Source organism: Erinaceus europaeus, chromosome 10, assembly GCF_950295315.1.
Source record: "Erinaceus europaeus chromosome 10, mEriEur2.1, whole genome shotgun sequence".
Classification (NCBI taxonomy): Eukaryota; Metazoa; Chordata; class Mammalia; order Eulipotyphla; family Erinaceidae; genus Erinaceus; species Erinaceus europaeus.
This window is the reverse complement of record NC_080171.1, coordinates 64,944,658-65,088,836: the sequence shown is the minus strand read 5'-3', so window position 1 is coordinate 65,088,836 and position 144,179 is coordinate 64,944,658.

Here is a 144,179-nt window from a genome sequence, read left to right as displayed (position 1 = left end):
CCTTTCAAAAGCCTTTAACTAGGTGAGCAACAAAGCTCTTATTGACCAGAGGGGCCTCTGGCATGCACTCAACAGTCTTCTGGCTCTTTTTTTCCCCCCTTAGACTAAGTTAAGGTGCCAAACCTAAAACAATTATCCTGTGTAAGATTTAGCATGGAAGGAATTATTGAAGCCACAGGGTGGAAATTAATGATTAGCTTGAGATGCTATTAGCATACCAGCAGGAGAAAAGACTAAATGAGCTATGATCTGAAGTAAAATATGTCATCCTGGAAATCGCAAGTGATATGATGGAGAAACAATGCTGGGTAATAGGGGAGGAGAAAGAATGAGCTATTAGTCTGAGAGGCAAGGAGACAAGCATTTAAATTAAGAGGACAGGACAATGAGACAGCATGAGTTAATGTGCAAGAACCCAGACTGAAAGACACTGTGGTTAGTGATTGCAGACAGGAAACCATCCATCACCTGGGGTAGAAGGCAGCTCTAGGGGACTAGGCACAGACAGGATACAAAATAATTTTTCTACTTGGATAAAGCAAACACACAAAATTCACCCCAAGCACTTCCTCCCATAGTTGGTACTGATAAGAGCATTTATGATCAAAGACTAAGTAATCAAAAAAAAATACTGGGGGTAAGGGGAAAGGAGATATTTAAAAGAACATATATTTGTGAGAATTAAAAGAAAGTAACTCTTTAAGCTAAGGTGGTTATCAACTTACAATAATTATATATAGGGAGAACCAGAGATATAGGTCACTTGGTAGAGCTCTCTCTGTCTGTGCCATGCACGCAACCCAAATTTAAGCTCCCACACCATTCTGAAGTGCCACAACAGTGGGCTAAGTCTGATTCTGTGTCCTCTCTCTCTCTCTCTCTCTCTCTCATTCTATGTCTCTGTGTCATCCTAAATGAAGAAGTAGTTAGTTCAGGGGTGGTGAAGTTGGCCATACCTGAGACCCTGGTTCTACAAAATAAATAAATAAATAAATATTAAAAATAATAAATGAGAGAGAAAGTGAAAGTGTAAGAACCAGCAATATTATTTTATTTTATTTTCCTTTTCTTGCCTTTGTTATTTATCATCGTTGTTATTGTTGTTGTTATTGCTATTGTTGTTGTTGGATAGGACAGAGAAAAATCAAGAGAGGAGGGGAAGATAGAGAGTGCGGGAAGAAAGACAGACACCTGCAGATGTGCTTCACAGCCTGTGAAGCAAACCCCCTGCGGGGGGGGAGCCAGGAGATCAATCCAGGATCCTGATGTGGGTCAGTGCGTTTTCTGCCATGTGCGCTTAACCCGCTGCGCCACCTCCCGGCTCCCAAGAACCAGCAATATTACATCTGTGTTGTACTAAATAGTCTTTGTAAATCTAGCCAGATTTGTATGATTAGACAGATTATCAAAAATGGGTTTCTCTGTTTTTCTTTGGAAAAAAGATTTATGAGTGTTTCTATCTGTATAGCTTTGTTACCTTCATGGTGATGTGCAAGTTTTTCTTGTACCCTATTACTGCTCCTTCTGTGTCTAGCTCCAGGAAAATTGAGCAAGGCAGAGTGGGAAACAATATTAGCCTATAGCTGCACTGCAGAGATTTTGAGGGAAATAAATCTTAGGTGTTTCCATTTTATTTGGTTGGCAGTAGTTAATGAAACTAGCTATGAAATTAGATCAGGGCCTTTGATATCCAAGAAGTGTTTTTTTTTTTTTTTTCCTCTACCAATAGACACAAAGCTTTGGCGATGGGTAAGTGAACCAACATTTCTGAATCCCTTAAGTGTCTCATTCAAAATTGTATTGCAGATTTAAGCAAAGACTATTTAATAAACTAATCCTAAATCTAAGGGATCAGACTGCAGCTTCAGGATCTCTGTATCTAGACAATGAATTTTTAAAATTGAAAGTAATTGTTACTATGTGCTTGGAAATGAGAATAATTAATACTATCATAATGTTTATTGCAATATAAATGAAATTCAAATGTAAGAAAATAACCAATGATAAAAATTATTTACTCTTATTGAAGTATCACTGATTTATAACATTATATAGCTTTCAGGTGTATAGTGATGTAGTATTTTTAAAACTATCTCATATTTTCAGTAGTATTCCCAATATGTTCATTTATCAAACATTTTTTTGATGTTTATATTTCCAAAAGGTAGGGTTACGAAAGTGTGCAGGATACAGTATGTTTCCTTCTGTAATGACCCAATAGTAAATAGTATGTACGTCAACATTTTACAGTAAGTTACAGCCAACAAAATGCTACACTGATAATGCATATTAGAGAGCAAGAAAGAGGCAATACTAGATTTCTTGGGTGACCAAATCAGTATTTATAGAGAATAAGATAAGAATAACACCAGCATCTACATGCACTCCTATCTTGGTGGCAGTGTTGCTGAGTGACTGCAGAAGGAGTAATGGAAGAGTGAGGTGTAGGTAGAGTGAGGTGTAGATAGCGATGCACTTAACAGTAGAAAAGTTAAGGGACAGAAGAATAGCTCACTTGAACCATAGACTGTTTTGCTATGCACACAAACTCAGATTTGAGCTGGCTCCCATCACACTGAAAGAAGCTTCAGCACTGTGATGTCTTTCAGTTTTCACTCTTTCACTCTGTCTGCCACTCCATGTTCTAGAAAGAAAAAAGAATGCAGAATCTCTGCAGCTACAAGTTTACCAGTTTTTTTTTTCCATCTGAAAAATTTGACCCAGAGCATGAATACATAACAAAACAAAAAAAATTTAAAAAATGAAGTTAAACAAGACGGATACAATTACGCGTCTTCCTGAATTTATCCCTAATTTAACATCAGGAGTTGGAGTTTTCTGGGGTTTTGTTTGTTTTTAATCATAAAACCATGAAATTTGTGATTTCAGGAAGTGGTAAAGAAAATAAAGCTTTGGTGGTCTGGGAGGTGGCACAGTGATAAAGCATTGAACTCTCAAGCATGAGGTCCTGAGTTTGATCCCCAGCAGCACATGTGCCAGAGTGATGTCTCGTTCTTTCTCTTATCTTTCTCATTAGTAAATAAATAAAATCTTTAAAAAAGATAAGAGAAAGTAAAGAAAGCTTTGGACTTTAGACCAAGAAGTCCGAAGTTCTATCTCTAGCATCACAAGTACCAGACTCATGTTCTGGTTCTCTCAGTGTCTGTCTCTGTGTGTGTGTGTGTGTGTCTCTCTCTCATTAAGTAAATATTTTAAAAAATTAAATTTTAAAAGCCCCCTATTTTTTTTCTTTTAAAGAATTGCTTATTCATTAACAAAAGAAAATAAAACCTAAAGTATCATTCTGACACATGTGATGCTGGAGATCAAATTATGAGCCTCATGCTTGAGGGTTCACCACTTCATCCATAGTGCCATCCTCCACATCACAAAAAATAAATAAATAAATAAATTCTTAAAAGAAAAGAATGTAAAAAAAAAAAAGAAAAGAATTTGATTTTCCTGTTCTGCTTTATTTTATCTTGGTGACCAATAAAGATATGTATTGTTGACACGCAAGTCAAATTTATCATTAAAAATTAGTTTAATCTGTTGATCTGCATCAGCTAGCTCCACAGAACATTTTGAAAAGGGGAATGACAATAGATCCTATTTCATATTCCATACATATCTTTAATGGTATGATTTTATAATTGGGCAAAACATAGTTCTTTTCACTTTCTTGATTTAGAGTTAACAAATTCCACAGCCCTACGATGACTTCTTTATTAATTGGTTGAAATGCTTATTCAAACAGATGACTTATTTAAGGGAAGTAGTTGCATTTATATCCCTGGGGAAGAGCCATCTGCTCTGACTGGGGTTGGGGGGCTTCCATATGTTGTTACTTTCTCATAACCTGTGGAGTTTTTGTAACCCATTATTTCAACTGTGATATCGTTCTCCCTATGGAATAACAGCTTGTTACATTATCTTCTCTAACAACACATGAATAACCAAACACAGTGTACTGTATCTAATTGAGACCAAAGTCATTCACGCTTCTCTTCTGTCCCTTTCACATCTTTTTTTTTTAATTGTTTCAAGTTTAAATTTTTCTTATTCAAGCTAGAGTAGACAAGAAAAAAATGGGTAACAGACTTAAGCAACCACACAAAAAGATGATAATTTTCAAATGCCATAGGAAAATATGCCACTAGTGATCACGGAAATGCAAATCAAAACCACAGTGAAATACCATCTAGCATCCATTAAGAAGACTAGTGCTGGGTGTTGGGCAGTAGTGCAGTGGGTTAAGTGCATTTGACCTGTGGCGCAAAGCTCAAGGACCTGTGTAAGGATCCTGGTTTGAGGACCCCGGCTTCAGGGGAGTCATTTCACAAGCGATGAAGCAGGTCTGCAGGTGTCTATCTTTCTCTCCCCCTCTCTGTCTTCCCCTCCTCTTTCCATTTCTCTCTGTCCTATCCAACAATGAACGACATCAACAACAACAATAACCACAACAAGGCTACAACAACAAGGGCAACAAAAGGGTGGGGGGGATGGCCTCCAGGAGCAGTGGATTCATGGTGCAGGCACTTCTTCTTGGCACTGAGCCCCAGCAATAACCCTGGAGGCAAAAAAAGACTGGTACTGGCTAACCAACCAACCAACAAAAAACACAGGCACTCATGCTTTGAATATTGGCAAGAGTATAGATCATTTGGAACCCCTATCATAGAACAACAGAATTGTGTAATCACTACAGAGCATAATATTGAGGTCCCTCAAGAAATTAAAAATTGAATTACCATATGATTTAGAAATTTCTTTTCTGGGTACATATTCAAAATATTTGAGAGCAGGGAATTCAGATATTTATACATACTTGTTCATTACAACATTAACCATGGTAGCTAAAAGGTAAAAATAATTGAAGTGTTCACATACAGACAGGTATATACATAGAAATGTGATCTATGTATACAACGGGATATTATTTAGCCTTTAAATGGGAGGAAATTCTGAGATACTTGAACATGGATTAATCTTGAAGACATTATGCTATAACTCACACAAAGGGCAAATACTGTACTATTCTAGGTATCAAGAATAAATTTGTAGATAAAAATTAAAATGGTAGTTCCAAGGGTGTGGTACAATGGTAATTAAGAATTATTTTTAATGGGTATGGAATTCCAATTTAAGAAAGTGAACAGTCATAGAGATAGGTGATAATAGTTTCAATAAATTGTATGTGTTCATGTAATTGCACTTTTGCTGTTAAGTATTTTAAATGACAAACTTAATATTGTGCATATTTAAACAAAGTCATTAAAACATAGAGAAATCTGGTTATTTTTAAGATTGTCCAAACTGAGTACATGCTCTAACTTTGAAAGTTCAGAGTATGCTGTGAGATCTGTAAATTATCACAAATTACAAATTTGCATGGCAGTCAAAGCACTTACTGCTCAAACTTTAAAGAATGAATAGAAAAATTACATTGCAGTAACACTAGGAAATGAGACATGCTGTAGTGAACTTCCCAAAAGAATTTTATAAACTTTGTCTACTGTGTATTCCTATCTGTTTCTCATCAGTGGCAACTTGCGCTAAAGAGAGATACTAGGATGATGGAAAATTTACTAAAAACATTTTTTCCCCTATAGCGCATGACTGTACTAAAAAAAAAAAAATAGCATTTGCATGAATCTTTGATTTCTTATCTTTAAACAGTAATGATAATACTTTTGTCTGAACTAGTGTGTTGTTCTATATTAGAAACAAAGAGCATGCCAATTCATTTGCTGTTTCTAGCTGTAGTGGGCAAGTACTTTCTATAGTGCTATTAAGAAATGTCAGTGATTTAAGATTCATGAATTTAAATATTGATCAAGTTGGATGTACAAATAATAATTAATGAAATGTCAATATTGAAATAATACATTTTCAAAAGATTATAGATGACAACACATAACCACCTATAAAATGAATAATACAAATAAAAGAACAATGTTAATTTAACTTAAAAGAGTTTAAAAGCAACTCAAATGCTCAGTAGCAGCAAAAAAAAAAAAAGACCAGTTAAGATATATGATAGTAACATGATAGAATTTATATACAGTAAAATAAGATAAATATCAGATAAAAATGATACACTAAAACCATTGCTATGTTAAAACATATAACCATTAAACACAGATGGTGTTTAATGACTAGCTCAAGGATCCCGATTTGAGCCCCAGCTCGCCACCTGCAGGGAGGTTGCTTCACAGGCAGTGAAGCAGGTCTGCAGGTGCCTATCATTCTCTCCCCTCTGTCTTCTCCTCCTCTCTCGATTTCACTTTGTCCTATCCAACAACAACAGCAATGGCAACAATAACAATAACAACAACAAGGGCAACAAAATGGAAAAATGGCCTCCATGAGCAGTGGATTTATAGTGCAGGTACCAAGCCCCAGGGAAGACCTTGGAGGCAAAACTATAAAGAAAATAATAAATAAATAAATAAAATATAACCAGAAGACCCAAGAGAAATTACACATACCTATTGGTAAATGAAAATTCATGATTTTTTTTAACCACTTATTGTTATTGCTGAGACTTCACTGCTCTGGACCAACTTTTCCAGAAATAGAGACACAGAGGCAGCATTACAGTGGGAGAGAGGGAAAGGCACTACAACACTAAAGCTAACCCCAATGCAGAAGGGGGTTGAATTTGAACCTGGTTTGTGCATAACACAAGCAGGTACTTTCCCATGTGACCTATCTCACAAGACCTACTATCTCTCCCTTTGAATTTCATGTAATGATGATATTCTAGCTTAATAAGAAAAATATTGCCTTAAATACATGAAACTAATTTATCTCTTGAACATATTGTGCTGCATTATTTCAAATAATGAGAAACATGTAAGATTTGTTAGCACACCACCGAAAAGGGGAATGAGAAACAGAGCCGAGCCAGAAGTAATAACAGTACTAGTACTTAGTGGTGGTCACTCTAATCACATAGATATTGAGGTTCCAAAGTAATTATTCTGCACTGGTAGCACAGCTGGCCTGGGAAGGTGCCTCCTTCCCATGCATATAAACCAAGGTTAAACCTGGCCCCCACTACACTGGAGGATGCTTCAGCACTCTGGCAACTTTCCTTTTAATCCTCTGTTTCTCAATTTCTATCTGAAAAATTTGGGTATAGCAATGGCATCCCAGTAATGAAAATTTTTTTTTTCTATCTCTGAAACTTACCAATGTATATTTTTCTCTCTCCATGTTGCCACTATAACTTGGAATTTCATATTGTCTCAAAGCACTCCCTTTTGTTTTTGGTGAATAATGACACATTGACACACCCCCTGGATGCACAGAAACTTCAAATCTCCCCAGGTTTTCCTATCCCAGGCCCCAGGTAACTCTCATCTTCTCTTTTCTTCCTCACATAAGCAACCCCTCCCACAAACCTATCCTTTGCTAATGAAATTTTAAGTTACAAAAGTGGGTTCTCTCATAATCTGGATTCTTGTGTTAAATTAGTTTTTTCCACATTTGATTCCTACTCTTCTGTCCACTCCACCTCATCACTGCTAAGCTCTAACTTAAGGTGCTACAGAAGATGGAACCTGAGAGTTCCGACTCTCACGAATCAAAGTCTTTTGAACAATCTCCATGCTATCTCCCCAGTTTAGCTTTTGATTTTCAAGTAATTTAAGACAGACAAGTCGTAAGAGGTAGTAAAGTGTCCTCATATCTTTTATCGACTTCTTCTAAGTTTAACAGCTCACATTCCATAAACAATTTATCAATGCCAGAAAATTAACCTTGATAGAATACCACCTCAAGTACAGATTTCATCTTGATTCCCTCCTTTTTGTTGTTGCTGTTTGCTTGTCTGTTTAGTTTTAGTTTTGTTTTTTTATATTTATTTATTTATTCCCTTTTGTTGCCCTTGTTTTATTGTAGTTATTACTGTTTTCGTCATTGTTGGATAGGACAGCGAGAAATGGAGAGAGAAGGGGAAAACAGAGAGGGGGAGAGAAAGACACTTGCAGACCTGCTTCATCGCTTGTGAAGCAAAGCCTCTGTAGGTAGGGAGCCTGGGGTTCCAACCTAGATCCTTACTCAGGTCCTTGCACTTTGCGCCACCTGCGCTTAATCTGCTGCATTTACTGTCCGACTCCCTTGGTTTTTGTTTTTCCACTGATATTCTCAGTCCCTCATATCTCATTTGGTTGTTATAGTTATTTCTCCTTGGTCTATTCCAACTTGCTGTTCCAATTTGTTCCTAAATATTTAGTTTTTGTGACCTCTTATTGTGAATTATTTTATAGAAGGTCCTTCAGTTTGAATCTGCCTGCCTTTTTCTCACTAGTGGGCCAAGGTTTTGATATGTGATGTAACATGCCCTCAATACTTTATAACCAATGTTATGGTTTTTTTACTGGTGATGATAATTTTGATCACTTATTTAAAATAATGACTGCCAGGCTTTTTTTTTTTTGTCTCCAGGGTTATTGCTGAGGCTCAGTGCCTGCACTTGAATCCACTGCTCCTGGAGGCCATTTTTTCCTTTTGTCGCTCTTATTGTTTATCATTGTTATTATTGTTGTTGTTGCTATTATCATCGTTGTTGTTGGATAGAACAGAGAGAAATAGATAGAAGAGGGGAGGGGGGAGAGAAAGATAGACACCTACAGACCTGCTTCACGGCCTGTGAAGCGACCCCTCTGCAGGGGCTCAAACCGCGATCCTTGTGCAGGTCCTTGTGGGTTGCTACGCCATGTGCACTGAATCTGCTGCTCTAAGGCCTAACCCCATTACTATCTTTTAACTTGTAGACAATAAATATCTTGGAGAAGGGGCTTTAACACTAGGACAACGTTCTGTCTCCTCTCAATTTCAAATCTCTTTTTTTAAATTTTTATTTATTTATTTGATAGGACAAAGATAAATTTAGAAGGGAGGAGGATAGAGAAGAATACAGAAAGATACTTATGGCACTGCTTCACCACTCTTGAAGCTTTCCCCCTGTAGTTGGGGACTAGGGATTTGAACCCAGATCCTTGTGCATTATAATGTGTGTGTTTAACCCGGTGCTCCACAATGCAGCACAGCCTTTTCTCCTTTCATTTTTTTCCCTACTACTATTAAATCTGTAGATTGGTTCTTCTTCCCTTCCTCCCTCCCTTACTTTCTTTATTGGGTAGAGAGCCAGAAATTAAGGGGAAAGGGAGATAGTGATGGAGAAAAAAAGACACCTGCAGCACTGCACTACCAGTTGTGAAGCATCTTCCCCCCTGCAGGTGGGGATCAGAGGCTTGAACCCAGGTCTTGAGCATTGTAATGTGTGTGCTCATTTAAATGCTCCATTGCCTGGCCCTCCTGTAAGTAGGTTCTGTCTGCCAGGCGTAGTGTTTATGGAATCTACTTCATGTTATTTTTCTATTAGGATGTTATTTATAGTGAACTGAGTATCTCTTGCAGAAGATAAGTTTTCCTCTTAAAATCCCTGTAGCCATAGAGAATGTAAGTATATATCTTAATTTTATTCATATTTCTTAATCAGCTTTGAATTGTCTGGAAAAAATGTTACTTAATTTCAGTCAACAATGGTTCCTCACTTTTCACAACCACCTAATTTACTCCTGGAATTAAAGTGGAGTAAGTTAAAAATTAGAATATACCATACACACAGTATATGTATTCCCTGCATAAAGTCCAATAGAAACAGCAGTATTTCTTTTGATATGATAGATTACAGAAATAAACAAAAAAGTCAATGACTCTTCAAACTTTTCACATTTGGGCTTTTAGTGTAACAAATTCCATTACATATAAGAAAAAATGTTCATATTGTTTTTACTTTGTTATGGCTAGTCCTTCTTGTTCTAACTTGTTTTTCAAAAGAATCATAATGGACTGAGATAATGTATTCCCATATCACCAAAGTAAAGGTTTCCATCAAGTAAAATATAGGAAAGTGTAACTAAAAGACATCCCATTCCTACTATCTATTTAGATAAAGATTAAGAGAAACAAATTGTGACATGCTCTTGGCGATAGCTCTATATTTATGTGTATCATGAGACAAGTCTCCCTTCAATTTTAGTTGCTCTAGAACTGAAAGGATACAGAAAAATGCTAAGAACTCACATTTTGTGCATCTTTGAAAATACTGTTTACTCTGATACAGTCAAGGTGTAAATTATACAATTAAACAACATTATTGACTTTCCTAAATATATTTTAATACATTTTTTGAACAGCGCTTCTCACTTCGTGTTATTCTACTTCCCACCTTATTGCAAATTAACTCTGACAAGTTTGAAATAGGTTTAAAATTAATCGTAGCAACGTGTTTATGAGGAGGCTGATTTCTATCATTTGCATATTATTTCAGATATTTAATATTTAATGAATCATATCAATATTCATGTTGCTGTTGAGGTTGATATTATTATCTTCCCTCACATATATAGAATATTCATAGAGAATGATTCTTCCATTTACCTTGCTTCTATCAGAACAATCTTGGGAAAATTGTACAGTAATTAAATTTAGTCTAGGCTTTTCTTATTTCCCTTATATACTAAATTCCAAATATCAAAAAAAAAAAAATCAATTGGAGCTGAGTTGGTAGCTCAGTTGTAAAGCACAGGATACGCATACCTGAGGTTCCAACCCAATCCTTAGCACTGCAATTGCCCAAGCTGAGTGATACTTAATTCTCTTTTGTGAAATAAAGCAATATAATTGTAGTCCTAGCAGTTAAGATATAACATATTTAGAAATTCATAGTGACCATGCAGTGGAGCACCTGATAGAATATACATGTTATCATACATAAGGACCAGGATTCAAGTCCCCACTTCCTACCTGCAGGGGAAGAGCAATGAAGCAGTGTTGCAAGTGTCTCTCTTACTCTTTCACTCTGTTATCTCCCTCCCCTTGCTTTGCCTCTTAATTTCTTTCTGTCCTAACAAATAAAAGAAGAAAGAGAGAAAGAAAGAAAAATAGAAGGAGAAAGATGAAGAGAAAAGAGAAAGGAAGAGAAGGAAGGGAGGGAGGAAGGCCAGCCACCAGGAGTGGTGCATTTGTCATGCATTCACTGAGCCTCAGCAAAAATCCTGGTGACAATAAAAAAGAAATTATTTTTACTTATCCTGGTTCACCTTCTATTCCCCAAGATTTATATTCTTCCTACATACAAAATACATCCATCCCATCCCAGCATTCTGCAAAGTCTAAGATGTATCACACAAGAATTTAAAAATCTCACCATTTATATAATTTTAATATGTGAAATTATGACAATTATTCAACCTAAGATATCCTCTACATGCATCCACTTATAGAAATAAATAAGCAAGTTTACTTCCCTAAGCTGGAACATACACAGAACTGCTACAGAAATTCAGCCTCAAAATTAAAAATGAAAGGAAAAGGTTTCTTTGATCCCAAGCACTTTTAAAATTAAATCAGGATTTGGTGTATTGCACCAAAGTAAAGGACTCTGGGCTAGGGGGAAGTGTTCAGGTCCTGGAACATGATGGAGGAGGACTTTGATGGGGGTGGGGGTGGTTAGAGTATTTTGTGGAAAACTGAGAAAGGTTACACATGTACCAACTATTATATTTTACTGTTGACTGTAAACCATTAATCTCCCCAATAAAGGGGGAGGGAAAGTAACAGCCATTTCCTGACTTAAAATCCAAATAACTACAAGAAAACTAAATTGCCTCATGGGTTAGGGAGTATATATCATAAATAAAAGGCCCCTCTTTAGGAGAAAAAATTTGAACCAAGAAAACTTCACTAGGCTTTATATTCTGTAATTGATTTATGGCTTCTCAGTCTGCTCTTCACTTCTTTTTGTGTTTGTATCTACATTTCTAGTGTTTTTTTCCCAAAGAAATCTAGCCTTTCTCTATTATTAGTCTTAAAATTCTTCTAGCCTTTTCTGATTGTCCACTCTGAAAGCCATATTCATTACAATAGCATGTTGGCTTGGTATTAAAATATATTGAGCCTGATAACTACCATGCGAATGGACTAAAAATATTGTCTGGGAAGATTTTGTCAGAGTTGAGAATAGGGCTAGAATGCTGGATTAAGGCAGAGAGTAGCTCCTAAACATGAAGACAGTATATACCATACTTTCAAAATATATATATGTATGTGTGTGTGTGTGTGTGTGTGTATAAATGCCATTATCTGTTTACCCTAGGACCCATATATATTCATATTTATCACAATATGATAACCTCTTGAGTACCTGTCAGTCTGATCTTTCAGTTCATGCTCATAGGAACATTCTAGGCTGCACTAGTGTTGAATCAGACTGTTCTAAAATTCAAACCCTGGCCCACTTAGATAACTTACAGAATAGGGAGCCCAGGTATAAGGCATGGGTTCTAGACCTGCTACCACATGGGAAGTGCTATGGCAGTGAAAGAATGCTGGTACTGTGTAATCTCTCACTTTCCCTCTATCTGAATGCTAAGTGGCTGTGTAACAGTGAAATTGTGCATGTGTGAGGTCCTGGCTCTGCAATAATAAAAGTAATTCAAGACGCACCATATTCTGGATTTTTTACCCCTGACTAAAAAATAAACCATAACTATGATGAACCCTGGTTTCTATTACACACTTCACAAAGTTGACCATATGCAAATAAATATATATGTGTGTTTGTGTGTGTACATATACACTGATATATGATTTCTAGAACAAAATTTTGGTGTCTTAAGATTTTTGAGAATGCATTATTTTACTTCTACTAGATCATTACTTGATCTTTATAGTTTGTCATTTTTCATCCCTCTATATTCATCCCTCCATAAACCTCTAATTTCATTATGCAGTTTGTAGATAATATATCATTAACCTATCTGTAAATATACTTATTATTTAATAAAATTAAGAATTACTTAATAACATATACTTATGCAAGCTAAATTAAAACTCAATAGAAATAATTTTTATTTTGAGTAAAATGTTATTTTATAAGAACAAGTATTTCACGTCTAAAATGTCAAGTTGGCTCTTGCTGAGATAAACATATACAGAATTGGTACAGATCTACAAAAGGAGCAAAATAACCCAATAAAAAGTGGGCCAGCAAAGGATTAAATGGAAGAAGGAGGCTCTCTTCAATAAATGGTGCTGAGAAAACTGGTTGTAACATGCAAAAGAATGAAATTGAACCACTTTATCTCACCATAAACAAAAATCAACTCCAAATGGATCAAAGACCTAGATGTCAGACCAGAAACAATCAAATACTTAGAGGAAAACATTGGTAAAATAGTTTTCCACCTACACCTCAAGGACATCTTTGATGATTCAAACCCAATTGCAAAGAAGACTAAAGCAGAAACAAACCAATGGGACTACATCAAATTGAAAAGCTTCTGCACATCCAAAGAACTATTAAACAAACAAAGAGACCCCTCACAGAATGGGAGAAGATCTTCACATGCCATACATCAGACAAGAAACTAATCACCAAAATATATAAAGAGCTCAGCAAACTTAGCAACAAAAAAGCAAATGACCCCATCCAAAAGTGGGCAGATGATATAAACAAAACATTCACCTCAGAGGAGATCCAAAAGGTTAACAAACATGAAAAACTGCCCTAGGTCACTCATTGTCAGACAAATGCAAATTAAGACAACACTAAGATACCACCTCACTCCTGTAAGAATGGCATACATCAAAAAAGACAGCAGCAACAAATGCTGGAGAGGTTGTGAGGACAGAGGAACCCTTTTGCATTGCTGGTGGGAATGTAAATTGGTCCAGCCTCTGTGGAAAGCAGTCTGGAAAACTCTCACAAGGCTAGACATGGACCTTCTCTATGATCCAGTAATTTCTCTCCTGGGGTTATACCCCAAGGACTCCATAACACCCAACCAAAAAGAAGTGTGTACTCCTATGTTCATAGCAGCACAATTCATAATAGCTAAAACCTGGAAGCAACCCAGGTGCCCAACAACAGATGAGTGGCTGAGAAAGCTGTGTTATATATACACAATGGAATACTATGCAGCTATCAAGAACAATGAACTCACCTTCTCTGACCCATCTTGGACAGAGCTAGAAGGAATTATGTTAAGTGAACTAAGTCAGAAAGATAAAGATGAGTATGGGATGATCCCACTCATCAACAGAAGTTGAGCAAGAAGATCTGAAAGGGAAACTAAAAGCAGGACCCGATCAAATTGTAAGTAGGGCATCAAAGTAAAAACCCAGTGGTGAGGGGTAGACATGCAGCTTCCTGGGCCAGTGGTGGGTGGGAATGGGTGGGAAGGATGGGTCACAGTCTTTTGGTCGTGGAAATGGTGTTTATGCACACTCCTAGTAAAATGTAGTCATATAAATCACTAGTTAATTAATAGGAGAGGGGGAAAATTAATTGTATGTTTCGAAGTTTTTTAAAACACAGACTGAATCTTTTTAATATAGGCTGTGTATTTGATAGGCGGACTCTCTCAAAAGCCTAGACCAAGTAGATCAGAAGCAACCAATAGCACAGCTATATACAAGATACTGGGTATTGTACAGCAAACCCTAACAAAAGGACTTTTCAAAGTTAACCCAATTACCAAATAATGTGATGATAACATTAACTATCGATTGTCTTTTTGAACCCTAAGACAGCAGGAACCTCACATCTCCACTACAGAGCCTCTACTTCCCCAGTCCTGGAACCCTTGGATAGGGCCCACTTTCCCGTATGCCTCTCCCAATCCATATCTAATATTATTGCATCTGCCAATCACAACCTAATCAACACAATGATGGCCACCTCAACATGCTTCACTTCAGACTGTGTCCAGAGACTTCACATGTGGAATGACAACCCTTCAGCTTCATTACTCGGGTGAGACCTTTCCTTTCACAGTATACTCTAATTCCATCTCAGGTGGTTCACTTTCTAACAAAGTCCCAAAACCTGGATATACACCAATTTCTGTGAGAGAGAGCATATGTTCACACGTATCCATAAACTACTGCAAAATATATTGAAAGCAGAAGTACAGTAGAGTTTGCAGTGAGTACCTCCCTAACACTTCCTCTCCACTATTCCAACCTTTGGGTCCATGATTGCTCAACAATTTGTTTGGCTTTGTATGTTAACTCTCTTTTCAGTCACCAGGTTCCAGATGTCATCAGGATGCCGGCCAGGCTTCCCTGGACTGAAGACCCCACCAATATGTCCTGGAGCTCCGCTTCCCCAGAGACCCACCCTACTAGGGAAAGAGAGAGGCAGACTGGGAGCATGGACTGACCAGTCAATGCCCATGTTCAGCGGGGAAGCAATTACAGAAGCCAGACCTTCCACCTTCTATAACCCTCAACGACCCTGGGTCCATGCTCCCAGAGGGCTAGAGAATGGGAAAGCTATCAGAGGATTGGGTGGGATATGGAGATTGGGTGGTGGGAATTGTGTGGAGTTGTACTCCTCCTACCCTATGGTTTTGTTAATTTATCCTTTCTTTAATTAAAAAAAAAAAAACGTGAGCCAGGGCTGGACTGATGGAACACCTGGTTAAGTGTACGTTTTATAATGCACAAGGACCTGGGTTCCAGCCTTGAGTCCTCACCTGCAGGTGATGAATAGGGCTCACTGATAAGTAGGGCTGCCGGTATCTCTCTGTCTCTCTATCTTCCATTTCTTTCTCTCTGGCTGTCACTATCCAATAAATAAATAAAGATGATAAAAATTTAAAAGTGGGCCAAATAGATAAACAGACAGTTATCTAAAGAAGAGATACATATGACCCACAGACCCAGGAAGAAATGCTCCATTTCATTTATCGTTAGAGAAATGCAAATTGAAACTACCCTGAGATACCATCTCACACCTGAGAACATGGCTTACATTAACAAGCCAGGAAATGACAAGGGTTGTAGAGGTCTTAGAGGAAATCTGGGACCGAGTGGTGGTGCCCCTTTGTGAGTGCACATATTACAATGTGCAAAGACCCAGGTTCAAGCTCCACTCGCAGGAGGGAAGCGTCATGAATTTACCATTTTCTCTCTCCTCTATAATTGCCCTTTTCTCTCAATTTCTGGCTGTTTCTAAACATTCAATAAAATAATAAAAAATTTTAAAAAGAGAGCATAGGGAAATTTGGTACAATGCTGGTGGGAATGCAAATTGGTACAGTCCCTTAGGAAGACTATGGAAAATCCTAAAACAAATAAAAATCGAAGTACTTTATGCCACTCTTAGACATTTATCCAGTGGATATTCAAACACTAATTGGAAGGGACATATGCAACCCTGTGTTCATAGCTGCACTATTCACAATAGCCAAAGAATGGAAACAGCCTAAATGCTTACCAACAGATGACTGTTTAAATAAGTTATGGGATATATAGTCCATGAAATGTTACTCGAATCAAAAAAATGATATTGTGTCCTTTGGGAACTTTGGAACTGGAGATTATTATGCTCTGCAAAATAAGTAAAGATACTAAAGACAACTATCAGGTGGTTTGACTCATATGTGGAATCTAGACATCTGATTTACACGAACCTGCCAAAAACAAAAAATCTGAACAAAACAGAGGCAAGCAAACTGTAATACTTGTAAGAACTATGGTGGTTATCTTTGGGAGGTTGGAAGGTGGGGATGGGGAATATTGGTGGTGGGTGTGGTGTGGAATTATACATTGTAATCTTATAATCTTGATATAAACTATTAATAGCAAATAAAATTACTTAAAATATTTTTTCCTCTTATTTCTCTTCTGATCTTATATTTTTTGTCTTTAAAATCATTTTATTTAGGGATTAATGGTTTATATCAGTCATTGACACATGTGTATAATTTCTCATCTCCTTATAACAAATGCACAATTTTAAATAAAAATAGAAACATAAACTTTTCAGACATTTACCACTCTAAATATATTTTCCATTTTAGGAATATAAATTTTATATGTAACCTGATTAGAAAATAAATTTAAATAGTTAATTATAAAAAGTACTTATGCCAATTCTATACATGCATTCTATAAAGTAATATCTATAAATCATTATTTTCACATTGACTTTCCCTAAAAAAACTGCAAATATAGTAATTAAATTTCTTTAGGCAAAGGATTTCTTTTGAACTTTAATTTTTTATAACAGAATTTTTATATAAGTTTCAGGGGAAGGAAAGCAATGACATTTTTCCTCAAATATACATGCAAAAATAAAATGTGCATGCAGAGAATTTTGAAGACCACTTTTAGGACACATGAAACCTGTAAATTTACAAACCCAGAGTTGCAATCAATATTTTAAATGACTATGCTTAGTTTAAATGTGTTTTACAACTCTGAGCAGTCATAGATCTACACAGAGAAAGGAAGCAAGTTGGATTAGATAATATTTATACTCAGTGTGTTGTGTAAATATTGCTGTTTTGCTTTGTCTTATAAAAACTTGTTGCCTAGCTCTGTAACTTGATCTTATGACCTACTACTTTATCATAACCTATGAGTCAATTCACAGTTTGAAGTATACTGTAAGGCTCCTATGACTGCAGAGTAACAAGTAATAATTGGTGGTTTATATGAAAATATAACTAAAAGTTGTGTGCTATAAGAAATTAAGTACATCTTATGTTGTGTATTTTTAACTCTTAAAAAAAAGGAAAGCCATTGCAACTAAACTAAAATCAGTCATTTATCTATTTATCTATCTTTTACTCTATATATCTGGAGATAGTTATATTAATCAAGTTTGGGAAATGAAATACTTTAGTGGTATTACTATTTTCAAATAGAATTCCAATTTCAACTAGAAAGCTATCTTTTGTAGTCATATGTTAACTCTGATGTCTTTAATGATTTTCTTAGCCTTAAAGAAAAACAGACATGGATACAGACTAATTTGTTATAATTGTAATTTACGTATTAATTTACTATTTCAAGCACAGCAATTCTGTTCCCTTGTTTCAAAATATAAAAAAGCAAATACGTATAAGAAACAATACTCATGTATTCATCTTTCTCTCGGTTCTCAGGGTAGTGCATATGACAGAACTGCTGAATGCATTTCTAACACATTTAAAAGGAGCTCCAGATGATGCATCATTTGAAAGTTCCTTCATATAATTCAGTACTAGTTTCATAATCAAATCATAGCTGTAAGATTCAAAATTACACTAATAGCACTCATTTTTCACATTCTCCTTTTATGTCTGACTCAAGATTCAAGGAGCACATTATCTAACAAGCAGTTTCATCATTTCCATATCGTAATAATTCTTCCCATTGTTTATGCAGAAATGTACAATGTATATTATAAATTGTTACACATATTTAGTAAGGGTTATTTGAGAACAGTTATTTTAAAATTTCATCAATTAATATCTGTAATTACGGGTAACTCCCCAGCAAAACTATTTTCCAATTATCTGTATCTCTCACATGTATTTTGGTCTCAATATACTGTTAGAAATTTTATCAAATTATGGGGGTCATAGGATGGTTCACCTGGTTAAGCAAAAACATTGTACTATGCTTAAGGATCCGTGCAAGGATCATGTTCAAGTCCCAGCTCCCCATCTGTAGCTGGAATGTTTCACTAGTAGTGAAGCAGGTCTGCAGTTGTCTATCTTATCTCTCCTTCTCTATCGCCTCTCCCCTCTCAATTTCTCTCTGTCTTGTCAGATAAAATAGACAAAAATCAAGAAAAAAAATGAGAAGGAGAAAAAGGAGAAGAAAAAGATAAAGAAAAAAATGGCTAATTGTTCATTGTTCTTGATAGCTGCATAGTATTCCATTGTGTATACACACCACAGCTTTCTCAGCCACTCATCTGTTGTTGGGCACCTGGGTTGCTTCCAGGTTTTATCTATTATGAATTGTGCTGCTATGAACATAGGAGTACACACCTCTTTTTGGCTGGGTGTTATGGAGTCCTTGGGGTATAACCCCAGGAGAGGAATTACTGGATCATATGGAAGGTCCATGTCTAGCCTTGTGAGAGTTTTCCAGACTGCTCTCCACAGAGGCTGTACCCATCTTGGACAGAGCTAGAAAGAATTATGTTAAGTGAGCTAAGTCAGAAAGATAAAGATGAGTATGGGATGATCCCACTCATCAACAGAAGTTGAGTAAGAAGATCTGAATGGGAAACTCAAAGCAGGACCTGACCAAATTGTAAGTAGGGTACCAAAGTAAAAACCCTGTGGTGAGGGGTAGACATGCAGCTTCCTGGGCCAGTAGGGGGTGGGAGTGGGTGAGAGGGACGGGTCACAGACTTTTGGTGGTAGGAATGGTGTTTATGTACACTCCTAGCAAAATGTAGACATATAAATCACTAGTTAATTAATTTGAGAGGGGGAAAATCAATTGTATGTCTCAAAGTTTTTCAAATCACAAACTGAATCTTTTTAATATATAGGCTGTGTATTTGATATGCGGACTCTCCCAAAAGCCTAGACCAAATAGATCAGAAGCAACCAATAGCACAGCTATATACAAGATACTGGGTACTGTACAGCAAACCATAACAAAAGGACTTTTCAAAGTTAACCCAATTAACAAATAATGTGATGATAACATTAACTACCGATTGTCTTTTTGAACCCTGAGACAGCAGGAACCTCACATCTCCACTATAGAGCCTCTACTTCCCCAGTCCTGGAACCCTTGGATAGGGCCCACTTTCCCGTATGCCATATCAAGTAATATTGCATCTGCCTATCACAACCTAACCAAGGCAACAATTGCCACCTCAACATGCTTCACTTCAGACTGTGTCCAGAGACTTCACGTGTGGAATGACAACCCTTCAGCTTCATTACTCGGGTGAGACATTTCCTTTCATAGTATACTCTAATTTCATCTCAGGTGGTTCACTTTCTAACAAAGTCTCAAAACCTAGATATACACCAGTTTCTGTGTGAGAGAGAGAGAGAGCATATCTTCACATGTATCTATAAACTACTACAAAATATATACCTGAAAGCAGAAGTATACTAGAGTTTGCAGTGAGTACCTCCCTAACACTTCCTCTTCACTATTCCAAGCTTTGGGTCCATGATTGCTCAACAATTTGTTTGGCTTTGTATGTTAACTCTCTTTTCAGTCACCAGGTTCCAGATTCCATCAGGATGTTGGCCAGGCTTCCCTGTACTGAAGACCCCACCAATGTGTCCTGGAGCTCAGCTTCCCCAGAGACACACCCTACTAGGGAAAGAGAGAGGCAGACTGGGAGTATGGACTGACCAGTCAATGCCCATGTTCAGTGGGGAAGCAATTACAGAAGCCAGACCTTCTACCTTCTGCAACCCACAATGACCCTGGGTCCATGCTCCCAGAGGGATGGAGAATGGGAAAGCTATCAGGGGATTGGGTGGGATATGGAGATTGGGTGGTGGGAATTGTGTGGAGTTGTACTCCTCCTACTCTATGGTTTTTTTAATTAATCGTTTCTTAAATAAAAAAAAAAAATGGCTAACGGGAGTGGGAATAGTGGATTCACTGTGCAGGCAATGAGGCCCAGAGATAATCCTGGAAGAAGAAATATGAGAGAGAAAGAATGACAGAAAGAAAGAAAGAGAACATTTATCAAATTGTATCTTCCTAGTTATAAGTGATTGATAATGCATCAATGTTTACTTTTTAGAGGGCTATATATTTAAGAAACTTTATCAGGACAACAACTTTAAATATCTATACTTAGTATACTATTTCTCATATTAATTGATTTTGATATTTTAAATTTAATTAGGTATTAGACCACTTATAATTTGTCAGGTTATTTTCTTATTTATATTTTTTCTTTATCTGCCTAATTTTATATGGTAAGCATTAGGAAAACATATTTTGTGGCAGTAACCATTATCAGTTCATCTTTGCCTTTGTAGCTCTCAAAGTGATACACATAAAATTCCATTTAATTTTTCTTTCTTAAAAATTATTTATGAGAGAGAAAAGCAGAACATTACTCTAGCATATACAGTATCAGGGATCAAATGCAGGCCTTTTGTTTCAAGAGTCCAATGCTTTATTCACTATACCATCACCCAAACCACTGTATTATGTTGTTAAAATTCGGAGGCTCTAGCTGGCTGGTTTAGCTTCACGGGCGGGTAACAGAGATGCGGAGACAACGGCTGGGCAGGGAAGCTGTATTTCTTTATTCAGGAACAATGATTCATAAACTAAGACAAACTAATCACCAAACAGAACTCTGCTGTCTCTTTGCGGCGGCACAAGCACTCTCTTACTCTTGAACTCAGGAACTCTCCAACTCTGGAACTCTGGAACTCTCGTACTGGGGAACCCTCTGAAACTCTTCTACTGTGGAACTCTCTCTTACTCTGTAACCCTGAAACTCTCTGACTCAGGAACCCTCTGGCCTTCTCTCTCTTCCTCTCGAACTCAGGAACTCAGGAACTCTCGGACTCAGGAACCCTCTCTCTGGGTTCCTTGGGGCGGGGCCAAGCAGGCCCGTGAAATTAACAGGACTGATGCAATTCTCTTGGCGGGGAAGAACTACCCAATGTAAAGCATAACTCTCCACTACCTTCTTTATTAGAAATAGTAGATCGCACAATGGCTATGCTAATTATTCTCATGCCTGAGGTTTCCTCTCCGGCCCACACCTAGGGTGTGTCTCCATCTTGAATGGGTGTAACAAAAGGTTAAAAGACGTTGTTGATATGTAAAAGTCTCAAATTCCTTCTCTATTAGAAACGTTGGATCGTGCAGTAGATATGCTAATAACAAGTTTTGTTTCATAGTAAGCAAGTTACAGCCAGCTGCCTGTGGGACTCTAGGCCGTTCCCCGCCCCCATGCAAATGCCCGTCGAAGAAAGTACGCCCCCCCAGAGACAAGAAATGTTTTTTTGAAGCTGATAAAGTTTAGTTTGTGCCAGTTTCTTTTTTAAAAAATGCCTGTACGATATAAGTTTCTGTTCACCCCACACCCTTGATACTGTAGCCATTTAGTTAAAAGAAAAGGGGGAATTGTCGTATGCTTTATATTGGTTTGTTCTAGCCCTCCCCCACCAAGAGAATTGGGTCAGTCCTGTTAATTTCACGGGCCTGCTTGGCCCCGCCCCAAGGAACCCCGAGAGAGGGTTCCTGAGTCTGAGAGTTCCTGAGTTCCTGAGTTCAAGAGTTTCAGGGTTACAGAGTAAGAGAGAGTTCCACAGTGGAAGAGTTTCAGAGAGTTCTAGAGTACGAGAGTTCCAGAGTTCCAGAGTTGGAGGGTTCCTGAGTTCGAGAGTAAAAGAAAGAGTGCTTGCGCCGCCGCAAAGAGACAGCAGAGTTCTGTTTGGTGATTAGTTTGTCTTAGTTTATGAATCGTTGTTCCTGAATAAAGAAATACAGCTTCCCTGCCCAGCCATTGTCTCCGCGTCTCTGTTACCCGCCCATGAAGCTAGCCCGGCCAGCAAGAGCCTCCAAAATTTTAACAACAGTATTGTTTATATAAATATTCTTCATTTACAGAGCTGATCTTTCTAACTATAGTTTACCTGGAAACAAACCATGACAGAGTTATTTTCATATAAAGGGCAGAAGATTGACCCAGTGACTTAGCATTCTAGATCCATAGTTCACCTAACATCTGGGAGTTTTTACTCTTCATGTTTTTAATCAGATAATGTGTTGAACAGTTGGATTTTCTAGAGACTATTATAGATCAAGGATTGACATTTGCTGGTACAGGTCACTCAGCTAAGAAGAACTGATAACAAATAGTAACATGAACTAAATGCTATCAAAGAGGTAAACATGAGATGCCATATTTAACAAAACACACTCCAGGAAGACCACTCACCTGGGAAAGTATTTGCATCTGGGAGAGTATTTGCATGTGCTTGCATAATACATGGGTTCAAGCCTAGTCCCCGCTGCATGGGAAAAGGTTGTTGTATTGTGGTGTATTGCTCTCTCTATTTCTGTAGTTTCTCTATCTATGACTGTAAGACTTATTTTCATAATAGTTAATATTTACTCTGAGTACTGATATATAGTATTTAAACAATCATAAAGGACTCAAGGGTAGAAAAGCACCTAAAATTCAAATAGAATATTCTAGGTAGGGAAGTATAATATACAGGACAACATAAGGTAACATAGTATAAACATAACCCCCAAAAGCTTTTAATGTAGCATATTTAGTCACCATAACTAGAAGGTGATACTACTGGCATAAACAAATAGAGATTTACAAATTAGATCTTGGTCATTATTATTATTATTTTCTTTTTTATTGCCATCATAATTATCTTTGGGGCTTGATCCCTACTGGACAAATCCACTGCTTTTGTTAGACTTTTTCATTTTTTTCTAGGAAAGAGAAATTGAGTGAGAAGTGGGAGGTAGGGAGAAAGAGAAACATCTGAGGTGCTACATTGCTATTAGTGAAGCTTCCCCCATGTAGGTGGAGACCAGGGATTTGAACCAGAGTCCTTGCATAGGATAATATGTGTGTTCAGCTAGATACACCACTATCAAGCCCCCTCTTAGCCATTCTTAAGTTCTCTCCCTCTCCCTCATTATTTTCAATAAGGCAAACTATTAGTGCCAGAGTGATGATGTAGTATACCCAAAGCATTTTAATCAGAGGTGTCCAAGTAAACACAGATACTCTGCTCTTTTGAAGGTCCTTCAGCCTTATGATAATGAAAAATGGCAGCTGATTAATTTTTTGTATTTATGCAGTTATCTCATTTTATGACACCCCAGATGTTTCCCCCCCTCCATTTAAATACTACACACACTGCAAAGCACAAATACATTTGTTTTTCAATGTGCAATTAAAACTGTCTGAACTCTAGAGACCATAAACAATATTATTTGACCTTGTGTGGGCTATAGTTGCTATACTCACTCACCAACCAAACTATAGTAAGATAAATAAGAGGTTAATGCAATTGCTTTGTCTCCTTTAAATTCACAACAAAGTATACTGTTAATCTAATATGTTCACTTCTACGTCTATCTTCCTCCCCAATTATGTCTCCATTTTACCTTAAACTTATCCTTTAAAATTTGATCTAATATTTTCAATCACTTTGCATTTAAAAAAACTTTATCAGAGGGTTTTTATACACAATACCATTGTTGACACATGGCTACAATTTTTCATTTCCCTATGAAAAGTATCTGAAAAACACCCACCTCAAAGTTGAGCTCTTTTCCACCATCATTCACCAAGGGTTCCAAAGCCCCCCTTTTCCTTTCTCTTCCCAGAGGCCTTTGCTTTGGTGCAATACACCACATCCAGTCTAAGTTTTACTTTGTGTTTTCCCTGTCTGTCCTTGTATTTTAAATTTCAACAGTGAATACTAGCATTCCTAAATATGTATGCTGTATATTCTCCTATTAGTTGTTTTTATAACCACTGATAACCAATATTATGTGGATCTTGCATGTGTAGATTATATCAGAAGAATAATCACATAATTAAAACATATAATTGTGTAGGTGTTAATATATTACATAGCCAAAAATCATTGCTACAATCATGATAACTTACATATCATTCTCAGAAGTGTTCATATATTCTTTTGTAATTCTTCTCTATCCTTTCTATGACCAACTTCCTTCACCTACCTGAGAACCCACCCATCAATTTTCTAAAAAAATTCTACAAGTTAATTTGTATTTTCTTTCTTTTAAAATATATTCCAATAGTTTATTTTTTTGGATAGGGAAATTAAGAAGGAAGAGGGATATAGAGAGATAGAGAAAGACCTGTGGCACGGCTTTACCACTTGTGAAGCTTCACTACTGTAGGCTGAGACCATGGACTTGAACCCAGGTCCTTACACATGCTAATATATGCACTCAGTCAGATGTGCTATCAACTGACCACATAATTTGTTTTCTTCATATATATTATTGGATAGAAACAGACAGAACCTGAGAGGGGAGGGGGAGACAGAGATGGAGAGAGACAGAGGGACACCCACAGCCCTGCTTCACCACTTGTGAAGCTTTCCCTCTGCAGGTAGGGACCAGCTAAAACCTGGGTCCCTGTGCACTGTAATATGTGTGCTCAACCAGGTGCGCCACTATCTGGCCCCTAATTTGTATTTTCTTTTCTTTGTATTTTATATAAGTAGAATTTCACTATGCATTTTTTACTTGATTTACTTAGCAAGTTTTAAAATTAATCTGTTATGATATTTGCCAATTGTTCCTTTATTTTACTAGTGAGTAGTATTAAAATTCGTACCTATATACAGCTTATATGTTAATTCCTTGATTAATATTTGAAGTTTTAAATTTTAGTAAAGTCCAATTTCTCAATTTGTACTTCTATGGCCCTTGATTTTGTTATCATATCATTAAAAATATAAGTTCATGAAGTTCTATACATAAAACTGTGACATATAAATTTATAACTATGAAATTCTGGAATAAATGAATTGATAATACTACAATTTTTTAATTTGTTAAGTTGTCTTTTTTTCTCTTTTGTTTCTATTTTATTTGAGATTGTAGAGAGGGAGAGAGATACCTGCAGACCTGCTTCACTACTCACGAAGCATCTCTTCTGCAGATGGGGAGCTGGGACTTGAACCTGGTTCCTTGTACATGGTAGTATATGTGCTCAACTGGGTGTGCCGTTGCCTGGCACACCATTAATATGTCTTTATATTACTGAATCTTTATCACTAATATCATGAAACGTTTAAAAGAAATCTATAAGCAACTATAAAGTATACATCAGCCTAAAGATCTCAGAATCATGATTTAGGAGGTAAACAAGTTAATACCAATGTATGTTTAAATGATTTAAAGTTGTCCAAATTATCTGTAATTTTTTTTTTTTTTTGCTAGTACTTTGTCCTGCATATGCTTCCTTGGAAGAAAATTAAGTTAAAAGTGTGGTTTTATCCTTATTATTATTTTTTTTACCAATACTGTATCATAAAATTACTGCTCAAATTTAAAATTCCCATTTCTACTTTATATTACTGAAATATGTTTATTTCTGTGATTTTTTAGATATTTATTTATTCCCTTTTGTTGCCCTTGTATTATTGTTGTAGTTATTATTATTGTTGTTGTTATTGATGTTGTTGTTGGATAGGACAGAGAGAAATAGAGGAAGGGAAGACAGATAGGGGAGAGAAAGATAGACACCAACAGACCTGCTTCACCACTTGTGAAGCAACTCCCCTGCAGGTGGGGAGCCGAGGGCTCAAACCGGGATCCTTATGCTACTTCTGTGTTTATATAAAGATTTCTTTAAATCACACAACTAATTATATTGATAAGAAAATGTATAGAACTCTATAAATACCAGTTCAATTCTTATAATTTTGCTTTAAATGAGCATGGCCTTATTAGCTTCTTTGTTTCCTTTTCAGGAAAGGCAAAGAAGATAATTTTACTGAAACTTCACTAGAGTATGTAGGCAGAAGTAATTACAGAACTGGAACATCTCCAGCACACTGGGGCTAACATCCTGATTATTAGAGCATTATCCCTCACAGCCACAAGTGATTTCAGAGGAGCATTATCCATCACTTCCTACTTCCCAAAAGGCCTTTTCTAATTCCTGCTGGAGCAATAGTAATAAATTTCTTTTCAGCACACTTTAATTTCCAATACCTTTATCTTTTAACCCTTGCCTCTTCCAACCAGAAATCTGGTCTTTTTCTGTGAGTTTGGTTTTATCATTATTATTGTCGTTTTAAGATTCTACATTTAAGCAAGATCGTGCAGTGCTTATATTCCTCTTCTTGACTTTATTTACTATACTGTGCCCAACATACATTCAAATTGTTAATGCAAAATGCAGGATTACCTTATTTTATGGCTGATTTGTATTATGTTGCATAGGTGTGTGTGTGTGTGTGTGTGTGTGTGTGTGTGTAAGACTTAATTCACCCACTGGTCCATTGGGTTTTTGCTCTGCTTTGACTACTGTAAATAATGCTGCAATGAAAATAAACATGCAGCTCTTGCCAGCGCTTCATTCTGGTGTTCAGACACAGGAAAGGTTACTGTATGAGGCGGCCATTTTTGCTACCTCCATGTGGCCCAACCTGCTTCTCTAGCACCCAACTCTGAGGTGCCAGTGCAAATAAAGATTTGTGTTTCATCTTTGCTTCGGACCCCTCCTCTCTCTCTTCTCTGAGGCCCACGCACAACATCTGGCGCCCAACATGTTCCGCACCCACGCCCCGCTGGGTGGGAAAGCCGCCCAGACACAGGAATACCAAAGGAGACCACCCGGACCGAAACAAGACAGGATTAGAATGACCACAGGAACCCAGTAAATCACCCGTGAGTACAAACACGCGTGGCTGGTGACAGAGAGGAGAGAGGGGCATGAGCAGAGATTAAGTGACTGCTAACAGTTCAACAGTTTATTAGTGGAGACATCACCTCCAGTCTGCTCCACCAACAAGAGGACAGCTGAAGGGAGGAAAGGACTCCCCAGAGACTCACCAAGTGCAACTCTTAGTCTCCATTGCTACTACCCTCAGAATCTGGAGCAGCAACAGGGAGGGACACCAGGGGACAGAGATCTAACCGGGAAACTCAGGAGAAGACCTATACCTCGGTGGCATAGCTGAGGGGCTGTGAAAGTCTCTTTGCATAACCACTGGATTATCTCTGCCACACCCTGCTTTATCTCTTGGTCAGGAGTCAGTGATTAAGCTAAGAAGCCTATTGATAGTTTAAAAGCCCTCAGGCTCCCATAGCCTACAGGGAAAAAAAAAAAGGAGGCTTTTACACCACTGAGCTCCAACTCAGGGATTGAAAAAACTGTTAACTGTTAACTGTAAACCCTTTAATTAAATTACATAGACACAAGTCAATCCAGGCAATAATGATGAATAATTTGAAAAGTACTGATAAAGGGAACTCATAACATAATATATAAAATGGTTAAAACAACAAGAAAAAATATTGGAGACTCAAACCAGGACAAGAGTCCAGCTAAAAGTCCTCCAGAGAGTGAAGCACAGAACAATGAGTTCAACATCCAAACATTAGCTAAGGAAATAATAACAGGAGTGAGTAAAGAATTTGAAAAAATTGTAATCAGAAATGCAGGAATAACAAATGAGAATATAGAAGAAAATTCTAATTATCTCATGATTATTAGAGAGCTGAAAGCTGAAATTGCTGAGCTAAGAAGGCAGCTAGCTGAACAAGCTAAAACAGTATCAGAGCAGGGCAACAAAATAGATGAACTCCAGAAAGCAGTAGAGGACAGAGAGAATAGAATCTATGAGGCTGAAGACAGAATTAGCAAGATTGAGGATGAATTAGAGACAACTAAAAAAGAAGTAAGAGATCTCAGAAAGAGATTAAGAGATGCTGAAAACAACAACAGAGTCCTATGGGATGACTTCAAAAGAAACAATATACGCATTATTGGCTTACCAGAGGAAGAAAGAGAAGGAGAGGAAGAAAGCATTCTCCAGGCCATAATAGCTGAATATTTCTCTAGTCTAGACAACAACAAAGACATAAAGATTCAAGAAGCCCAGAGGGTCCCAAACAGAATTAACCCAGACCTAAAGACACCAAGACATGTCATACTTAGAATGGAAAGGAATAAGGATAAAGAAAGGATCCTCAAGGCTGCAAGAGAAAAACAAAGAGTCACCTACAAAGGAAAACCCATATTATTAGCAGCAGACTTCTCCATACAAACACTACAGGCCAGAAGAGAATGGCAAGATATCTGTCGAGTGCTCAATGAGAAAGGCTTTCAGCCAAGAATACTATATCCTGCTAGACTGACATTCAGACTAGATGGAAGCATCAAAACCTTGTCAGACAAGCAACAGTTGAAGGAAGCAACCATCACCAAGCCTGCCCTGAAAGAAGTTCTGAAAGGTCTCCTATAAACAACCAGACCACCACAAATAGGACATATATCAAAACACTCTAAAACTCTACAAGAATGGCGTTAAAATATCTTCAATCTTTGATATCAATAAATGTCAATGGCCTGAATTCACCTATTAAAAGACACAGAGTAGGAAGATGGATCAGAAAACACAACCCAACAATATGTTGTCTACAGGAAACTCACCTAACTCAACAAGACAAACACAGACTTAAAGTGAAAGGATGGAAAACTATCATACAAGCCAATGGCCCACAAAAAAGGGCAGGAACAGCTATTCTCATATCTGACATGATAGGCTTTAAAATAGATAAGATTAAAAAAGATAGGAATGGACACTACTTAATGCTCAGAGGATCAGTCAATCAAGAGGACTTAACAATTATTAATATCTATGCACCCAATGAGAAGCCATCTAAATACATCAAACTTCTACTGAAAGAGCTACAGCAATATATTAACAGTAATACAATCATAGTAGGGGACTTCAACACCCCACTATCTCAACTTGACAGATCATCCAGGAAGAAAATCAATAAAGACATAAGGGAGCTAAATGAAGAGATAGATAAACTAGAACTATTGGACATTTTCAGAGTCATTCATCCCAAGAAACTGGAATACACATTTTACTTAAATCCACATGGATCATTCTCAAGGATAGAGCATATGTTAGGCCACAAAGACAGCATCAGCCAATTCAAGAGCACTGAAATCATCCCAAGCATCTTCTCAGACCACAGTGGAATTAAACTAACACTTAACAATCAACAAAAGATTAGTAACAGTCCCAAAATGTGGAAGCTCAACAGTACACTTCTTAACAACTTCTGGGTCAAAGAGGAAATCAAGGAAGAAATCAAAATGTTTCGAGACTTCAATGAAAATGAAGACACAAGCTATCAAAATATTTGGGACACAGCTAAAGCAGTCCTAAGAGGGAAGTTCATAGCTATACAAGCACACATTAGGAAACAAGAAAAGGCACAAATAAACAGCCTGATTGCACATCTTAAAGACCTAGAAGAAGAACAACAAAGGAATCCTAAAGCAACCAGAAGGACAGAAATCACTAAAGTTAGGGCAGAAATAAATAACATTGAGAATAGGAAAACCATACAAAAGATCAATGAAAGTAAATGTTGGTTCTTCGAAAGAGTAAACAAAATCAACAAGCCTTTAGCCAGACTCACATAACAAAAAAGGGAGAAGACCCAAATAAATCGGATAGTAAATGAAAGAGGAGAAATCACAACAGACACTGCAGAAATTCAACATATCATGCGAGGCTTCTATGAACAACTATATGCCACCAAGCTAGAGAACCTGGAAGAAATGAATGATTTCCTAGATACCTACCAACTTCCAAAACTAAGTAAAGAGGAAGTGGATAATATGAACAGGCCCATCACAGCTAATGAAATTGAATCAGTTATCAAAAATCTTCCCAAAAATAAAAGTCCTGGACCAGATGGTTTTACATATGAATGCTACAAAACTTTCAAAGAAGAACTAATACCTCTACTCTTAAAAGTCTTCCAGAAGATTGAAGACACTGGAATACTCCCTGCCAGCTTCCATGAAGCCAACATCACCCTGATACCAAAAGCAGACAGGGACACAACCAAAAAAGAAAACTACAGACCAATATCTCTGATGAACATAGATGTGAAAATATTGAACAAAATTCTAGCCAACCGGATACAGCAGTATATCAAAAAGATTGTTCATCATGACCAAGTGGGGTTTATCCCAGGCATGCAAGGTTGGTTTAATATATGCAAATCAATCAATGTGATCCACCACATCAACAAAAGCAAAGCCAAAAACCACATGGTCATATCAATAGATGCAGAGAAAGCCTTTGACAAAATACAACATCCCTTTATGATCAAAACACTACAAAAAATGGGAATAGATGGAAAATTCCTGAAGATAGTGGAGTCTATATATAGCAAACCTACAGCCAACATCATACTCAATGGTGAAAAACTGGAAGCATTTCCACTCAGATCAGGTACTAGACAGGGCGGCCCACTATCACCATTACTATTCAACATAGTGTTGGAAGTTCTTGCCATAGCAATCAGGCAGGAGCAAGGAATTAAAGGCATACAGATTGGAAGAGAAGAAGTCAAACTCTCCTTATTTGCAGATGACATGATAGTATACATGGAAAAACCTAAGGAATCCAGCAAGAAGCTTTTGGAAATCATAAGGCAATACAGTAAGGTGTCAGGCTATAAAATTAACATTCAAAAGTCAGTGGCATTCCCCTATGCAAACACTAAGTCAGAAGAAACTGAAATCCAGAAATCAGTTCCTTTTTCTATAGCAACAAAAACAATAAAATATCTAGGAGTAAACCTAACCAAAGAAGTGAAAGACTTGTATACTGAAAATTATGAGTCACTACTCAAAGAAATTGAAAAAGACACAAAGAAGTGGAAAGATATTCCATGTTCATGGGTTGGAAGAATTAACATCATCAAAATGAATATATTACCCAGAGCCATCTACAAATTTAATGCTATCCCCATCAAGATCCCAAGCACATTTTTTAGGAGAGTAGAAAAAATGCTACAAATGTTTATCTTGAACCAGAAAAGACCTAGAATTGCCAAAACAATCTTGAGAAAAAAGAACAGAACCAGAGGCATCACACTCCCAGATCTCAAACTGTATTATAGGGCCATTGTCATCAAAACTGCTTGGTACTGGAACATGAACAGACACACTGACCAGTGGAATAGAATTGAGAGCCCAGAAATGAGGCCCCACACGTATGGACATCTAATCTTAGACAAAGGGGCCCAGACTATTACATGGGGAAAGTAGAGTCTCTTCAACAAATGGTGTTGGAAACAATGGGTTGAAACATGCAGAAGAATGAAACTGAATCACTGTATTTCACCAAATACAAAAGTAAATTCCAAATGGATCAAGGATTTGGATGTTAGATCAGAAACTATCAGATACTTAGAGGAAAATATTGGCAGAACTTTTTTCCACATAAATTTTAAAGACATTTTCAATGAAACGAATCCAATTACAAGGAAGACTAAGGAAAGTATAAACCTATGGGACTACATCAAGTTAAAAAGCTTCTTCACAGCAAAAGAAACCACTACCCAAACCAAGAGACCCCTCACAGAATGGGAGAAGATCTTTACATGCCATACATCAGATAAGAGTTTAATAACCAACATATATAAAGAGCTTGCCAGACTCAACAAAAAGACAACAAATAACCCCATCCAAAAATGGGGGGAGGACTTGGACAGAATATTCACCACAGAAGATATCCAAAAGGCTGAGAAACACATGAAAAAATGCTCCAAGTCTCTGATTGTCAGAGAAATGCAAATCAAGACAACAATGAGATATCACTTCACTCCTATGAGAATGTCATACATCAGAAAAAGTAACAGCAGCCAATGCTGGAGAGGGTGTGGGGTCAAGGGAACTGCTGGTGGGAATGTCAATTGGTCCAACCTCTGTGGAGAACAGTCTGGAGAACTCTCAGAAGGCTAGAAATGGACCTACCCTATGACCCTGCAATTCCCCTCCTGGGGATATATCCTAAGGAACCCAACACATCCATCCAAAAAGATCTGTGTACACAAATGTTCTTGGCAGCACAATTTGTAATAGCCAAAACATGGAAGCAACCCAGGTGTCCAACAACAGATGAGTGGCTGAGCAAGTTGTGGTATATATACACAATGGAATACTACTCAGCTGTAAAAAATGGTGACTTCACCATTTTCAGCCAATCTTGGATGGACCTTGAAAAAATCATGTTGAGTGAAATAAGTCAGAAACAGAAGGATGAATATGGGAGGATCTCACTCTCAAGGCGAAGTTGAAAAACAAGATTAGAAAAGAAAACACAAGTCAAACCTGAAATGGAATTGGGGTATTACACCAAAGTAAAAGACTCTGGGGTGGGTGGATGGGTGGGGAGAATACAGGTCCATGAAAGATGATGAATGACATAGTGGGGGTTGTATTGTTAAATGGGAATCTGGGTAATGTTAAGCATGTACAAACTATTGTATTTACTGTTGAATGTAAAACATTAATTCCCCAATAAAGAAATAAAAAAAGAAAATAAAAAAAGAAGATAAACATGCAAATATCTTATAGTGTTTTTATTGCCTGTTATTTCATTATAGCTAGAAGTGAAATGACTGTATTATATGCTAATATTGTATCTAATTTCTTTGAATCTGGACACTTTTCCATAATAGCCACACTTATTTACATTTTTTTAGTTTTTATCATTCTCTTTTTTTTTTATTTTTAAAAAGGAAACACTGACAAAACCATAGGATAAGAGGGGTACAACACACAATTCCCACCACCAGAACTCCATACCCCATCCCCTCCCTTGATAGCTTTCCTATTCTTTAACCCTCTTGGAGTATGGACACAAGGTCATTGTAGGATGCAGAAGGTGGAAAGTCTGGTTTCTGTAATTGCTTCCCCGCTGAACATGGGCATTGACAGGTAGATCCATACTCCCAGCCTGCCTCTCTCCTTCCCTAGTGGGGCGAGATTCTGGGGAATTGGAGCTCCAGGACACATTGGTGGGGTTGTCTGTCCAGAGAATTCTGGTTGGCATCATGCTAGCATCTGTAGCCTGCTAGTTGAAAAAAGATTTAATATATAAAGCCAAACAAGTTGTTGGCTAATCATGAACCTAAAGGCTGGAATAGTGCAGATGAAGAGTTGAGAGGTCTCCATTTTGTATATAGCTAGTAGGCATATTTTAGTTATATAGGTTCCAAAACACCTGTGTCTATACTAGTTTTTTTTTTTTTTCCCTGAGCCTGAAATCTGATATGCAGGTGGATTCACATTATTGTCTGGGGAGATGATATCATGGCTGGAAAAAGGACCAGAAAGCTGGATCATGGAAGAAAATAGCTCCTAAATATGGGAAAGGTGTCATTTATTTACATTTTTTCTGAGTGCACAAGTGGTCTCCTTTTCACCAGTTTTTATCTCAGCATAGCTTTCACTGTAGTTTTAGTCTGCATAACCAAAAAAAATAGTCAGTGTCAATATCACAGGGCTTACCAGCTATGTTTTCTTCTAGGAGTTTTATGCTTCATGTTTTCACATCATTTTAATGAAGTCTCTATTCTCTTTCAAGGCTGGTAATTTAAGGATATGGTTTCATTCTTTTACTTACCTAGATTGACAGATCCACTTATGAAGACAATAATTAGATCTAAGCATTCTATTTTGTATAAATATGATTATATTTATTTGATATGGACAAAATAGGAAATGGAAGGAAAGGGGGAAATAGAGAGGGAATGATAGAGGCACCAGCAGCAATGCTTGTGAAGCTTCCCAACTTCAGGTAGGGATTGGGAGGCTTGAACCTGGGTTCTTGTACATGTGTACTCAATCAGGTATGCCACCACTTGGCCCCTACTCTGAATATTACTCACTCCTTTGTCAAATATTAGTTGATTGTGTATGTATAGGTTTACTCATTGTCTTTGTTCTGTTCCATTGATCTTTGTGTCTGTAACCTATTATCATAGTTTTTTTTTTTTTTTCCTGTGACTTTAAAAGCAGGAAAGGTAACTTTACAATCTCATGAAGCATTATTAATTTCAAATTTAAAAAATGACTAAATAGTTACTGAAAATGTTTTAAAATCTTTGTTTATTGGGGGATCAATGGTTTATAGTCCACAGTGAAATATAATAGTTGGTACGTGTATAATATTTCTGTTTTCCACATTTCCATTCAGCTCCCACTAGGTCCTCCTCTGCCATCATGTCCCAGGACCTAAACCTCCCCCTGACCATGAAAACTTTTTTTAAATGTGTTATGAAAAGTAAAAAAGAAAGAAAGAAAGAAAGAAAGAGAGACAGAAAGAAAGAAAGATGAACTGTCAAAAAGTGATAATATTAAATGTTAGTAAAATCAAATATTTTTCTCCATATTTTACCTAAATCTTTGTTCTACAACCTACTAAAGTATGAGACACACTTTATACAAAATTATGAAGTTTAGATACAGATTCATTTGAATAAAACAGATAATACAGACAAAAAGATCAATGGGATAGTCTAGAGACTCCAGAAATGAGCTTTATTGATGAAAAGGTAAGTCTTCCTTTACTGAATTGCCTTTTCACCCTTATAGAAATCAGTTGTATATATGAAGCTAGTTAGTTTTGGGATTTTCTCTTTTATTCCTTTTGTTACTATGCAATATTTCTTTAATGATGTTTGGTTGAGAAATTTCTTAAGTATACTTTTTAAATTTTATTTTTTACAATTCTAGGGCTGGTACCTCCCACACAAGTATTATATTTTTTCTTTTAAAAAAATTATTTATAAAATAAAAAATATCGACAAGACCACAGGATAAGAGGGGTACAATTCCATATAATTCCCAACACCAGAGTTCAGTATCTTATGGAACTCCCTTGAAAGCGTTAATATTCTTTATCCTTCTGGGAGCATGGATCCAGGATAACTATGGGGTGCAGAAGGCAGAAGGTCTGGCTTCTGTAATCGCTTTTCTGCTGAACATGGGCATTGGCAGGTTGGTCCATATTCCCAGCCTGTTTCTATGTTTCCCTAGTGGGACAGGGCCATGAATAATTTTTTTTATTTTACTTATTTATTTCCCCTTTTGTTTCCCTTGTTGTTTTTATTGTTGTTGTAGTTATTATTGTTGTTGCTGTTGATGTCATTGAGAAAATGGAGAGAGGAGGGGAAGACAGGAGAAGAGAAAGACACCTGCAGACCTGCTTCACCTCCTGTGAAGCGACTCCCTTGCAGGTGGGGAGCCAGGGGCTCAAACCAAGATTCTTGAGCTTTGTGCCACATGAGCTTAACCTGCTGCCGCCTGACTCCCCTTTTTTTTTTTTTTTTTTTTTTTAACAGAGCACTGATCAGCTCTGGTTTATGGTGGTGCGGGGGTTTGAACCTGGGACTTTAGAGCCTCAGGCATGAGAGTCTCTTTACATAACCATTATGCTATCTACCCCTGACATGAGTAAAATTTCCTTTTTTAATTGGGTTTGATTTTTTTATTATTTAATAGTGATCCACAAGAACATAGAATAAGAGGGGTGCAATTCCACACAATTTCCATGAGAAGAATTCCATATCCCATCCGTTTCTTGTAAGCTTTCCTGTTCTTTATCCCTTTGGAAGCATGGACCCAGTATCATTTTGGGGTTCAGAAGGTGGAAAATCTGGCTTCTTTAATTGCTTCTCCACTGGACCTGGGTGTTAGCAGGTTGATCCATACTCCAGCTTGTTTCTGTCTTTCCCTAGTGGGTCAGATCTCTGAAGAGATGGGTTTCCAGGGTACACTGGTGAGGTCATCTGTCCAGTGAAGTCAAGTTGGCATCATGGTAGCATCTGCAACTTGGTGACTGAAAAGGCATTAAGATATAAAGCAGAACAATTTGTTTAATAATCAGGAATTAAAGGTAAGACTAAAGCATATGAGATATAGGGTCTCCATTTTCGAAAAGGCTAATAGCTCTATTTTATTACAATGACCTCATGACTTTATTAATTTTGAGTCCAACAGCTAACATGCAGATGGGCTAAAGGTATTGTCTGGGGAGACGGTATCAGAGTTGTAAACAGAACTGGAAATCTGTATTAGGGTAGAGAGTAGCTCCCAAATGTGGAAAAAGTATATAAATACTGTTAACTGTAAACTCATCAATTTGATCTGTGGTCCATATTCAGCACAGAAGCCAGTGTAACCTCTGCATCTCTGCAGGTCTGGGCTCTCATTCTATATTCATAGCTATGAACCTTCTAGGCTGCACTCATTGCAAGGGCCCATCTTCCTGCAGAGTATGTTGACTCAGTCTCCCTTCAGAGAATGGGACAGTCCCTACCAGTGTTGACCTACATTGAGGGCAGGGTCCTGTAGAGGCCCACAAAAGGGTCCACTATGTTGTTCCTGATGGAGATGACCTATGACAGTGGAGAGAAGCATCTGTTAGAGGTCTACCCCCATCATGTCTATGTGGGAATTCCAGGATTCCTTGACTAGGGCTCTGGATGAGGGGGTGGCCTGGTAGTGGCCAAAAGAGCCATAATTAATGTATGCTGGTCTCTTGCCTTTATCCAGCTTTTGTAGTCCTTACCTTGCCTAATAAGTTTAGCCTTGGAGTGATTGAAGGAAGTGAAATAGGAAGTAGGTGAAGAGGGTATCTAGGTCTAAGTAGAATCTATTTGATTAAGTAATTTAAAAAATGTCTTTTTTAGGTCTTTCTACTTGATTGCTGCAGTTATTAAGTCACTACAAACTATTGTACACTTTTTCATTAAGGTGTATATTTTCCCTTAACTTATGGATACATGTGTACATGTGTTCTGTCTCATGGACCCGGGTCTATATTTCAGTTCTGTGGCTTTGTTAGGAAGTGCACCTCCAGATATGGAATTGAGGTATTCTGTGAACTGGGAATGGTCTCATTAGAGTACTGGAGCTGAATGGTTGACATTCTACAACTGGTGTCTCTGGACACAATCTGAAGTGAAAGGTGTCGAAGTGCTAATAGTTACATTAATTTGTTTGAGCTCAGCAGTTGCAGTATTGAACAGTATAGATTGAGAGAAGCTTACAGGAAAATGATCCAAGGCCTAGAGGTTCCAGGACTGGGAGAAATATGGCTTTTTACAGAGAATGGGGCTTTGGACAGCAATAGAGAATTATTACTGTAACCAAGTTATTTGGAAACTTGGTTTACTTTAAAACCCCCCATGGTTAGGATTTGCTGTTTCTTACAGGACCTTACCATGATTTATGTGATTTAAAGCTATTTACACATAACTGTATCTTATTTAGTGACACAAGCAGTTGCTTCTGGTCTCCCTGGTCTAAGACTATAGGTGATTTAATATTTCAAATAATTAGTCATTTTTAGAAATATATAAATAATTTAAACCCACTGTTAAATTTCAATCAGGTTACCAATTTTAAGTGCTTACATTAAAGGATTGTATACTCAGAGCTGCAGCCTATGCATCAAAACGTTTGAAACTTTGTCTATTTTTCCCCTCTCATACTGATTAAATAGTGATTTGTAAGACTATAATTTAAAGGAGTGTATATTAATACATTCCCACCACCAGAGGTCTGTGTCGCTACCCCCTATTCCCTATAATGAAACTGAAAATCTACCCTCACCCACCACCTAGAGATTTTTATTTTGGTGAAATATTCCAAACTCAGTCAAATTCTACTTTGCTTTTCCTCTGTCTGTTCTTTCTCAGATTCTGTTTATAGTGGAAACATCCCATACTCTTCTTTCTCTTTCTGACTTACCTCACTTAACATAATTGCTTTTCGATCCATCCAAGATGAGTCAGAGAAGGTGGGTTCATTATTCTTAATAGTTGAGTGATATTCCATTGAGTCTATATACCACCACTTTCTCAGCCATTCATCTGTTGTTGGACACCTGGTTTGCTTACAGATTTTGGCTATTATGAATTGTGCTGCTATAAACATCAGTGTACATATATCTTTTTGGATGAGTGTGATTGTTTCCTTAGAATATATCCCTAGGAGAGGAATTACTGGGTCATGTGGGAGGTTTGTTTCTAGCCTCTTAAAGGTTCTCCAGACTGATTGGTCTCCTCAGGGGTTTCACCAGTTTACATTCCCACCAGCAGTGCAGGAGGGTTCCTTTGTTCCCACAACCTCTCCAGCATTTGTTGCTGCTGTTATTTTTGATGTATGACATTTTCATAGGGGTGAGGTGGGATTTCATTGGTGGCTTTATTTGCATTTCTCTGACAATCAGTGACCTGGAGCAATTTTTCATTTGCCTTCTGCATCTCTTTTATAGTGAATATGCTGTTCTTACTCTTGCTTCATTTTTGGGTTGGATCATTTGCTTATTTTGAGGCTGAGTGAGGTGAGCTCTTTATATATTTTTGGCTATTCACCTCTTGTCTGATGTATGTATGGCATGTAAATACCTCCCATTCTGTGAGGAATCTCCTTGCTTGGGTGATGTTTTCTTTTGCTGTACAGAAGCTTTTCAATTTGATGTAGTCCCATTGATTTGTTTTTTATTTTGTCTTTCTTGAAATTGGGTTTGTGTCATCAAAAGTGTCCTTGAAGTTTAGATGGGTTAGTGTTCTGGCAATATTTTCCTCTAAGTATTTGATAGTTTCTGGTCTAACATCCAGGTCCTTCAACCATTGGAACTTGACTTTTTTTCTGGTGAGATAGTTGTTCAGTTTCATTTTTCTGCATGTTTCAACCCAGTTTTCTAAGCAGCATTTATTGAAGAAACCGACTTTTCTCCATTTAATAGTTTGGGCCCCCTTATCAAAAAGTAGTTGTCCATAGGTGTGAGGGTTTCAAAACTCTCAGAGAGACAGTTTGACTACTTCTGTTTTTTTTTTTTGAGGGGCGGGGAGGGGGGGGGGGGAGTTGCCTCCAGGGTTATTGCCAGGGCTCAGTGCCTGTTCCAGGAATCCACTGCTACTGGAGACCAATTTTTCCCCTTTTGTTGCCCTTGTTTATTTTTGTTGTTGTTGTTTGTTTGATCATTATTGTGGTTATTATTATTGTTGTTGTTGCTGCTGTCGTTGGCTAGGACAGAGAAAAATCAAGAGAGGAGGGTAGATAGAGAGGGTGAGAAAAAGATAGACACCTGCAGACCTGCTTCACCTCCTATGAAGCGACTCCCCTGCAGGTGGGGAGCCAGGGATTACTTCTGGTTTATACAAGTTCATACATTTTATATTGCACATATGAATGAAATAACCCAGTGGTTGTCTTTCAGGAAAAATGCAGTCATTTGGTAAAAGAAATAAACAACAACCCTTGAACACAAAAAAAAGCTGAAGAATTAAACTCTTTAACTTCTCCCCACCTCCTCCTCCTCTCTTTCTTTTTTAAATGCAGAGCCTGAGGGTAGGAGGTAGCACAATTATTATGCAAAAGACTTACATGCCTAAGGCTCCTGGATCTCATGTTTAAACTGTAACACCATTTTAAACATTAGTTAAAAAAAAAATAAGTCCTCTGGTGAAAAAGGAAAAATAAGGAAAGAAAAGCAGGATTGTATACAGGACAGTAAAGACACCACAGCAAAATCAGAGTCCATGGAACCCCCCTGTTTCATTCCATGCTGTTTCCTTGTCAAACAGGGTTCAAACTCAGGACTTGACACAGTAAAGCAAATGCTAACTAGATAACTGCTCAGGTCTTCCCCCTCAGGTCATGGCTAGTTTGTCCTAGAAAAACCATCTCATTCAAATGTACATATATAATACTCAGGCAAAACTCTATGCATTATAAAAAAAATAGCAACAATCTCCAGTGTGTGAAAAATGTAAAGTAGGAAAAAGTTGTTGCAAAGTAGATGAATTATACACAGCATTGCAAAATGAGTTTTAACTCATGTGAGAAGTATGCCCATATAAAAATGTAAATATTAACGGGAGAGATAGGCAAATATCTGAAGGTGTTTGTTAGAACACTACCTTTTTAAAAAAATGACTCTTGGATGTATTTATATAAAACTGTGCTTATATATAATGCATTTACATGCATACATAGCCTGTTCTGTTTTATTTTGTTTTGTTTTTACTACCACATTTATCACTGTAGTTCAGTGCCTAAATGATGGATTCACTAGGGAGCTATGGAAATTATTTTTTTCCTTTATATTTGATATGACTGAGAGAAATTGAGAGGCGAGGGGAAACAGAGAGGAAGAAAGAAAGATACGTGCAACTCTGTTTCACAGATTGTGAAGTTTCCTCCTTTCAGGTGAGGACCAAGAGCTTGAACCCCAGTTTTTGCATAAGGTACTGTGCTAACTCAATCTGGCTAAGCCACCACAGGCACACCCTCTATAACTTACTAAATAACACCATTTTCTATCTGGTACTGCATATCTTTTCTTTGTTTCTTTCTCATCCTTATCAGATACACTTTTGCATTTATTTGATTTGCTAGCTTGTTTTCTTGAACACTTTTACATCTAAATTCCTAGGAGTATTATATTATAGTTTTATTTTTTTCCTCTACTTTTACCTGTTTATAGCAGGTTGGGGAAATTATTTTCTGACAAGGACCATTTGGCTATTTATAATATTCACAGGTCATACAAAAGGATCAACTTGAGGCCAGGTGGTGGCACACCTGGTTAAGTGCACAGGGACCTAGGTTCAAGCTCCTGGTCCCCACCTGCAGGGGGAATACTTAACCAGTGGTAAAGCAGTATTCCAGGTGCCTCTGTCTTTCTCTGCCTCTCTATAACCCTTCCCATTCAATTTCTCTCTGTTCTATCTGGTAAAATAAGTAAATAGTTTTAAAAAAATTGGATTGGGGCCAGGTAGTGCCAACACCAAGCACCAACAACTGGAGGCAATAAATAAATAAATTAAATAACCCAATGGTTATGCAAGTAGACTTTAAAATTTTGGGATTAAAAAAATGATCAGCTTAAAAACTAGCACTTAAGCAATTATAGAAGCCAGACATTCCAACTTTTGCACTCCATAATGACCCTGGGTCCATACTCCCAGAGTGATAAAGAATAGGAAAGCTGGGGCTGGGTGGTGGCGCACCTGGTTGAGTGCACACATTACAATGCACAAAGACCCACGTTCGAGTCCAGGTCCCCACCTACACGGGGAAAGCTTTGCAAGTGTTGAAGCAGTGCTGTATGTGTCTCTCTGTCTCTCTTCCTCTTGATCTTCCCCTCCCCTCTCAATTTCTGGCCATCTCTATCAAGTAAATACAGATTTTACAAAAAAAAAAAAAAAAAAAAAAGAGAATAGGAAAGCTATCAGGGGACGGGATGGGATATGGAGTTCTGGTGGTGGGAATTGTGTGGAGTTGTATCCCTCTTATCCTATGGTCTTGTCAGTGTTTCCTTTTTTTTTTTTTAAGATTTTTTTACATATATTTATTTATTTTCCCTTTTGTTGCCCTTGTATTATTTTTGTAGTTATTATTGTTGTTATTGATGTCTTTGTTATTTGAAAGGATAGAGAGAAATGGAGAGAGGAGGGGAAGACAGAAGAGGAGAGAAAGATAGGCACCTGCAGACCTGCTTCACCGCCTGTGAAATGACTCATCTGCAGGTGGGGAGCCGGGGGCTCAAACCGGAATCCTCAGGCTGTCCTTGCACTTTGCGCGCGCTTAACTCGCTGCACTACTATCCCAGTGTTTCCTTTGTATAAATAAATTTTTTTAAAAAAATAGCACTTATTGGCCAAGACATATTTTGGCCAAATATGTATGGAAACTTATTGTCCCTATGAAAAACTTTGTTAGAATCATAAAACAAGTAAAAAAAATGCAGTAAAACTTAAGGTTAACTTAGACCCCATTAAAATCCGTAGTGTATTTCCTCCATAACTTGAGGCCAGACTCAATAAACCTAATACTGGTTTAGATGCAAAAAGTGACACTCAATGCTTTAACAACTGGATAAAGTCTAAACTAGTCAGATAAAGAACTACAAAAGCTGGATAGAGGCAAAAGACTGGCTCACTTAATGATGGTCAATACCAGGCCACCCCATCATTTGGGGCCCTAGTGAGGGTATCCCTTAGATTCTCATATAGATGGACATAGACCTCTAATTGATATTTTTCTCTTCCATCATTGGTTACTTCCATCTGGAACATTATCATAAGCCCTCTTCTGGGCCTCCCCAGGATCCTGCCCTCACTATAAAGTAGCAGTGGTAGTGACTGCCCCACTCTCTGAAGGGAGGCTGGGCCATCCTACCCTATCACTCAAGGAAGACTGATCCTGAAATGAGTGTAGCCTAGAATGTTCTGATCTGTGACCATGAACTTTGAGTTCAGACTGACAGGGATGCAGGAGTTACATAGGCTCCTGTGCTAAATATGAATATATATGGGCTCTGGATCAGATCAATGGAGTAAATAATTACAATTACAGTTACAATTACAATTAGTTTGGGAGTTTCTCTGGATTCCAGAATTCTAGCCTATTCTCAGCTTACACCATCTTTCCGGACAATATATTTAATTCACATGGATATTAGCTATCGAGCTCAAGCAAAAGTTATTAAAATCATGGGCCCCTAGGTACATACCTAAAAAAACTTCTTAGATTATCTCCAACCTAAAATCTTTATTCTCATCTTCTCTATTCCTACTTTTTGGTTCATGTTTGTTAAACACTTTGTTCTGCTTTATGTATTATTGCCTTACAACTACCACGTTGCTGATGTTACTCTTATTTTATCCTAACCTCCCTGGGCAGATGACCTTACCAATGTGCCTTGGGACCTCACCTCCCCAGAGCCCTACCCCACTAGGGAAAAAAAAAAAAAAGGCTTTGAGTATGGATCAAACTGCTAGTTTCCATCTCCAGAGGAGAAGCAATTACAAAAGCCAGAAATATTGTCCTCTGCACCCCATATATAATTTTGGTCCATACTCCCAGAGTGGGAGAAATGTTATGAGAATTTTGTCAGTTTCCTTTTTATAAATGCAAATTTTTTTTTTAAAGTTGGAGAAGAAGACCAGTGCACTCTGAACTCCTATGCAATCAGGACCCAGAGAGAGAAGAGGAAAAAAGGAAGGATATTTGGAAATATTAACAGATATAGGTATGACTTAGAAAAGACAGAAGGATGAGTGGTTGAGCAAGTTGTGGTATATATACACAATGGAATACTACTCGGCTGTAAAAAATGGTGACTTCACTGTTTTCAACTGATCTTGGATGGACCTTGAAAAATTCATGTTAAGTGAAATAAGTCAGAAACAGAAGGATGAGTATGGGATGATCTCACTCTCAGGCAGAAGTTGAAAAACAAGATCAGAAAAAAAAAAAAAAAAACACAAGTAGAACCTGAAATGGAATTGACATATCGCACCAAAGTCAAAGTAAAAGACTCTAGGGTGGGTGGGTGGGGAGAATACAGATCCAAGAAGGATGACAGAGGACCTAGTGGGGGTTGTATTGTTATATGGGAAACTTGGGAATGTTATGCATGTACAACCTATTGTATTTACTGTTGAATGTAAAACATTAATTCCCCAATAAAGAAATTAAAACAAGAAAAATTAAAAAAAAGAAAAGACAGAAAGCAGGACCATAGAAAATATGGGCAAATATATAAAAATATAAATAGCTATAGAAATAATAGTCAACCCATATCTTCAACGTTGGGAAAACTATGGCAGTTTCTAGTTGTGTGAGTGGGGACACAGAACTCTGGTGATGGGAACCAGTGTGGAATTATACCCCTCTTATCTAATGATTTTGCAAATCTATATTAAATCACTAATAAAAAAAAAACTAAAGAGAAAAATAGTGCTTCTGTTGCTATGAAATAAAAACCCCTAGATTTATTCAATTTCAATTATTGTATGTGGTTGCCTTGGCAGAGCCAGACTAAATGATTTTGGGGCCTTATTAAGACTCCAGGCCAATTGTTTCACATATCTTATTTATGGAATCAAATTAAGTAGAAAGAATTTTCTTGTATTCTATTTTCTAGAAATGATTTTGTAAAATTCATATATAGCTTCACATTCTCCAGTGATATATCTCCCGTATATGTAGAAGCCTTTTATGTGTATATTACTTTTCTTTAATAATAATAGGACTATTCCACTTTTATTAATATGGGGAATTCGTGATTATTAAAGAATTGAAGGAGGTTGGGAGGTGCTACCTCTAGTAGGAACACACATGTTCACACAAGGATTCAGGTTCAAACCCCAGGTCCCCATCTGCAGGGGGGAAGCTTCATGAGTGGCACAGCATTATTGTAGGTATTTCTCTTTCTTTCACTCTTCTCTCTCACTTTTTGTCTCTATCCAATGTAAATAAATATTTTTTTAAAAAAAGAAAATTTTATTTAAAAAAAAGAAATTGAGGGAGTCGGATGGTAGCACAGGGGGTTAAGCACATGTGGGGCAAAGCACAAGGATCTGGGTAAGGATCCTGGTTCAAGCACCTGGCTCCTCACCTGCAGAGGACTCATTTCACAAGCAGTGAAGCAGGAAGCAGGTCTACAGGGTGTCTATCTTTCTCTCCTCCACTTTGTCTTCCCCTCCTCTCTCCATTTCTCTCTGTCCTATCCAATAACAACGGCATCAATAATAGCTACAACAATAAAACAAGAGCAACAAAAGGAAATAAATAAGTCTTTTTTAAAAAAAGCAATTGAAAAGGGTATAATATCTGTAAGAGAAACCTTGTTTTCTTTCTACCTTTAGGATATATCCTTCTTTAGAACTCCAATTTTATACCTCTCCTTCATATTGTAGTATACTTCTTACATAGTTTTTTAGTGCTTGCTAAACTTTTTAGTTCTTAGACCATATCATAAGAAATCATAAAAGAACATTTTCCAAAACTGATTAAAGTGTAGAAAATTGTCTCCTTAAATATTATTTTGTTCTCTCTGATTTATCATAAAAATGACTTAAATACTTTTCATATGTTGACAATCATATTAGACAGTATTGTAATTTTATTTGTAGTACAATTTAGAGATGATAAAGGGGACATATTATTTTTCATATTTATATATTATTTTTATATTTCTTTCTGATGTTACAACATTTCTTCTTTTACTTTGGGTAGGCCTGTTCATCTAGTATTTTGTTTTTCTTCATGCAAGGTTGTTTTATTACTTATTCCTGAAAGCTATTTTTGTTAAGTATAGCTTCCAGAACTAATAATTCTTTTATTTCAACCCTTATAAAATCCTATTAATTTTTTGAGTTTCTGAAAATTCTGATGAGTAATTGTGCTGTATATGAATTATTTTATGTCATTATAGAGGTTTTGTTTCTGACAGATTTCAAAGGAATTTCTTTCTGATTTTTTTAGAATGGAGTATAAAGTGTATAGAAGTTAATTTCTTGGAGATTTACTAATAAGGATTTCCTTGTTTTTTTTACATGTTAATATTAGTTTTATTTTTTATTTTAGTATTTTAAAATTTTAATATTTTTTCTTGTTTTTGTACACTTATCTTTTACTGAGTTAGAAGAAATAAGTAGATGTTTCTTTAAATTTTATTCAGCCTAGTCTAGGAATCAGAAGATATGATATATATTTAAATAGCCCCCAAGTTGCTAAAGTTCGATTCATCTAACACACACACACAAACCTTTTTTTTTTTAAATTTTTTATTTAAGAAAGGATTAATGAACAAAAGCATAAGGTAGGAGGGGTACAACTCTACACAATTCCCACCACCCAATCCCAAAAACCCACCCTCTCCCATGATAGCTTTCCCATTCTCTAGCCCTCTGGGAGCATGGACCCAGGGTCATTGAGGGTTGCAGAAGGTAGAAGGTCTGGCTTCTGTAATTGCTTCCCCGCTGAACATGGGCGTTGACTGGTCGGTCCATACTCCCAGTCTGCCTCTCTCTTTCCCTAGTAAGGTGTGTCTCTGGGGAAGCTGAGCTCCAGGACATATTGGTGGGGTCTTCAATCCAGGGAAGCCTGGCCAGCATCCTGGTGGCATCTGGAACCTGGTGATTGAAAAGAGAGTTAACATATGAAGCCAAACAATTTGTTGAGCAATCATGGACCCAAAGCTTGGAATAGTGGAGAGGAAGTGTTAGGGAGGTACTCACTGCAAACTCTAGTGTACTTCTGCTTTCAGGTATATATTTTGCAGTATTTTATGGATACGTGTGCACATAAGCTCTCTCTCACAGAAACTGGTGTATATCTAGGTTATGGGACTTTGTTAGAAAGTGACCTACCTGAGATGAAATTAGAGTGTACTATAAAAGGAAAGGTCTCACCCGAGTAATGAAGCTGAAGGGTTGTCATTCCACACGTGAAGTCTCTGGATACAGTCTGAGGTGAAGCATGATGAGGTGGCAATCGTTGCGTTGGTTAGGTTGTGATCGGCGGATGCAATATTATTTGGTTTGGATTGGGAGATGCAAACGGGAAAGTGGGCCCTATCCAAGGGTTCCAGGACTGAGGGAAGTAGGGGCTCTATAGTGAAGATGTGAGGTTCCTGCTGTCTTAGGGTTCAAAAAGACAATCGATAGTTAATATTATCATCACATTATTTGTTAATTGTGTTAACTTTGAAAAGTCCCTTTGTTATGGTTTGCTGTACAGTACCCAGTATCTTGTATATAGCTGTGCTATTGGATGCTTCTAATCTACTTGGTCTGGGCTTTTGAGAGAGTCTGCATATCAAATACATAGCCTATATATGAAAAAGATTCAGTTTGTCTTTTGAGAAACTTTGAGACATACAATTGATTTCCCCCTTCTCATATTAATTAACTACTGATTTATATGTCTACATTTTGCTAGGAGTGTACATAAACACCATTCCCACCACCAAAGGACTGTGACCCATCCCTCCCGCCCACTCCCACCCCCCACTGGCCCAGGAAGCTGCATGTCTACCCCTCACCACTGGGTTTTTACTTTGGTGCCCTACTTACAATTTGATCAGGTCCTGCTTTTAGTTTCCCTTTCAGATCTTCTTAGTCAGCTTCTGTTGATGAGTGGGATCATCAACTCATCTTTATCTTTCTGACTTAGTTCACTTAACATAATTCCTTCTAGCTCTGTCCAAGATGTGTCAGAGAAGGTGGGTTCATTGTTTTTGATAGCTGCATAGTATTCCATTGTGTATATATAACACAGCTTTCTCAGCCACTCATCTGTTGTTGGGCACCTGGGTTGCTTCTAGGTTTTAGCTATTATGAATTGTGCTGCTATGAACATAGGAGTACACACTTCTTTTTGGTTGGGTGTTATGGAGTCCTTGGGGTATAACCCCAGGAGAGGAATTACTGGATCATATGGAAGGTCCATGTCTAGCCTTGTGAGATTTTTCCAGACTGCTTTCCACAGAGGCTGTACCAATTTACATTCCCACCAGCAATGTAAAAGGGTTCCTCTGTCCCCACATCCTCTCCAGCATTTGTTGCTGCTGTCCTTTTTGATGTATGCCATTCTTACAGGAGTGAGGTGGTATCTTAGTGTTGTCTTAATTTGCATTTCTCTGACAATCAGTGACCTAGAGCAGTTTTTCATATGTTTGTTAGCCTTTTGGATCTCCTCTGTGGTGAATGTTTTGTTCATTTCCTCTGCCCATTTTTGGATGGGGTCATTTGCTTTTTTGGTGCTAAGTTTGCTGAACTCTTTATATATTTTGGTGATTAGTTTCTTGTCTGATGTCTGGCATGTGAAGATCTTCTCCATTCTGTGAGGGGTCTCTCTGTTTGTTTAATAGATGTGCAGAAGCTTTTCAATTTGATGTAGTCCCATTGGTTTGTTTCTGCTTTAGTCTTCCTTGCAATTGGGTTTTCATCATCAAAGATGTCCTTGAGGTGTATGTGGGAAAGTGTTTTACCAATGTTTTCCTCTAAGTATTTGATTGTTTCTGGTCTGACATCTAGGTCTTTGATCCATTTGGAGTTGATTTTGTTTCTGGTGAGATAAAGTGGTTCAATTTCATTCTTCTGCATGTTTCAACCCAGTTTTCCCCGCACCATTTATTGAAGAGAGCCTCCTTTTTCCATTTAATCCTTTGGGCCCCCTCTTCAAAGATTAGATGCCCATAGGTGTTGGGATTTACTTCTGGGCTTTCAATTCTGTTCCACTGGTCTGTGTGCTTATTTTTGTTCCAGTACCATGCTGTTTTGATGATGATGGCTTTATAATATAGTTTAAGGTCTGGGAGTGTGATGCCTCCATTTCTTTTCTTTTCCTTAAGATGGTTTTGGCAATTCTAGGTGTTTTCAGGTTCCAGATAAATGATTGTTCCAGATAAATGATTTTTTTTCTCTTGCCTCCAGAGTTATCACTGGGCTTTGGTGCAGGCACTAAGAATCCACTGCTATTGGTGGCCATTATTATTATTATTTTTTTCCTATTTGACTGGATATGACAGAGAGAAATTGAGAGAGGAGGGGAAGACAGAGAGGGAGAGAAATAGACATCTGCTGACTTACTTCATCGTTTGCGAAGCAACCTTTGAGCAGGTGGGGAGCCCGAGTCTAGAACCTGGGTCCTAACCTGTGTGTCCTTGTGCTTGGTTTGTACTACGTGTATTCAACCGGTATGCCACCACCTAAACCTCATTCCCTATTTTAATTATCATTTTATCGTTATATTTTCAGATTGTATAATCCTATTTTTATTGACCTTTTTTGCTCTGCTTTTGAGCTTGTCCGTTAAGTTCCTGCTGTGTTTTCTATTGAGATCTACTTGATCCTTTTTAAAGCAGTAGTTAATTTCATATAACAAAAAAGTAATTTTACTCATGTTGCATAATTCAGTGGTTTTAGTATGTCTACAATGTGGTAAGATCACCACCACTATCCATTGACCTGAACTGTTGTATCCCCCTGATAAAATCACTCATTTAACCTGAACAACAAATAATCCATTTTCTTCTTTAAGTTGCATTTCAATGACTGAGAGCCAAACAAGATAGGTTGCTTAACTTAAGTGATATTCCTCTAGTTATATTTCAAATTAATCTATATACTCAAGCAATTTTTTTGAAAACTTTAAGAAAATATGTGAAAGATGATTGTAGCTGAAATGTACCATTGACATAATTTAATCAATAGTGCGTATAATTCATTGAAAACAGACTTAGAACGAAGTAAAAACGGTTTTGTCTGAAACTGCAAATTTTAACAAGACAAATGCTTTCAGAAACATTCTATGTGATCTAATTGTATTGTTTGCACCCATGAAAAAACATTATGTTGCAATGTTATACGTAGCAATTTAATAGTCTAAAATTTAGTATTAGAGTCACTTATAACAATAAAAAATATTATACAGAATAAAAATTCTCAGTGAAGTGAAAGTATACAATAAAATTATTCAAACATGCAATTGAGTAGTTCTCACTAGGAAAATACCTAGTTGAAAAAATACATGTTTCTGTCAATGGAATGTTATTATTTTTCTGAAGTGACAATACTAAAGATATCTAAGATCCATCTTCTAATACAAATGTTATCAATGTCATGTTGGATAATTATATATACATATATATATATAGAGAGAGCATAATATATATTATATATTTATTCCTCTTTCTCATTAAATGAATAATTTTTATCAAATATTATTTGACAATATTGATTTATTTCTGGGCTCTTGGCTTGGTTCCAGTAATTTATGGGTCTTTTCATATGTCAATATCATACTGTTTTGATTATTGTATTTTGAATTCAGAAAATGAGATGCTTCTATCTTTCTCGATAATTCTCAGTAATTCACAGTACTTTGTGGTTCCATAAATTTTTTTAAATGATTATAATTTTTATACATGCTAAAAAGTTTCTCAACATAGGGAACTGAATATACTCAGTTCTGGTCATCAGAATGACAAAAGAACATAGTTAATTTGATTTTGTACTGCTGACCTCATACAACTGCAATTTTTCATCTTAGTGTAACCTGTATCTTTTCTTTTTTTGTTGGGGGGACTAATGGTTTACAGTAAATTCTGTTGTTGATTAATCTGTAAAACTTCTCAATTTTATGCAAAACACTTGGTAAATAAGAAGAAATCCAGAAATCAGGTCCCTTTACTATAGCAGCAAGACAATAAAATATATAGGAATAAACCTAAAAAGATTTGTATACTGAAAATTATGTCACTATTCAAAAAAAAAAGTATATACATATGTAGAAAATACAGCCCATGGATTGGAAGAAGTAACACCATAAAAATGAATATTCTACCCAGAGTCATATGCATATTTAATGCAATCCCCATAAAGGTCCCACCATTTTTTTTTAAAGAGAAAAGAACAAAAGTTTATCTGGAACCAGAAAATACCTAGAATCACCAAAACAATCTTAGAAAAAGAGAACATAACTGGAGGTATCACGCTTCCAGATCTCAAACTATATTATGGGCCCGTTGTAATCAAAACTGTCTAATAGTAGAACAAAAATAGACACACTGACCAATAGAATAGAACTGAGAGCTCAGAAATAAGTCCCCACCACAACAGACATCTAATTTTTAATAATGGGTGTCTGTTTTTCTGTTTATGAAATGTTTCACTTTTAAAAATTGAGGAAATATTGATTTGCATTGTTTGGTACAGTTCTAATCTCACATCCCCAAGATGAATGTCACCATACCACAGGGCACTGGATCCCTTCTACAAGACCCCATATTGCTGCCAAAGACTACAGTTCATTAATATTTCATTATTTTAGAAATTTCATCTTGTATGCTATCTCTGGCTTTTTTTAGGTTCAATTTATGAGAGGGGATATCTGGTATTCAAACTCCTTCTGGTTCATTTTGTTTATTGTATTTCTCTTTAGTTCCATTCTAATGTGGCTAGTATGTTAACATTAATTCTTAATCATGAGAAAATATATATTTTCATTTATTGCTGTGTTTATTTTATCATAAACCAGTTTATTTTACCATAACTATATAGTTTCCATTATAGAGGTCATCTGCTTTTTTGCTTAAATTTATTACTAAATTTTTATGCTTTATTATTACTGTTAGTGGGACCTTTATTCTTCTTTAGCTAAGTGTTACACTATAAAAAGTCATGATTTTTATGTTGACTTTGAATTTGTCAATTTAAGTTTAGCATTTTTTTGTCAATTTTTTGATAGATATATAAAAGATATTATCATGTTATATATACACAGGAACTTCCACAACTTTCTAATTTTAATTTTTAATATTTTTTCTTTCTTTCTCTTTTTACTGAATTGAATAGGAATGGAGAGAGTGTATATTTTCTTTTGATCCTGATATAAATTTTATACTCTTTAAGCACATTGTATAGGTTTGATTCTTATGCCTGTTTGCCAGGCTAGTGTGAGGGTGTTTCTTCCTGGGCATGTGCTCTCTGGGTTGGAGAGAATTCAACCAGAGCCAACCTGGGCTGCTGATTACTCAGGGATGTGATGCGGGAGAGAGACCAGGAACTTGTGGTTGAGCAGGAACACAATGCATCTTTATTCATCAGAGACCACGCTTTTATATATTTTGAACCAGAAGTGGCAAGTTGGAAAAGGAAATGGCTAGGAAAGGAGGTGGAGAAAAGGAAAGAGCAGCAAAGTAGAAAGCTTCCATAGCAACTGTTGTGAAGGTTTTAACTGGTGGGATTAATTATACCCTGCAGGCAGGGTAGGTCTCAGGCAAAACAATGATTATGTAAACAGACCATAGTATCAGCAATGGAGGATGGAGCAGAGCACGGAGGGGAGCTGGCTTAAGGCCTGACACCTGTTATAGTGGGGAGATATTTTTTTTTTCTATACATAATTTGTTCATAGTGTTTACCCAGAATGGAATTTTGTCAAATACTTTTTCTGTACCTGCTTGCAATTTGCATCTGTTGATACATTTTTGCATGCCCTAGAGAAATTCCAGTTAATCAGGATGTAATTTGCTGTGGAATTCAGTTTTCTAGTATTTTACTGAATTGATGATCACTAGTTAATTAGAGATATTGGCCAGAAGTCCCCACCCTAACCCCAGTTCTAGTTTAATAGTAGTACTAGCTTTATAAGATTAGAAATAGTACCTTTTTATTTCTGGAAATGTTAGAGAAATATAGGTGTTAATGCTTTGAAAATGTCTGGAAGAATTTGGCATTGAGACCATCTGATCCTGGGTTGTCTGTGGAGGAAGTTTAAGTACAGTTAGTGTCCTTACTCATTCAAGTTCTTTCAGAATTTCTGTTCCTTCCTGAATCAGTTGTTAATTTTAATTTACAGCTTATATTTTATGCAGTTTCACACACTGCAGTTATATCATTAGTGAAACTCAAAAAGTTCCATTCAGGACAGTAGTAGTCTTCTCAAATTACCGCCAGTGGCCTTTGGACATGACTTTGATTTTTTGACCTTACTGTCTGATATAAGTTGGTCTTGACTTATTTAATATTGAGAAACTTCTAGTTATACATCATTTCTGAATTTTTCTTCTGTTTTTTTTTCCCCTGGGTTTATTGCTGGGGCTCAGTGCCTACACTATAAATCCACTGCTCCTGGAGACTATTTTTTCCCTTTTTGTTGCCCTCGTTTTTATTGTTGTTGTTATTGCTGTCATTGTTATTGGATAGGGCAGAGAGAAATGGAGAGAGGAGGGGAAGACAGAGAGGGGGAGAGAAAGATAGACACCTACAGACCTACTTCACTGCTTGTGAAGCGACCCCCTTGCAGGTGAGAAGCCAAGGGCTCCAACGGGAACCCTTTCTCCAGTTATGTGCTTTGTACCAGTTTAAATTGGTTTAACATAACCCAACTGTGCTACTGCCTGACCCCTTCTGGATTTTTCTAAAGGGAAGTGGCAGTTAAGTAAACAGCCTGTATTCTCACTGCTATTAAGTTTATAAGTAACTTATACCAATCACCTTGTGTATTTGTGAAATAAATCTTCATAACTTGATCAGATGAGATCAGAGGTGCCCAGGGTGATATGGCTGTAGGCTTTTTGTGATATTCACTCTAATATTCCCAATTCTAGCACATAACAGGATTTTCACTTACTCCTCATTACTGTTCAGTCCATTTAATATTTGATTACATCTTTTAGTACAGTAAGAAAAAAATACATTTATATATTTATATATATATATTTCTTTTCTTCCACACGTATTTTATCTTATAGCATACTATTAGTGAACATGTTACAGAAAACAATTTGAAACATTTCAGGCATAAAGTTTCTCTACATATTATCTCTGTTTTACATTTGTATTTTGTTTGCATTAGATTATCTAGCTATTTCATGCCATAAATTCTGCCTTTAAATATTCATTGTAAGTATCAGTCAATGTATATAATCCACACCAGTGTCTTGTCAGTGTATTCCTAGTTTTTTTTTTGTTTGTTTGTTTTTTTGTCTCCAGGGTTATCACTGGGCTGTGGACCTGCGGCATTGCTTCTAGCAGCCATTTTCCCCCCTTTTTTGATTCACTAGGACAGAGAGAAATTGAGGGTGGGGATAGAGAAGGAGAAAGACACCTGCAGACATGCTTCCTCACTTATGAACCTCTCACACCCACAGGTGGGTAGCAGGGCCTCAAATCCAACCTCAGTACTATGTATAATTAAATAGGTCCAATCCATATCCCTTTGACTTGGAAATAACTTAGTAAGCTCTCATGGGAACATCATCATAATTGTAGCTTATAGCCTTTATAAATGAAGATCCAGCTTATTTAAGTAGCAAATTCTTAGCTTACATTTTCTTTGAGTACCTTAAATATATTGTTCTATCATAATCAAGTATAGGTAAGAGGTAGTTGTCCTTTCTACCTCATGATAATCCTATTTAGTTTTCCATGTAAATCTTGTGCTTTCCTTTTCTGTGTATGATAAATATCTTTTTCTTTTTTCTATAAAGTTCAATAATTTTATGAAAAATATTGTTGTGGGGCAGAGGCAAGGAAGACTACTCTAGACCAAAGTCTAAATTAGAGTGTCTTTATCCAGCCGGGGACTGTCTCCCAGTAAGGTGCTATTCAGAGAGCAGTGTCAACCTTGAGCATACAGCTGAATTTAAAGACAAAAACCACTGCTTATTTTCATTAGCAGTTGAGCAAGCAGACTTTAATAATCACAAACCATTTGGTGGAATGATAGAAACTTTTGTGATTCTGTTTCTAGGACAGGGTGATTCTGTCCTTAGGTGGGGGTTTCTGAGACATTAGGAAGTTTCTTTTTAGGACCACACCCTGTCACAATATCAATCTTAGATAACAGTTTCAGATATTTGTTTTCTCTTTTGACAAAGACATCTGAAATATTTTATTTCAATAGTTTTAATCTTTGTATTCTTTCCCCCGGTTAGATGTTAATCTTCTGATAGTACTATTAGTCTTCTATTGAATTTTCTTTTTTTAATTTTTATTTCTTATTGGATAGAGACAGAGAGAAATTGAAATGATGGGGGAGATAGAAAGAGACAAAAATTCACCTGTAGACCTTCTTCACCGCTTGGAAAGTTTACCCCCTTGCAAGTGGGATGGAATGTGGGCCCTTACACCCTGTGATGTGTGCGCTTAACCAGGTGCATCACTGCCTGGCCCCTTCTATTGAATTTTATTTGTTTGGCTTCAAGAAAAAACTATTTACTATCAAATTCTTACTTTTGAGTCTATGATATTCTCTTCTTTCTGCTAAGTGCTACAAAGTCATTATGATTATATATATATATATCCATGTTCCTACAATATTCGTAATTTTACTATATATCCATGCTCCTACAATATTCATAATTTTACTAAATACTAATTTATGTATTTATGATAACAGAGGGAGAGAGAGAACCAGAGCATTGCTGTCATGTGTGATGCCTGGGACTACACTCAGGACCTCATATTTGTATATACATTGCTTTAGTGACAGTGTAACATCCCAGGATGCTTAATGAATTTTTAAATTCCTTAAGTTCTGTCATCTCACTTTTGAATATTTATGTTTTTCCTATGACTTACATATTTATCTTGACAAATACTTCAGATTTTTGATATTTTGTATGTATACTTTCTGGAAATAAACATTTCCAGAAAGTATACTCTCTACTCCAGTGTACAATTTTTTAAACAGTAATCATGTATGCTGTTTATATTTTTGTGCTTTGTTAAAAAATAATTGTTGACATGTCATATGAGATTTTCTGGCTATGCTTCTGTACTATTAAATAGATTGTCTTTTCTTATCTTTGTGCTACACTGAGAATTTTTACAGCATTCCCAGGAGTTTCTTGTCAGTGTGTAGGTTTTCCTGGAGACAAGACCTCTTGGGTAAGCTCTGAGGTTTCACAGGAACATACCTTTGATAATCCTGTGAAAATTTACATGGGTGGAGGGGAGCCTGTGTCCAAGGAAGTGGCACACCCAGTTAAGTACACATAGTACCAAGCTCTAGGACCCGCACAAAGATCCAGATTGGAGCCCCCATGTCCAACCTGCAGGAGGGGCACTTCAGAAGTGGTGAAGCAGGTCTTCAGGTGTCTGTCTCTCCCTCCTTTCTCAATCTCTCTCTGTTCTTCCCAATAAAATGGAAAAAATGGATTCCAGGAACGATGGATTTGCAGTGCCAGCACGGAGCCCCAGCAATTATCCTGGAGGTGGGGGGAGAAAAAAAGGTGTACATAGGCATCTGGTATGTACTATAAAATTCAATACATAGGAATAAGAAGGATATTAGCTTGTCAATTTTGAGTAGAAAATGCTTGGCATGGCTCACATTTCCTTTTCCTCAATATCTGAAATAATGTTATCTACTGTATAGTTGTGTTAAATATATCATGAGGTTCTAATTTAGTTCATGGCATTTCTTTCTTTTGCTGTCGTGCTTTTTCAATGAGTAACTGCTGGATTTACAAACAAATATTTTGTCAGGCTTTTCAAGTGTCCTATTATTCCACTCTGATGTTTTACACATCATCACAGTTAAAACAAATGAAAAAAAAAATTCTTATCCCATTTATTAATCTTTATTTATCTGATAGAGACAGCCAGAAAATGAGAGGAAAGGGAGAGAGAGAGGAGAAAGACAGAGATGCCTATAGCACTGCTTTATCACTCAGGAAGCTTTTTCTATGTAGATGGTGACTGGGGGCTCGAATTTGGGTCCTTGTGCATTGTAACATGTGTGCTCAACTAGGTGCATCACCACCAGGACCATTAAGACAAAATTCTTTCCTAAAATATTTATTTATTTATTCCCTTTTGTTGCCCTTGTTGTTTTATTGTTCTAGTTATTACTGTTGTTGTTATTGATGTCGTCGTTGGATAGGACAGAGAGAAATGGAGAGAGGAAGGGAAGACAGAGAGGAGAGAAAGACACTTGCAGACCTGCTTCACTGCTTGTGAAGCGACTCCCCTGCAGGTCAGGAACCCGGTGCTCCAACCTGGGTCCTTACGCAGGTCCTTGCGCTTTGCACCACATGCACTTAACGCTGCGCTACTGCCAGACTCCTGACAAAATTCTTAATGACTAATCTCAATCTGTATTTTGGTGCTTGTGTGGACAGTCTTCTATTTTTGGTTGTAAATACTGTCACAGATTTTTGCTATATAATTGTTCTGTTTTTTTTATGTAATGATTTTAAAAATCTAAACACGATGCTTTCATATCATTATTGTCATGTTTTATTTTGTTATTGTTGTTTGTTCAAGCTGTAGCAATAGTACAATCACTCAGTTTCTTTATTGAAGGTTGACCACAAATGAAAGTTTGGTTTAGGAAAATGTGTATTGTGGCCCTTATACTAAACAAACATTTCACAACTTACCATTTTCTTGGTTATTAATTTTAGAGCTTGGTGCTTTGTGCCTGGGTCTTTAGAGGTATGACTGTAGGCATTGTGTAATTTCCTCTTTTTGGAAAAACAGATTCAAAAATTCATGAGATGATTGATACCACTGGCTCCGTGATAATGGAATACAATTTCTTCTACATATTTGATAAGACTATTATTTAAAAATTTTATTTATAAAATGTAAATATTTACAAGACTATAGGAGTAGAGGGGTACAATTCCCAATGCCAGAGTTCCATATCCCATAACCTCCCTTGAAAGCTTTCCTATTCTTTATTCCTCTGGGAGCAAGGGACCAGGGTCTTTATGGGGTGCAGAAAGTGAAAGGTCTGGCTTCTGTAATTACTTCTCCTCTGAACATGGGCTTTGGCAGCTTGTCCCATACTCCCAGCCTGTCTCTCTCCTCTAGTGGGGGAGGTGTCTGGGAGGTGGGGCTCCAGGACACACTGGTAAGGTTGTATAAGACTATTCTTACAACAGCATGAAAAGATTCAATTGAATGTTCAATATAACAGACTGAGTAATGTACTTAAATGCCAACTGTAGTTATGAATAAGTTTAGAAAAAATATTAACCAGCAAAGCCTTGAGAACTTAAGTTCCCGTACTAAATACTGAAGTAGCTTGTGATTATTAATATTTGAACACCTATAAATACGCAAATCAGTTCATCTTCTCTGATGTAGATACATATGAAGAGGGTGCACAACAGCAGCTCCGCAGCAAATAAGTGAAAATGAAATTGTCATGTTTAATCACTTTCCTTCCTGAGAAGAAAAACTTAAGCATATGAAAATGGAATCACTCAAGTCAGAATTAGGCCAACTGCTGTGATTAATATCTCCATGATGAAATAGACTTGTTCATTTCGTATTTCAAGCAGATAGAAAAAATGAAGTACAATGCATAAAATATAATAGGACCCTAAAAGTTATTTCATAAAAGCATGGATGAATCAGTGACTGTAAATAAAATACATTTTTATTTTAAACAATTGTACAGACTGTTGTGAATCTCCACTATGAGGTAGAGCAGAAGGCTGGGAAGTATACATAAGTATACATTTCTCCCTTTTTGTTCTCCCCAGGGTTATCGCTTGGGCTTGTTGGTGGCACTGCTCTTGGTGACCATGTTTCCTTTATTTTTTATTTACATTTTTATTTTATAGGATAGAAAGAAATTCAGAGGGGAGGGGGAGATAGAGAGGTAGAATGAATGACAGACACCTGTAGACCTGCTTCACCAATTGTGAAGTGACCTCCCTGCAGGTGGGGAGCAGGGGATCAAGCTAGGGTCCTTGTGCGCATCTTTGCGCTTCATACTGTGTGCACCTAACCTGGTGTGCTACTGCCCGGGTCCTGAAATTATGTTTCTTTTTTTAAATTTATTTATTTATTTAAAAAGGGAGACATTAACAAAGCTGTAGGGTAGGAGGGGTACAACTCCACACAATAACCCACCATCAGATCTCCACAGACCATCAACTCCCCTGATAGCCTTCCCATTCTTTATCCCTCTGGGAGTATGGTCATTGTGGGTAGCAGAAGGTGGAAGGTATGGCTTCTGTAGTTGCTTCCCACCTGAACTTGGGCGTTGAATGGTCGATCTATACTCCCACCCTGCCTCTCTCTTTCCCTAATGGGGTGGGTCTCTGAGGAATTGGAGCTCCAGGACACATTGGTAGGGTCGTCTGTCAAGGAAAATCTGGTCGGCATCATGCTGGCATCTGGAACCTGGTGGCTGAAAAGAGAGTTAGCATACAAAACCAAACAAACTGTTAAACAATCATGGACCTAAAGGCTGGAATACTGCAGATGAAATGTTGGGGGGTACTCACTGCAGACTATCATGTACTTTTGGTTTCAGGTATATATTTTGCCCTAGGTTATGGATGCATGTGTTCACACATATGCTCTATCTTATGGGACCTGGTCTATATCTAGGTTTTGGGACTTTGTTAGGAAGTGAACTGCCTGGAATGGAATTAGAGAATATTATGAAAGGAAAGGTCTCACCCGAATGATGAAACTGAAGGGTTGTCATTCCACACCTGAAGTCTCTGGACACAGTCTGAAGTGAAGCATGCTGGGGTGGAACTCGTTGCGTTGATAAGGTTGTGATCGGGGGATGCAATATTATTTGATATGAATTGAGAGAAACATGCAGGAAAGTGCACCCCACCAAGTTTCCATGACTGGGAGAAATACAGGCTTTATAGTGGAAATGTGAGGTTCCTGCTGTCTTAGGGTTCAAGAAGACAATAGATAGTTATTGTTATCATCACATTATTTGGTAATTGGGTTAACTTTGAAAAGTCCCTTTGTTAGGATTTGCTGTATAATACCCAACATCTTGTATATAGCTGTACAAGATGGTTGCTTTTGTTCTCCCTGGTCTAGGCTTTTGAGAGAGTCAACATATCAAAGACTCAGCCTATGCATTAAAAAGACTCAGTCTGTGCTTTAAAATGTTTGAGACATACAATCAAATTTTCCCCTCTAATATTAATTAAATAGTGATTTATATGGCTACAATTTAATAGGAGTGTACATAAACACCATTCCCATCACTAAAAGACTGTGTCCCATCCCACACCCCCCACCCCCACCTCCATGCTGCCCTGGGAAGCCGAATATCCATGCTCACCCTCACCACAGGGTTTTTACTTTGGTGCCCTAGAAATTATATGCTTCTTATCAACTGGATCTGTGTTTGAATCTTGTCTATAATTTAAATTTTTAATAAATATATACACATTATCAAGATAACATTTCATGTAACAAAAATTTCAACTAATTTTTAGTGTGTGTGTGTTTGCCTCCAGGGTTATTGCTGATGCTCTGTGCAGGCATTAACAGTCTACTGCTGCCGGGGGAGGGGGAGATAGAGAGGGAGATAGAGAGGGAGAGGGGAAGATAGACAGCTGCAGACCTGCTTCACTGCTCCTGAAGTGGAACCCCTGCAGGTGGGAGCTTGTGTTTGAACCAGAAACGGATTTTTGGGTGGGTCCTTTCGCTTGGTACTATATGCGCTTAATCGGGTGCATCACAGCTCAGACCCCTCAACTGTAATTTTTATAAATAAACATATATGCAGACTAAATACTAACTTTTACCATACAGTTACTACTTTAATCCCATCCACTCATTCCATTTTCCCTTCATTATGGTGACCACTATTTTGGTCCTGTAATCTCAGAGTTTGATTTTGGTTCGCTGTAAACTACTTTGAGTTGAGTCATGTAGTTTTTATTTATTATATCATTTTCACTGGAAAGTGACTAGGTTACAGTGCAGTTGTTGACAGGGGTACAATCTCTCATCTCCCTGTGAAAGTGCTCTGCAGAACACTTATTCACAATTTAGGTCCTTTTCTATCATTAAAGTGTTTATTTTGTCTGACTTATTTCACTGGATATACTCATGTTGCTGGATATGGCAGGGTTTAATTTTTAATACATGACTAGTATCCCATTATATATTTATACCACATTTGTCTATTGGCATTTAGGCCATCTCCAACTCTTGACTATTAATAGAATAATGCTTCAATAAACATGAGCATGAGGGGAGTATACATCGCTTTGAATTTATTGGTTTTGTTTTTTGTTTAGGTAAGTATGCAGAAGGGGAGGATAACTGGATCACATGAAAAACTTTTTTTTTTATTTTTGCCTTCAGGGTTATCACTGGGGTTCAGTGCCAGCACTACAAATTCACTGCTCCTGGTGGCAACCTGTTTAACATCATTGTTGTTGTTGCTGCTGCTGTTGTTGGATAGGACAGAGAGAAATTGAAAGGGGAAGGGGAGATAGGGAGAGAGGAAGATAAATAACTGATGACCTGATTGGCCACTTTTTGAAAAAATATTTATTTATTATTTATTCCCTTTTGTTGTTCTTATTGTTTTATTGTTGTTTTTATGATTGGTGTCATTGTTGTTGGGTAGGACAGAGAGAAATGGAGAGAGGAGGGGAAGACAGGGAAGGGGAGAGAAAGAGAAACACCTGCAGACCTGCTTCACCGCCTGTGAAGTGACTCCCCTACAGGTGGGGAGCCGGGGGCTCGAACCGGGATCCTTATGCCCCTCCTTGTGCTTTGCGCCATGTGCATTTAACCCGCTTCGCTACCGCCCAACTCCAAGATTGACCACTTTTGAAGCATCCCCCTTGCAGGTGGGGAGCCAGGGGCTCCATCTTGGATCCTTGTGTAGTACTTTGTGCAAGCTTAACCTAGTGCACCACTACCCGGCCCCCTGAAACTTATTTTTAATTTTATGTTGCTTTCTGAATGGCTGCACCAATTTATATCCTCACCAGCAATCATTTGCTTACATTTTTGTTAATATCAATTTCACAGTTGTAAGATATTATCTAATTATAGTGTTGATTACTAGCAGGAAATAAGTTTTTTTTTTTAGAAAATAAGTTTTGTTGTTTCTGTTGAACATCTGTCGTTTTGGGATAAGTAAATTCAATTTACTATGGTAATATATATTATTAGATATTTTTTCTGCCTACAGGGTTATCTCTGGGGCTTCATGCCAGCACTATGAATCCAAGGCTTATAGCGGGCATTGGATAGGACAGAGAGAAATTGAGAGAGGAGGGAAAGATAGGGAGAGAGAAAGACACCTGCAGACCTGCTACACTGCTTGCAAAGCAACCCCTCTGCACGTGGGGAGCCAGGGAGGGACTCAAGCCAGGATCCTTGAGCTGGTCCTTAAGCTTCATACTTCCTACTATGCACACTTAACCTGGTGTGCCACCACCTGACCCTTGATTTTTTTTTCCTTTTGAGTTAACTGTCTGACCATGTACTAATATTTTAAATATACACGGTACAAATATCTCACCTCACAAATATCTCACTCATTTATCTTTGGCATGTGAGATATTCATGTTTTTTATAGTACTTTAATATATTGTACCATTCTCCTGGCTTGTAAGGTATCTATTGAAATTGTAGCTAGGAGCCTTCCCTTGAATTAAAGAGTCATTTTTTTTTCCTCTTGCTGTCTTGGAGAAGAATTTTATTTTTTTATTGAGGGGGTTAATGCTTTGAAGTACAGCCATTGTCAGAGGAGTATAGTCTCTCTCTCTCTCTCCTCCAGGATTATACCTGGGACTCAGTGCAGGCACTAGGAAACCACCACTCCCGGTGGCCATATTTTTAAAACCCCATTTTATTCAATAGGGAGAGGGAAGGATGGAGGTAGGAGGTAGAGGAGGATAAACACCTGCACACCTGCTTTGCCACTTGTGTAAGTGTCCCCACTGCAGGTGGAGTGTGGGGCTCAAACCAAGTTCCGTCTATCCTTGCTTAGTACTATGTGCACTTAACCAGGTACACCACTGCTGGGCCCTGCACATCTCTTTAGAGTAGTATCTTAATATTCTTTGTGTAGGTACCCAGAACTGAGATAACTGAATCATATGGAATTTGGTTTTAATATTTTCAAGATATCCATATTGTTTTCTGTACTAACTACAATAACCTTTCTCACAGTTACGAGGTTTTTTCATTGTAGTTTTGATGTTTTCTTTTGAAAAGTGTCAATTTAGGTCCTTTGCCCATTTTTTAATTTAGTAAACTCTTTGTTGAATTTTAAGTACTTTATGCATTTTGGAAATTAACCCCTGTCAGGTATGTGATATGCAGATACCTTTACCCACTCGGTAGGATGTCTTTTTGTATTTTATGACAGTTCCTTTTGTTGTGTAGAAGGTTTTTAGTCTGATATAGTCCCATATTTAAAAAAAACTTTATTGATTAGATATATATGTATAGAGAGAAATTGACAGGTTGGGGGAGATAAAGAGGGCGAGAGACAGTGAGACACCTGCAGCACTGCTTCACCATTCGTGAAGCTTTCCCCCTGCAGGTGGGGACCAGGGGCTTGAACCTGGGTTTTTGCTCACTGTAATATGTGCCCTTAACCAGGTGCACCACCAACTGGCCTGCAGATTTTCTCTTTTATTACTTGCTGTTGGAGTCAAATTCCCAATGACCTATCTAAAACCGATGTCAAGGACCATACTATCTATGTTTACTTTTGTGTATTCTGTAGATTCATGTCTTACATTGAATTATTCACTATACTTTATATGTGATATAAGATAGTGGTCTGGCTTCACATTTTTGCATATGGCTGTTGAGATTTAATGCACCATTTATTAAAGAAACTTTCCTTGTTCCCTTCTATGTCGCATATAGGAACACCCTAAGTATTAGTAGATGACTCAACTGATAAAAATTATATTATGTATATGCATGAATATGTATGCATAAGCCATATACCCAAAGGAATAATGTCTGTGTGAGATAAGTTAGAGAGAAAAATACAAACATTATGACAAACTAGTTGAGACGAAGTTCAAACTTTTGGTTACCTGAGGTAGGTTGCTGATGGTGAGAGTACTGGGTAATCAGAGTTCTAAAGTTACAGACATTCAGTTACATAAGATGATTGGCTTCTAGGGGCATAATGCACAGCAGGGTAGTAATTCTGCATTACATATTTGAAATTTCTAATTTCAAAGAAGAAAAAATAAAACTGTGTGAAGAAACTAGAAAAAGAGAGATAAACTTGGGGGAAAAAGGAGTTGTGGTTGTCAGTGGTTGATGTATATGAATATTTAGTGAAGGGGGTGGGGCACTGCTCAAAGTATAACAACTTCCATTATTAAAATTAGTTTTTTAAAATTTATTTAAGAAAGGATAAATTAACAAAACCATAGGGTAGGAGGGGTACAACTCCACACAATTCCCACCACCCAATCTCCATATCCCACCCCCTCCCCTGATAGCTTCCCCACTCTCTATCCCTCTGGGAGCATGGACCCAGGGTCAATGTGGGTTGTAGAAGGTGGAAGGTCTGGCTTCTGTAATTGCTTCCCCACTGAACATGGGCATTGACTGGTCGGGCCATACTCCCAATCTGCCTCTCTCTTTCCCTAGTAGGGTGTGTCTCTGGGGAAGCTGAGCTCCAGGATACATTGATGGGGTCTTCAGTTCAGGGAAGCCTGGCCAGCATCCTGATGATATCTGGAACCTGGTGACTGAAAAGAGAGTTAACATACAAAGCCAAACAAATTGTTGAGCAATCATGGACCCAAAGGTTGGAATAGTGGAGAGGAAGTGTTAGGGGGATACTCACTGCAAACTCTAGTATACTTCTGCTTTCAGGTATATATTTTGCAGTAGTTTACGGATAGATGTGAACATATGCTCTCTCTCACAGAAACTGGTGTATATCTAGGTTTTGGGACTTTGTTAGAAAGTGAACCACCTGGGATGGAATTAGAGTATACTATGAAAGGAAAGGTCTCACCTGAGTAATGAAGCTGAAGGGTTGTCGTTCGACACGTGAAGTCTCTGGAAACAGTCTGAAGTGAAGCACGCTGAGGTGGCAATCCTTGTGTTGGTTAGGTTGTGATTGGCAGATGCAATATTATTTGTTATGGATTGGGAGAGGCATACTGGAAAGTGGGCCCTATCCAAGGCTTCCAGGACTGGGGGAAGTAGGGGCTCTATAGTGGAGATGTGAGGTTCCTGCTGTCTTAGGGTTCAAAAAGACAATCGATAGTTAATGTTATCATCACATTATTTGTTAATTGGGTTAACTTTGAAAAGTCCTTTTGTTAGGGTTTGCTGTACAGTACTCAGTATCTTGTATATAGCTGTGCTATTGGTTGCTTCTGATCTACTTGGTCTAGGCTTTTGAGAGAGTCCGCATATCAAATACACAGCCTATATATTAAAAAGACTCAGTCTGTGCTTTAAAAAACTTTGAGACATACAATTAATTTTCCCCCTCTCATATTAATTAACTAGTGATTTATATGACTACATTTTACTAGGAGTGTACATAAACACCATTTCCACCACCAAAAGACTGTGACCCATCCCTCCCACCCACTCCCACCAACCACTGGCTCAGGAAGCTGCATGTCTGCCCCTCACCACAGGGCTTTTACTTTGGTGCCCTACTTACAGTTTGGTCAGGTCCTGCTTTTAGTTTCCCTTTCAGAACTTCTTACTCAACTTCTGTTGATGAGTGGGATCATCCCATACTCATCTTTATCTTTCTGACTTAGCTCACTTAACATCATTCCTTCTAGCTCTGTCCAAGATGGGTCAGAGAAGGTGGGTTCATTGTTCTTGATAGCTGCATAGTATTCCATTGTGTAAATATACCACAACTTTCTCAGCCACTCATCTGTTGTTGGGCACCTGGGTTGCTTGCAGGTTTTAGCTATTATGAATTGTGCTACTATGATCATAGGAGTACACACCTCTTTTTGGTTGGGTGTTATGGAGTCCTTGGGGTATAACCCCAGGAGAGGAATTACTGGATCATATGGAAGGTCCACGTCTAGCCTTCTGAGAGTTTTCCAGACTGCTCTCCACAGAGGCTGTACCAATCTACATTCCCACCAGCAATGCAAAAGGGTTCCTCTGTCCCCACAACCTCTCCAACATTTGTTGCTGCTGTCCTTTTTGATGTATGCCATTCTTACAGGAGTGAGGTGGTATCTTAGTGTTGTCTTAATTTGCATTTCTCTGACAATCAGTGACTTAGAGCAGTTTTTCATATGTTTGTTAGCCTTTTGGATCTCCTCTGAGGTGAATGTTTTGTTCATATCCTCTGCCCATTTTTGGATGGGGTCATTTGCTTTTTTGCGGCTAAGTTTGCTGAGGGCACATGCTACAGAAAGAAATGGCAAAACTTTGTTGCTAGAGTATAAAAACTCTAAATCACTTCAGGTGTCTGTGATAAGGAGACTCTAATCAGTAACTATCTGGTACTGCTCCTAATCCAGAGATAATTTACTATTTTCATATCAATCGAATAATGGAATCTTCAACAGTCATTCTCCTATATGTTCAATTTTATGTAATAATCCAAGTTGATATTTTAACATTACATGTATGGTAGATCAATAAATTAAAGTAATTTCTATTCAGAGGAACAATACACTAGAAAATAACATTTTCAAAATAAATTTGGAGAAATGAAAGTTAGAAACAAGTTTTTGGGAAAGAAGTTTTGGAATTCCAAAGGGACAGCAAATAGTCTTTTTCATTATAAGAAAACTTTGAAGTAACATGCTTATTGGTTTGCTTCATATGTTCCCCATAATCCTAGCATCATCAGATATTTAGCTAGTTTAAGTTAATATTACATTTAGATGAAAACAATTCATAATTTGGAAAAGCAAAGATTTTTATAACACCTATTTTTAAAATATATTTATTTATTTATTTAGGGAGAGACACACAGAAATTGAGGAGGGAGGGGGTAATAGAGGGAAAGAGACAGACACACACAACACTGTTTAACAACTCATGAAACTTTCCCCCTGCAGGTGGGGACCAGGGGCTTGCACCCAGGTCCTTTCAAATTGTAATATGTGCATTCAACCAAGTGTGCCATCACTTGGATCCATAGCACCTGTTTTGAAAACAATTTTACTTTGTGCTTTATCTCATAATGGAAAAATAAGGAATGTAAACTAGTTTCTGAACAACATTCTCCAACTAATACAACTATGGGTTTTGCAGGGCTGTTTCAGGACTCTTAGATGAATACTATGTTTTCACTTTCTTTTTAAAAAAATTTTTTTATTTTATCTTAATGATATTTATAGAGAGAGCTAGATCTGAGTACTGCTCAGTTATGGTTATGGTAGTGCTGGAGATCGAACCTGGGACTTTGGAACCTCCAGCACAATGGTGTCTTTGCATAACCATTCTGCTTTTTCTTCAATAATATTTCCATCTTCATTTTATTTTAGTAATTTAATAGTGATCAAGGGGGCAGGGTTCTGGCATACCATGTTAAGCGCACATAGTATAAGAGCTCACGCAAGGATACCGGTTTGAGCCCCTGGCTCCCAATCTGCAGGGGGGTCGCTTCACAAGCAGTGAAGCAAGTCTGCAGGTGTCTTTCTCACTCCCTCTCTGTTTTCTCTCTGTCAATTTCTCCCTTTCAACTTCTCTCTGTCCTATCCAAAAAACAAAACAAAACAAAAAAAAGTGAAAAATGGCCACAGGAGCAGTGAATGTATAGTGCAGGCACTTCTTCTTCTAGCGTTTGCCCTTCTTCCGTAGCCAGTCAATAGCATCAGGTTGAGCCTGATGTAAAGTTTCGAGACCTCCTTTGAATCTGGAGAGGTGGCAGTTGTTGACTATGTGGGTCATAGTCTGTCTGTAGCTGTAGGGGCAGTTCGGGTCGTCTCTGGAACCAGCAACAACCCTAGAGGCAAAAAAAAAAAATGATTGACAAGATTGTGGACTAACAGGGGTACAATTCCACACAATTCCCATCACCAGAGTTTCATATCCCATCTGCTCCACTGAAAGGTTTCCTATTCTTTTTTTTTTCTGGGAGTATGTGTCAAAGATCTCTTCGGGGTGCAAAAGGTGGAAGGTCTGGCTTCTGTTATTGCTTCTCCACTGGACATGAGCATTGAGAGGTTGATCCATACCCCCAGCCTGTCTCTAACTTTCCTTAGTCGGGCAGGGCTCTGGATAGGCGGGGTTCTAGGACACACTGGGGAAGTCGTCTGCCCAGTGACATCAGGTTGGTAGACCTTGTGGCACAAGGCTGGCTCTTTTGACTTCAGGGAAGTCAAGTTGGTATCATGGAAGCATCTGCAACTTGGTGGCTGAAAAACATTAAGATATAAAGCAAACAATTTGTTTAATAACAAGGAACCTAAAGATAAGCATATAGTGTTGGTCATTATGCCAGGTCCCCTGCATTGCTTGATGCTGTGGTCTATTTACATAATCAATGTTTTGCCTGATACCTGCCCTGCCTGCAGGGTAATGATTTAATCCCCACTGGATAGATGGAAGCTTGCTACCTTTGTGCTCTTTTTCTCTCCACCCCCTCTCCTAGTCATTTCCTTTTCCGACCTGGCATTTCCATTTCAAAAGATATAAATGTGTTTTCTCTGATCAATAAATGGAATTGCATTGCATTCCACTCAGCCATCCAGTTCCTGGTTCCTCTCCTGCGTCACTGAGTAAGCAGCAGCCCAGGTTTGCTCCGGTCAAGTTCTCTCCCCCGCAATGCAACCCAACAATATAGCAGATGAGATTTGGGGTCTTCATATTGGAAGAAGGTAGAAAGTCTATTTTAGGTATATTCCAAGGGACCCATGCCTACTATTTTTTTGCCTGAGCCCAATAGATAACATGCAGGTGGGCTAAAAGTATTGTCTGGGAAGTTGATGTCAGAGTTGGGATTAGGACTAGAAAACTGGATCAGGGCAAAGAGTAGTTCCCAAATATGGGAAAAGTATATAAATACTGTTAACTGTAAACCCATCGATATAACCTAGGGCCCATATCTATTTATGTTAATCACAGGAGTCTGTGTAACCTCTGACTTCCTGTAGGTCTGAGTTCACAGTCCACAGTCATAGCTAGGAACATTCTAGGCTGCACTCATTTCCAGACCACAGTGGCAGAGTATGCTCCCTCTAGAGTAGTAGTAGTGCAGCAAGTTAAATGCACATGGCACAAAGCCAAAGACCTTCATAAGGATCACGGTTTGAGCCCAGGACTCCCCCTCTGCAGGGGATTCGCTTCACAAGCAGTGAAGCAGGTCTGCAGGTGTTTGTCTCTCTCTTTCTCCCCCTCTCTGTCTTCCCCTCCTCTCTCGATTTTTCTCTGTTCTATCCAACAAAAATGACAGCAATAACAACAACAATAATAATAACAACAACAATAAACAACAAGGACAACAAAAGGGAAAAAATAGCCTCCAGGATCAGTGGATTCATAGTGCTGGCACTGAGCCTGAGCCACAGCAATAGCCTCAGAGACAAAAAAAAAAAAAAAAAAAAAAAAAGTACTGGCTGTCGAGCAGTGGGTTAAGTGCACATGGCAAGAAACCCAAAGAGCAAGGACCAATTTAAGAATCCCGGTTTGGTAAGCACACCTGGCACAAAGCACAAGGACCAGCATAAAGATCCCAGTTGGAACCCCTGGCTCCCCACCTGCAGGAGGGTCACTTCACAGGCAGTGAATCAGGTCTGCAGGTGTTTATCTTTCTCTCCCCCTTTCTGTCTTCCCCTTCTCTCTCCATTTCTCTCTGTCCTATTCAACAAATATGACATCAATAACAACAACAGCAACAATGATACAACAAGGGCAATAAAAGGGAATAAATAAAATAAATATTAAAAAGAAAGGCTTAAAAAAAAACAAAGAATCCCGGTTCGAGCCCCAGCTCCCCACCTTAAGAAGAAAGAACAGAACTGGAGGCATCATACTCCCAGACCTCAAATTGTATTCTAGGCCCATTGTCATCAAAACTGCTTGGTATTGGAACATGAATAGATGCACTGAGCAGTGGAATAGAATTGAGAGCCCAAAAGGAAGCCCCCATACCTATGGAAATCTGATCTTTGACAAAAGTTCCAAGACTATTAAATGGGGAAAGCAGAGTCTCTTCAACAAATAGTGTCAGAAAAAAATGAGTTGAATCATGCAGAAGAATGAAACTGAACTACCATATTTTACCAAATACAAAAGTACATTCCAAGTGGATCAAGGACTTTAGATGTTAGACCACAAACTATCAGATACTTAGAGGAAAATATTGGTAGAACTCTTTTCTGCATAAATTTTAAAGACATCTTCAATGAAACATATCCAATTACAAAGAAGACTAAGGCAAGCATAAACCTATGGGACTACATCAAATTAAAAAGCTTCTGCACAGCAAAAGAGACCACTACCCAAACCAAGAGACCCTTCACAGAATGGGAGAAGATCTTTACATGCCATACATCAGACAAGAGGCTAATAACCAGAATATATAAACAGCTTGCTGAACTCAACAATAAGAAAACAAACAACCCCAACCAAAAATAGGGAGAGGACATGGACAGAATATTCATCACAAAAGAGATCCAAAAGCCCGAGAAACACATGAAAAAATGCTCCAAGTCCTTTGGAATATAACTAAAATATGCCTACTAACTATCTACAAAATGGAGGACCTCCCAACTCTTCATCTGCACTATTCTAGCCTTTAGGTTCATGATTAGCCGACAATTTGTTCTGCTTTATACTTAACTCTTTTTCAGCCACCAGGTTCCAGATGCCACCATGATGCCAACCTGACTTCTCTGGGTAGAGGACCCTACCCATGAATCCTGGAGTCCCACCTCCCCAGATGCTTGTCCCACTAGGGAAAGCAAAAGACAGCCTGGGAGTATAGATCCACCTGCCATCACCCACGTTCTGTAGGGAAGCAATTGCAGAACACAGGCTTTCCACATGCTGTGCCCCATAATGATCCTTGGTTCATACTCCCAGAGGGACAAAGAATTGGAAGCTATCAAGGGAGGGGATGTGATATTGGGTTCTAGTGGGAATTGTGTGGAATTGTATTCCTCTTATCCTGTGGTCTTGTCAACATTTCCATTTTTACAAATAAAAAATTAGTAAGTTAACCACATTCCAAAGTAAAGAAGTCCAAGCATACATTTCTATAATTGGTAGGGGTTTCTTCTTTGAAATAAATTATGTAGATAATTTCCCAACATTATCTTTTACCTTCTTTGTAAAAGATGCACATTAAGTATAATTAATTTATTCTGCAAATTTCTAGACATTATTCTTAGGTGTTTTTACATTACAATAATGTTACTATTAAAAAAAGAAGCATGTTAATGATATATAGCATTACATTGAACAAAAATTCTAAATAGTTAAGATCTCATAAATAATATTTACATTGAATATGTTTCTACCTAGCATTATTTACTGTAGAGTTCCCATTATTATTCTATTGGATTTCAATATTTAATTTATATAATTATAATTATAATTCTGACAGAAACAAAAAGTATATATATATATGTGTGTGTGTGTGTGTGTGTGTGTGTGTTTCCTTAAAAAAACTACTGATGTCAGTTGGGTCGATGCATAGTATTTGATTATAGTACAGATTAATTAACAGTAGAGAAAGAGTCTGAGCATCACTCTACTGTATGTGATACCAAACCAAGGCTCAAACTTGAGACCTCATGCACACAAATCCCGTGCTCTAACTGCTGAGATACCCAGCCACTCTGTAGATTTCAATGCACTAAGCACTTATTTAAGAACTACAACTTTACACTACAATAAAATTATTTGTGCAATGAAATTTTTAATCAATATCTATTACATGGATAGTCTACTTAAACACTGATAATAGTTTATATTTTTAATAGCATGTCAACTCATCCAAAATGGTGAAGTAGGAACCCCAGCCTTAATTGCTACCACCCCCCCAAAAAATTCAAGAATACTCATCGAAGTTTCACTTTCACAAAGGATAGAGATCTAAGACTTATTTAACAAACAAAAGCTGAGGATGGCTATCAACTAAACCCCCATACAAGACATGCTCAAAGGAGTGTAAGCTGAAAGAATATACATAATAGGACCCTATTTTCCTGCCATGACATCATCTCCCCAGACAATGACTAGGATCCACCTGCATATCAGATTTCAGGCTCAGGAAAAAAAAAAGTATAGCCACAGGCCCTTTGAAATATAACTAAAATATGCCTACTAGCTATATATAGAATGGAGACCCCCCCAACTCATCATCTGCACTACTCTAGCCTTTAGGTTCCTGATTAGTCAACAACTTGTTTGGCATTATATGTTAACTCCCTTTTCAGCCACCAGGTTCCAGATGCTAGCATGATGCCAACCAGACTTACCTGGACTGATGACCCCACCAATCTGTCCTGGAGCTCTGATTCCCCAGAACCTCATCCCACTAGGGAAAGAGAAAGACCCCCGGGAGTATGTATTGACCTGTCAACATCCATGTTCATCAGGGAAGCAATTACAGAAGCCAGAACTTCAACCCTGTGCATCCCACAGTGACTTTGGGTCCCTACTCCCAGAGGGTTAAATAGTAGGAAAGCTATCAGGGATGGGAATGGGATACAGTGTTCTGGTGGTGGGAATTCTGTGGAGTTGTATCCCTCTTATCCTTTGGTTGAGTCAGTGTTTCCTTTTTATAAATAATGAAAAAGAAAGAAAATAAATAAATATTTTTAAAAAGAAAGGGCATAATAGAAAAACAACACAAAAAACCCCTAATTTCATCTGCTCTATTTCTACCTTTGGGGTTCTGTTTATTAACAATTTGTCCTGCTTTACATTGTACTACCTTTCATCTGCTAAGTTGCAGATACTACCATGACTCCACTCTGCCTTCCCTGGGCAGATGACTTCACCTATATATCCCATAGTCTCACTTCTCCTGAGCCCTACCCTACAAGGGAAAGATAGAAACAGACTGGGGGTATGTATTGACCTTCTGTACTCCATAAAGAATGTTGGTCCATTCTCCCAGAGAGGAATAAAGAATAGGGAAGTTTCCAATGAGAGGATGGGACAGGGAAGTCTGGTGGTGAGGACTGTATGGAATTTATAGCCTGTTATCTTACAATCTTGTGAATCATTATTAAATCACTAATAAAAAATTAAGAATATATGGGATGGTCTCACTCACAGACAGAAGCTGAAAAGTAAGATCAGAAGGGAAAACACAAAGCAGAACCTGGACTAGAGTTGGTGTATTACACCAAAGTATAAGATACTTGTTGAGGGGAGGATTCAGGTCCTGAACATGATGGCAGAGGAGGACCTAGTGGGGGTTGAATTTCTATGAGGAAAAATGAGAAATATTACACATGTACAAATTATTGTATTTTACTGTTGATGGTAAACCATTAATTCCCCAATAAATTTAAAAACTGAAAGAAAACTTACCCTAAAAACATAAGCATATACAGTGATCCCCCTTCTTCCATGGTTTGACTTCCAGTTTTGTATATGATTTAAATTTCATATACATCAACAGAAATCCTATTTTGTTTTTTCCCTTGCTAGCAATATGTACTTATATTCTTCTTTGGTATTGTCAGTGTAAGAGAGCTATATAGTCCCTTCTTCAGTCCTGTGTTCACAAGTATAAGTAGCTGATATTTTAGAATGATTTTCATTTTCACTTCAGTATTCAGTAAATAAGTTTCATGAGATGTCAGGGTTCCTTGGGGGAACAAACCAGCCTGGCTCCCACTTCTACATCTGGCATGTTGACCACCAGGAGACAGACGGGGGAGGGGAACCTTGGGCTAGCAGAGGCAGGAGCGAGTTAGCTAAGGGGTCTTCCAACTTACCGTGGCAGCGGACAATACACAAACTTCCCTAGGGTACTGTGGCGGGGTACGGGATCTTTTATTGACACAATTACAAGTTTATAAAGGGGTAGCTATGTAGAGGAAGTGGTCAAGCTGGCCAATGAGGCCAATATCTCCTTATAAAGGAAAAAAGAGCAAGGCAATGAGAAGGTATGGATGATGATGCAGGAGCGGAGCAGGGAAATATAAATATAAGAAAGGCGAAGCCCACCAGAGGGAGGAGGGGAGGGGTGATGTGGGAGGCTGATAGGAAGATTGGAATTCCCCCACGTACTCTAGCCACATCTCACTTGACCACAAGGCTGGCATGCCAAGGGGAGTCTGATAGATGAGCTTCGGGGGGGGGGGGGGGTGTCAACCATCCATGTTCAAACACACATTAGACCCACAATTCCCCCTTTTTTCTTTTGTTAAAGGTCGGCCGTGACTTCCAAGTCAGCTGTGGGGACAGGAGAGTAGGGTTGAACCGAAACTCTCTGGACTGTCACTCGGACCATATCCTGGAGGCGGTTCTTTAGGAACTGCAGGATGCATGGGGTGACAAGGAGCAGCACACTAATAGCAAAGAGAGGGGTCAGGAGGGGAAGAATCCAAAATAACATGGGGGAGGATATCTATCCAAGAGTCCAGGGATAAGGGAGTAAGCCATTTTTTAAAATCATGACTCAGTTCATGGAGAGTCTTAACATTTTGTTCTACCAGTCCTGATTCATTTATGAAAAAAACAACATTCTTCTTGCAGGGCCTGGCATGTACCCCCTCTTTCCACTGTCAGAAGATCTAGGTCACATGGTTCTGAAGGGTCACCCTCGCAAGGGAAATGGACTGTCTTTGTAATGACTCGAGCCTCTCAGCCATGAAGTCTAGGGATTGCTGAATTTGTTCTTCCAGGATTCCAGCAGTGTGAAGGGAGTGGCTGAGGGCGCTGCTCTCTCATTTTGTTCTGGTGAGGGAGGTCAGCTACTGGATCTCACCTTGTTCATATAAGGTGAGTTGTGGTATGAGAGAGACTAGGAAGCAGGGGGCAGGTGATGAGGAGTTGACACGAAAGGACAAGGTGAAATTACACCAGAACATAAAGAGGTAGGGGTATACACATTAGAGGATAGGAAGAGGTTCTTTGAACATTGGGGAATGTTGCAAGAGGAGGAGGTCAATAGACACAAAAGGATGAAGTCGGGGCTTGTGGTGACGCAATTTGCCAGTAACCATGGACAGAAGCCCTGACACAGTGCTGACGTCAGCCTTGGCGACAGAAGGCTGACAGAGTATGCAGTGATTTGTGCAGGTGCATGGTGGAATGCAGGTGGATCTAGACTGTGCTGGTGTGCAAAACATTGTGGGTAGGCTGCATAGACTTAAAAGGACTGCCAGCTGGAACTCTCTCTTTAGCTGCAGCTTCTTCTCCTGGTCAGATGCATCTTGGCAGAGGTGCTCCAAGCATCCATCCGCCAAATCTACTTCTCCTGAGAACTGAACACGTGTGACTCTGCTAGCTGGTAAACTTTTAGACCCCTTTACAGCCATGAGCAACCTTTACCAGATCTAGTAATTGTTTATCTTATGGGACTAAACCTTTGATAACTATATTCAGACCTTATGGACCTAGCATACTCTTAACCTTTGATGATAAGTGCTTTTTTTGCCTTTTACCTGTTTCACCCTAATAAACTTTGTATTGTTTAAACCAGTTCTCAGCTCCCATTGTAATTCCTTCTACATGCTGCAAGCAGCAGCCCCTACCCCCAAACCTCTTTTTAAGTTAATTTCCAACAGGGCTCATAGCTTTAGTGTAGAGAGGGATAGAAGTGAGAGGGGGCAGTTCAGCAGAGGAGGAGGAGTTAGGTAAACTAGCAAGATACAATGGAGTATTGTTCAGTGGCATGGAGGCAAAGAGAGGTCTGTTGAAGGAAGTTCATAGGAAGCAGCTAGAAGTTTTGGGAAGGATGGAGGATTGGTTCAAGAAAGAGATGGCATAGCGCATATACACAGGCCAAGATGAAAGGTCAAGGCCAGATGGTGAGGCAATAGTGTGAAAGAGAGCTTGTTCTTGTTGGGTTATCTTATTCTGGCTTTGGATGGCTCTGGGGACAGGGATCAGCTGTCAGGAGATAAAAATACTGACTATGGGGAGGAGAAAAATGTTCTATATTATAGTTTTCTGGTAACTCCATTAGCCCATCTGTTATCCCATGGATCATGGACAGTGAACTTGAGGGATCCTTAGCCAGAGAAGCATCAGGGACCCTGTGAATATTACATGACCAATAGTGGCATCCTCCATAGTAGTTGACACAGTCCAGGTAACTCCCAGTATTGTCAAAGGGGAAGCAGACATAAGGACATCCTCGGGCATGGTGGGAGCAAGGTTTTGTGAAGGCAGGGGTGACTGGGATGATGATGGCTGACTGGCACCCTTGATGGAGCAATTCCCAGTTCCTATAATCTTATTAATCCCATTGTAAGTCTTATGCACCTGACACTGCCAGAGAGTAGCAGGTGCAGCAGAGGTGGGAAGGGCAGGTAGTAAGACAAAATATATGGAAAGAGCAAGGGGTGGGGGGCCATAGGGGGTTTTGTCCCTGGGCTCTGTGGATTAGGCCCCTCAGGTCATGCCATGTCACATTATGAGTTCTGGGGGGCGTTGTCCTGCGGCGGGTCTTCTGGTGTCTCCTGCTCTTCATCATGGAGAGTCATGCCATCCTGCGGGCAATGCCAGACATGGCAGGCAGGGACCCAGATGGGTTCTGGAGAATCCTGTGGAAAAACACATGCAAATCCTCTTCCCATGGTTAGCAAGGGCTCTGGTCCCTTCCAAAGGCCATCTAAGGGGTTCTTCCATCTAACCTGTATAGCAGGGAGGGAGTTGTGAGCTTTCCAGTGGTTAACTATAGGGGTTTTTACAGAATTTTTATAAATATTAAAGAGATTAATTGTAGTGAGAGCCAGCTGGATATTTTGGGGGGGTATTCCCCTTTTACTTTAATTAATTGATTTTTTAGCATTTGGTGAGCTCTCTTGATGATAACTTGGCCTTGTGGATTGTAAGGAATACCTGTAGTATGAGTAATACCCGAAAGTGAGCAAAAGGCTTTGAACTGTTGTCCTGTAAATGCAGGACCATTATCAGTTTTGACCTGTAAGGGGAGGCCTATAATGGCAAAACAAGTGGGATTTTGGCATTTTAACCAGTTTAGGCTGTAGCCCAAATGAACATGGAGTATGTTCTATTGTTACAAAGATGTGCTTTTAAACTGTGGGATGTGGGTGACATCTATTTGCCACAGAGCATTGGCCTCAAGGCCACAGGGGTTGACCCCAGAGGTGTTCTGATAAGGGAGGTGCAGGAGGAGCAGGTTTTAATAATGCGGTTAAGCTGGGCTATAGGAATGTCTGGAAAACATGCTTGTAAGCCTTTCAGGTTGGTATGGGTTACCTCATGGGAATTTTCAGCAGCAATGGTAGGAACACACATTAGACCCATAATGAGAGAGCACTCAAAATAGGTTTTGTGGTAGATGACTTTGTTAAGTATAGGGCAAACTAATGTAATTTTTTTTTTTTTTGCCACTAGGATTATCACTGCCTGCTATATTACTACACTGCTATTGGTAGCCATTTCTTTTTCTATTTATTTCTTTTTATTATATAGAGGCAGAAAGAGAGAGGGTAGGGAGATAGACACAGTGCTACTTGTGAAACTTCCCCTCTGCAGAAGAGGACTAGATGTGGTAGCATATACACTTAACTGTGTGTGCCACTGCCAGGCATCCTGAGCACTTTTAAGGTCAATTAGGCTAAATGGCATTTAAGATGCCTTAAATGCAGTTTTTTTTCTTGAGGATAGAGACAGAGAGGCAGAGACTGAGGGTGAAAGATACCACAACACTGAAGCATTCTTAAATGAGGTAGGAAGGACTGGACTCAAACCTGGGCTATGCATGTGGCAAAGCAGCACATTACCCAAATGGTCTATATAACTGTACCTTAAATGCTTTCTTAAATTTTAAATATTTTGCTTATTTATTATTGGATAGAGACAAAGGTAAATTTAGAGGTGAGGGAGAGATAGAGATGAAAAGAGATAGACACTTGCAGCACTGCTTTACCACTCATGAAGCTTCCCCCCCTGCTGGTGGAGACCAGGGGTTTAAACCTGGGTCCTTGTACACTATAATGTGTGCTCTTAACCAGGTGAAAGACCACCTATCTCCCTTAAATTATTTTTTATTTATGTTTTCAAGATATAGTAAGTTCAATAGGGTATACACATTATGAGATGAAGAAGATAGTAGTCAGATTCAGAATACTACTATAATGTGACCCTGCATTAACTGGGTAACCCTAGAAAAATGTTAAATAATAAACATAAAATACGTTTGATTTCAATAATGTATTGATGGATACACAATTTAGGTAGGTATAAATTCTGACGTCAAAATCATAGGAGGAGAACAGTGGTTTTAATGCTATCGAATTTAACTATCAACAACAACAAAAAATACTCTGCATGATGTTTTCTGTAAGCCTAATAACAATAGCAAAGCAAAATATAGTAGATTCACAAAAGATAATGAAGTTATCAACCCACAAAGCAGACATACCCAGAAAACATGAGAGAATAAACCATTTCAGGAAATTATCTCAAAGCACAAGCAGAAAAACCATATCAATCCACATACTTGCATTTATTTTTAAGTAGATACTAGGGTCAGGGAGATAGCTTAGCCTATTAGAATATCAATTTGCCTGCCAGAGGCCCTAGAGATACATTGTTTTGTTTTTTTAATATTTATTTTGAACAGATTTTTAACTATGCTTCTAAGTTCTTTTATACATTTTTAATTTATTATTAGATAGAGTCAGAGAGAAATTGAGAGGGGAAAGGGAGATAGAGAAGGAAAGAAACAGAAAGACATACACCTGTAGCTCTGCTTCACCATTTGTGAAGCTTTTCCCCTGCAGGTGGGGACCAGGGGCTTGAACCTGGGTCCTTGTGCTCTGTAATGTGAGCACTTAACCAGGTGCTCCATCACCTGGATCCCAGAGATACAGATTCAATCCTTGACACTACTCTATGTCAGATCAGAGTAGTGATATATATATAATAGATGATATATATATATATAATATGATATAATATATATAATATGATATAATTACATTATATGATATTATATTATATCATACCATATTATATATATAGTAAATTATGTTGACAACCAAAAATCCATACTGACACCAAAATTGGGAGAAGGAAATCAGAGGTACAGGCATAGTTGCAGAACAGAGGAATTCACATCATGAGTTATAACAAAAAACAAGGGTAAGGATATTGGTAATACTAGCAGATGAATAATGAGAGAGAATAGAGAATTTGTTCAAACAAACACTACAGAATCCTAGTAAGCTAATAGATTACTCATTTCTTCAAATGCAAAAAAATCCTAAAACAAGGTACACCATTGTTATTATCAATAATCAAATAAAGAAAATATATGGCATCAGGAAATAGCTCGTCAGGTAAAGAGTACACTTTACTAGGAACAAAGTCCCTGGTTTGAGCCCCAAGACACCACATGGAAGTACCTTCACTGGGCAAGCTTCATGAGCAATGCAGCAGTGGTATGGTATCTCTCTTCTTTCTCTCCCTAGCTCAAAGGGGGAAAGGGGCCTACCAGGAACTATACAATTTTGTAGACACAAAAATCTAGTGGCAAAAGAAAAATATAAAATTTCTTAATAAAACAAGTCATAAAATTTCTCAGATTTTCAGAATTGAACCAAAGTAAAGGACTCTAGAGTGGGGCTTTTGTGTGTGTGTGTGGGGGGGGCAGTATTCAGGTCTTAGAACATGATGGCACAGGAGGACATAGTTGGAGGGTTAAGGTGTAACTCAGAAAACTGTGACATATTATACATGCACCAACTACTGTATTTACTATTGACTGTAAACATTAATACCCTAAATAAATTTAAAGAAAAAAAGAGAGAAACCAATCCTGTACAAATAATGCCCCCACCCCCAAAAAAAATCCTTAGAAGAAACTCTATTAGCTAGAAATGAGTGGAATGACCTACTCATGATTCTGAAAGATAAGAGCTACCAGACAGGAAACCTATAATCTGAGAAATTAAAAGCAACAGAGTCTACTACAACTAGACCTACAAGAAAATAGAAGGCCATGAAAAAATGGCAGATAATAATACAAAATCTGACATATAAATGAGATGTTAACAAACCATTAAAGGGAATTAATTAAAGGATAAGATCTGCTTAGTTTAATGATGTATAGTTTATAATGCTATAAGAAAAGACTATTTTAGAAACAGAAATCTAGAGAAGGGATTATAATAAAGAACAAAATTACCCTTATACTCAAAGCCACATATATATATATATATATATATATGTATATATATATATATATATATATGTGTGTGTGTGTGTGTGTGTGTGTGTTTAAAGCAGTCCCTATCAAAGTATTAACAAATTTCATCAAGGGACTAAAACAAAAGTATGTCTCGAGCCAATAATCCTGACAAAAAAGAAGAAAAAAACAATAATGAAGGCATCACAGTTCCTTGCCTCAAAGTATATAATAGAGCTATTATAATCAAGCCTTCCTAGTAGTGGAACAAAATAGACACACAAAGCAATGAGATAGAATAAAAGCCCATCCTTGGAACATACATAAAAGAGACTCCCTAGCTTCTTCCCACAGAAAGATTCCTAATTTTCTGCTCTTCTCCTACCTTTGGGTTCCTATTATCAGAAAATTCCCCCTGCTTTATATCTTACCACCTTTCAGCCACCAGGTTGCATACACTACCATGATGCCATCTGATTTAAAGTAGGCAGACAACCTTACCAATGTGTCCAGAAGCCTCAGCTCTCCAGAGCCCACCCAACAAGGGAAAGATAGAAACTGCTGAGAGTATGAATTAGCCTGCCAATGTCCATTTCCATCAGAGAAACAATTACAGCAGCCAGACCTTACATCTTCTGCACCCCATAAAGAATGTTGGTCCATACTCCCAGAGAGATAAAGAGTAGGGAAGCTTCCAATGGAGAGGATGGGACACAGAACTCTAGTAGTGGGGATTGTATGGAATTGTACCCCCATTATTTTACAATCTTGTAATCATTATTAAATCACTAATAAAAAAAACCTGAGAGCCCATATATAAGCCCTTATATCTATGGAAAACTATTTTTTTTAACAATGGGGTCCAAAACATCAAATGGAGGAAGAAGAGAATTTTCAATAATGGTGTTGGGAAAATCAAGTTGAAACATGCTGATGAATGAAACAGGACCACCACATATCATCGTGCAGAAAAGTCAACTTCAGATGGATCAAAGATTTGTGTGTTAGACCAAAAACAATAAAATTCATAGAAGAAGGAGCCAGGTTCACATTACAGTGCACAAGGACCCAGGTTCAAGCCCCTGGTCCCCACCTGTAGGGGGAAAGCTTCATAAGTGGTGAAGAACGGCTATAGATGTCTCCCTTTTGCTCTCCCTCTCTACTTCCCCCCCTCTAAATTTCTCTCTGTCTATCCAATAATAAATAAATAAAATTAAAATATAAAAAATATACAGAAGAAAAACATTAGCAGAGCACTTCATGATCTATGCTTCAGAAACATCTTTGAAGACTCAAGTTCAATAGGAAGAAAAACCAATGGGATTACATCAAAATTAAAAGCTTCTGCACAGAAAAAAGAACCATCACCAAATCAGAAGACATCCAAACAAGGGGGAGAAGATCTTTACATGCTATACATCAAAGGGAAAGTAACCAAAATATATGAAGTACTCAAAAAACCAGCAATGAAAAGCAAAGAACCCCACTAAAATGTGGGGAGGGGACATGGACAGAATTCCCCAGAGAAATGAATATCATTCTTCTCAAGAATACAGTTGATATCCTCAAGTATAGTTTATATGTTAGAAAAAAAAAAAACGATCTTAATACATGGAGACAGATATCATATTAAGCAGAGCCAGGTGGTAGCACACCTGACTAAGCGCACACACTACTATGTGCAAAGATCAGGGTTTATACACCCCCCCCCGCCCCAGACTCCACCTGAGAAGGGGATTCTTTAAGAAGGGTGAAGCTGTTCTGCAGGTGTCTCCTTCTCTGTCGGGCTGTGATGTGAAGGAGAGAGAGAGGAGATCCGGAGCGAAGAGGGAACACAAATCTTTATTAACACAGACACCTCAGAGTTGGGTGAGAGCACAGTGGTTCAGGCCACGTGGAGCTAGCAAAAATGGCCGCTGTGCAGCACCCTTCCCTGCATCTGATCACTGAAGTGAAAAGCGGGCAAGAGAGAGAGGGGTGGAAGAAGAAGGGCTTTTATGGGAGGCTAGAAAACAAGGCACTCGGGAATAGGATAATGGGAAGGGGGAGGAGTAAACAAAGCACTCCAACTATCACGGGGAAATGACAATGCCCTGAGGGCACAACATGGTGGAACAGGCGCTCCGAGAATGTCCCAACTCTATTGTGGGAACTAGCAATAGCCTGAGGGGACAACATGGCAGATGTGACTGCATCTGCACAATTTCCCAGCACCTCTCCTTTGCCCTCTCATTTCTATTCAATAAATAAAATATTTAAAAAAATAGATTAAGAAATCACATCAATTATGGTTATGATAACAATGACATGAAGCTAGAAACAAAAAATAAAAAATCAAACTGGAAAGGTCTCAAAGATGCAGACACAATATACTATTAAGTAACTACTGCTTTAATAAAAAATAATCAAAGGGAAAATAATGTTTTACACTGAGACCAACAAAAACGAAGAAATGAGCTACAGATCCTATGAGATGCAAAAAAATAAGGAGTAAGAGGGAAGCTCATAACAACACAGGTCCACATCAATAAAGAACAAATATCCTCAAATAAATATTCTGCCCTTAAAACTGAAGGAACTATATGAAGAACAAATGAAACCAGTCATAGGGAGAAAGCAAACAACACAAAATTGAGCATAAGTAAACAAAATAGAAACCAAAAAGTCAATCCAAAACCACAGTAACACCCAGAACTGGTTCTTGGAGAAAAGTTTGTCTATTTATATCTTTTTTGTCCATTTTTAAAATGAGGCTGCTTTGGTTTTATAATAAAATGGACTTCAGAGATATACATACATATGGTAACTAAAATCTGCTAGAAGGAAAAAAATGTATTTCATTGATATGCAGAAGAAAATAAGTAAATAAAACTAAAATTCACTCATAAAGTAAACAAATTGGTGACTACTAAATGGGATAGAGGAGAGGGATGCACTCAATGGATAAAGTGGATCAAGTTTATTCTGACTGACAGAAACTAGTCATTTTATTTATTTACTTTTCCTGTCCTCACCAGGGTTACTACTGGGACTCTTTGCTTGCACAGTATCACCATTTTAGTAGCCATTGTTTCTTCTTATTCATAGAGTGTGAATGATATCTGCATACTGATATGCTCCTTATCAAGATTCTCTACTGCATGTGGCGACCAAGGGCTTGAACCAAGGTTCTAATGGCTGGTGATGTGTATGCTAACACCCAACCTTGGAAACTACTTATTGGAGATAAGCATGCCATATTATGTAAAGTTGTATACTGCAAACTTATGCAATATTATGAACCAATATTGCTTCAGTAAAAAAAAAATCTACACATTTAAAACAGTAAAGTCAATGTGAAGCAATCCCATGCTATGCCCCAAATTGGATTTAACATTTTAAATTGCATACGCAAAATTACTTTTGCAATGACTTTATTTAAGTGAATAACTAACTTGGTGTATGTATATTCAATCTCCATTATTTCTTTATTCGTTATTTCAGTTATTCTTTATTTAGTTAATAGGTAAACTTTATTTGGACATATAATGTTATTCTGGAAAATCCAGATTTAGGGCCAAGAAATGGCTCAGTTGTTATTATAGCATACATTTTACAATACATATATATTTTTTATATTTTTATTTATAAAAAGGAAACACTGACTCAACCATAGGATAAGAGGGGTACAACTCTACACAATTCCCACCACCAAAACACTGTACCCCATCCCCATCCCTGATAGCTTTCCTATTATTTAACCCTCTGAGAGTAGGGACCCAAAGTCATTGTGGGATGCACAAGGTTGAAGTTCCGGCTTCTATAATTTCTTCCCTGATGAACATGGATGTTGACAGGTCAATACATACTCCCAGCGGTCTTTCTCTTTTCCTAGTGGGGAAGGGCTCTGGGAAAGTGAACTTCCAGGACACATTTGTGGGGTTGTCTGTCCAGGGCAATCTGGTCAGCATCATGCTAGTATCTGGAACCTGGTGGTTGAAAAAGGAGTTAACATACAAAGCCAAACAAATTGTTGACCAATCAACAATTGGACCTAAAGGCTGGAATAGTGCAGATGAAGAGCTGTGGGGGTCTCCATTTTGTAGATAGCCAGTTGGCATATTTTAGTTATATTCCAAAGGGCCTGTGGCTATACTAGTGTTTTTTTATGCATTTTTTTCTTATTTATTTATTTTTTAAAATTTTCTTTACTGGGAAATTAATGTTTTACATTCAACAGTAAATACAATAGTTTGTACATACACAACACTTCTCAGTTTTCCATATAATAATACAACCCCCACTAGGTCCTCTGTCATCCTTCTTGGACCTGTACTGCCCCCCACCCCTACCCCAGAGTCTTTTACTTTGGTGTAATATGCCAATTCCAGTTCAGGTTCTACTTGTGTTTTCTTTTCTGATCTTGTTTTTCAACTTCTTCCTGAGAGTGAGATCATTCCATATTCACACTTCTTTTTCTGACTTATTTCATTTAACCTGAATCTTTCAAGGTCCATCTAAGATCGGCTGAAAATGGCAAAGTCACCATTTTTTATGGCTGAGTAGTATTCTATTGGGATATTGTACAGATGTGGTTGAACATTAGCAGGGCCCACACACCACTATATTTCCATGCAAGTATTATTTACATATCCCCCACCACGTTATCCCCTCAGAGTATTGCTAATTTCCACCAGCTAAAACTACAGCCACCATAACTAAGAAAGTTCCCAGAATGCCTTTTTCTTTTCCCCACCCTCTTCCATGGCTAATTCGTCCCGACTTGCCTCTTCTGTTTTTACCCTATAAAACATGCTGCTTTTTCTGGTTTCTCTCTTTTTTTCTCTTCCATGTCCGACCTGGAGAAGACCAGGAGAAGGGCTGGCCTGCATAGTGGGCGGCAGCCATTTTGCTAGCTCCATGTGGTTTAAACCTATTGTGCTCACACCCGACTCTGGTGCATCCACAAGAATAAAGATTTACATTCCCACTCCCCCACGAGTTCATGGTCTCTCTCTCTCCCACAACACAACCCCGACAGTATTCCATTCTGTATATAGACCACAACTTGCTCAGCCACTCATCTGTTGTTGGACACCAGGGTTCCTTCCAGCTTTTGGCTATTACAAATTGTGCTGCTAAGAACATATGTGAACACAGATATTTTTGGATGGGTATGGTGAGGTCCTTAGGATATATCCCCAGGAGAGGAATTGCAGGATCATAGAGTAGGTCCATTTCTAGCCTTCTGAGAGTTCTCCAGACTCTGCTCTACAGAGGTTGGACCAATTTACATTCCCACCAGCAGTGCAGGAGGGTTCCTTTGACGCACAACCTCTCCAGCATTTGCTGTTGTTACCTTTTCTGATGTATGACATTCTCACAGGAGTGTGTGGTATTTCATTGTTGTCTTTATTTGCATTTCTCTGACAAAGACTTGGAGCATTTCTTCATGTGTTTCTCGGGCTTTTGGGTCTCTTCTGTAGTGAACATTCTGTACATGTCCTCCCCCCATTTTTGGATGAGGTTATTTGTTTTCTTGTTGTTGATTTCTGTAAGCTTTTTATTTATTCTGTTTATTAGCCTCTTGCCTGATGTGTGCCATGTAAAGATCTACTCCCATTTTGTGAGGGGTCTCTTGGTTTAGGTAGTGGTTTCTTTTGCTATGCAGAAGCTTTTTAATTTGATGTAGTCCCATAAGTTTGTGCTTGTCTTAGTATTCTTTGTAATTGGATTCATTTTAATGAAGATGACTCTAAAATTTCTGTGGAAAAGAGTAATGCCAGTATTTTCCTCTAAGTATCTGATAGTTTCTGGTCTGACATCCAAGTCCTTGATCCACCTAAAATTTACTTTTGTATTTGGTGAAATATAGTGGTTCAGTTTTATTCTTCTGCATGATTCAACCCATTTTTTCCAACACCATTTGTTAAAGACACTCTGCTTTCCCCATTTAATAGTCTGGGCACCTTTGTCAAAGATCAGATGTCCATAGGTGTGGGGGCTTCCTTCTGAGCTCTCAATTCTATTCCACTGGTCAGTGTGTCTATTTATGTTCCAGTACTAAGCAGGTTTGATTACAATGGCCCTATAATACAATTAGAGATATGGGAGTGTGATGCCTCCAGTTCTGTTCTTTCTTCACAAGATTGTTTTGGTAATTCTAGGTCTTTTCTGGCCCCAGAAAAACATTTGTAGCATTTGTTCTATCTCCTAAAAATGTGGTTGGTATCTTGATGGGGATAGCATTAAATTTGTATATGACTCTGGGAAGTATATTCATTTTGATGATGTTACTTCTTCCAACCCATTAACATGGAATATTTTTCCACTTCTTTGTGTCTTTTTCAATTTCCTTGAGCAGTGACTCATAATTTTCAGTTTACAAGTCTTTCACTTCTTTGGTTAGGTTTTTCCTAGATATTTTATTGTTTTGTTGCTATAGTAAAAGGAATTGATTTCTGGATTTCATCTTCTTCTAACAGTGTTTGCATAGAGAAATGCCACTGACTTTTGCATGTTAATTTTGTAGCCTGATGCCTTACTGTATTGCCTGATGATTTCCGAAAGCTTCTTACTGGATTCCTTAAGTTTTTCTCTGTATACTGTGATGTCATCTGAAAATAGGAAGAGTTTGACTTCTTGTCTTCCAATCTATATACCTTTAATTCCTTGCTCTTGCCTGATTGCTATGGCAAGAACTTCCAACACTATGTTGAATAATAATGGTGATAGTGGATAGCCCTGTCTAGTACCTGATCTGAGGGGAAATGCTTCCAGGTTTTCACTATTGAGTATGATGTTGGCTGTAGGTTTGCTATATATAGTCTCCACTGTCTTCAAGAATTTTCAATCTATTCCCATTTGTGTAGTGTTTTGATTATAAAGGGATGTTTTATTTTGTCAAAGGCTTTCTCTGCATCTATTGATATGACCATGTGGTTTTTGGTCTTGCTTTTGTTGATGTGGTGGATCATACTGATTGATTTACATATATTAAACCAACCCTGCATGCCTGGGATAAACCGCACTTGGCCATGATGAAAAATCTTTTTAATATACTGCTGTATCTGGTTGGCTAGTATTTTGTACAGTATTTAAGCATCTATGTTCATCAGAGATATTGGTCTGTAGTTTTCCTTTTTAGTTGTGTCCCTGTCTGCTTTTGGTATCAGGGTGATGTTGGCTTCATAGAAGCTGGCAGGCAGTATTCCAGTGTCTTCAATCTTCTGGAAGACTTTTAAAAGTAATGTTAGTTCTTCTTTGAAGGTTTTGTAGCATTCATATGTAAAACCATCTGGTCCAGGAATTTTATTCCTGAGAAGGTTTTTGATAACTGTTTCAATTTCATTAGCTATGATGGGCCTGTTTATGCTATCTAGTTTCTCTTTACTTAATTTTGGAAATTCATAAGTATCTATGCAATCATCATTTCTTCTAGGTTCTCTAGGTTGGTGGCATATAGTTGTTCATAGAAGCCTAGCCTGATATGTTGAATTTTTTTTCCTTTTTTTTTTTCAAATATTTATTTATTCCCTTTTATTGCTCTAGTTGTTTTATTTTTGTAGTTATTATTTTTGTTCTTATTGCTGTCAATGTCGTTGGATAGGATAGAGAGTAATGGAGAGAGGAGGAGAAAACAGATATGGGGGAGAGAAAGATAGGCACCTCTAGATCTGCTTCACCACCTGTGAAGTGAATCCCCTGTAGGTGAGGAGCTGGGCCTCAAACCGGGATCCCTATGCCAGTCCTGGTGCTTTGCACCACCTTCGCTTAACCCAGTGCACTACCGCCTGACTCTCTGATATGTTGAATTTCTGCGGTGTTGGTTGTGAAATCTCCTCTTTCATTTATGATCCAATTTATTTGGGTCTTCTCCCTTTTTGTTTTGTTAGTCTGGCTAAAGGTTTATCAATTTTGTTCACTTTTTTGAAGAACCAACATTTACTTTTGTTGATCTTTTGTGTGGTTTTCTTATTTTCAATGTTATTGATTTCTGTTCTAACTTTAGTGATTTCTGTCTTTCTTGTTCCTTTAGGATTCCTTTGTTCTTCTTCTTCTAGTTCTTTAAGATGTACAATCAGGCTGTTTATTTGTGCTTTTTCTTGTTTCCTAATGTGTGCTTGTATAGCTATAAACTTCCCTCTCAGTACTGCTTTAGCTGTGTCCCAAATATTTTGATAGCTTGTATCTTCATTTTCATTTAACTCTTGAAACATTTTAATTTATTCCTTTATTTCCTCTTTGACCCAGTAGTTCTTAAGTAGTGTACTGTTGAGCTTCCATATTTTGGGACTATTACTAATCTTTTGTTGATTGTTAAGTGTTAGTTTTATTCCACTGTGGTCTGAGAAGATGCTAAGGATGATATCAATGCTCCTGAATTTGCTGATGCTGTTTTTGTGGCTTAACATATGGTCTATCCTTGAGAATGACCCATGTGGACTTGAGTAAAATGTGTATTCCAGTTTTTTGGGATGAATGACTCTGACAATGCCCAATAGTTCCAGTTTACCTATCTCCTCATTTAGCTCCCTCATGTGTTTATTGTTTTTCTGCCTGGATGATCTGTCAAGTTGAGAGAGTGGGGTGTTGAAGTCCCTACTATTATTGTGTTGCTGTTAATTTATTGCTGTAGCTCTTTCAGTAGATGTTTGATGTATTTGTATGGCTTCTCATTGGGTGTAGAGATGTTAATAATTGTGAAGTCCTCTTGACTGACCGATCCACTGAGCATTAAGTAGTGTCCATCCCTATCTTTTTAAATTTTTTCTATTTTAAAGTCCATTATGTCAGATATGAGAATAACTGTTCCTGAACTTTTTTGTGGGCCATTGGCCTGTATGATAGTTTTCCATCCTTACACTTTGAGTCTGTTTTTGTCTTCTTGAGTTACATGGGTTTCCTATAGACAGCATATTGTTGGGTTCTGTTTTCTAATCCATCTTCCTACTCTGTTTCTTTTAATAGGTGAATTCAGGCCATTGACATTTATTGATATCAAAGATTGAAGATATTTTAATGTCATTCTTATAAATATCTTTCTGATAGTATGGATAAAATGAAGGAAAAAATTAATAATATCATATGTAGCTGATTAGCCTATTATATTGAATTATGTAACTTTGTAAAAGTTTCCACAGTTTTATCATCAGTTGTATGGCGATTATAATAACATCTATTCATATGACTGTACCTAAAACATAATGAGCAACACAAGATATTGCTATTGTAATTATTTCAGTTCTTATATTACTATTATAATTTGAGTAGAAGAAAAATAAATGACAATTTGCTTTTTACCAATTGAGGAGATTATAAAGAATAAATAAATTGAGATTACATTTAAAAAAATAGATCAACTATTTCTAGTTGCTTTGCTTGATACCACTTGTCCCCAAGATTTATAGGAGGTGTGAATGATTCCATTTTTAGCAAATACATAGCATCTAAGATTTCTAGTTAAGTGTTTTCTAGTTAAGTGTTTTCCTAATTATCTTCTTTGTAGCCGTGTATGATAAAATTAAGTGACCAAATATCCATCTAAAGCTGAGCCAAAGATAAATGTTTTGTAGCTCTAAGTATGAGGTAGCAGAGAGAATATATCATCTAGGATTCCCTTTATTAGCAAAATAATAAGATATAAAAGCTTTTAACATCATGGTCCTTCCTTGAGGGGACAAAATAAAGAGTCAAGGAAATGGAAATTTCTTTTTCTTCTGGTCTTCATGATTTATAACAATCATAAAGCCTGACTACACAAAAGCACACATTGTTTCAAGTCAATCTTGTTTTATCCTAGCATACCCTAAAGTCTGATCTTTACAATAACACAGTTTTGCAGGTGCCAGTTTCCTGCATTTCGCTTCCTTGATCATTTGCTTAGGAAAAAGCATCCTACTCTGACCACTATCAAGATACATTACCTTGAAGATCTAAAAAACGGGGCGGAGGGCACATTGGGAATCAGGAAAAGCTACTTTAATCTTATCTACAAAATATGGCTCTTGGCTTAGATGGTTTTAAAATTCCTCTCCAACAACCAAATTGTTCAAATCTATTCAATCCCATTAATAAAAGAAATGAGCATGGCCTAAGTGGAAGGCAAAGAAAGTGAAACTACATCTTTCAGAATATCCTGGGGAGAGAATTCTAGATTGAACAAGGTGGGATGTGGGGAAATTACACTGCAATATACACAGCATTGGCATGCTAGATGTACCAGGGTTTATCCCTGGTCACATCACTAGCCAGAACTGAGCAGTGTTCTAGTCAACAAAACAAAATAACATGGTGGGAGAGTAAAAATTATTACTCTTACATTGCACATTGACTTCTTCAAGTCTTGACAAGTAAGCACAAATCAGATTGATTAATAAAAGATAAAGTGGGGGATGGGCGTTAGAGCAACAGGTTAAGTGCACATGGCACTTAGCTCAAGGACTGGCATAACCATCCTGGGTTCGACCCCCTGCTTCCTCACCTGCAGAAGGGTTTATTCATGGACGGTGAAGTAGGTCTGCATATGTTTATCCTCTTTTCCACACTCTCCATCTCCCCCCACTCAATTTATCTCTGTCCTATCCAACAACAACAAGAATAAGAGTAACAAAATGGGAAAAATAGCCACCAGGAGTAGTGGATTTGTGGTGTAGGCACCAAACCCCAGTGATAACCCTGGAGGCAAAAATAAATAAATAAATAAATAAATAATAAAAAAAAATTTATTAGCATGCACACTCCTATATACATTGGAGAGTTGAAGAAATTCTGAGCAGCTTTCCATGTGAACTTTAGACACAGACTTAGAAGCCTTCTGTGCAGAGTACAAAGGGAAAGAATCAAAACTGGGTCAGTAAAGGTAAAGAAAGTGCTATACTGCAGGAAGAAGCAGAAGACCAGCAAGAAATGAGTGACCCATTTGGGAAGGGCTCTAGGGAAGGGATGCTCGAGAGACAGGAGGGGAGTATGAATCCACCTGTCAATACCCATGTTCAGTGGGGATGCAATTACAGAAGCCAGACCTTCAATCTTCTGCATCCCACAATGATCTTGGGTCCATACTCCCAGAAGGTTAAAGAGTAGGAAAGCTATCAGGGGAAGGGTTGGTATACGAGGTCTAGTGGTGGGAATTGCGTGAAGCTATACTCCTCTTATCCTATGGTTTTGTCAATGTTTCCTCTAAATAAATAAAAAATTTTTTAAAAAAGAAATGAGTGACCCAACAGGGTATAAGAAATGCATGAAATTTTTATTTATGTTCATTCATAGATCAAGACCTCTCTAGATAAGTCTTTTTCCCTCAAAAGCAATATTAAAATTAATTATTAATTTATTGATGGCATCCTGTAGAGGAAAAGTATTTAAGTATGTGGTATCTCCATGGAGTGTAGAACAGTGCTATGGTGTGTCAACTCTTTCACACAGAGAAATAAAGAATAAGGGGCCGGGTGGTGCACACCTGATTTTATCATTCTAGCTGAAAATAGACAGCCTGGAGTGGCAAAGCTTCAGTAATAACACTGAAAAATAATAAGAAGGAACAAATCGAGTTTAAAAACATTATGGTAAGTAAACATTACCTAACATTCTACTGAAGTGATATTTAAAAGCAGATGAAAGTAATTTATGGATAATAGAAATCAGAAAAGCATTGTTTTCTGGCTGGGGTAGAAGTGGTTTTTGATTTGTTGGAAGTAAGCTTGAGGAATAATTCTGGTGAGTGGTTATTTTTATAATTTTATAGGGATATTGGTTGTAAAGGATCAAGCGTTCATCCCAAGCTGAAGACTTAAGGGTTGTGCATTTCATCACATGCAAACTGCTACTCAAAAAAAAAAAAAAAAAAAAAGAGTTCACTAAGTAAAATGTTTTCAGAGATAGTGAATAAAAGTGATTTACAGAGTGAAAAATGATTGTAAATAACATACTGAAGGATGAGAACAGAGAAAGATACTAGATCTCAACAATAAGGATTTTTTTGTTATTGATATTTAGAATTATAGGTAAATGGCAATTTTAAGAAAAAAAAGTTATGCATTTTTTGTTCTAGTATTGTTTTTATAGCAATATAGACCTATTTTATAATGTAGGGGTAAAGAGGAAATTTTACCCTACCCCTCTGGCTGGTAAAATAATCGCAATAACATCAGAAAGATTAGTAGAAGAAAAAAAAATAGCTTTACAAATATGGAGAAATCACAGAGGTGCAGATTCTACAATAAATAACAGGGCAATATGAGAATATACAGTATAAAAAAGGTAGAATATGGACAGAATTACATGTAGTTAAGTAGTTCACTCATATGGTGGAGGCTAGATACTCTGTAATTATAAGTTTTCCTTGCCATATTGATGTTTTTCTGAAAGATTATTTCAGGTAAAAATCCTAGTTCTGGTTAATACCACCATCTTACTCTTCCAGATGAGTAAAGGAGTGGTAAAAGTTTTTCTTAAGTCTAGATGGCTTCAAATTAACTTAACTTGAAAGGACATAGTTTTTTAAAAAAGTTTATTTATCTGTTGGATTGAGACAATCACAAATCGAGAAGGGAGGGGTACATAGGGAGGCAGAGAAGTGCCTGCAGCACTGCTTCACCACTCTCAAAGCTTTCCCCCTGCAGCTGGGGACCAGGGGCTCAAACATGGGTCCTTGTGCATTGTAACGTGTGCTCAACCAGGTGTGCCATCACCTGGTACCCTCTACTGGACATCTTTAGGGGATCTATCCTTAACCTATATAATTTAGTATATACTGAACCTTTCCAACTTTTAAGAGAATAATCTTGTTGCTGGCTTTGAAAGTGACTGGGATCCATGTGGATTCAGTCGGCTAGGAAGGATCGTCAGTTTCCCCAATGAATGGGTACTCACGAGATGCACCACGGGAAGGTCGATCCAATGCACCCCAGCAACTACTAAAGCAGTATGATGAGTCGGGCGACCCAGATGTAGCTGACCATCTCATTGCCTCCCTGGATGCAGCACGCCAAGCCTGCTGGCAACAACTCATGGAAAGTCTGAACTTCACCCACTCAAGTAGGAAGGCCTGGAAGCTTCTTCACAGACTGGGTGCCGGTAGCCAACCCCCTCCCGTCTCCCATCCTCCCGTATCTCCAAACTCAGTGGCCAGTCACCTAACTCAAGTTGGACGTGCTAAGATCGACCCAGTCTGGAAAAGAGAAATTTCCCATGAGTGGTCATCCCACTTCCGGTTATCTTGTCCATCTCCAAAAATCTCTCCCTTTACACTGTCTGAACTGGAAGATGCTTTGAAGAGGGTTAAACTGGGAACAGCTGCTGGCTATGATAACATCACCCCAGAACTCATTCTTAACCTGGGTCCCACAGCAAAGAAGTGGCTCGCTTCATTCCTGTCCCACATCTTGGAATGTGAGTCTATGCCCAAAGTTTGGCGTAGTGCGAAGATTATAGTGGTTTTGAAGCCAAAGAAAGACCCCCCCCCCCAAAAAAAAAAAAAAGAAAGACCCAACACTGGCCGCCAGCTATAGACCAATTTCTCTCCTCTCCATGTGTTACAAACTCCTTGAGAGGCTGCTTCTGTCACGTATTTCTCATCTTACAGAGAAATTCCTATCACCAGCCCAAGCTGGTTTCCGCCCAGGAAGATCTACCTGCGAACAAGCCCTGGCCCTCTCAACTTACATTGAAAATGGATTCCAGAATAATTTAAAGATGGGTGCTGTCTTTGTTGATCTCACAGCAGCCTATGACACGGTCTGGCACCGTGGTCTCCTGGTCAAGATCTCAAGATGCCTGCCTCCATGGGTGGCCAACACTATATCATTTCTTCTCCAAAAAGAAGATTCCGGGTGCATCTGGGTGACAAGTCTAGCAGATGGAGACTTGTCTCAAGTGGCCTCCCCCAGGGCTCTGTTCTGGCTCCTACGCTATTTAATATTTACATCAATGACCTCCCAGAAACTTCTTCAAGGAAGTTCATCTATGCCGATGATATCTGCTGTGCAACTCAGGCATCCAAGTTCGACATCCTGGAGGAAACACTCACGAAAGACATGTCTCTGATATCTGATTACTGTAAAAAATGGCGACTAATCCCTAGCACTGCAAAAAACGGTATCATCTGTTTTCCATCTACACCTTGCCTCGGCCTCGCGTGAGCTTAATGTGCAGCTTGGCGACAGCAGAATCCGGCATGAAGCCCAGCCAGTCTATCTTGGCGTTACTCTCGATCGCACTCTGTCATTTCACAAACATCTCATAAAAACTGCAGCAAAGGTGGGCGCAAGGAATAACATCATTGCAAGAGTGGCCAGCTCCTCATGGGGCGCGAGCGCTTCCACACTACGATCATCATCTCTGGCATTATGCTATTCCACTGCAGAATACTGTGCCCCAGTATGGTTCCGTAGCCCCCATGTCCACTTGGTCGATTCCAAATTATATTCCTCCATGAGGATAATTTCTGGAACCATCCGTTCCACCCCGGTTCCATGGCTGCCAGTTCTTAGCAACATCGCCCCGCCAGATATTCATCGGCATCTAAGTTCATTTCCCACGACTACGCTCGACCAGACCTGCCAATATATGCGGATATCTTCGCCTACCCTGTTCAAAGCTTGGCGTCTCGTCATCCAATCTGGTCCCCTATGCCTACACTGAACTTCTCTGTTCCAGTCTCTTGGAAACAGAGTTGGCAGTCAGCTGAGGTAAAGAACAAACACCTCATCACAGACCCCTGCAAGCGCCAACCTGGCTTTGACCTAGCATGTTATGATTGGGCCCTCCTCAATCGCTATCGCTATTGAACAGGCCATGGCCGGTGCACCGCTATGTTCCATCTCTGGGGAGCCAGAGACGACCCAAACTGCCCCTGCGGATCCAGACAGACTATGACCCACATAGTCAACGACTGCCACCTCTCCAGATTCAAAGGAGGTCTCGAAACTTTACATCAGGCTCAACCTGACACTGTTGACTGGCTACGGAAGAAGGGCAAACTCTAGAAGAAGAAGAAGGGCATGAATATCTTTAGAAGAGCTATTATTCAGTCCACCATAACCCTATTTCTAAAAGTGAACATTAATGTGAAAGAAGTAAAACAGTAGGGAAAAATAGGTTCACGTGCAAAGAACATTTTATTTTCTATTTATTTATTTTTATTTTATTTTATTTATTTTTATTTTATTTATTTTATTTTATTTATTTATTTGCCACTAGGGTTAGCGTGACAAGCTCAGTGCTGGCACTATGAATTCACTGCTTTTGGTGGCTGTCCCCCCCCTTTTTTCTATTTTTAATTTATTTTTCTTTAGTTTTCAATTTTTATATAAAATAAAATATTGACAAGACTATAGGATAACAGGGAAACAATTCTACACAATTTATTATACAGTATTTAAGCTGTTATTATCCTTCTATTTATTCCTCTCCTCTTTCTTCCATCTTTCCCTCTGTTCTATGGATTTATTTTAATCATTTTATTAAGGGTTAGTAGTTAATGATACTATTGTGAGATATGGGTGTGATTTCTTATCTCCTCATGATAAGTAACTTCAAAACACTCTCACTACCCACATAAGTCCTTTTCCGCCTTCATGGACCATGACCTCAAAGATAAATACCCCAACTCCCTCCCAGACCTTTGCTTTGGTGCCACAGAGCACACACAGTCCACGTTTTACTTTTTGTTTTCCCTTTCTGTTTCTTAAAGAACATTTTAAATAGTAAATATTATTGAATTATTCAAATACTTAAACAATATAAGCAAAATGTATTATTTATAAGGGATAAAAGTGATTGAAAGCTTTTTCTCTCTTTGTTTAATCATAAATGTAGGATATGATATTGTTAATAATATGCATGATATGGTAATACCACATGTATAATGTCTTAAATATGAAAATTAGCCTCATTAGTTTTAAATTTAGCATTAAAAGTATAAAAGGAAAATTGCATTAAATATAATTTAATTTCACCAAAAAATTATATTTATATCTAATCAATCTTGTTCTTACCTACAGATGTAATAAATATTTTTAATTGAAGATGATATTTAAATGCTCATTGTGCATTAAACTGATGAAATAATGACACTGTTAATTAAAAATGGAACACAACAAATAGACCCCGTCATTTTGAAAAATATTTTAAAGTAGACTATAGGTTCTTTCACCTTAAGAGAGCTACTTTTTTTTTTTTTAATTATTTATAAAAAGGAAAGATTGACAGAACCATAGGATAAGAGGGGTACAACTTTGCACAATTCCCACCACCAACCTCCATATCCCATCCCCTCCCCTGATAGCTTTCCTATTCTTTAACCCTCTGGGAGTATGGACCCAAGATCATTGTGGGATGCAAAAGGTTGAAGGTCTGGCTTCTGTAATTGCTTTCCCACTGAACATGGGCGTTGACTGGTGGATGCATACTCCCAGCCTGTCTCAAGAGTGCTACTTTCTTACTGTTTCTTAATCTTAGATTTCTATCAAGTAGTCAGAAATGTTAGAAAGTTTGGAATATAAGTTATTTATTTATTTATTCTCTTTTGTTACCCCTGTTGTTTTATTGTTATAGTTATTGATATCATCATTGTTGGATAGGACAGAGAGAAATGGAGAGAGAGGGGAAGAAAGAGAGGGGGAGAGAAAGATAGAAACCTGCAGACCTGCTTCCCTGCTTATGAAGCAACTCCCCTGCAGGTGGGGAGCAGGGTCTGTAACCCGGATCCTTAACGCCAATCCTTGTGCTTTGCAACTCCTGCTCTAAACCCGCTGTGCTACTGCCCAACTCCCTCTGGAATAAACATTTTTATGAAGAAACTCTAGTGAGTTTTAAGATACATCACATTTTATAGGATCGCTAGTGTAATTTTTCATTTCTGGAGAATACTACAGGAAGATTGTGTGTGAGGGTTAGAGCTTATGTAAATAGCATATTTTACAGTTAAATAACAAAGAAAATAATGCTAGAAATTAATCAATTTGGGTATTTTTGTTTAAAATTCTATGTCACATATTGAGGATTGGGTATAATTCATAAGCTTAGCACTATATGAGATTGGATATAAAAATTAGCCTTTTTTCTTCTAAAACCCACATATTGAACCTCATAAGTAGTTTTATTTTAAAATTACTGCAAAGAGTCTATTTTCAAACTTTCACTGTTGAAAATTATATTTAATGTAAACTAACTAGGATTAAATATATACTGTGATGCATTATGAATTTTAAAGAGAAAACCATGAAAATTAACTGTACTGTTAAAAGTTAACTTAATTGATGGCTATTTATTTAAAGTTTAAGTGATCCTAGTTAATTTTTAAGATAAAATAGATGATATATTTAAGACATTTTTTTCTTAGTTCTTTTTTATTAAAATGTGTCTTCTTTCTTGCTACAGTATAAAACTGATCATGGCCACCTACCTTCAAAACATTGAAAAAAAGGAAGATAAAAGCAAAGGATAGAGAGTCAGCTACAGAAGAAAGTAATTGTAATGATTTAGAAAGGGAATACAAAGTTCTAAGAGAGAAGAAAAGTAGTTATTATTTTTTGGACAAGGATGAGCAAAGTTTTATTGAATTTGGGCTGTTTCTTCTTTCTAATTATTTTTAGTGATTTCTGGGACTCTGTCTTTCTATAATATTCTCCTTTCAAGTATTCTACACCACAAAAGTCCATTCACTTTATCTATTGTCTTTTCACTTTAGTCAGACCACCATGTTTACTTGAACTGCTTGCTCTTCTAAGAAACAGGCAGACAGGTGGGAATCATGGGTCTCATTATTCCAATTGCAACCTATAATTATTTAAGGTAGTTAAAGAATGTTGCTGCTTCGATTAATAAGATTCAAGTTAGAGATTTTTCAGCTCTTTTAGCTGCCTATGAAAGAGTTTAAGACATGAAAAAATTAATTAAAGAGGAATCTAATCTGTAAGCAGGAACTAGAGGAAATATTAAAAAAATAGTAAGGTCAGCAGTATTGAAAGATATGATGAGCTGAAATAAGGTTTAAGAGGCATTGGTTACAATATTAATTAGAAAAATTATGATGCCAGGGTGATGGGCTCACTAGGCAGTACAAACTAGTCACCATGCTCAAGAACCTGGATTCAAGCTCCCAGTCTACAGTTACTAGAGGGAATCTTCACGAGAGTGAAGAAACGCTGAAGGTGTCTCTCTTTCACTGTGTCTGTCTGGACTGGTGTCAAGTACATCTTAGTATTTATGAAAAATAAATACTACTTTTAGAAAAGCTCTAACAGTTTAAGCCCAGTGTCAGAATTCAATCAGTTTACGAATTTGCAACAAATTTGAAACTCAGAACTGAAATCTAGGTAGATAAAGAACTTAAAACATTCAATCTATTTTTATCCTAACAGACTGACAAAATAGTGAATTATATGATTAAAAATTAATAGAAGTATATTTTAATACAGTTCCTACCACCTAAGGTCTGTGTCCCCACTCTTGCCTTCCTATCGTATAACTGAAAAACCAAGCTTCTCTCCAAAGGTTAGATGCAATACTCCAAGCCCACCAAATTCTGCTTTGTATTTCCATTTCTGTTCTTCTCAATTATGTCTATAAGTGAGATCATCTATCCCATCACCTGGGGCTCTAGACAGGGAATCCTTGGATTCCCACATAGATATGATGGACCTAGAGCTTAAATAGATTCACTCTTTCCACCATCACTAGTCACTTCCATCAGCAATATCATCCCATGCCCTCTGGTGGACCTCCCAAGGACTTTGCCATCACTATAAAGTAGCAGTGGTAGGGATTACCTCACTCTCTGAAAGAAGGTTGACTTATCCTACCCTGCCACTCCAGGAAAACTGTTCCTGAATTTAATGCACCATAGATTGTTCCCAGCTGTGACCATGAATTGTGAGCTCAGACTGACAGGAATACAGATATTACACAAGCTCCTGTACTAAATATGAATATATATGGGCCCTGGGTCAGATCAATGAGGTAAATAGTTAATTGTATTTATATATTTTCTGCCCTAATCCAGCTTTCCAGTCCTAGTCTCAACTCTGACACCATCTTCCCAGACAATATTTTTATTTCACTTGCATGGTAGCTATTAGGCTCAAACAAAAATTATTAAAGTCATGGGCCTCTAGGAACATACCTAAAATCAACTTCTTAGCTTCTATCCACCCTAAGATTCCTATTCTCATCTCCTCTATTCCTATTTTTAGCTCATATTTATTAAACATTTTGTCCTGCTTTATATCTTACTGCCATTCAGCCACCAAGTTGCAGGTGCTACTGATTCCATCCTGACTCCCTGTGCAGATGACCTCACCAATGTGCCTAGTTTCACCATTCCAGAGCCCTACCCCACTAGGAAAAGACAGAAAGAGGCTGAGGATATGGGTCAATGTGTCAGTGTCCATATCTAGTGAAGTAAAAATTATAGAAACAAGAGCTCCCATCTTCTGCACCTCATAAAGAATTTTGGTCCATACTCCCAGAGGAGGGGGGATATTAGGAAAAAATAACCAGAAGGGTCTGAACTCCAATTCCATCAAGAGCAGAGAGAGAAGAAGTAAGAAGGAAGAACATTTGGAAGTAGTAATCGGTGTAGGAAGAGAAGGCAGGACCACAGGAAAAATGGGCAAATTCATGTAAATATAGGTAGGTATAGAAATAATAGTCAAATAATAATCACAAATATCTGTGAGCTTGTGAGAACTACTATAGCTTCTAATGATGGAATAAAAACATTAAACTGTGGTGGTGGGTACCACTGTGGAATTATACCCTTGTTATCTCATAATTTTGTAGATCAATATTAAATCAATTATAAAAATAATGATTAAAATATCATTTTGACTGTATTTATAAAAAGCAAGCAAATGAATCTAAAGATAACAGGAATCAAGTTTTAAAACAAGGAAACATGTTCTCCACATTACAGTTCTGAATCAATAATTCTAATGATTTCTGCTTATCATTGATATGAATATTCCACTTTATTCAGCATTGTTTTTATCTTGAGGCAGACAAGAAACAGAATGATAAAACAGTTTTATTAGAGTAACACTATATTTTTTCTTAGTTCTTATGTAAATGTGCTTCAGTAATATATTTTCTGTATAGTTACAAGAAATTCAGGAGTAAAACATTGGCATGGCTAGTTATATTTGGAGCAACAGAGGATGAAGAAAAAGTTTAGCAAAAGAGAAACCTACCAAAGATATGATTTAGTACTGTTTTACAGATTTCCCCTGACTCACTGAAAGAATATCTACATAGACACCCCATAAAATTATTAAAAATGAAAATAATTGGCCTATGGGGGAAAATTACAACTTTTAAAACAATTCTTTCATTCTGTTTAAGTTTTCAAGAAACATTATTTTTTCAGTATGGATAACAAAACTATAACTTTCCTTTAATAACTCAATTAATTTATAATTAAAAATAAAATAAACTACCTATTATGAAATATATTTCTATTTTCTGAGAAGATTATATATATCAAAGTGACCACCAGAATTTCATGCTTAGGTGTTTCTAGGTAATATTTCCTTTTTGTATATCTTACAGGAATCAATTTGGTTGCCATCTTCTATGATTATATATTAGAAAGTTCTGAATTTAAAAATCATAAGCTGAAAATCACTAATTTAACTTTTTAGTTAAAGACATAAAACAAGTCTTATAAATGCTTGCTATTGAATATGACTTACTAATTGTAGTCCTCAATTCCATATTTATAAATAATAGCACAATGTCAAGACCATAAGATATCTTTATTTTAAATATAAAATATCAATATGATACTTTGTGGAAATTGAACCATATCAACAATGAATTTTCCTATTACTATATTTGTATCTGGTAAAAAAAAAAAAGGTACTTGAAAAAAGATCCACATTGCACCATTAATTACCGAAATAATGTTATGATTTTGGAACTTCAAAATAAGTGGAAAATATTCAAGAGAAAGAATGAAGTACATTTACAACAAGGAAAATATAGTAGTGATAAAAATAAAAAAGGTTGTTTGAAGTAATATTTCACTAAGAATTGTAAATTGGGGGTTGGCTGGTGACACACCTGGTAGAGCTTACACATTACTTTATGTAGTAACTTGAATTCAAGCTCCTCACCCCCACCTGCATAGAGGAAACTTTACAAGTGATGAAGCAAAAACACAGGTGTTCTTTATCTTGATAAATCAATCAATCTATCTATCAATATATGAATTTCATCCTTCTAGTCATTTTGTCTTATAGGCACAGAACCCCAGTGATAACACTGGTAGAAATAAAAAAAAAATTAAAGGAATTTCAAATTTAAAAATAATACTCTTAGACACCTATTTGAAAGGGTAAAATTCAAAAAATACTTAACAAATTCAGGGAAATACATGAAGAATTATAAAGGGGCCAGGTGGTGGCTCACTTGGTTAAGTGCACACACAACAATGCACAAGGATTCAAGTTCAAGCCCCTGGTCCCCACGTGCAGAGGGGTGGGCGGGAAAACTTCCTGAGTGGTGAATCAGGACTGCAGGTGTCTATCTCTCCCTCTCTTCTCAATATCTGTCTTTATTCAATAATGAATAAATAAATATTTTTGAAAATGACTTTTTAGAATAACAGGGATACAAAATGGTGTGCCCACCTTGGAAAACGCTGTAAGTTTCTTACAAAAGTAAATGTGTTACCATTTAAAGCAGCAATCATATTCCAATGCATTTTCCCAAATGAATTAAAATTATATTCACAAAAATCCTACACATAGTTGTTTCTAGAAGCTGTATTAGTAGGCAATGAACTTTGAAAGAAACCAAGATGTCCAGCAAGTTAATGGATAAGCAATTTGTGGTAAATATATATATATATATATATATATAGTACAATATTCAGTTATATGTATATGATGTATATGTATATGATGTATATGTATGTGTATGTGTATATGTATATGTATCTATGAGCTTTAAGGTATCATGTTAAGTGAAATAAACCAAAAAGAAAAGGACAACTATCAAATGACCTTACTTACAGATGGAACATAAGAAATAAGGAGAGGAAAAGCACAAAGCAAAATTTTACTGGGTGGGGAAAACACAAAGCAATGGACTCTGGGAAAAGAGGGGGAGGGAAGAGGGATAGAGAACCTTGGGGTCCTGGTGCATAATGATGGAAAAGACCTAAGCTGTGGGTGAGACTATAGAGAACTGTCTCAAGGAAATGAGAGATTTTACTCATGCATCAACAACTGCACTATAAACCATACTCCCCCCCTACATAAAAATAATAATAAAAAAAACAGAAATGAGCTGTCAACTTACCAAAGTCTTGGAGGATCCTTAAATATATGTTGCTAAGTTAAAGGAAAAATCCAGAAAAATCTACATACTAAAAAAAATATAACTTTATGATATTTAAAAAAGAAACAAAGGTAAAACCATAGAGATAATAAAAAGATCAGTGGTTAGGGCTGAAAATTGGCTCACTTCACCAAGCACAAGCACTGAGTTTCAGATACAAACCACCACAGGGAGCACTTGTATGGGGGCAGCTTCACAAGTACTGGAGCAGTGCTGTGACATCTCTCCTTCTCTCTCTGTCTCCTTTTCTATTTCTCCCTCCTGTGATCTTTCCTCTACCTCTCACCATCTACTTAAAAAAATATATCAAGTGTAGTGGAATCACGCAGGCACAGAGCACTAGTGAAGCCCTGATAGTAAATGAAAAATCAGCCAAATAAACAAATAGATATAAAAGACATCAGTTGCCAAACACTAGAGCACAGAAAATATTTAGGGCATTATAACTCTTCTGTGTGAAAATGTAGTTATGGATAGATATACAACTGCCAAAACCACATATGTAAAATATTAATAAAAACTCTAACAAGAACTATGAACACATAAATAATGCATCAATGCTGTTTCACAAGTTTAGAGAAAGGCACCATCACAGTAAAATGTGTTACTGGGAGAGATTTGACAGGCAGGTAGGAGGGCATGGAAGAGAAAGGGGTGCATTAATATCTCTCTGACTTTATGTTTAATTTTATATAAACCTAATACTATGACATAAATTCTCGGTTAATAGAAATTATAAGTACATTCAGCCATCTTGGTTCTTATATTTGAGGGTAATTATGTTTAGTATATAAGAAGATGATAAAAGATTTATGAGAAATGTCAGCAAATGCATTTTCTTCAGGATTTATGTTTATGAGCACCTTATTTATCCATTCATTCTTATTTTTATATTCTGATATTTTATACTGTTAATATTAACTATGTTTAAAAATAGCAGAATGAGGACATTATTTTTAGTGACAATTTCTCATGTTTTCATATACATATATACATTTTTATATGCATGTATTTGTCATTTGAAAACAAAAGAGCAATCTCTGGTTATTGTAAAAATTTATTGTATATATTACAATTATGCACTAGTCACTGTGCCAGGAACAAAAAATAACTGTAAGTGTTCTCAGAAATAAGTTCTCATTTTTCATATAGAATTAAACATAATAAATTACTTTAACAATATCGCAGAAGACTCAGAGACATGGACGAGACTCTGGCAGGAACTCAGAAGATTTGATTCACAACATTCTATAGAAATAACTTACAGAGTCCATGGAAAACAAAACAGGAACAGGGAGACGTTAAATGTGATTAGACTATCAAAACGTCAGAACCACTATTTTCTAAAATGCAGATTTTTTGAGACCACTAAGAATGTATTAATCAAATTTTTATAGTAATTATTGGGACTCAGAACAAAATCTACGGAAATTGATTTAATACACATGTTTAATGAAAGTAAAAAGTAACATAATCATATTAATTTAGCAAGGAAGCCATTAGATTAAGATGACTGTAATCCATTTGTTACCTAGTAAGCAAGCCAAAATTCAAAGCAGAGCCAATTCATTCAGATTCAATAATATAAAATGACTAATCATAAGTAATCAACTGTTTCTTCCCCACTCTAAGCAATTATTTAAGTAAAGTCAATCAAATAATTCCTTTGCTTCTGTGTCTACTTGTTTACTCTAAAACAAAACAAAACAAACAAAAAAAAAAAAAACCCTTCTTCTCTGGACTGAAAGATATAGCCCACCTGGAGTCAGGTGGTAGTGCAGCCGGTTAAGCTCACATGGCACAAAGCACAAGGACCAGTGTTAAGGATCCTGGCTTGGCTCCCCACCTTCAGGGGAGTGAAGCAGGTCTGCAGGTGTCTATCTTTCTGTCTTCCCTCTCTGTCTTCCCCTCCTCTCTCCATTTCTCTGTTTACCCAACAACAACAACATCAAGAACAACAACAGTAACTACAACAATAAAACAAGGACAACTAAAAGGAATAAATAAATATTTATATAAAAAAAAAGATATAGCCCACCAAATAGATTACGTGCTTTGCCTTCTGCCAGGCCCAGGTTTGAAAGCTGGAACCATAGAATCAACATCAGGGAATACTCTGATTTTGTGCCCCTCCACCCTTTCTCCTCGCCCCAAGTCTGAAATAAAACATCAGTCAAGCTGGTAACAGTGAAATTATTTATGTGCGAGCCTCAAGCTCAGAAAAAGAGGGAAAGAAAGAAAGAGAGAGAGAGAGAGAGAGAGAGGAAGAAAGGAAAGAAGGAAGGAAGGAAGGAAGGAAGGAAGGAAGGAAGGAAGGAAGGAAGGAAGGAAGGAAGAAAGGAAGGAAGGAAGAAAGGAAGGAATGGAGGGAGGGAGGGAGGGAGGGAGGAAGGAAGGAAAGAAAGGAAGGAAGGGAGGAATGAAGGGAGGAAGGAGAGAAAAGAAAGCAAAATCTGCAGTCAGGCAGTAGCACAGTGGGTTAAGCACCTTATGCAAGTACCACCATAAGGATCCCGGTTCCAGCCCCCAGCTCCCCACCTGCAGGGGAGTCACTTCACAAACGTGGAGCAGGTCTGCAAGTGTCCATCTTTCTCTCCCCCTCTCTGTCTTCCTCTTCTCTCTCCATTTCTCTCTGTCCTATCCAACGACAACATTAATAACAACAACAATAATAACCACAACAATAAAACAAGGGCAACAAAAGGGAATAAGTTAAAAAGAAAGAAAGCAAAATGAAAACAATCTATTCCCTTATTCTATTGATGGAGCACACCAAATAACTGAGTGTTACATTACCAGTTTTGAGGCTATGCTTGTTCAAACTCTTGAAAATATAATATGTCTCAGTTTATATTTTTGAAAGATTATATATCCCATAATAAAATTATATTTATATCACATATGTAAATTTATTTATTTTAAAAATAAAATAAAAGGATATAATAGAGAAAAGATTGAAAATTTAAAGTCTGTGCCCAGTACATTATAAACATTACAATGCACAAGAACCCAGGTATATGCCTGAGGAGAAAGTTTCGTTAAGTATTAGAGCATTGCTACAAGCATCTGTCTCTCTCCTTTTCTCTGTTTTTCTCTGTGTCTAACCCTCTATCAAGGTGAAAAGACAATGGAATAAAATGACTGCTGGGAGACGTGGAGTCAGCACACAGGTATCAAGTCCTAATGATAAGTCTCATGGAAAGATAAACATAGAAATAAATGAAATCTCTCAGCTGTAAGAAATAATGAGATTTTCTCTTTTGCTACAATATGGATAGAACTGAATGGAATCATGTTAAGTGAAATAAGAGAGAAGGAAATGGATGGATAACAAATATGTCACTTATATGTGGAACCTAAAACAATAAGCAAAAGAAAGTACAAGGTGAAATACTGATGGTCTGTGGTCTATTGAAGCATATTAGGGAGTTAAGGAGGAAAGGGGGAGAGGGGTAAGGGTTTTATTATATTAAAAATGAAACTTTAGACAGTTATGTTTAAAGAAAAGAAAGAATGATTTTCAAAATAGTCCAGATAAACATTATTGAGAACCTTTATTGGATTAAAGGTCACCCATGCCACAGTTTTTTTCACATTTGTCCTGAACTCCTTTTTGAGGAGATAATAGTCAATAAAAATATATGTATATAATAAGCAACTCAGAGAAATCCATTTTTCTACAAACGTAAACCTAAGCATACAGGAAGGAATGAAGAAAGACAGGGATTGATGGGAGAGAGAGGGAAAAAAAAACAAAGTACTAAATTGATTAAAAACACTATGATCAGGAAGAAAATTTAGACTAAGAGGTAATCATAGAAAAGAGTGTGCCCCCACAATTAGGACTGTAGGCATTGAAACTCATATTCCAAAGTATTGTTTAACTACCAAGCCAAGTGCAAGATTGAACATAAAAGATCATATATCTCATCTTACCTCTTCCCATCTTGGAGATGTGCCGATTGAATGTGGAGATAAAATTACTTTAAGTCTTGCATGTCCACATACATATACACAATTACATTTCAAACAGAAAGAAACAGGCAGGGGAGAAGTATGTATGGAAATAATGGTGTCATAGTAGAAATAAAAGGAAGCCGTTAGTAATCAGCAGATTTGGGTACAATGATGGGGGAAATATCGTTAATAAATATGTCACCATGTAAATGCAGCCAGTGCCACCTCACCATGCTTCACTTTGGACTGTATCCAGAGATGCCAAGCCTGAGACGTAAACCCTTCAGCTCTAGTACTCTGCCACCAAGTGGCAGATGCTACTGTGATGCCATCCTGACTTCTCTGGGCAGATGACATCACCAGTGTGTCCTGGAACCTTACTTCCCCAGAGCCTTATCTCACTAGGGAAAGATAGAGATCCCTTCACTGAGGGTATGAATTGATCTACCAAAGTCCATGTTCAGCAATTACAGAAGCCAGACCTTCCACCTTCTGTACCCCATGAGGAATTTTGGTCCGTATCCCCAGAAAGATAAACAATAAGGAAGCTTCCAATGGAGGGATGGAATATAGAACTCTTGTCATAGGAATTGTACCCCTGTTATCTTAAAATCTTGTTAATCATTATTTAATTACTAATAAAATATATCACAATAATCAGGGTGACAGTTCAATGTGTTAGAGCACAAAATTTACATGAATAATGTGTTAGTGTTCCCAGGTTCAATCCCTGACACCACAATAAACTAGAGCTAAGTAATGCTCTGGTCTCTCTGTCAGTCATAACAAACTATATCAGCAGATGCAACTTCGTATTACATGGATTATAATCACAAAATAAGTCCAGCATTTAAGTTCTCTTTGAGTTGCTTTCAAGTGCAGAGGCAAAGATTGTGTTTTATGCAAATCAAAGCTGTCTATTTAAAATGCACTACTGCCCTGATTTTCACCAATATTAAAGCAAATATCAGAGTGAAGAAAGTATAGTCTCTGGGGAGGAAGAGGGAATATTAATAAAATATTCCTAGTTTAATTATTTTAGATACAAATGACTTTATATAGTTGTTGATATTCTGTGATATTTGATGAAAGAGGTGGTCATAAGTATAATGCTTATAAAGGTCAAAGCCATTGTAAAGGAACTGAATAGATTACTTATTTCTTTAATAAGCATTCAGCTACATTGGTGAGTGAGTAAATACAGATATCTTTTAGCAGATATTATCTCATTTTTTAATTTATAAGTCTTAATAAAGATTTTATATGAGAATAGAGGAAATATTTTAAAACCTTTAAGTAACCAGAGGGTGGCTGACTAGGGAGTCCTATTTTCTTTTGTCCCCACCAATGCAACAAAAAAACCCATAACATATAAGGAAAACTTACATAGAAATGAGATTAGAACTCAGATAACTTAACAACAAAAGAGAAAGTCCAGAATCCAACTGGTGAGAATACAGAAGCTCTCCTAACAAAGGTAAAAACTGCTGCAGCCATCTGCCCTACTGGGCTATTACTACTGCTGTTATTGAACCCAGCCTGGCATATCCCTGCTTCCTCTACTGATGCTATTCTCCTGAAACTGCCTAATTCTTTTGAAGTTGTTGCTTACCCCAGATTGTGGCTGTATCTATGCCACCCAGAAGGGCTTACAGAAAAGAGAAACAAAACTATAAACCATATGGAAACTGCAGGTAACTGAAAACAGTCACTGTAGAACCCAGTTCCTCTCAGAGTACAAACTGACTGAGTCATCCCACAAGTTTGTGATATACCTGCAATTTCAAATTTCTGATCTAGCAGAACACTGGCACTGAAGCCTCAGCCAGGCACTTGTGATTGCAAATTTCTCGGTCACTACCTGGGTCTGGTCCTAATCTTTATGGAGAGTCCAGATAAACATGGAGACAGAAGAAAGCACTTGCAATAACAGACTAAATAGCAACTTGAAGAAAACCCCAAGTTTAACAGAGCTATACAGATGTCCCGAGGAAAATTTCAAAGCTATGGTCCTAAGAATACTCACCAAATTGAAGAGAATTATGGAGGACTGAAATGAATTTAGAGATGTGATAAGGGACATCATGGGAAAATGTATAGCATAGATTAGAGAAGTGAAATATGCAAGAACCAAGATAAAAACTAAAGAGGATTTATTTTTTTTTCTTTGATGTAGGATTTGAAACTTTGGAGACCTTTTAGAAGACTAAATCATGAAGTGTTCTGTCAATGTTTTCTCTTATGTATTTGATAATGACTAGTCAAATGTTCATTCTTTTCATCCATTTGGAGTTAACTTTTGTGCACTGTGATATCTGGTGGTTTAATTTCATTTGTTTGCATATTTCAATCCAGTGTTCCTACCACTTGTTGAAGAGACTTTCCTTCCTCTATTTAATTATTTGAGCTCCACTGTCAAAAATTAGTTGTCTAAAAATGTGGGGGCTTACTTCTGGACTTTCAACTCTGTTCTACTACTAGCCTATGTGTCTATTTTTATTCCATTACCAGGCAGTTTTGATTAAATCAGTGGGATTATATTAAACTGAAAAGTTTCTCCACAGCAAAGGATACCTCCACAATAGCAGAAAGACACCCTAGAATGTGGTAGAGGATCTTTATACAACAAACATCAAATAAAGGACTAATAACCAAAATACATAAAGAGTTCAGTAAACTGAACATTAAAAAATGAAATAATACCATTAGAAGTGGGGAAGGACATAGACAGAAACTTCACTGAAGAGATACAGAGAGCCAGCAAACACATGAAAAGGTGCTCAAAGCCACTAATCATCAGAGAAATGCAAATAGACAATGATGAAGAGAACTGTAAGGTTCTGGTGCATAATGAAAATGTATTCAATATCAATTAGCTTTAAAGCATTAAGTTGCTCAATAAAAAACAGAGAGAGAGAGAGAGAGAGAGAGAGGGAGAGAAAGAGAGCGAGCATGCCTCTGCTGGAAAACAAATGCCAAAGGAAGAAGTAGTAGAGGAAGCCACCACCCCAAAAATATATAAAAAGAAAAAAACCACTAGAACTTATGGAAATAGCATAAAATAGTTATGGGAAAATATCAAAAGAAATAACAGTCACATAATAGAGGTATAAAAAGAGGTGATAGATTGGCACATAATTCATATTTGAATAAATATTAGCTGATCATTTCCCCAAATTAAACAAAATTGAGACCCAGATTTATGAAGCTCAAAAAGCTCAAGAAGAATGAATCTAAACTTCAGTTTCTCCAAGGCATTTATAAAAGTTAATATGGAAAAGATCAAAGATAAAAAGAGGATACTGAAGCTTGTCAGAAAAAAGTAAAGTCACCTATAAGTGAAATCTCATAAGATTGTCAGTCGATTTCTGTGCAGAAACTCTAAAGGCTAGAAAGCATTGGTGAAATATATTCAATCCTTTGAACGGAACAAACTTTCACTGAAAAATACCTTGTTACTAGGTTTCAAGGAAGGACAATGTGACTTTTAGAGATGAAATAGCAAAAGGAATTCGTTTCAATTTAATCAGACCAAGAATTACTAAAGGGGCTTATATAAAATGAAAAATACAGAATGACCTCATTTATGGGGAGTAAATAACCAAAACAAAGAAGACAAGTCAAGCTCAGTGAAAACCGTGGACTCAAACAAATGAGTCTTGGGGTCGTGCTATAAGTGCACAGGTGGTCAGTAGACTTTGATAGAGAGATATTGTTTCAAGGATGATAGTGGTACAAAACATTATGACGACATAATAAAGTGTACTTCTAAAATACATATAAGCATTTAAACCGAGTTACTGCAACTGTAAACAAAAACAATTCTCCAAGAAGAATTTTCAGAGTACTATCTGTATGTGTAAAATATGTGTGTAAATGCTTTGTATGCAAAAATCAATAGACTATATAGTGTAAAAAAAATTGTAGGGCTCTTCCTACAGTCTCTAATCTAGCCAATTAATGTATACAGGTATTCATTTCTCTATATTTTTATTCATTCATCAACATACATTTATTAAGCACGTATTGTCTATTACCAGATTCCATAGAAATGTATCTAAAATACAAATTCCAAAACGGAAGTGATGAAATTATTCTAACATATTTTAAAATATAACATTTCCCCAATAAGTGGTATTTTATTTTATTTATTTTATTTTGGCCTCCAGAGTTATCTCTAGGGCTCAGTGCCTATACTATTCTACTGCTCCTGGCAGCCATTTTTTCCACTGTAGTTGTTGTCATTATTATATTGCTGTTGTGATTTCTGTTGCTGTTGTTGGATAGGACAGAGAGAAGTCGAGAGGAGGGGACAACACAGAGGGGTAGAGAAAGATAGATACCTGCAGACTTGTTTCACTGCTTGTGAAGTGACCACTACCTGCAGGTGGGGCGCCAGGGCGGGGGGGGGGAGGTTCTGGAACCTGAATCCTCACACTGGTCCTTGCACCTTGCACCAGGTGCACTTAACCAGGTGCCCTACAGCCCAGCCCTCCCTCAATAAATGGTATTTAAATCAGCAAAATGTACTTAAATCTATTTAGCTGTTTCCATCTCTTCTATCACTATTCCAGACCAAAGTATTAACATATTTATTTACTTCTGTTGTAAGGGTGTTTTTTGTAAATAATTGACACAGTTCACAAAAGAAAAAATAACCCAATACAAAAGTGAGCCAAATAACTGAATGAACAGTTTTATAAAGAAGAAATACACAAGGCCGAGAGATACACATATGAAAAATGCCTCACTTCCACTTATTAGAGATATGCAAATTAAAACAACACTGATAATCCATCTTATAACTTTGATAGTGTTCTAATCAAAATAGGAAATGACAGGTGTTGGAGAGGTTGTGGATAAAACGGTAGGAGTGCAACCCCTTTGGAAGACTGTAGGGAGAGTTCTTAAACAATAAAACTGGAATTACTTTATGATCCAGCAATATCACTCAGGTATTTATTCAAAGGACAAACACTACTTTAAAGGAACTTATGCAACCCTATGTTCATAGCTACACTTTTTCACAAGTTACAGAGAATGGAAATAGCCAAAATACCCATTACAAGATGACTGGATAAGAAATTAATGGAATGTAATTATTATATGGAGTACTACTCTGTGATAAAAAGGATGATATTGTGTTCTTTGGGACAAAATGAACTCAGTGGGAGGTAGTTATGCTTAGCAAGAGTTAAGTAAAGAGATGAAAGTGAACTACCAGGTGGGCTCAGTTATATATGGAATCTAGAGAACTGATACATGGGTACTTTCAAAAAAGTATATCAAGCAAAATTTTTTCTAGGACTTTGTGAGAACTATAGTTGTCATCTTTGACATGGTGGGAGCACAGAAATTTGGTGCTGAGTCCAATGTGGAATTATTTTCTATAATTCTATTATATTTAACTCACTATTAGTTACCAGTGAAAGTTTGGAAAGAAAATATTTAAAACAAAATAAAATAAAATATTGAACTGAAGAAAAAAGAGAGAGAGAAAAAAACAGTGAGGAATACACAATAGCATCAGAGCTTTCTTCATTGTAATGATGACTAGGCTCAAACCTCATACTCATGGCAAAGCCAGTGCACTATCAAGTGAACAATTCTGCCAGACAAGTTAAAGAAAATCCATCTCTAAAATCAACTGAAATTACATGACTTTTTTATACTTAGGTACACATGTTGAGACTTAAAAATCTGAAATATTTGAGTACTGATCCTCAAAACAACTAATCCAATCTGATGCAAGAATTTTTTTAGTATAAATGAATAAAAGTCAGTGCTTTCCTGATAACACTACTGACTGTATTCATCTTAAAGCGTTTTCATTTACTTAGTCTTCCTCTAAAGTTATGCCAGACTATTAAGACAAGTATAGTGATCAGCAGTTAAATAATTGCTTAGCAAATATATTATTTTATCAAGCCAATTATTAGAATCTGTACAAGGGTTGAAGAGACTGTTGACTAGGTAGACTATATACCTTGCTACATGGATATTTTAAGCCAAATCTTTAAAAGTGTTTAACACTGAATGTTAAAGTGACTGTTTACAATAGACAGTGACCCATCTCTATCTATTCTGAATTGATTGGTTACCTAGACTCTTCTTGTTTTATTTTTTTTTAATTGTCTTTATTTATTGTATATAGACAGACAGAAATCAGAAGGGTGAGGCAGAGAAGGAGGAAAAAGACTCCTGAAGCACTACTTCACCCCTCACAAAGCTTTCCTCCTCTATATGGGAACTATGAGCTTGAACCCAGGTCCTTGTGCATTTTAACATGTGCACTCAACCAGTTGTGCTACCACCCAGCCCCTTACACTATTCCCTAAACACATTTCCCCTTCACAAGACAGTTAAATGAATCACCACTTCTTCCCCAAGAGGTTTCATTTCAGTGTGTTAATTGACAACTATCGGATCTGTGACTTTAAAAAGTATTACTCTTAGCATTGTTTTCTTAAACTGCTGTTTTTTATCAAGAGGTTTTTTTTCAATGCATGAGACTGTTATTATAAAAATGAGCAGAGAAGAACATTTCATTCTATATGAGGTTATTTGAAAGCTGGTTAAATCTATTTAATTTTTTTATCTACAGAAAACCAAAGATCCATAACTAATATAATTTATGAATATATCACTAACATTTACATATTTCTCTACATTTTCATCTCACAATGGTTTTCTTAAAACATCTTTCAGAAAATAAAAATGCATTTGTTTCTTCAAGTCAAATAGAATAACGAAACATTTTAAGGAATGTGTTGTGTCATTTAAATTGTTGTTCTGGAAGTCGGGTGGTAGGGCAGCGGGCTAAGCGCACGTGGTGCAAAGCTCAAGGACCTGCATAAGGATCCTGGTTCAAGCCCCTGGCTCCCCACCTGCAGGGGAGTCACTTAACAAGTGCTGAAGCAGGTCTGCAGGTGTCTTTCTCTCTCCCTCTCTGTCTTCCCATCCTCTTTCCATTTATCTCTGTCCTATCCAACAACGATGATATCAATAACAACAGCAATAATAACTACAACAATAAAACAAAGGCAACAAAAGGGAATAAATAAATTAAAATAAATAAATAAATAAATAAATTGTTCTGTGAAACAGCTTTTGCTAATTCCAGAAACCCTGATAAAATGCAGGCTCTCAGGTCTCACAACTAAAATCACAATTCGAGTCTAAATCTTACCAAGAACCCCCAGTTTCTATGCACACTAATGATAGAAGAAATAATGATGTAGCTCACATATCCTAGAAAAAAATCACAGGTATCACCAGAAGGTAGTCCATTCTTTGTAATATAAGGCTCTAACATCAATTATCCAGTACACTTATTTATTCATTACTTTAACAAATATATTTTAAGTTTCTACTCATTGATAAAAATGTTCATAGTCTCTGTTCTTACGGAACTTTAAAACTAATGAACTAGATAGGCTTTGAATAAAATAAAGTAATAAATAATTCAAAAGCAAAAGATCAAAAAAAGCTATGGACATTATGACATTTAGATTGGAGTAGTGATCCTGAAAACTGATCATACCTGATAGTCACTTTTGAGAATTTGTTAAAATACCGATCTTTCACCACAGTTTCCAAATAAAAATCCCAGTGACTTCTGATTCAGTGGCTTAGCTTTTTTGTCCAAGAATTTTCATTTATATTAGGTTTACAATCAATGTAGAGGCTGCCAACCCAGTGATATTTACTTTTTATTTTTTAATTTTATATTTGTTTATGTATTTTTTCCCTTTTGTTGCCCTTGCTATTTGATTGTTGTAGTTATTATTGTTGTTATTGATGTCATTGTTGTTGGATAAAACAGAGAGAAATGGAGAGAGGAGGGGAAGATAGAGAGGGGGAGAGAAAGACAGACACCTGCAGACCTGCTTCACTGCCTGTGAAGCGACTCCCCTGCAGGTGGGGAGCAGGGGGTTCAAACCGTGATTGTTACAGCGGCCCTTGTGCTTTGTGCCACCTGTGTGTGACCAGTGGCACTACCGTCAGACTCCCCCAATGATATTTATTTATATAAGAGGGAGATTGGGTGTCATACTAGTAAACTCAAAGAAAAAAAAAAGAAAATATTGAGTAACAAAGTTCCTAGGTTTAATCACCAGCATATCCATAAACCATAGTTGAGCTGTGCCCTGGTGCCTCTCTGTATCTTCCATTAAAAGTAAAACATAATAAAACAAAAAATTTGACCTTTAAGAAAATGATAAAAAAATATTAAAAATTTTAGCTATGAAAGGTATCTGATATTGAAGGTATAACTTGAGGTTAATGTGGTGTTAATGAAACATTTTTCTTGCTTTTTATTTTCTTGAGCAAAGACAATTCAATACACATTAAAACATAATTGATCTTGGTTCATGATGGTGGAAAAGGACCTAAAATGAAGATAAGAGTATTTCATAGGTACATAACACAGGGAGGGATAGAAGAGATTAAACCCATGTGTCAGCAGTTGTACTTTGTAACCCGTTAAACATCCAATTAAAAAAAAAAAAGGATACAGGAGAGTCCATCATAGAATGTGAAATACAAGATATGGATTATTTGTAATTATCATATCCCTTGACTTATAGACACCCATAAGAGAATTAAAAGATGTAAATGAGGATGAGATAGAAGGGCCAATGCCCTTCTATGATGATGCCAACATGATGAAGGAAGAGGACCTAGGCTGTGTGAGAGAGTATCTTGCAGACTCTTATCATGGGGAGATGAGGAATTGTACCTATGTGACAACAAATATAACACAAACCATAAACTTCCATATAAAGGAAAATAAAGACGTATATAAATATAATTTTGCTAGTCTTCAAATATTTCATACTTGAAGGAATGAAAATATTTATGTGTTCAATACAAAATTAATTCTGTTCAAAACAGAATCAAGCAGCAGATCTCCAAAAAGGAAATCTTAATATAGATAATGCATTTTTAAGATACTATGAGAGGAGAGGATGGGATACAGAATTCTGGTGGTGGTGGATGGTGGGAACTGTGTGGAGCTGTACCCCTCTTATCCTATGGTTTTGTCAGTGTTTCCTTTTTATAAATAAAATTTTTAAAAAAAACTTAAAAAGATACTGAAAAATGAAAACAAGGATATGTGTGAAATAAAGTAAAGGGACCAAAGAACGAAATCACAGTGATTATAAGATAAGTACTTACTATTTAGGGACATGGAGTTACTATTCTTAAAATATATAATCTAATAATCTGTAATTATATAAAAGCTAGCATAGGTTTCTTATTGTATAGTAGGTTAAGTGACATAATTTCACTAATATAAACATTATAAACCTGTTAAATAACCAACTTCATTTGTCTTAGAACTAATCACTGAGATTAATTAATATGCCAGTGCCAGTATCTATTTGCATGTACTGTACATGGTATATGGTATATGTTTAGGGAACTGTACTTATTATACTTTTTTATCAAATCACTTGTGTTCAGAGAGAAAATCCAAATCCTTCTGTTGAAGTTGAAAATTAATATTAATATTAACAAATAATTAGTTTTGTTTTAATTAATATGAATTTGTTAATATTAAAAGCAATACCAACAAAATACATTACTACTGATGTTTTAATATATTGATTGTTAGGCTTGGATTTTCTTTGCTAAATATGTTTCCATATATTTCAAGTATTGCAAATTCTAAAGGATGGATAGCTCAAAATGGAAAAAAATGGACATGACCAATTTCTAAAGGTTTAGTTTGCATATATAACAATAAAACATAATCATGTATTTAATCTGACAGAGTATGTAACATCTGTGAGACATATAAAAGCAACTGATCAGCATACATTATTTACATCTACAAGTATATAACTGCATTTCTGGAGAAATGTAATATATTTGAGTTAATTAATTTTTTAATTTTTTTATTATATTTATTTATTGGATAGAGAGTCAGAAATCAAGAGGGCAGAGGGAGATAGAGAGGGAGAGAGAAAGGTAGACACCTGCAGCCCTGCTTCACCACTTGCAAAGCTTTCCCCCTGCAGGTGGGGACCAGGGGCTTGAACCTCGGTCCTTGCGCATTGTAGTATGTGCGCTCTACCAGGTGCGCCACCACCTGGCCCTGAGTTAATAAAATTCTTAAAACATATTTTATAAATACCTACACATTAGATTAGCTGATTTTATTTTAAATATCTACACTAGATAATGTGATTTTTATTACCAGATAATAATTTTCAAACTAACAAATATAGTTATGTATTTTTCACTATAGACCTCTGAACAAAATCACCTGTTTCTCTCCAACATATTCAACTTCCTTTAGAAGTTAGTGAAGAGAAGACAGGGGTCTGTAGCACAATGGTTATGCAAAGAAACTCTCATGCCTCAGGCTCCAAAGTCCCAGGCTCACTTTTTCACACCACCATCAGCTAGGGCTGAGCAGTGCTCTGGTAAAAAAAAAAAAAAAAAAAAAAGGGAGGAGGAGGAGAATGGAGGAGGAGGAGGAGGAGGAGGAGAAAAAAAAAGAAGAGCTGGGGGAGTGGTCTCTGTTTTGTAGGTAGCTAGTAAGCATATTTTAGTTATATTCCAAAGGGCCTTTGGCTACACTAATTTTTTTTTTTCCAGGACCTCACCACACTACGGAAAGAGAGAGGCAGACTGGGAATATGAATTGACCAGTCAACGCCCATGTTCAGCGGGGAAGCAATTACAGAAGCCAGACCTTTCACCTCCTGCATCCCACAATGACCCTGGGTCCATACTCCCAGAGAGTTAAAGAATAGGAAAGCTATCAGGGGAGGGAATGGAATATGGAGGTCTGATGGTGGGAATTGTGTGGAGTTGTCCCCCTCTTATCCTATGGTTTTGTCAATGCTTCCTTTTTATGAATAAATTAAAATTAAAAAAATAAAATATAAAAAAGAAGAAGAAGGGGAAGAAAAGAGAAAGGAAAAGGAAAAGAAAAGAAAAGAAAGAGAAGAGGAAGAGAGGAGAGGAGAGGAGAGGAGAGGAGAGGAGAGGAGAGGAGAGGAGAGGAGAGGAGAGGAGAGGAGAGGAGAGGAGAGGAAAAATAAAGAAATTAGTAAAGAATATATGCAGCAATATGTAGGAGTTAGTAGCATACATATGTATGTCAGACAGATGTAAGCTCAGTTATGACTTTCACATTAAGTAGTTGACTTTGACCAAATAACATCTCCCTTTAATCCCTTTTAATCTTCTGTAAAATGGGTCAATAATAATAATGTCAATAGTCTAAGATAACTCACCTGGGAAGGTTTCAGTTTTTCATTGTGTGCTATATGAGTTTAAGGTCCTCTACCTCATGGCACTTGGGGATGCTTTGGTGCTGTAGTCTCTAGGTTTCTGTTTTTCTAGTACTCTCTGACAAATTCACCCTGGAATGGTGAAATCCTGGTGATGACAAAATAATAATATTATTATTGATGAAATACTTAGTGAAGTGCATGGAACAATTATAGAACTGTATTTACTTATTATCTTACACAAATACTCAGCTTTTGTCAATGTACACTTTCATTATTAAAAAAAATTATGCACAATTGCAGACACAATTCAAGTAGAAAATTGATAATATTGATTTTTCTCTCATAGAATAAGTCCTCTGAGCATCCACAAAAGTGAGCTACTTCAGTTTTTCCTTCTGAAATACCTAACAGTGAGGATGATAATAATTAAGTTGACTCTCTCAATTTACTTGCAACTGAACTATAGCTAATCACATGGTAAACCAGATATTGATCCTGACTGGTGCTTTATATGAACAGTAACTTTTTTTCTTTCAATAATGTTGGTTTACAACACTATATATGCATTAATATTATAGCTTCATATCTCTTTAAATTCATGTTACAACTCCACACCCACCAGCAAGGTCATAATACCTACCCCCCAAAAAAAAGCACTAGATCCCCTCACACTTTTTGATCTACCCCAACCACTCTTGTAACCTGTTTGCATGGAGAATCCAAAGATTTATTTTCATTTGATTTTGTAAGTTCTTTTGTGCTTTGTCTTTTTATATGTCACATGCAAGTAAAATCATCCCATACTTGTCTTACTCTTTCTTACTAAGTTTACTTAGCATTAGCCCTTCCAATTTCCATCCATATTGTCACACGTGGTAGCACATGTAGCTATCTAGTTTTGAAAAGACTTTCCTTCCTTATTATACATCCTTCACTCGCTTGGTGTAAATTAATTACCTCTATATGTCTACTTTTTTTCTGGATTCTCCATTCTTCTGCCCTTACCTCTGTTGGTTTTATTCCAATATTAGACTGTTCTATTACTATAGTGTTATAGATTAATTAAAATTTGGAAGCATCATTTGATCTCAATACATGATGCTATTTGGGGTTTTTTGGTCTTTTGTGTGTACTATGAATATATTAAAAAGAAAGAAATCTTTAAATGGGATTTTAGTAGAGCATGAACTTTGCTATAGCAAATAGGTGCTAACAGATATCCATATTTACTCCAGTGAAAATATTCTCAATGGTTGTTTTTTTAAAAAAACTTTCCAATATAAATACAGACCTAAAATTATTAAGATTTTCTAATTCAATGAAATCTGGTGCCAGTTTTACTCTGTGCTCTCACATCTGTTTGAATGCTAAAATAAAATCAGAAATACATGGTTTGCATTTCCTTTTTTAATATTTTAAGTTCTTTTAATTATCTTTATTTCTTGGATAGAGACAGCCAGAAATCGAGAGGGTAAGGGGAGATAGAGTGGGAGAGAGACAGAGAGATACCTGCAGCCCTGCTTCACTACCCATGAAGCTTTCATCCTGCAGGTGGAGATTAGGAGTTCAAACCTGGGTCTTTGTGCACTGTAAAATGTAGACTCAATCAGGTGCACCACCACCTGGCCCTCTTTCTTAATTTTTTAAAAATATTTTTTTATTCATTCATGAAGAAAATGGGAGGAGAGAGAGAGAGAGAAAAGAGGAGAGGAGAGGGGAGAGAGAGAAGAGGAGGGAGGATGGAAGAGGGGACAGATAGAAGAGGGAAGGGGAAGCTATGGTAGGGGAGGGGAAAGGAGGAGAGGGAAGGGGAAGGAAGGAGAGGAGGGAAAGAAAACAAAATCATTTTGGTACTTGTGCTGCTAGGAATTGAACTCAGGATCTCATGCTTGAGAGTCCAATGCTTTATCCACTGCACTACCTCCCAGACCACGCATGATCTGAATTTCTATGTAATGAAATTTATGGCTGAAAATGTAAGTTAATAGAATATTTTTTTTTGCTAAAATATTTAAAGATTCTTCTGTACATCTGTATAGATAAAGTCAATTTATCTAATTTTATAGGAATCAATTTCACTTGGGAGAAAAATCACAAATTTGAAAATACATGTCAAAGGATTTCATTAGGTCCCATTTCAATTCTTTGTTGCTGACATTCCATTCAAAGGAGTACTGTCTATGTCAAAAACAAAATTATGAAACTCTGAAATTATCATGGCCAAAAACTCATTTTTATGGCTTTGCACCATATGTACATGTGAGTATAACTATGATTTTTAGTTAAATAATTTGCATGTTGATTTATGTTAGAAAATTGTGTAAATATTATAATTCTTATTTTGAGATGTTTCAATTTTGGAATACATTCCAGATTTGCCTATTTAGAAACAAATAAGCTCTTCCTTTCCTTAAGTTTCAAATTTTACTCATTCCTATGCAGTGTGATATCTGTGGGCAAACATAAATCATACTGCATTTTTGTCTTATTATTAAATATTTGGCAGACATTGCTTGGCTTCAAGAAAATCTGCAATTGGAACTCACAACACAACAAATATTTTTTAAGAAAATATTTTCCACGATGAACCAGAGTGAACTAGCAAAGAACACAGATTATTAAAATCACTGTCTTCTTTTTCTCCTGCAAGTTTTCTAAACTGTTAATGATTCATAGCAGCTGTCATATAGACTGAACAATTTTCACAGCTGTATCCATGACAATTTTAAGAGTTTGCTTTAGAAATCAAACACAAATATTTTCCATCTGTGCAACATAATAAAATAAAGCAATAAGAAAATATCAGTCCCTTTTTTGACAATCCAGTAATTATTTATATTTTTGACCTAGTATTGTTTAAGTACCATTTGCCAAGATAAAACTAATTTTATTGACATAGCTTAAGTTATTCTTTAATATGAACAAAACAATGAAAGATAATTCTACCACAAATTCAATTTTTAGACTGTAAAATGACAATTTAATCTGAACTGGAAGTCATTTGCTGCTAACTTTCTTGTAAGTTTTAAGTGCAGTCTCTATTGCCGTGCTTACCTATAGCTAAAGTTACTATTTGTACTTTTTTTAGATTTTGAATCCCTTCGTTTTTAGGGTTTTGTTTTTACAAAGGGATCATATTCTACCTATAACCATTTGGTAGCAAAATTTATGATTATTCAGTCATATTTTAATCATCTTTATTGGGTTAATCTTTTATAGTGCAGTTGTTGACACATGGGCACAGTCTCTCATACCCCCATAAAATTTCTCTGCAGAACACTTTCACCCTCAAATTTGGTTCTTTTACATCATCATGTAACAGGATCCCAAAGTTCTCTTCATTCACTCCCTCCTGATCCTGCCCCAAAGTTCAATGCATTGGTGCAATACACCTCACCCAGTAAAAGTTTCATTTTGTTTTTTCCCTCTGTCCTTACTTCTTAAGTTCAACTTATAAGTGAGATAATATGGTATTTATCCTTCTCTTTTGTGGCTTATCCCAGTTAGTATGTTAATATGGTGCTTTCAAGTTCTATCCAAGGTGAAACAAATGAAATAACTTCATAAATTTAACAGCTGATGAGTATTTCACAGTGTACATATACCACAAATTTCTTAGCCCTTTGCTAAATACATTTTAGCCTCATGGTAGAATGTAAATTGGCTCGACCTCTGTGGAAAACATTCTGGAGATTTCTAAGAGCACTAGAAATGGAACTACTTTATGATACAGCAATTGCTCTTCAGGGGATTTATTCAAAGGAAACAAAAACACTTACCCAAAGGTATCTATGGATACTTATGTGCATAGCCACACAATTCCTAATAGTCAAAGTCTGAAAACAACAAGCCATCTAATGACAGATGAGTAGCTAAGAGCCTTGTGGTATATACATAGAAGTATAACTCAGCTGTTTAAAATAGTGAGGTCATCTACTTTGCTTTATCTTGGATGGATGCTGAAGAAATCATGTTAAGCAAGAGAAGCCAAAAAGAAGACAAATACAAGATGATTTCACTTCTAGGTGGAACAAAATTAAATTATTTTGGTATTTAAAATTGGTTTCCTTTATAAGAATACTGGATAATTTATATGCTACTAAAAAAGAAAAAAAAAAAAAGAACTCTCACTATACATTAAATCTTCAGGTACTATCACTTTCTAACCAGAATTGCAAGAATGAAATAGGTATTGTATAAGCCAGTCTCTAATGTATCTAAATATCATAGCTCAAGTTAACTAAGACAAGTATTCATTTCTAGGATCATCATAATCAATTCACCAAGATCATAGGTATGCCCATGTCAGATGATTCTGATTACTGCTTTGTCTCTGTGGCCTGTTATGGCAACTGTGCCTGTCCTGTTTTTGATAATACAGTCACTTGACCCTCACAATGCTGGATTATAATCATTTTCACTGAATTTAGGTTTCTTAAAACATTAACTATGTTTCCCACTGTAAGTTTTAGCTTACAGAGCACTTCAATAATACTGGGACTTAATTCAAAAGTTTATATCTAACAGTAGTCATTAAACAGTCTTTCAGAACTTTCTCAATGTGACAGATCCACTCTAACATTCATTCTAATCTCCTAAACCTTTCAATTCTCCTCTCTATATTTAAATCATGGTAGACCAAGTATTTTCAATTTTCTCATTATGAATTTACATTTTGATACATATTTCAATTAATCAAACTTTACAGCCTTTCTTTACTCCCCCAAAGCAAATATTAAATGCAGAATTTATGCTAACTAAATCTATATCAATAATTTCAATTTAACTCAACGTTATGCTCTTTTCATCATTATCTCCTATCTTTACTATTTCTTTCCACATATGTCCCTTGTTTTTATTTTTATTGTTCCTGTATAAGTGAGAAAATCAAGCAGTTCTTTTACTGTATACCAATCCTTATGGGCCACATTTCCACCTTATGTTTAGAATTAATTGCAACTTGATTCTATGTTTAGTTCTGGTGCAGTGGATAAAGCAATGGATTTTCAAGCTTGAGGTCCTGAATACGATCTCAGGCAGCATATGTATATAAGTGATGCTCTAGTCAATTTCTGTCTGTCCTACCCAAATAAAAACAAGGGCAACAAAAGGGAATAAACAAATAAATGTTTTTAAAAAACTATGTCAATTATAAATTTTAATTAAAATGTTTATTGGGATCTGTTTAATACATGACTTTGTTCATTTCAGGTGTATAACAATTATTATGTGTGTGTACATGCCGTTAAATATCACCATAATAAGTCTAGTTAATATCCATTATCATATTTAGTTGCAATTTCTTTCTTATACCAAGGACTTTTTTTCAAGGATTTTATTTATTTATCTTTTTTTTCTTTTTTATTTGAGAAAGGATTAAATACAAAACCATAGGGTAGGAGGGGTACAATTCCACACAATTCCCACCACCCAATCTCCATATCCCATCCCTCCCCTGATAGCTTTCCCATTCTCTAGCCCTCTGGGAGCATAGACCCAGGGTCATTGTGGGTTGCAGAAGGTAGAAGGTCTGGCTTCTGTAATTGCTTCCCCGCTGAACATGGGCATTGACTGGTCGGTCCACACTCCCAGTCTGCCTCTCTCTTTCCCCAGTAGGGTGGGTCTCTGGGGAAGCAGAGCTCCAGGACACATTGGCGGGGTCTTCAGTCTAGGGAAGCCTAGCCGGCATCCCGATGACATCTGGAACCTGGTGACTGAAGAGAGAGTTAACATACGAAGCCAAACAAATTGTTGAGCAATCATGGACCCAAAGTTTGGAATAGTGGAGAGAAAGTGTTAGGGGGGTACTCACTGTAAACTCTAGTGTACTTCTGTTTTCAGGTATATATTTTGCAGTAGTTTACGGATATGTGTGAACATATGCTCTCTCTCACAGAAACTGGTGTATATCTAGGTTTTGGGACTTTGTTGAGTAAGAAGATCTGAAAGGGAAACTAAAAGCAGGACCTGACCAAATTGTAAGTAGGGCACCAAAGTAAAAACCCTGTGGTGAGCAGTAGACATGCAGCTTCCTGGGACAGTGTGGGGTGGAACTGGGTGGGAAGGATAGGTCACAGTCTTTTGGTGGTGGAAATGGTGTTTATGTACACTCCTAGTAAAATGTAGTTCTTCTTCTAGCGTTTGCCCTTCTTCCGTAGCCAGTCAACAGTGTCAGGTTGAGCCTGATGTAAAGTTTCGAGACCTCCTTTGAATCTGGAGAGGTGGCAGTCATTGACTATGTGGGTCATAGTCTGTCTGTAGCCGCAGGGGCAGTTCGGGTCATCTCTGGCTCCCCAGCGATGGAACATAGCGGCGCACCGGCCATGGCCTGTTCGATAGCGATTGAGGAGGGCCCAATCATAACGTGCTAGGTCAAAGCCGGGTTGACGCTTGCAGGGGTCTGTGATGAGGTGTTTGTTCTTTACCTCAGCTGACTGCCAACTCTGTTTCCAAGAGACTGGAACAGAGAAGTTCAGTGTAGGCATAGGGGACCAGACTGGGTGACGAGACGTCAAGCATTGGACAGGGTGGGTGAAGATATCCGCGTATATTGGCGTTTATGTACACTCCTAGTAAAATGTAGTCATATAAATCATTAGTTAATTAATATGAGAGGGGGAAAATTAATTATATGTCTCAAAGTTTTTCAAAACACAAACTGAATCTTTTTAATATATAGGCTGTGTAATTGATATGCAGACTTTCTCAAAAGCCTAGACCAAGTAGATCAGAAGCAACCAATAGCACAGCTATATACAAGATACTGGGTACTGTAGAGCAAACCCTAACAAAAGGACTTTTCAAAGTTAACCCAATTACCAATTAATGTGATGATAACATTAACTATCGATTATCTTTTTGAACTCTAAGACAGCAGGAACCTCACATCTCCACTATAGACCCTCTACTTCCCCCCAGTCCTGGAACCCTTCGATAGGGCCCACTTTCCCGTACGCCTCTCCCAATCCATATCAAATAATGTTGCATCTGCTGATCACAATCTAACCAACACAAGGATTGCCACCTCAGCGTGCTTCACTTCAGACTATGTCCAGCGACTTCACGTGTGGAATGACAACCCTTTAGCTTCATTACTCGGGTGAGACCTTTCCTTTCATAGTATACTCTAATTCCATCTCAGGTGGTTCACTTTTTCAAGGATTTTTAAGATCCACTCTCTTAAATGTAAAATGTACAATACAATATTAACTATTGCCACTAAGTTGTATATTATATTCTGATGACTCCTTTGTTTTTACAAATGGGGGTTGTGCTTTTTCATCACAATAGCCATCTTTGCCTCTACCAACCTCTGAAAGCCACAATTTCCTGTACATGAATCATACACATTTATTTGTTAATGTCTTTTTAATTTTTTGTGGGGAGGGGGGACTTGAACCTGAGTCTTTATGCATTGTAGCATGTGCATTCAATTACATACTCCATTGCCTGGAATCCTTATTTATTTTCTAATTACCTCTGCTTTGTTTCCCTTTATGATTTCTTTCTGCTTGCCTTCCCATGGGTCAATTCAAAATCTTTAAAGTTCATCTTAGTTGTTAATTTCTACTCTTATTTTGAAGAAAAAAAAAAGCCCTAAGACTTGTATGTCATTATGTTCAAAATACTTTGTCATTTTATGTATGTGTGTGCTTTGTTGTTCATTCATTGTATTGTAATATCAACTTTAATATCTTAAAATCTTGAGAATCTAAATTTTGAATTGTTAATGCAGACTTGAGTTGGTTTTGTGACCCACTAGGAACTAAAAATCACTATTTACCACTTTAAATATTTTGGTTAGGGGGATTCCAGAAGATGGCGGAATGAGAAGCTGATAGTTGCTTGAGCTTCAACAACATCTACTGGAAATGGCAGGGTTTTTTTTGCCTTTAGCAGGACAGTCAATAAGGGATCCTAGTGGGCAAATGCTAGAAGAAGTGGTGAAATCAAGGAGGTGACTATAACTCAATTTGGGTTAGAAAATAGAGTAAAAAGAAAGGAAAAAAAAATTTTTTAATTACTGTTCCCAAAGTGCACCCCTAACCCCCTCCCCCCCATAACCAGTCCCTGGGGGCCAGAGATCTGCTCCTAGGAGGCTCCCCTGCTGAGATTCTTTCTTTACCAAGATTCCTGTCCCACCAGGGGGTGTCATTCATTCTAATTCTATTGCTTTCTGAAACCCCTGGCATTTCTTCTTTATAAGTGGCCAATTCCAGCTACAAATATTCCACTAAGCAGAGCCTTATTGAGACAGGGAAAGACCACCAGAGGTTTTTTTTTTTTTTTCTTTATTTTCTCAACAATCAGCTGTCTCTGCTCAGAGGGCCTGAAGCAATCTGGAGCCACCGAAGCTGAATATAGGACATGTTTTTTACTCTGTTCTATTTTATTATCAATACTAGATAAACACGGACCCCTTTCCCCCTCTCCTTCAGGTGGACCAGAACTAATTCTTAGTGTATTTTCCATTGCTAGGGGACTGAGTGTCTTATCCATTGCTAAAGTAAATTGTTTCACAATTCCTACTCCCCTACCCAATCACCCCCTCCCCCGCCTAGCTAATTAAATAATAAATAAATAAATAAATAAATCTTTCCTTTCACTGCTCTTATATTACTGTTCTTTGTCTTATCTTTTCCTTTTCTCTCGCTCTCTTTTTTTCTTCTTTTTCTCATTCTTGTCATCCTTTCTTCTTTCCTCCTTGAGCTTTCTAAATTCACTTATACATGTTTGTGAATTATTTTGGGGAAGAAATCTGACTCAGAGTGGACTCTCTCTGCATGTATCTCTACTTCCCTTTCTCCTCTAGTTACCCCTACAATATACAGTGGATAGTAGATTTGCTATTCTTGCTATTCTTGGCTATTCCTGAGGTGGTTTTTTTTTCCTGGTTTGTTTGTTTGTTTGTTTTAGTTTCTTAACAATCATCTGCCTCTGCTCAGGAGGCTTGAGAAAATCTGGGACAGGTTTGTTACCCTGCTCTATTTTATTATTAATATTATATAAAGGTGTATCTCCTTCCCCCCCCCCCTTTAGGTTGACCAGAATTAACTCTTAGGGTATTTTTCATTGCTAGGGGACTGGTTGTCTTATCCATTGTGACAGGAACTTGTTTCACTACTCCTACCCCCTCTACCCACTCTCCTCTTCTCCCTCCTCCCAGTTAATTTAAAAAATAAATTAAAATAAATAAATTATTCATTTAAAAAAACTTCCCTTTCACTGCTCTTTTATTACAGCTCTTTTTCTTATCTTTTTTCTTTTCTCTCTCTTGTTTCTATTTTTTTATCTTGTCTTCCTTTCTTCCTTCCTTCTTCTTTGACTTTCTGAATTCACTGATATTCATTTCTGAATTATTTTGGGGAAGATCTGACTCAAAGTGGACTCTCTATGTGTGTGTCTCTTCTGTACTTCCCTCTCTCCTCCTGCTACCCCTAGAACATACAGTGGATAGTAGATTTGCCTAATTATCTCTTCTTGCTATCCCTTTTTTCCTTTTTCTTTCTTCTTCACTTGGACTTGGTTGGTATTTTTTTATGGACATTGTCTAACTGGTAGTGATTAAACTGCTTCAATCCTTGCTTCAGTTGCTACTGTAATTTCTGAGGTGGGTGATTGCATTTGTCATAAAGGTATTTAGTACAGTGTTGCTTGTACTCAAAACACAACAACTGAGGAACAACAGAACATAACAATAAGAAACACATAAATCAAAAAAATGGGTAGATCAAGAACAAATAAAACTGCTCCTACAATGAATGAAGACAATAGCCCATAAAAAATCTATAAATCAACCAGAAGTAACCATAGATAAGAAAAGTATGCAAGTAATAATAAACTTATTAATCACAGAAATGAAAACAACTTTGGAGGAAAGGAATGGTAGTATTAGGTAAACAACAGTTGAGACCCCCTAAGGAAAATACCAATTATCTTGAGGCAATTAGAGAACTGAAAGCTGAAATAGCTGAACTGAGGAAAGAAGCTGAGGGAAGGGAAAGCAGACTAACAGAAGCAGAAAACAGAATTATTCAGACAGAGGATGAGTTAGAGAAAACTAAGAAAAGGACGAAAGAGCTCAAAAAGAGACTGAGAGACACTGAAAACGACAACAGAGACATATGGGATGATCTCAAAAGAAGTAACATTCGTATAATTGGCCTGCCAGAGGAAGAAAGAGAGGAAGGGTAAGTAGATATTCTAGAGGAAATAATAGAAGAAAACTTCCCAGACCTGAATAACAGAAAGGACATCAAGATTCAAGAGACCCAGAGAGTCCCAAACAGAATCAACCCATACCTGAAGACACCAAGACACATCATAGTCACAATGAAAAGAAGTAAGGATAAAGAAAGCATCCTAAAGGCTGCAAGAGAAAAGCAAAAAGTCACATACAGGGGAAAACCCATCATAAGACTATCAGCAGACATCTCCACTCAAACTCTAAAAGCCAGAAGAGAATGGCAAGATATCTATCAAGCCCTGAATGAAAAAGGGTTACAACCAAGGATAATATATCCTGCTAGACTTTCATTCAAACTAGATGGAGGGATTAAAACCTTCTTAGACAAACAACAGTTAAAGGAGGCAACCATGACCAAACCAGCCCTGAAAGAGGTTCTAAAAGACCTCTTATAAACAAGAACATCACTATAATACTTGCAATATATCAGAGCAAACAAATTTTTTTTTTTGAACAATGGTGTTTTCGACGGGCTGGCTTCACGGGCAGGTAATTCGGGACTCATGGCTGGGTTGTACGCAGCATCTCTTTATTCATGCAGGACGCATCGCAATCTATACCAAGCTAAGCTAAACTAAAAACTACAAACAATCTTGTCCTTATAAATATACTATCCCAGCAGGGTGGGAACAGGATGTGATGCAGAGGGTGGAGAGAAAAGTGACTGGTGAAAATCAGGGTATGACAAGGAGAGGGGGCGGAGCAGGCAAGAATACTACCACTGAACCACCAATGCCCTGGAGGGAGGGTGGTGCTTGTTAACAGAGGTTATGTAAATAGAATACAGTGTTATGTAAATAGAATGCAGGGGGGATTAAACCAAATGAAACAGAAGGGGTTTTTAGAAGCATACCAACAATTTGGCACTACAATACATTGAATCCATAATATCAATAAATGTCAATGGCTTAAACTCACCCATCAAAAGGCACAGAGTGGGGGGGTGGATCAGAAAACATATCCCAACCATATGCTACTTTCAAGAATCCCTTCTGACTCAACAAGATAAACACAGACTTAAAGTGAAAGGATGGAAAACTATCATACAGGCTAACGGACCACAAAAAAGGGCAGGAACAGCCATTCTCATCTCTGACACAATAGATTTTAACTTAAATAAAATAATAAAAGATAGCCAAAGTTATTACATAATGATTAAAGGATCAATCAGCCAAGAAGACTTAACAATTATTAACATCTATACACCCAATGAGGGACCATCTAAATACATCAAGCACCTACTGAAAGAACTTCAAAAATACATCAATAGTAATACAATAATAGTGGGAGATTTTAATACCCCACTTTCACACTTAGACAGATCAACAATGCAGAGAATCAAAAAAGACACAAGAGAATTAAATGAAGAGATGAACAGACTAGACCTCTGGGACATTTTCAGAGCTCTTCACCCCAAAACACTGGAATACACCTTCTTTTCAAATCCACATAACACATACTCAAGGATAGATCACATGTTAGGCAACAAAGACTACACCAATAAATTCAAGAACATTGAAATCATCCCAAATATCTTCTCAGACCACAGTGGAGTAAAACTAACATTTAACAACAAACAGACAATTATTAAAAGTCACAGAATTTGGAAACTAAACAACATACTCCTTAAGAACCACTGGGTCAGAGAGTCACTCAAGCAAGAAATTCAAATGTTCCTGGAAACAAATGAAAATGAAGACCTATCAAAATATTTGGGACACAGCTAAAGCAGTATTAAGAGGGAAACTTATAGCCATACAATCACATATTAAACAACAAGAAAAAGCTCAAATGAACAACCTTACTGCACACCTCAAGGACTTAGAGGAAGAGGAACAGCAACCAGAAGGACAGAAATCACTAAAGTTAGAGCAGAAATAAACAACATCAAAAATAAGAGAACCATACAAAAGATCAATGAAGCCAAATGTTGGTTCTTTGAAAGATTAAACAAAATTGACAAACCCCTAGCCAGATTCACCAAACAAAAAAGAGAGAAGACTCAAATATTTTGGTTAAATTTTAGAAATTTGCAAGTTTCTTATCCTAGCTTACAGCTGACATAGAACTTATTTTTTTAGCTTCTGTTTGGATATTTTTATTCAGAATAACCTGAGTGTTCTCTATGTTTATGCTACTCACATACATTTTATGATAGTTGGTTTTTTGTGTATATTGTACTTTGTTTTCCCCTTTTGTCTCTTATAAAAGTTCCCAACCACTGAATATTCATGAAATCAATTCACATAAAATGTTTATGATTTTACTCATAATCATATTTGGTAGCATTCTGCAATAAAAAAGACATATTATATATGTATAGCACTATATTATTCAAGGAATCCACAGTATTTAACATTGAATCTTTGATATATAAAATATATTTCACAAATGGCAATCCAGGGTGAATCTTCAACAGGCTATACTATATCACAGCAGACTTAGAATTAGAAAAGGAGTAGCATTTAGGGGAGGTCAGGATCCAAGTGTTTATTGTAGAAAGAGATGATGATTTGGTTGAGGGTGACATGTACTGATGCCTTTCTTGAGGAAAAGTAGAAATGTACCCAGGTAACAAGAAGAACACCATAAATCAACATTCCCTGAATAAAATTACATTAAAATTGAAAAAATACTTTGAATAAGTATTAGTAGGATTAGTTAAATTTATGTAAACATAAATTCAAATAGTATGCAAATCAAAGGGAAAAGATTATGAATGACTAGATGTAGTATCTTGAAAATATTTGCCATTAAGTAAATTAGATATACTTAGTTGTAGTTTCATTTTAGGTACATTTTGTTTGCTTGGATAGAAGGGAAATTAAAATGAAATGTTGAAAAGTAGTTTGAATAAATAGAATGGCACTTAGTATAACAGTATGGTTAATACAGAATGGTGACACAGAACTCTGGTGGTGGGAACAGTGTGGAATTGTTCATGCGTTATCTTGTAATATTAAATCACATAGTCAATGACTGCCACCTCTCCAGATTCAAAGGAGGTCTCGAAACTTTACATCAGGCTCAACCTGACGCTGTTGACTGGCTACGGAAGAAGGGCAAACGCTAGAAGAAGAACTAATTCAAAAAACAACTATGGTTAATACAAGATTTATAGATTAGCTCATGCATCATCAAATTTGTGAGAAGGGTATGCTTTCCAAGGAAAAGTGTTGACAAAGTTCCTTTATGTTCCAATAGGGAGGTCAAATATGTTCCCCTGGGTTTCCATAAATGAATTGCCAGGGAGACCAAGACAATATGGTGTCATAAAGAAAACAAAAATATTTACATTAAGTTGCATATTTATAAACAATAGGTCACCAACAGTTATTTGAGCTGTCTTTTACTTGTAAGATCAACTCTTATTTGAATTAGTCCATTATTTTTTTTTTCTTTTCCTTTCTTTTTGTCTCCAGGGTTATTGCTGGGACTGAATGCCTACACTACGAATCCACAGCTCCTGGAGGCAATAGCCAATTTTGTTGTAGTTGTTATTGTTACTGTTGTCATAGCTGTTGTTGTTTGATAAGATATAGAGAAATTGAGAGAGGAGAGGAAGACTGAGCAGAAGAGAGAAAGACACCTGCAGACCTGCTTCACCGCTTTTGAAGCAACCCCCTGCAGATGGGGAGACGGGGCTCAAACCAGAATCCTTACACAGTCCCTTGGGCCCTTGTGCTTTGCACCATATGTGCTTAACCAGTTGCACTACTGCCCAGCCCCTTATTTTTTTTTTCATGAGAGAGAAGTGAGAAAGAATCAGAACATCACTTTGGCACATGTGATGCTGGGGCCTGAACTCAAGATATAACACTTGAGAATACAATACTCCACCCACTGTTCCACTTAAAGAGTCACATTTTTTTTTCCTATTTTAATCAGACAACCACTCAGTTCTGTTATTGGTGGTACAGAACATGGGATGTCACCCATCCAAGCCCAGTGCATCTCCGCTATGCAATCTCCCTGACCTTAGTTAATTAACAAAGTATACTAATGCAGTGGCTTCACTTGCTCTATTTTAGCTTTTTCTCAAGTCATAGCAAAGTATGGAGAATCAATAAAAGTTTAAAATTATGGATATCCATGTTTATACCTAATTGGGAATATTAATATACAATGAATAGAAATGTAAGCTACTTTTAGGGGATTTAATATTTCAAAAAGCAAGTCATTATTAGAAATGTATTAACATTAAATCTCCTAAAAGCTTACACTAGGGATAACAAAAGCAACTGGTGGTGTTTTTTATAAGATACAGCTATACGTAAATAGCATAAAAGGACAAATTATGGTGAAGTCTTGTATGCTACCGCAAATCCTAACAATGGGATTTTCAAAGTTAAACCAATTACCAAGTGATTTGGTTATAGCTATAGCTACCTATTGCTTTCTTTTTTTAAAAAAAATTTATTTATAAAAAGGAAACACTGATAAAACCATAGGATAAGAGAGGTACAACTCCATACAATTCCCACCACCAGAACTCCCCTCCCCTCCCCTGATAGCTTTCCTATTCTTTATCCCTCTGGGAGTATGGACCTAGGGTCATTGTGGTATGCAGAAGGTGGAAGGTCTGGCTTCTGTAATTACTTCCCCGCTGAACATGGGTGTTGGCATGTCGATCCATACTCCCAGCCTGTCTCTCTCTTTCCCTAGTGGAATGGGGTTCTGGGGAAGCAAGGCTCCAGGACACACTGGTGTCGACTGCCCAGAGAAGTCCAGTAGCATCTGGAACCTGGGGCTGAAAAAGGAGTTAATATACAGAGCCAAACAAACTGTTGACTAATCATGAACCTCAAGGCTGGAATAGTGCAGATGATGAATTTGGGGGGGGGGGTTCCGTTTTGTAGATAGCTAGTAGGCATATATTAGTTATATTCCAAACGGCCCATGACTATACTATGTTTTGTTGTTGTTGTTTTTCCTGAGCCTGACATCTGATATGCAGGTGGGTCCAAGTTATTGCCTGGGGAGATGATGTCATGACTGGAAAGAGGGCCAGAAGAGAGTAGCTCTCTAATATGGGAAAGGGGTATAAATATTGTTGACTGTAAACCCCATCAATTTGATCTGATCTGGGGCCCATATTAAGCTTAGGAGCCTATGTGACCTCTGCATCCCTGTAAATCCAAGCTCACATTCTTTGGTCACGAGTAGGAACATTCCAAGCTGCCCCAATTTAGGGACTCATCTTCCTCAGGTGAAGAAGAGTATGTTGTCCATCCTCCTTTTGGAGGATGGAATAGTCTCTACTGTTTTTGATCCAAGCTGACAGCAAAGTCCTATGGAGGCTCACAAATGGGTCTATTGTGTTGTTCCTGATTAGAGATGACTGGTAACAATGGAGAAAGGGATTTATTTGAGGTCAAGGCCCATCATGTCTGTTTGGGAATCTCAGGACTCCCTGAATAGGGCCCCAGCTGATGGGGTGGCATGATAGTGACTAAAGAGTCATCGTTAAAGTATACTAGTCTCTTGCCCTTATTCAGCTTTTGCAGACCTTAATTTGATAGCTTTGAAGTGAGTGAGGGAAGTATAATAGGAAGTAGGTGAGGAGGGTATCTAAGTCTCTCACTACTATAACTGGTCATCTCCAACAGGAACAACATAATGTACTCCTCTGTGGGCCTCTGTGGGCCCCTGTCAGACCTGGCCCTCAATGTGAATGGTAGGGAATGTTCCATTCTCCAAAGGAAAGTTGAGTAGGATACTTTGCTTATCACCTGAGGAAGATGGGTCCTGAAATTGGCGCAATCTGGAATGTTCCTGGCCGTGACCACAAAATGTGAGCTCAGACCTACAGGGATTCAGAGGTTACATAGGCTCCTGTGCTGAATATGGGCCCCAAATCAGATTGATGGGATTTATAGTTAACAATATTAATATACTTTCCCCATATTTTGGAGCTACTCTCTTCCCTGATTCAGCTTTCTGGTCCTTTTTCCAACCATGACTCCATCCCCCAAGACAATAGCATAGGTAATCTGTATATTATATGTCAGACACAGGCAAAAACTAGTAGGGTCATGGTCCTTTGGAATATACCTAAAATAGACCTACTAGCTTTTTCCAAAATGGTGACCCCAAATCTCCATCCACAATATTCTTGCCTTTAGGTTCATGATTAGTCAACAATTTTCTCTGATTTCTATCTTAACTCTTTTCCAGCCACCAGGTTCCAGATGCTACTATGATGCCAACCAGACTTCCCAAAGCAGACAACCCCACCAATGCATCCTGAGTCCTACTTCCCCAGAGCCCTTCCCCACTAGGGAAAGAGAGAGACAGGCTGAGAGTATGGATCAACCTGTCAACACCCATGTTCATTGGGGAAGCAATTACAGAAGTCAGGCCATCTGCACCTCATAATGACCCTGGGTCCATGCTCCCAGAGGGTTAAAGAACAGGAAAACCATCTTATCAGGGGAGGGAATGGGATATGGAGTTCCAGTGGTAGGAATTATACCCTTCTTACTCTATGGTCTTGTCAGTGTTTCCATTTTATAAATAAAAACTTTAAAAAAAAAGAAATGTAGAATGTAGACTGCTGATAAGCAATAATATTATTTTTAAATTATTTTAATTATCTTTATTTATTAGATAGATACAGAGAGAAATTGAGAGGGTAGGGATAGGTAGAGGGGAAGAGAGATAAAGAGACACCTGCAGCACTGCCTCACCTCTTGCAAAGCTTTCTCCCTGCAATTGAGGACTGGAGGCTTGAACCCAGGTCCTTGCACATTATAACATGTGCACTCAACCAGGCATGTCACCACCTGGCCCCAGCAATAATATTCTTAAATTTTCAGAATTAGGGTTTTTTTAATTATTATTCCACATGGGAAATAGTTTAGCACTGTGAACAAAACTTTAGCTTATTGATATTTCTCAGTGTGCAAAACCTTAGAAAAGAGAAGGTATACATGTCATGCACAATAATAGCAAATAAAATGATACCCTTTGCAAGATAGCTCTTCTTAGCTCAGAGTTAAATAGACTTTATATCTGGAGACACTATAGAGTTTTTCTACGATTCTTCCTCACTAACAGGATATATTAACTTTGCTCATTATGACTATTTCAGAGATACATCTGAGATTAAGATATATGTCTATACTTGTTTTACTATTTTCTTTTCCTTCTCATTTGCGAAAAGCTATAATAGCATTACCTTTTTTTCAACCTAAGAAACCTTATACAGTGATTAGAATTTGAAAGACTTAAGTAGGCAAACCTTATAGAGGTAAATACACAACAAAAGAAGCACGTGCACACAACCAAATCAACAAAAACTGACTTTTCATTTGAGGTTTGCAGCTTTAACATATTGGCTCCCAAACTAATAGTGCAATTTAGTAGATCAATCTTAATGCAGCTATCGTAAAGAAAGTGGTCATTTATAATAGGTGATTAGGTGTCCCAGCCATTTAGATATCAGATAATAAGTATTCAGTGATTGAGAGGAAAACGAGACATCTCATCTAAAAGAAAGTCAGGCAACTCATTAGTTTATATCCACTTAAACCCATAAATGCTTTGTAATTCCTAGATTTTAGAGAAGTTTTAAAAGTCTGGTTTAAAATGCCACAGGCACATTAGCAGAAACATTTAAAGCTGTTAGAGGCTTCCAGCAGATTGTATTATTTATTATGTGCAGGCTCTAGAGGCTAAGAGCAGCTGAAAGGATCACTGAGCCAACAACTGAAAATGAAGATTCTCTAAATAAAGGGCCAGTTGCCATTTAGCCTGATGTACAAAGACCTAAAAACACACTGAAAAGCCCTGTAAAAATAAAATGTAGTCCTACTATCCTTGTGTAGCCTAAAGCAGAAATGTGTGCATGCTATTTACTAAAAGGGCATAATTCAAAATAGGTGCTTATATTTCATCATAAATGAGAAGACCATGTTGAACAAAGAACTGAGTAAGTAGGAGTACATTTCAGGTTCTAGCACATTGTAAAAAAGAAAAAAAGTATTTTACTGCCATAATTAACATGATAGCATAAAATAAGTATTTTTCTTTACTATGGATTAATTCTACATATTTTTATTACTTTTAAACTTATTTCTTTTAAAATTTAGACAACTTTTCTACTCTATTTTAGCCCTTACTTCACTCTTTGATCTGAAAAACTTTGGGAGAACAACATTAAATTAAAAAAGGCATACTGAAGAGAAGAAGGGGCTGGGTGGTTAAGCGCATGTATTACAGTGCACAAGGATCTAAATTTAAGCCCAGGGTCCCCAACTGCAAGGGAAAAGCTTTGTGAGTTGTGAATCCATGCTGTAAGTCTCTCTGTCTCTCTTCCTCTCTATTTCCCCTTTCCTCTTGATTTCTGGCTGTCTTTACCCAATAAATAAATAAATAAATAAATAAAATTTAAAAGTAAATAAAAGAAAATATCATTACTTATTTTGTATTAGTTATTTTTTGTCTAGACAAACATGTAAAAATTCAGAAATATAAGTTGTTAACTTAAGCTGATCCTTTTTATCAATATGGCTACACTTGCTGGATCAGAAAGAAAAAATAAAGAATTGAAATAACTAAAATACTTCTTGTCCATCTATCCTTGGAGTCTCATGTTCTTAGTTATACTTCTGGCAGGAATGTAAATTGGTCCAATCCCTATGTACAATATTGTCAAATTTCTTCAGAACACTAGAAATAGACCTATCCTATAAACTAGTGATTTATCTCCTGGGTATACATTCAAAGGAAATAAAGACAGTGACATGTCATTCTGTGCAAAAATGCATGATGACATTTCCAACAATCCAATATGTATACCTGTGTTCATAGAAAAAATGATAATAACCCAATATTTGAAACAACCCAGATGTCCAAGGACAGATGAGTAGCTAAGAACATTGTAATATATATATAGAGAGAGAGCGAGAGACTATTACCTATTACTCAGTTATTAATAATGAAGTCATCTTCTTTGCCTATTGTTGGATGAAACTAAAATGGATCATGTCAAGTGAGATAAGCCAAAAATTAATATACTGAATAGTCTCACAGGTGGAACTTAAACAAGGACAGAAAGGGAAAACACAAAGTGAAGCTTGAAGTGTGCATAGTGTATTGCATTAAAGCAAAGAACTCTGGGGAAGAAAGAGGAGGGGAGGAGAGAGGATAAAGAAGGTGTTGGATACTGTTGCATGCTGGTGGAATGCAACCTAAGCTGGTAGTCAAAATGTTTTGAAGATACCTATCTTGGGGAAATGAGAAACTGTGCCAGTGTCAACTAATGTACTATAATTCATTAAGCCTCTGTAAAATGATAAAAAATAAAATGTAAACCCCTGGACTATAAACCTTTAATTCAAAGAATACCACTTAAAAGTACATAGCGAAAGAACATATTTACAAGTTAAATATCTCATATAAAACATACTTACAGAATATAGTACTGCAACAAGAAAAAAAAGTCAAATAAAAAATTAGATATAACTGGAATAGATTTTTCACCAAAGACTTTTCAACAACTTTTACACAAATAGCTGGTCAGCACACACAAAAAAAGGTACTATGTATGCATCATTCATTTGTAGGGATATGAAAGTTAAATAACAATGAGATTATGCCTAATAGAATGTTTATAAATAAAAGACTACTGGGAAGAATGTAAGGATCCACTGTTCCAGTGGCCATATTTCCATTTTGTTTTTATTAGAGAGGACATGGAGAAATTGAGAGTAGAGGTAGCTAGAGAGGAAAAGAGAAAAAGAGATACCTGCAGACCTGCTTCACTTGTGAAGTGACCCTCCCCAGCCCCTGCAGATGAGGAGCCCTGGACTTGAACCAGGATCCTTGAGCAGGTCCTTGGGCTTCATACTATGTGCACTTAACCTGGTGCACCACTGCCCTACCCACCCCTCCTTGTTTTTTAAAAGATAAATATAATGCTACCAAATGGCCCACATATTTCTCTCCTAGGGTTTTATCCAACAGTAATGAAATCAAGGTCCAGGGAATAGCTCTGGGGATGAAAAGCCTGCCTTACCATTTATGACAACCTGACTTGTCAACACAGGAATCACATGTAATTACCATGGACAGCACCAAGGAATTTTCACAGCTCCATGTTGGTGTCGCTCAGAAAACCAGTTTTTCTCTCCCACTTTTTCTTTCCTTATCTCTCCTTATTCCTTCCTTCCATCTCTAAACACATAAAGTGAAAGTCTCCAGGCATTGCATATTCTGGAGCTTTGGTCTGATAAAATAATCATAAAATAATCCTCTGAAAATGACTTTTGAAAGTCTACATACGATTATATTTTATGCCATCATGAGTAGGAGGAGGTAATCACTGAAATTATTGAATGTGAGACTAAAAAAGTCAAGAAACAGATTTTTTTATGTCAAAGCAATTTCCAATTTCAAATTTGGAATGTAATGGGAAATGCATAAAGAGTAGTAAGTGAATTGATCAAGCTTATGTTATATAGAGAGCTCTTGCACTGATAGGGAAAAATAGACTAGGAATCATCTAAAAAACCCAAAGAAGAAATTATTGTATAATCAAAGTTAGAAATGACAAGAATCTGACAAAAAAAAGAAAAGCGTGCATGCATTAAAAGTTGAAGGAAAAGGAGGAGAAAGAAGAGGAGGAAGAGGATAAAGAGGAGGAGAAGGAGGGAAAGGAAGAGAAGGAAGAGGAGAGGCAGCAGCAACAGACTTGGTTGAAATTTTGAGAAGTTTAATACTAAAGAAAGGTAACTACTATCTAGTAGTTAAAGTGGGTGATAACATTGAGGAATTGTTGCTTGTGTAAGAATAATTAAAGGGGATTGAGTTAAAAAAAGATAATAACTACCAGCTAAGAATATTCTTTCCTGCTAAATTATTCTTCATATGGAGGAAGAAATGAAAATACTCTCAAGTATACAGAAGCTGAAGGACTAATGCTGCCTTGCAAGAATTACTAAAAGGAATCCCGCATGAAAAGAAGAAAAGGGATTCTAATTACATGAGGTAACTAGTGATAGATTGAAACTATCAATACAAAAAGAAGCAATAGGGAAAAACAAATAGGTAGTAATGGAGAGGGCAAATAGAGCAATACAATCAAAGTTGGTAGTTCAAATCTAACCCAAAATAAACTGTCATAGATGGTCTACGCTGGAACAATATTCACGATAACCACAAAACAAACTGCAACACAGAGACAATGGGAAGCTGATATGCAAGTACGCAAGAGCAGTATAAAAAAGTATCCATGTACATATTACCAAGTGCAAGGACCTGGGCTCAAGCCCCTGCTCCCCATCTGCATGCACTTTACAAGTCATGACTTAGTTCTGCAGGTGTCTTTCTCTCCCTCTATCTCCTCTATCTCCCCATCCTCTCTCAATTTCTTGCTGTCATATGTAATAAAAATTAGAAAAAAATAGATAAGAAGTGACTGCCAAGAACAGTGAATTTGTAGTTCTGGCACCAAGCCCCAGTGACTGGTGACTTGAATCAAAAAAAAAAAAAAAAAAGAAAGAAAGAAAGAAAAGAAAAGAAAGAAAGAAAAAAAGAAAACCAAGAAACAAGAAAAAAGTAAGCAGAATGACTATAAGTAAACCAAATTTATCAACAATTACCCTAAATGTGAGTTAAATTCACCAATCAGAAGATTCAGAGTGAATGAATTGATTTAAAAAAGATTATTCTATGTCTCTAAAAAGCACACAGAAGGAAAGACAAACAGAAACTCGAACTGACAGGATAGACAAGGCATCTGAAGCCAACAATATGGGGGGGAAAAGGCAGAAACAGCTATTGTCCTATCAGATAAAATAGACTTTCAGACAAAGAAGGTAATAACAGAAAGACAAAGACACTACTAACTGGTCAGAGGATAAGGACATCATCAATAAAATATATATGATCTCAATATGGGAGTGACTAAATACATAAAGCAAGTATTAACTGACCTCAAGCAACATATAGCAATAATAGTATGAGACCTTAAAACACCACTCACAGCAATAGCTAGATCATTGAGACAAAAATAAAAACAATCAAAAAACAATAAGGCAAAAGATACCTTAAGTGAAGTCATAGATGAGATGAATATAATATATTCAGATTTCATCTCTCCAAAATTCATGAGTTCCTAGAATTATACCTTCTTCCAAGCTTAACCCAAAAGGAAATAGATAGCTTGAACAGGAAAACCACTAATACATAAAATGAATCAGTAATCAAAAATCTTCTCAAGAATAAAAATCCAAATCCAGATGGTTTTATCAATTAATTCTATAAAACTTTAAAAGAAGAACAATTCTCCTCAAAATGTTCCAGAAATTTGAAGATGTGGAACCACTCTCAAAAACATCCTATGAGGCTAACATCACTGTGGTTCCTAAAGCAGGCAAGAATCCTATCAAAAAATAAATTTGTGGACCAATATACTTGATGATAACTGATGTAAAGATTCTCAATAAAATTTTGGCATGCCTTATATGACAACATGTCAAGAGATAAACTCACCAAGGTCAAGTGGGATATATCCTTAGGAAGCAAGAATGATTCAATCTTTGCATGCCTATGAATATAATCCACCATATCAAACAAAACAAAGAACCATATGGTTATATTAATTGGTGAAGAAAAGGCATTTGACAAGACCCAACTCCATTTATGATAGACTGTCTAGAAACTGGGACTCTGGAAATTCCTCAGCATAATGAAGGATAATTCCTTGGCATTATATATAATAAATTTGCAGCAAACATCATCATTAATGGGGAAAAACTGAAAGCTTCCCTCTAAAATTGGGAAGTAGACAAGTACACCATCACCATTATTAATCAACATAGTCCATGAGGCCCTTACTACTACAATCAGACAAGAAAGATATATCAAAGGTATGCATATTGGAAAGGAAGAAATTAAGCTGTAAGTATTTACTAATGACATGAGATTATATCCAAAGAATCCCAGAATGCAGTAAAAAATAATGGAAGTAAATTTCAGTAACATAGTAGGGTATAAAATTACCACCCATAAATTTGTGGCATTTCTATAAACAAGTGATGAGCTAGAGAAAAGGGAATTGAAGAACTAATTACACTTATAATCAAACTTCCCTTCCCCTCCATTCTCACCCCCCCAAAAAAAATTCTCAGAGTGAACCTCACAAAAGAGGGGAAAGATCTTTATAGTGAAAGTTATAGTACACTGTTAAAAGAAATAGAAGATCACACACACGCACACGCACACACACACACACACGAGTACTCCTTGCTCTTGGACTACAATAATAAACATTATAAAAATAGTTATCCTACCAAAAGAAATCTATAATTTTAATGGAATACCAATCAAGATCCCATTGACCTTTTTCAGTGAAACTGAAAAATCTTGTCCAAACGTGTGCAGCAAAAAAATAAAAATAAAAATGGAATTATTAAAACAGCATGATACTGGAATAAATATAGATATTACTTAGTATAATTGAGTGTTATATTCTGTCATATAACATATATTGACATATTTGCCATGACATATTAAAGTGAGGAATGACATTTATTTATTTTCAGATAGAGAGATGGGGTGGTGGTAATGTAGAAAGGGAGGAAGAGTTGGGAGAGACAGAGATACCACAACACAGAAACTTCCTTCAGTGCATTGGGGACCAGGCTTGAACCTGCGTCATACAAATGGCAGTAGCAGTCTCTCCAAATGAACTATGCTGCTTGCCCCATCAGTTGAGGATTTTTTTTAATTTCCAACAGAGTTATGACTCAGTGTCTGCTCATGGTGGCTTGCTATATATATTTTCTTTCTCTTTCTTTCTGTTTTCTTTCTTTCCTTCCTACCTTCTTTTTTTTTCTTTCCTTCCTTGTTCCTTCTTTCCTTCCTTCTCTTCCTTCCTTCTTTCCTTCCTTCCTTCCTTCCTTCCTTCCTTCCTTTCTTTCTGTTTCTTTTTATAGAGGCAAAAATTAAGAAGGAAGAGGAGAGAGAGAATATGAGACACAAATTGTGTAATAATCAAGAACTTAAAGGCAAAACTATAGCAGATGAGGTTTGGAGTTCCCATTTTGGAAAAGGTAGATCTATTTTGGGTATATTCCAATGGGCCCATGACTTTACGAATTTTTTGCTAAGCCTGAGAGCTAACATGCAGGTGGAACCAAAGTATTATCTGAAGAGATGGTGTCAGGGCTGCAAATAGAGGACTAGAAAGCTGTATCAGGGAAGAGAGTAGCTCCCAAATCTGGGAAAAGTATCTAAATACCATTAACTGTAAACCCCATAGATTTGATCTGGGGCCCATATTCAGTGCAGGAGCATGTGTAACCTCTGCATCCCTGTAGGTGTGAGCTTGCATTCTATGGGCCTAGCTAGGAACATTCTAGGCTGCAACTGTTGCCAGACCCATCTTCCTCAGGTGATAGAGGATTTTGATTCGACTTCCCTTTTGAGAATGTGGTAGTCCCTACCACTGTTGATCCACATATTAGAGGTCTAGGCATGAGAAATAAAATCTTTGATTACCAGTGGCTGAACTTGGTCACCAGCCCTTCTCCCCACCTGGAGGTCAGTTCCAACCCTCTCATCTTGCCTTGGACTTTTTGTTGTTGTTGTCTTGGTAACCTAACTCTGTTCCTTTTAAATTTATGTAGCAGTCCCCCCACCGCACCTTCTTAAATTCATGGGCACACACAACACTGTCATCATCCAAGTAAGTCCAGGGCTTTAGAAACAGAGACAGAGCCCTGGGAAAAGTTGTCTTTTATTTTTATTTTATTATTTTTTTTTTGTTGAGATAAGTCGTAGAAAGGAAAGAAAGAGGGCAAGAGTGGGATGGATAAGCAAAAACATCTGCAAGGTGTGATGGGAAGCAGGAAGTGGGCAGATTGTTGCAGGTTTTCTTGATTATGAATAGAAGCTAAAGTTACTAGAAACCTTACCCTGGCATGGCAGAAGGCTGTGGGTGGGTTATTAAGTTGCTGGATCTGAAGCCAAAGGCCTGTGATAGAATCCCTTGAGTTGGATGTCTCTACTCTCAGGTTAAGTCCATGAGGTAATCCGGAAGTGGGGGGGACTAATTACAGTTTTCCATAGCAAGGTATCAATTTATACTGTTACCAACAGTCTTCATCTGCACTATTCCAGCCTTTAGGTCCATGATTGGTCAACAGTTTGGCCTTGTATGTTAACTGTCTTTTCAGCCACCAGGTTCCAGATGCTAGCAGGATGCCAACCAGCAATCCCTGGACAAACAGCCCCACCAATATGTCCTGGAGTTCCACTTCCCCAGAACCCTACCCTACTAGGGAAAGAGAGAGGCAGGCTGGGAGTATGGATCCACCTGTTAATGCCCATGCTCAGCGGGGAAGCAATTACAGAAGCCAGACCTTCCACCTTCTGCATCTCACAGTGACCTCGGGTCCATACTCCCAGAGGGAATAAGAAAGCTATCAGGGGAGGGTATGGGATATGGAGTTCTGTTGGTGGGAATTGTGTGGAGTTATACTCCTCTTATCCTATGGTGTTGTCAATGTATCCTTTTTATAAATAAATAAATAAATAAATAGAATTCACTTTCTTTTATATGACTGGAAATTTCAGAATTATAGATATTTCATGATCACACTTGGGCAAATGCATTGTTTTGTTGTAGCATTGTACATCATATTGGACATCAACATGTATCCTTCCTTGGTACAGGTTTTTCCTTTTGACTTGTAGATTCTACAGATTCTTTGAAAAATTATAGTTCTCATTTTCTCTTTTTTTTCAAATAACTTTTTTGGGGTATACAATAGTTTACAAGACAGCTATTAATACCTAGGTGTGTTTTTCTAAATCTTTTGATAAGTGTCTGCACATCAGGCAAACATCTCCCACCACCAACGAAAGTTCTTCTCCACTATTGTGCCCTAGGTCCTCAATGACCTCTCTTTTAAGATGCTAAGTTCATAGATGTGTCTGTCAACAAAATAAGTTCATTGTTTCACTAAAATTAAATCAACTTTTTCTCAAGTTGGGTCTCTTAGAAACTTTCAATGAAAGACAATTTCACATTGATATAAATGTATATCTTAAATCTCTATATAATTGTTACTTTTATTAAAACAATATGTGAATATTCTTTTTTACATTTTAAATCATTTATCTATCTATTTATTTATTTATTTATTTTTTATTATTGGATAGAAAGAGAAGTTGAGAGGGGAGGGGAGATAGAGAGAGAAAGAGGCAGAGGAACACCTGAAACCCTACTTCACCACTTATGAAGCTTTCCCCCTGCAGGTGGGGACCAGGGGCTTGAACCCATGTTCTTGCACACTTTAATGTGTGCATTTTACCAGGTGTGCTACCATCTGGTGCCCAATTTAAATATTTTTTATGTATTTTTCCTTTGTCTTTTTTTAATTGGGAGGTTCTTGATTTACAGTATAGTTGTTAGTACATGGGTACAATTTCTCATCTCACCAAGATAAGTGTATGCAAAACACTCTTACTTTCAAATTAGCTCCATCATCTGTACCAGGACCTAAAAGTTCCCTCTCCCTCCAGCCCTTTCTCCTCCCTCCTTCTCCAGAGTTCTTTTCTTCACTGCAGTACACCATCAGTCCAAGTTTTACTCTATGTTTCCCCTTTATGTTCTTAAGTCCTACCCATGAGATCTTTACCAATTTCTTTTTTTTAAGTACATAAACCCTTTATT